Below are 144,179 nucleotides of genomic sequence, written 5' to 3'. Positions count from 1 at the left end.
AAATTTAAATCAAAATAAGACAGTAAGTGAAAATACCAAAATAAAATGGAATTAAGAAATTTAAAAAAAAATGGGAAAATTAAAATTTAAAATCTGTTTTAGGTTTCTTTCCTTTTGAAACAAAATTGACAAAAATATACATGATCATTAGTTTAATTTAAAAAGAATACAATGCAAGAACATGTATAATTCATGAGTAGTATATTAATATGCTAAAATATAACTATATTTTTCAAAATTTAAATACTTCCAAAATGCTAAAAGCAAAAAGTAAATAAATAAATGATAAAAAAAAGTTCTGTTAAAAAAATAATAATTTAAAAAAAAAATGATCAAATAAAATTTAAACAAAGCCGCCTTGGTAAGACTTCATCCAGGGTGAGTCTAAATGCCGACGGGACAACTTTTTGGCCTAGTTCGGTTGAAGAAGGAATCTCGATAGGTGGTGTTGAAATACATTGTTTTATCATCATTCAAGTTTCGGTGTTCAGAAGATTTGTGGCATAAACTCGGACGTTCAGTCTGCACACCTGAAAAATAAAAATAGATCATATCTATTTTGAATTTTTTCTTCTGATAATTTTTTTTTTTTTTTTTTTTTTTATTAAGTTCATAGACTTATTTTCATAAATCAGTAACAATAATACCGACTCTGAACGCTGCGTTGGGTGTTTTCTTAAAGGCCCAATATATTCTGCACATTTTTATAGCAATTCTCTGTAACCACTTCAACTTCTTTGCCACGCATGGTCACCAATTTTCATGAAACTTTGCCCATTATTAAAACTTGACACCAGAAACATATATCAAATAAAATTTCGTTGCTATGTGTCTTGGTTGCCATGGTAACAGCCAGAAAAGTTGAAAAAAATTGAGATTTTCAGCTACTTTGAATCTTTATTAAGCCTTAATAAAGACTAAGAAAAACAAAAACTATTCTCACAAAAACATGACACCTTGTCGCCACTTATGCTATAAATAAACTATTTAGAATTTATCTCTAAGTAAGTGGTAACCATGGGTACATTTGGAATACATTTTAGATGCTGAAAAATGCTGAAAACTGCTCAATATTCACTTAATGATAGATGTTACATGATCAAACTCAATCAACAATCTAAGAAAAACAATAAAAATATTTGACCTTAAGTAATTAGATATTGGCAATATTATTCTAAAAATAACTTTCATGGTTGCCATGGTAACGCAGTGTAACCATGCAAAATCTGTTGCTAAGATTGGGTTAATGCTACTATCTTGAGGAAAAACAATGGAATTCCTGACTGGCACATATACATCCTTAGGACCCTGCAACACCAACAACATAAGAAATATTGGGATTAATTGTTACTTTGCAGTGTAACCATGGAAACAACGTACCAGTTGTTTAAAGTGATATTTTTTTGCAGCTTTAGGAATTTACTTAGCTTTTAATCAAGAAACATATTATTTGACTCACCTTGAATTGTACTTATCTGGTAGAACTAAAGTTGAATATCATATATTGATAAAGTTTGTTGAAAAATACAACACTGTTGCTATTGTTACCAAGAAGGGAAAATGTTCGATTTTGTTAATTTTATATCAATATTAAATCCTATGTGCCAGCTTTTTGCATCCAGTTAGAGATTGGGTGGTAGTCAAAATTGAAAGTCGGGCTAGTTGTTCATATATATCAATCATAAAAGTTTTGGGAATCTACATACAAGGGTACGTATCCAAACAAACAAAATATTTTTCAGATTTTTATGCATATTTTTTCGGTTAATTTCCATAGCAACGCTCTATTTAAAGAATTGAATTTGAATTTTTTGAAATGTGAAAATTATGGTCACACCAGCACCTTTAAAAAAATATCATCAGTTATATCAGTTATATAGAAATATTCTTTTTAAAAAGATAGGATAAGATTAAAACACTATATAAGAAAGTAAATTTAAAATAACTTTGTGGTATTAAAACCATGGCAACCATTGCCAACCTATAAAAAATATATTTCGTCCTTGGTATATGTTACAAGGATCTCTTGTCTATTATTTGCTTGCATTTCAACCTATAATTGTTTTTATTCTTAAGTGTATGACTTTATAAAAAAAAAAATGATTTACCAAACATGTTTATCATGCATTTAAGACATAAGGCCTTCAACTTTCAGCAACAGTCATTGCCACATTGCTTTGCTGCAAACGTTAACTGTGGGACTCTGAACATGTTGAAAAATGCCATTTTTTCAAACTTTAGGACATGTTGCTATGGTAACCATGACACGTAGCAACCAATTTTTGCCTGATTTGAGTTTAGGGTATCAAAGACTTTTATCATAGAGAGTTTGTAGAAATTCTGAGACTATGCGTGCCACAGCTCCTATATAAAAGTTAAAGTCATTACAGAGAATGGCTCTTAAAATGTACCGATTCGGCGATTGAACAATTTTCAGAAAGCAACTTTTATTTCATACCTCTGAAGTGTAACCTCTGAATTGACTGGAAATCCATTTCGCCGGCGGTAGGTACATAGAGTTGTTTTATTTGATATGTTTTGGCCGGAAGTGCACCTTTCCACGCTACATAATGCCCCTGATATGTGGTACATGGATGCTGATCGCCATCCCCTCCTTCATGTTTTATGATGTCAGTTCCGGTTTTTGGTTTTATAGGCATTATTCTTTCCACAAGACTTTTGGGATTTTCAAAATCAGCCTGAATTAACATAATAAATTAAGAAACATTCGGGGTATAGAAGCACAATACTTTGATTTTATCTTTACTTTGAATCACATTCAAAGTGCTTCCCACTCGTGAAAATATAAAAAAAAAAATCGATATCCTGTTCCACTTTTGAAATAAATTCCATATCCAACTACAAAACACTGAATATCCTCTATTTATATAATGGATAAGTTCACAGACATGTCATAAGAGATGATTTATGAAATATGAAGGGGGGGGGGGGGATTAGTCATGATCATAGTAAAATTATGCAAATACGTACCATATATGTGCTAGAAAAAGGCATCCCTCCCAGAGGTCTGTGGTATTCTGGCTTGATGGCCCAGGTGGGTTTCTCAATGGGGATCACCGGCCACGCTTTGTATGTTGTGTTCTGGGTGGTTCTGCCATCGAAGGGACCTAAATCGTAGTGATTATTAGAGGTAGGAGGTTTACAGATTGGCTGACGGGGCCCGCACGAGTGTTTGACGTAATCCGCCGTATAAGTAGTCATTCCATTGAAGGGGGCGTACTGCATTCTCCTTCCGTGAACCGCGATCTTAGTTGAGACGGCTTCTGTTTTTGGTGGTTCTAAAAATAAAATAAATGTTATTCTAGAATGATTTGAGTTTTTTTTTTTAAAAAAGAAAGTTTGTCTTTGAAGGATCATGGATAAAAAACACACAATTTGTTAGATCTTTTCCAATAAAAAAAAATCCTCTACGTATTATCATTCCATTTTTGTAATGGATAATAAAGATTCGAGCATGTCATAACATAATGCTGTATACTAGTAAGTTTTTATCGCCGAGTAATATTCTGTCTTTAAAGAAATGTATTTTAACCATAACTGTAAGGAAGGGGGGGGGGGGTAGATCAGGAGCGCGGATCTTGCCACTGTGACTGCACGTGTATTTGTACAAAAGACCACTTACTACACTGTTGTAACCACTGATGATATATGTACCAAAGTGGTATCTGTATACATTAATGATATAACGGAATGCGCCGATCCAGGAAATTCTTCGGAAGGGAGGGGTGGAGGCGAAAAAACTATTTATTGGGTGGGGTGGGTGTACGACAAGTTGCTTCCTTTACAAATTTGATAACTTTGAAATTCCCAGAGAGGGTCCGGTCCCTCCCGAACACCCTTCCTCCCGGATCCGCGCATGTTTACAATGGCATCATCAATCAACTATAAACTGAAAACCAGCCGGATAGTACAAAATATACCATTGATACAAATTACTTCATTAATCAATGAGTCATGTAGTAATGATACCCACTAAATATACAGTGTAATACAAAATTCAGTCCACTAATGGGGTAAATGATGCAAATGTATCATAACGTGCAGCATGCAAATTCATTCATTAATACAAAATTATGTCGATAGTGGATTTTACAGTACATGTATACTGTCAGTGGGTAAACTATATGTCAGCCCCTTCAGTCATATACTGACCTACAACCGGATCTGTGACTTTATTCTCGGGCTTTGCGTCACTTTCTGTACGAATAGGTTCCTTCTCTTTCGGTGCTTCATCAACTTTCTTTGCATCTCCTTCACCTGAAGGTTTTTCCTACATTGGTCAATAGAAATAAACAAAAATTAATAAACGTAAAATTTATACCTCTGTAGCTATTTTGACGATAAAATTAAGGAAAATTGATTTGGGTAATGTTTAGTTTTGGAGAAAACCCGGTAATGAATATTAAATTTAGATTTCAGAATTCAGATATCAGAAAGTAGGCACGATATGCTATATTGAAGTTCATTTCTTTCTGACAAGTTATCCTAACAAAAAAATTCTTAGAAGTCGTAAGTCGGAAAAAGGGGGGGGGGGACAACATTCATACTTCAGGTGCCTATGAGACAAATATGATGCCACTTAAGGAGTGTTTTTAAGTTTTGTGTGAGTTATTGGTGTGTAAATCACACAGACTTGTCACGTAGGCATATTTCATGAAGCGCGCTAGCGCTTCATGAAAAATATGCCTACGTGCAAGTCTGTGTGATTTACACACCAATAATTCACACTAAACTTAAAAACATTCTTCATATTTACATTTTACAAGTTCAAAAGCAACAATATTATGCTCAATATTTGAATTTCTTGCTGCCTTATATCGTTACATTTTTATTTACGTCTCTGTAGCCTCATTGTGACGTCACTTTACCGCGAGTTTCACCGTGTATATTTCTACGCGTGAGTATACACAGAAATGAACTTCAAATCAATTGCACAGTTGGCTTAGTAGAAAAACATAGCAAATGTAAATATTTTAGTTTGAAATTGAACATTTTGTGAAGGAAATGAATTCGTTGATCTTACCAAAACATGAAAACACGAATATTAGTGATATTGGAGTATAATATTTGATACATGAAAATTTTGGATGATGAAAATCTCCAAATGTGAACTGCTTACTCACTGGAATGACGATTTCGTACTGCGTTCGCGGAGGTTCTTTTGGTTTAGCGCTTGCCGGACGGCAGCTTTTGGCGACATCTTTATCAAAGCACTGATAGGACAAGCTGTAATTGGTCTGGTCAGAGAATTTGGCACTTGATGGGCGGTACGCTTGTATCGGCTTGAAGCTTTCCATTTTGAAGGCATTTTTGTCCTACAGAATTATTAGGATCAAGTGTAATATTTTCAAATATTATACTTTCATGTAAATTAGTTGAATCTGATTCGTCGAGAAACATTTGTTAAAAAACACTATTACCCGCTGAATAATGAAGCCACGCCCACCAGCGTAGCAACAGTTAACATTGCTTGACGACGGGTGTTATTCCAAAAAAATATTGACTGCGCAGAATTCATGCGCGCAAGGTTCACTGTAATATGTATTTGAATAAAACATTCAGTATAATACAATAAATACTGCATGTAGTTGAGTGTAACATTGAAAATTTTCACCCCTCGAAAACCATTGTCAACCTCGGCTGCGCCTCGGTTGACAATGGTTTTCTTGGGGTGAAAATTTTCAATGTTACACTCAACTACATGCAGTATTTATATAATGCGATTCAAACAAGACTATAATTTTTGGAAAATATTAATACGTATAATTATTATATCATGAGTACGAAACCAGCTGCATATTTTCTTCATTAAATACACGTTGTCATCAATTGTGAGTTGACCATTTTCTTTTTGGAAAGGCCGTGGGGTGGATAAATGGAACACCTGTATTCAAATACTAGATGAACATTTTTGGATACAAACAATTTCAGAATAACATAAAACCATATCTTCAAATTTCTCAAAAGTGTCTATTAATTAGGTATTTCCATTCTCACAATTTTATGGGTTCAAAGTAAAAAAAAAAAACGGCATTTATTTTCACTGAATATAGTTTGAATTAATAAATAATCGCAAAAAATATACAGGTTGCCATATTTTTAAGATGTAAGGCATAAATAAACAGAAACATATGTCAGCATTAAAAAATCGTACTTTTTTAGTAAATAGTATTATAAAAATTCGGTAAAAACTTCAAAGACATAATTGCGATGCTGATAGTTCCAAAATAATTGCCACTTTATAAGTATGTTTGAATTGTGAATATTAGCGAAATCATTTTACATTAGATGTACAATAAGGAAAGATACGTTAGAAGGAGTTATAGCCCTTAGCAACATTTTATTGGTTAAATAAAGAAAATAATCTTTTCTTTTTTAATTCTTTTACCAAACAGTATTTGTTATTACACCTATTGAAAAGCATTCTTCCAAAATATGTATTTCTATGGGGTATGAATTTAAAATAATTTAATTCTGATCGTAACGCGCCATTTGATTGAATAAAAAAAATACTTTATATCGTATAAATTGGGTTGCCTACGTCACAATGACTTGCGTCAAAAACGTATCGATCCGCCTGACGTTAAATTCAAATTTTGTACAATTTGAAGTCGTTTTTTAAGGGAATCATCTTTTTTTTTCTTACACTAAATGAATGAAAAATAAATTATAAGGAATGAATTTAATAGCTACCCAATTTATACGGTATAAAGTGGGCTGGAACAGTTAACGCTTTTTTATAAAGCGTAAACTGCCTCAACTCACTTTATACCGTATAAATTGGGTAGCTATTAAATTCATTCCTTAATAAATGACAGTTTTTGCAAAACCTATGACATCACAGGAGGGTGGAAATACCTTAAACAGAAAAATATTTTAAAAAGATACACAGAAGAAACATTATTTCTGAGGCTCAGTATTAAGTGATACATGTACATTAAAAAGGTATCAATTCTTTTAAATATTAAGGCCCAGAAAAAAGTAGCTTTTTGGATATTTTTGAGCAATTCTGTTTATTTGTTTCTGTGATCGGCTTCGGGCAATCACAGCTGATTCCACATGATGCATTCGGTAAATGTAACCATTCGAGCACATGGTTTTGTTGTTTGGTACTTTGTTTGCTGAGCACTACCAGCTTCATGAAAATTTCTCGTAACATATTATGTACTTAGGAGCTTTTTAAATTTTTTTTCTTTGAGACGTAAGCAAATATACAGTTATAGTGCAGACAAAATTAAGTTTTCTCTATGTGCGCAAGAATTTCACTCGCTTCCTTTACACCCTTTCTGAGAAAAGTTGATTCGTTCATTAGTGTTTCGAGTAAAACTAACTCGCACTTTACTTTTAGTTGTTAGAAGAGTTTGTGAGAGAAAATTTGTTAGCTTTTGATGTTCTTTAATGTTCATTGTAGTCTGTGCTATTACTTACTCCACAAGTGTAACTTATGGTTAATATCTTCCCCCGATCATTTCCTTTAAAGGAATAATTCGGGATTTTGTGGTTGTTTCTTTTTTTTTCAAATTTTAATTTAAATTGTATTTTATTGCAAATTTATAGTAATGATAACAAACATATACAGTATAGGAAATATCTAAAAGGATCCGGAGACAAGTTATGAAACTTATAAATATCAATCCATCTCCTAGAATATTTGAGGATGATATAATAGATAGACCTTTATGAAGTGGTACAAAAATAAATACAGTTTAGACTGTTTGTAATATAACGGGAAAGTATAGAACAAGATTTTGTTTTTAATTTGATTATGTATTATATGATTTATGAATCTTATTTTTATTTGTATTCTATGATCAAGTGGAATTTTTTTTTTATCTAAATCGAATGCTATAAAAATTCTTTTGCTTATAAATGAGGGGAAAACATTTATCTGATACGGACCTCGTGAAATACATAATCCTTCTGATACGTTGTCAGCATCAACTTCGACAATTTTCCGTTATCCATTTTGTTAGATACCGGTCTGACGCAGTTGCGCGGTCGCTGGAATGGGTACTTTCTGTAAGCCTACCAATAAATAAAAAGATAAATAAAGAAAGACGTCTCAATAAAGAAATAAATAAATGAAAAGAAAGAAAATTTGGAGAAAAAGAAAAAAAACTTCATGGTGGTAATAAGAGTTGTCGATCGTTTGCTTAAAATGTTAAGAATATATGCTACAAACAAAAAATAGAATATTTTGGTTGTAAATGGTGCATATCACAAATCTCTTAGCTCTCTATGATGTTCAAATTTTTATCCTTTCTGCCGCCACCTTTATAAATATATACAATATTTTTGTCACTTTGAAGGACATTATTATGAAACTGAGTGAAAATGAAATTTTATGAGGCTATTTTTTCCCATTTTACTTAAATAAACATTCATTAAGTTCATTTTTTCACAATTTTGGAAGAAAAGTTTGTTTGAAACTTCTGGCCTAAATCTCACACAGGAGAAAGGGGAGGTGTGTGGGTCGAAGCTTAAATTGAGGGAGGACCGTGACATGGAAACATGGAATTTATGTATTTCATAACTTCAAATTATATGCCTATTTAAACTGTTTAATATATTGCCTGGCCTTGAGTGACCAAAAATAATTAAAAATTTAATTATGCATGTGAAGTTGAATAATCTTATATATATATTTTCCATACCTATTTATATATTTAAAAGCACTAAGTCCTAATACATGTATAAAATGAGAGGTGAGTGCCCCACCCTCTCCTACCCCCACTCACGGTATATTCCTTCATTGATGCAATGTTGAATTATTATAGGTTACTAACGGCTTGATGCTCAAACATTTCCCGAGTAGTGAGTATATTGACCCCCCCCCCTTTCTTCTGCCCCACTACCCTGGGATCTTCCTTTGATATCATATTCCTCATTATAATTAAATCTTTAATGGCTATGGGTTACTTACGGCTTGATATTCGGACATTCCCTCCGTCTTACTCATAAGATGTAACCGCCTCGCCAGTCTGTTGGTTGGATCATACTGGGGGGCTCCAGTCTTCACATCGCTATGGCATCCGTAAATATAATTAACAAATAAAACTCAATTTCAGAGGAAATTTGAAGGTGTGTTTTAGTAGCATGTATATTGCTATAAATAATGTTATAAGATTGTACGTTTGAGAAAAAAAAAAATTAAATCAAAGCACTTAATCGTTTGTTGATGGCAACTATTTACCCATCCATGAAGTGGGTTTAATTCATATAAATTTACAAATGCATATTCTACCTAAAAATATTGTCAAAAATAAATAGAAGATTAGAATTGCTTCTGTCAGTGATAAAATATGATAAAAATATGATAAAACCTTCAGCTAGACGCTTTTTCTCAAATATGACATAGACTTCAGTAAAACTTAAATAATAACAATGATAATCAAAAATATTCATTAATAATAATAATTAAAATAACTGTGACTTACCGTTTCTTTTCACTGTTAATAATTTTAGCGGGAGTAGCTGTCATCACGCGAAATAATAATTTTATTTTTATTTAAAAATTACATATGAAAATCTAACACGTTTAGCCTTCTAGTCAGCCATCTATGTTGTTACTACATAACCAAGACGACGTCAAATTAATTGTGACGTCATTCATATTACGTCATAATCGATAGTGTTTAATTTAACGCTAGATCTCTAAAAAATCAAGACAGCAGACAGACTATATACACTGTACATAGCTCTTTATGGGCGTTTTGAATATAATTTAGTACATCATTTCAAAATGGAAAACTAATGTATTTATAGTAATTCATATTTATAGTGCATGTATACAAATTAAAAAAAAAGCAGTCAAAAGATTTATCGGAACTGTGTTGAACATGTGCTTATTCAGTTCTGTCATTGATAGATATTCATGGAATCTTTAATTAGAACAAATACTCTCATGAAAGGAATGAGCATTCTAAATAACTGGAATAAGAACTCCTTTTTTAATTTTTTTTAAATCCATGAAGAAATATGAACATAATAATACCTAACGTAAAGTTTTGGACTATGTCACTCCGAAGTCCCCCCCCCCCCCCACCACCACCTCACTTTTCCTTAAGAGTGTGAAGTTGATCCTTTAAAAGAGTGCTAATTCTTACTCCTGATTGTTGAACTTTGAGGTATGTTTAAAATTGGGTCAAGGGTTTATATAGATAGAGGATGAAAGCAATACTTCTAGTAGCGGTAAGAAATATGAATTGTTTACTTCTTCTGTGTATTATTTCAGACAAAATGAGGCGTATTACACGGTTACATGGATCTAACATCTACACTGTACACGGTCTTATCTCTCTTTGGCGCGATTTTCGAAATAAACTGTTCAAATCCATGGCGTCCTGCAGACAACTAAACTGTTCAAATCCATGGCGTCCTGCAGACAACTAAACTGTTTCAAAAGTGTATCGGTAGTGAATGATTTATCAGTAATGATAAATAATAATTTAAATTTTAATTGAAGTTTAAGTATATGTTAAGCAACGTGTAAGGTATACGATCCATTAGATTTGTTTATATACGATGAAAAAGATAGGATGTGTTTTGATCATGTGTTTGTGTTGTTGTCCTCCGTTTTCGCGAAAGCGAGGGGACATCAAATCTCATTCGTCTGTCAGTCTGTCCGTCTTTCAGCCTGTCTGTCACAAAAACTTTAACCTTAGCCATTACTTTGGAATGGGAAAAGATAGGGTTTTCATATTTTGCTGGTACCTTTCCAAATATTTTGATCCCTGACCTTGACCTTGACGTTTGATGGACTTTTCAAAAAAAATTAACATTACTTTAACCTGAATTGATCATTACTTTTGAATGAGAAGACAGATGGCTTTCATATTTAACATGTGCAATACCTGTGACAAGATCTTTTCAAATATACGATGATTTTTTTACCCCGTGACCTTGACCTACGCTGAAGTGTGATCTATCTTCCAAAAAATTTAATAATGGTTATAACTTTTGAATTAGAGAAGATAGGACATGTGCATTACCTGTGACAAACGTTTCTGGATGTGCTACGATTTTTTTGTCCCTGTGACCTTGACCTTGAAGTTTGACCTTATTTTCAAAAAATTATCACTTCTGCGAACTTTTGAAGTAGAGAAGATAGGGCATTCATATTTGTCATGGGCATTACCTTTGACAAGACCTTTCCGAATGCACTCTGTTTTTTTTACCATGACCTTTTAACCTGCAGTCTTTTCCAATTTTTTTTAAAATTGGTAATAACTTCTGAATAATAGAAAAAAGGGCATTCAAATTTTATGTGTAAATTACCCAGGACAACACCTTTCAGACAAAACTATCATTTTTGAATTCATGACCTTAACCTATAAGTTTGACCTACTTGATATAAAAAAATTCTTTGGTCATAACTTTGCTCCTGAAGAGAAAGAACTTTCATATTTTTTCACATGTGCATTACTTGTGACAAGACCTTTATATTATATTGTATTATGATGTTGACCTCATGACCATGATCTTGGACTTTGATGCAGTTTTGAGAAGCTTAAATCTTTGCCGTAACTTTTTATTAATTCAACCTATATTTTTTTTGTACGATGGACAGACAAGACAGGACAAACAAACAAAGCAGTTACAATATGTCATAAATAATTGGATCCGAACCACTAAGACACCGAAAGCGGGGGACTACAATTCTTTGAATTTGCTTGTTATACATGTACATATACATGTATGTTATATGTAACTCGAGCTTGGTCCCGGTTTTTATTTTCTCTCTCTCTTCTTTTACATTAACTTTTGATAATTTTCATTTTTAAAGTTTTGTAGATGCTTACATTTTTATGTTTTCTTCCAATTTCAGTTTTGCTGTAAAGTGGCCCTCACAGGTAAGCTTCTATAAAAGTATAACAAAGTGATCTAATGCATGTAGATGTTAACTAAAGATAAATATTTAGTAAACTTGATCTCATTTAAGAGATAAGGGTTACGTTTATCTGGATAAGAACTTACCTAATTGTGCCCTAGATAATTCTGGTTTATGTCTCAGCCATGTGTCGTATTACTTGCAGAATTTGCCCACCCCCACAAGGGACTGGTTCAGATCAGGTCAAATCATAACTTTAAATTCAACTATCATAGACCGTTACGGTAGCTCAGTCGGTAGAGCGCTTGATCGGAAGGTCGTGGGTTCAAGCCCCGAGCCACTACAGACCTCAGTCTATGAAAATAGGTAGCAACTGTTCCTTTGCCAAGCGCTCGACGCTTTCAAGTGAAAGTTGCGGGTATTTCGAATGAGACCTTAAAAACTGTTGTCCAGTGTCAGGATATGCATTGGAATGAAAAAGATCCCTCACTGCTCAATGGCTCTGAGTAAAGGTCTAAATTTGAAGCCCTTCACATGTATATGGTGAAGGACTCTGTATGAGAGAAAAAGTCTCGAATGGGACGTTAATCAACAATCAACCAACAAACCTCTTCATATGTCTCCAAATCAAAAAATTCCAAAATTATTCATGGAAAATTGCACGTCGTAAAATATCTTCATAATATATAATATATATTGATGTATGTTTGACAGAAATGTTTAATTTGACTTGCCATTAATCATTCTTTGTTATAATATGTCTTTATTAGAATGTTCCACCCATTGTTACAATGTGAGTAGAATATTCAATTAAAATGCCAATATACAAGAACAACTGTTTATATGAAAAATAACCTCGCAATTTTTATACGGAAACTTTAGATAATATTTATCATATAATTAATCATTTTTTAACTTTCCTTGAAGCAGTCCAGGGATCCACTACACCAAATTACCAAGTGACTTTAACCCTTATTAATGGTATGTTCGGTTAAATAATTGTTCACAAATTTACACACCAGTATTGAGATTCATACTGAGTTTGAAAGAATATACACCTCCTTTTCACAATAAGCGGTTTCTTGCTTTCTGGGCTATACATTGTAGGTATTGATTATCCAAAACGACTCGATTTTCTTGACTCTCTCTCTCATTTATCATTTAGCTATCTTTCTGACTGAGGTGTAAGCATCCCCTTTGACCGGTCACGTTCGCCATAAGCTTTTTTATATCGATCAAGTAAAAGTCCATAGTCAGAATTAGTATGAAAAACAGAACTAAGAATTGCTATGCAATGAATTAGTCAAAATATGACCCAACGATAGATTGTATTTTCAAACAAGGTTATAATACCTACCATAGTTTTTTGCGAAATGCTTCCTTTAAACAAGATTGTAGAAAGCCTTGTAGCATTAACGTATTTGTCAATGTGCTGCGTCATATTCTTATGAAGCATAATTTATTTAAAAACTTACACAAACCTCCTGCTGTGGTCTTCAATTTGACATTTAACTATAGCGAATTTTTTTCTTATCAGTTAACAATATTTGATATATCGAAGCTTAACTTGAAAGTAAAGAAACTTCGGAGTTTGCCCCATCTGTTTTATATATGGATGTTTTACTGATTATAGACTTTACTGGCAACTAACAACTGAACTGTATGTTAAACAAGATGACCAGCCTTTCCATCTCGTCGACCTCTTCTTAAGTAGTAACATTCCCTTATCAACTGCATATAGTATTTAATACGTCTCGCAACTGATCCAGTACCCACAGCATGTTCAGAGTACGATCAATTTTTTTTAAAACTTAGGCAGGTTATTGGCAAATACGTTGAGGAAGTAGAGCTCGTTTACAACATTTTGCAAAAATAAGCTATTTATAATGACTTTGCATAAAAACCCTAAAGTTTGGTCGAATATTAAATGACATGATTCATATACCAATTGTAAGGACAATGTTTTCAAACTAATTATGACTATAGATACCTTCCTTTACCCAATTAATTCCGAAAGCTCACGGCGAGTATCACGGTGTGATTTTTGATAAAAACAATTTTAGTGACATGTTTTAGCTGACTTTGAAATATACTTTTAATTATCTGTTATTAATTTAAATATCACGAAAAACTTTAATTATGCTAATTACTATGTAACTCAAAAACGCGTCAATTTAATCAATTTACTCAACATGTCATGAGTTATTCTATCTAAGCCATCTGTCACTCATGCTCAAAATTGTGCTAATTGTCATTGTTAGGGTCTTCCGAGCTTCCTTCGGAAGACCCTACTGTTATTCTACTGTTTCTTATTATTATTTTATTTTTTTTTTCCCGCCGATTTTCAGCAGGCGATTTCTCGGAGACCTTTTGTCCGATTGCTATGAAACTTTCAGGGTAGATACAATGTATTATTGCCTAAAAACGGTTTTTTCAAATTTTTGATATATACCTCCGTTCATGAGTTATTGCCCTTTAATCGATATTTGGAGGGTCTCTTGTCCAGTAGAATTCTCAATAACGACACATGATATTTGCATGAAAACTGGAGAACTTGTAACTAATACATTGCAGATGCGCAGAACATTAAAATTGTAGGCTAATTTTTTGAAGTTTGGAAGCTATGTGACGGCAAGTTTTAGGAATTATTTTTCCATGAAATTTTGCTGCTTTTTGTTTAATAACTTTTAAACTGATAAAAATTTGGTAAGACATATAGAATGAAAGTTGTGTGTAATTACGAGAGCTTTCAGATAACATCAAGAAAAAGGGGCTGGCCCCTATATTCAGGGGACAGTAGGTCATAAAAGTATTTTTTGGATAGCTAAAAATATTAAAACATTATGAAAAAGTTTGAATGACATAATTTCTAACATATTAAATCTTGTCATGTGGTATAAAGAGAAATAAGCTCCGTGCTATATTTTATTCTATTTTATATAATAATTATTCGAGAATCGTACAGGAACAAGTTGTCTACAAACCAGCCACGCCTTTTAGGGCATCGTAACACATGCTTGTACGGTTTTAGATGTTGTGTTTTAAATAAATTGTTTTGATTCGATTTCTCTGTTTTCTGTTATCTAAATCGTTTATAAATGCAAGTTATTTACACAAGTAAAGGTAAATCAACATTTTACAAATGCATCCGTATAGAAAGAGTCCTAATCGGGGCCTCTTGTTTGTAACCTAGACGTAAACAATCACGAGCGGCATTGTGGGAAGAAGACACTAAAGACCCGATATACGGAAAACGTGATTTGATCTGATGCTTTGTTGGCAAATACTTAAAAAAAGTGTAGTTTAGTATAGCATAATGCTTCATAATCAATAATTTTTAAAAAATAAATCATGTATAACACTCAATCTGATTATTTTATTTTTTGAAAAATCATCAGGTCGAATATCAGGTTCTTTAGTATATCAAGTCTTTAGTACGTCCCCGGAAGTAGCCATGCAAGTCGGAATTACAGAAAATATGTGAAGTTGACAGTTGTACATTTTCTTAAGGTACGAGCCGTATGTAGAAATGCACGTTTAATCCACATCTACGAAGCACATAAAATCCTTGGTTGCGTACAGGGAGCATTAGTTTTAAAGGGATATATATATTCTTGCGCAAATTGTTTACGAGGAAATTCTGACGATCACATTAACAGCGATGAACAGTCTTGTGTCGGAGTTTTCTGTGATAAATGTAGCGAGTGATGAAAGAGTTCACGGTGACATTTTAATATATGATTGGCGTGGACCATGGAAATGAAGGTTAGTATTTTTCTTATCTAAAATTTAACAGCTGCTTACAGCACTGATGTTTACATGTATATGCCAGCAAATGTATAAATGTACGCACAAACACTGAAGTATGTTATCTATTTTATGGTTCAGTCTCTGTCTGTTAGCCCTGACATGACATTGTCAAATCCCCATTGCTTTTCCTTATATTTAAATGCATGAGAGCATGTAATTTCACCAATTTATTTTGAATACTGAATTTCATTTCATTTGAATAAAAACTTTATCATATTTTTCTTAAAACTAGACAACAACTTAATAAAATAAAATTTGTAAAGTAATAAACTGGGAAAAGGTATTTTTTCCTGAATTTAGGGGGTTGGATGGTCTTTAGCGATTTGAAAAAAATGTCGATAAAAAATCTCCAGCTTTGAGACCCAAACTCCAGCTGAAAAATTTCAAATCTCCAGTTGTGGTTTTTCAGTTCTGTCACATGTATGGAAGCCACTACAAAATACATGTATGTCAAACAAAAAAAGAAAGTAAAAGATATAACAAAACATTTATTGACCATGTTCTCGGGGTAAAATGCAATTTGCTGACCCCTTGAACCAAACTGTTTCCCTTCGGCCTAATGGCCTCAGGCAAACAGTTTGGTTCTTGGGTCCGACAAAACACATGTTGCCCTCGAACCCAGTTAGTAAATGTTTATTATTATTGGAAAATATCAAAAATGTCACTCAGTTAAATTGCAAAAGAAATTTGGAAATATATTTATACATAAAAGTTTGAATTATTTCTGTGATAAGACTTCAGGATTGATTTGTGTTTTGTTTATTGCCCCTTCAAATTTTTTTTAGTCATATTATTATGCCACCACTTGCTGGTGGAGGCCTGCAAATATAGACCTGTACTTGACACTTATGGCCTTTGGGAAGTGAGGGATCTTTTTCGTGCCAGCACCTTCTGTGACACAGTTCAACCTCGGTTCATACGGTTTCATCCGAGGAACCTATGTCCACATCCAGCTGTGGGATTCGAACCTGCGACGTAAGGATCAGCTTCTTACTGACACTTTGATTGATTGTGTGTTGTTTTACATCTTACTTGAGAATTTTTCTCTCGTATAGAGACATTACCACATACTGGTGAAGGGCTTCAAACATAAACCTTAATACTTGGCACTAAGGCCCATTGAGCAGTGAGGGTTCTTTATTGTCCCAACATCTACTGTGAGGTTTTTAAGGTCTCATCTGAAAAACCTTTGACTTTCATTCTATTATGCTGGGCGCTTGGTGAAGGAACCTTCATTACCTGTATGTTTATGTCTTAGGTTTGACACAGCAAATGAGAATCAAGCCCAGGCCTCCTGATTACAAAATGAATGCCCAACAACTAGGCTACCGTTACAGATAATGAACTAGATTAATTACCATGTAAAACATTGTTTAGTAAAAAATTAGTTCTTGAAATTAGAAAATAGAATTTTTTATGATTGGGGTATGTAAACTTAGAGTGGTATTTGGGTTATACAGTAAAACACGCTTACTGTGAACAGACTTAAATAAGGAATTGAAGCATATAGTGAAGTGATTTTCATTCCCTGTGGTTTTAAAACATACTGAAAACTAAACTGAAAAATGAATACATTTATAATGAATCAAAATTATTTGTCCCTGGCATTTATAAGCATGTTTTACTGTAATGACAAAATAATGGGGATTTGTTTTCACAGTGGCTGTATATTGTGAATAATTTAATAAGTCGATAGCAACTTTTCAGTTTTTAATTAATCTCGTTCAAGCAAATGCTTGTCTGTCTCCGTAAACTCCAATGAGCAGGAGTTTATGGAGACAGTTGAGCATCTGCTTGAATGAGACTAGTTTTACACATGCTATCTACATGATCTAAGTGGTAATTTTTTTAAAAAAAAATATGTATACTGGTATATTATTTTAAAAGTACATATTATACAAAAAATACCGACTAACCGGTTATGAAAATCATAACCCGTCATCCCATACTAAACCTGTTACTATATTTCTGACTGATTAGATGGTTACCCAGTTGACCATTGCCATCCCTAATAAATTTTTTACATGTATAAGTTATGTGCATTTCCTTTGTGAAATCATGAAAAAAAAAACTAACTAATCCCTATTTATATTATATTTTGTAATTACATCCTCAAAATTGACTGCATGGAAACATCTATTCAATAGAGTACTTTTTACAAATAATACACGGAAAATGTGACAGTATCTTTGAACTCTGTTTGATCGTTTCATTAGGGGTGTCAATGAATATTCGAGTCCTCGACTATCATTCAATCATATTGACTATCGACTAAAATTTGTTAAGTCGGTTGTTCGTTTAAAATTTGCTACTCTTAACTGCTTAAATTCAATGTAAAAAAAAATTGGATCTGCTCAGTTCATTTATTAACGTATCAGTGTTCAAACTCAGGGAAAGGCTTAACCAGTCTTTGTTAATTGTTCAAAGGAATTTTGTTGTTCGACAAACATGCATTGGCATACTTTAAAAGATGTCGGATCCAAATTGTAAAGTTTCAACCTGCAATTTCGTAAGATCTCAGATCTCATATAATGCAACTACCAATTAATGAAGAATAATAAAACTTTATAAATACATGTAAATTGGGGAATGGTTATGAGCATAATTCAAAGGTGTTTCTTTCTGATATTAATATCAATCATTTTTAAATTGTATTCATTTGATTGAATGCAAAAAATCTCATAATTAAAATTTTTGTTTTTATGAGTTACACTTTAATTGTTTAACAATCACGGGTCACTGACAAGACACATTCAAATGGCTTCAGGTAAGAAATCAATAACGGGTACATGTACTAGTAGCAGGAAAAGAAAGGATAAATACGAGCATTTGATGTTCTGTATATAGATAAAATGTGCAGTCAGTGATTTTTTTAGAGCCAACTTGGGGCCGAAATTCGGCCCCAGTCCCAATTGAAAATATGCCTGTATTTTCCCAAAATGTAATGGAAGTTTTCCCAAAGAAAAACTTACAAAATATGTGATCAAATTTAGTTTGTTTATTGCATGTTTTTCAAGCAGGTTTTGTCGTTCAGGTGGCAGGGGATAGTTTCGTACTAAAGACCCGGTCAAATTTCTTAAAGAATTGAGATATCCCCTGTTTGATGTGATATTTTATGTAGAAAAATGATTAGAATAATTATGGGACACATTTGCAGTGTAGTAAAGTGCTTGCTGAATTAAATGATGTGCAACATGTAGGTGTCACTATGACGCTTATATACAGAGTTGTAAATGCGAACCTAAGACACATGGTCAGTTGCAGAGGAAATTCAGCTGAAAAGCAGTAGGCCTTAGAAGAAGGTGTGTATCTCAGAGGGAAGATGAATGGCCCCATATCAATTGGTGAATTTTCATTAGGGCATGCATTGATTTACAGACTACTGGGTGTTTTATCCTGCTCGCTCGGGCCTGGGGACGGGTTGTATGGGTACGACTGAGGCCCAAATCTTGGAAAAACAAGCCAAAATTTGGGGAGACCCCAGGTGTATTTTTGGTACATGTGCACTCTACTAGGCAAATTACATGTAATTTGTTGACATAATTTGTGAGCCATGGGCATATGAAGTGTAATTAATTAGCCCCTGGAAAACTGTCCCCATGTACATGTTTTTATGGATCGCATGTATGTGTGTACCCCCTCGGCACATGTTTGGCATTTAAAAAAACTATCCTCTGCCACCTTCAAGAAAACACCAATTTTCAGAAATATGTAATCTAGTCTAATTCTTACGATGGCAGATATCAGCCTGTCTGAAATAAAATTACACGGCCTATAATTTTGTCTTTTGTACATGTACATTTCTTGAAATTTGTACATGTACAAAAATATAAAAAGTTACAATTTTGCTTAAAGACAAAATGTACATGTACAATTCTTTAAAATTGCACATGTACAGACAAAAAAATCTATAGCGGTATATAAAAGAACTTCTTGAGTTCAGATCACACCTTCAAACAGAGAATAGGAGGTAACTGAGACTGACCCAATTATTAATGAATCCTTGGCTTTAAACAGAGTCATAACGCTACATAAAACCAAGAAAACAAAGGAAATACCGAATGCTCCAATAACAAAGTATGACCCAAGAATCAAAGGTCTGAAATCCAAATTATCAAAATACTGGTCATTGGTTTTAAAAGATGAAACACGCAAATAAATCTTTCAAACAAAATTAATGATTACATATGCTATACATAAAAGTATTGGTAATTTGCTGACAAAAGCTATTTTGCCATATAGAAATTACGGTTTGATCCCTGATGAAGGCGGAACTGTGATATATATTTTTAATACACCATTACGATATCAAACCGCCGAAACAAATTGTTGTCACATAACAATTAATACAGTCAATATAAAAAAGGAAATAAAATAATCGCAGCACTGTGTCGGGTCCTCTAAATTTTGAATGGCGTGGCTGATGGATGTTGCCTAAATGCACCTGCTACAGATTTTTTTGTCTGTACATGTACAAATTTAAAGAAATGTATATGTACATTTTGTCTTTTCGCGAAATTGTAACTTTTTATATTTTTGTACATGTAAGAAATGTACATGTACAAAAGACAAAATTATAGGCCGTGTATTTTATTTTAGACAGTCTGATATCGGCCATCATAAATTCTTCTCTAAATAAGTTTATTGATGTATGCCATTTTCAAAACTCGCCATTTTCTTTTATTTGACTCTTATTCATTTAGGTAGAGAGACCTAAACACAAGGGGGGTAAACCTTTCCCAGTACACATTTTCAAAGAGTTTGAAGCATCAGCATAACAAATCTTAACAGAGTAAGGCAATTTTTGTCTGAGAAAAATTTATTTGTTTGAAAATAATAGTTTGGGCACTGTCACATATATTTTATCAAATTTTGATGCAATCACTTAGTATTAATTAAAATTAAAGGGGCTCAGTTATTGCCATATCACTGAAATTACAAATTATAAACTTACTCTTTTTTACATGTATTTTCACTAAATATCATCATTTTGAGAAAAGGATAAGTCAGTATGCAAAAAATATCAGTTCACAGAACCACATTTATTCAAAGAATTGCTGTGCTTTAATTTTTTTTCAAATTAGACCCATCTTACTATTGATAATTACATAAAAAATAATACCCCCCTCCCCTTCATTTTCCCCCTCATTTGTCTTCTATAATGTGATAGAACTTAAACTTTTCATTATTTTCATATAGATTATATATTTTTCTTTAAATTATAACAAAACAGATGGTCTTTTTGCATATTTAATGAACAAAATATCAGAAATATGTACATTTTCATGTAATTATTGGATTCTACTAAACACCTGAAATTTACTCACAAATGCCAAGTAAGGACAGGATGATCATTTTAATTATTCAGGGGAATCAAATGCATGTATTTGATCACTCAGGTACAGTGAAATTGAATGGAAATATACTCAGAAAAAGGACAGTCAGTAAAATCAGATTTCCACAGTATATTTTCTATAGAATCAGGTAATGGTTGGAGGGGCAGGGTAGATAACTGCAATTTTCAGGACACTTCTTCTTGAACCTTTGATGCAAGAGGGGTTTTTGTATATTACAATAAATATCCTGAAAAATAGATTAGGTTTTCTTTTTGGAAACAAGCTATAGATGTATAAATTCAAGCAATTAAGAGGTAAAATGGGATTTCTCAAAACATCAAAAATAGGAGAGTATGTGTTTCATGTGAGTACATTTCATGAAGGCATGCAATTCTTATTGAATTTTTTATATGTAGCTGCATTTGAAATTGATCAAAGTTACCATTAAACACTGTTTGGATAAGAAATAGATTCTTTTGGATTGTAGGAGTTGGTCATTTTTGAAGTAACACAAAGAATATGGGGTTAAGGTGGTTGACCGACAATTGGTGGGGTCACTTATTTGCCTCTAACATTTTTATTTTTCATTGAAATAAGACATATTTAGTATATTTTTACTCAGAATTGATTGCACTTTCTAAATATGGAAAGTTATTTTAATTAAAAAGCAAACTTTGAAAGTTAAAGGTGGCAGGGGATAGTTTCGTACTAAAGACCCGGTCAAATTTCTTAAAAAATTGAGATATCCCCTGTTTGATGTGATATTTTATGTAGAAAAATGATTAGAATAATTATGGGACACATTTGCAGTGTAGCAAAGTGCTTGCTGAAAAAAATGATGTGCAACTTGTATAGGTGTCACTATGAGGCTTATCATATACAGAGTTGTAAATGCGAACCTAAGACACGTGGTCAGTTGCAGAGGAAATTCAGCTGAAAAGCAGTAGGCCTTAGAAGAAGGTGTGTATCTCAGAGGGAAGATGAATGGCCCCATATCAATTGGTGAATTTTCATTAGGGCATGCATTGATTTACAGACTACTGGGTGTTTTATCCTGCTCGCTCGGGCCTGGGTTGTATGGGTGCGAATGAGGCCCAAATCTTGGAAAAACAAGCCAAAATTTGGGGAGACCCCAGGTGCATTTTTGGTACATGTGCACTCTACTAGCAAATTACATGTAATTTGTTGACATAATTTGTGAGCCATGGGCATATGAAGTGTAATTAATTAGCCCCTGGAAAACTGTCCCCATGTACATGTTTTTATGGATCGCATGTATATGTGTACCCTCTCGGCACATGTTTGGCATTAAAAAAAACTATCCTCTGCCACCTCAGCCAAGTTGGATTTCTTCATAATTAGATAATTCATACCACTATTGTTCTTGATGCAAGTAGGTAATTAGATAATCCATACCAAGAATAGTCTTGATTAGTTATAACAATTGTTTGTTAAAGAAATACAAAGACAAAAACAAAGCTTTTTGACAATGCTTTTTAAGTGATTGGGCTTTCTGGGAGATTCCCAATTTAGCCTAATTGATGCTGAAATTCCCAATTCTGAGGGCCCCAGCCCCCAATCCCAAAGTACTGTAAAAAAAACACTGGCAGTAAAAATTATATTTGAAATCAAATACATTTGATACATATATTTATTACTACAAAAATGTTAATGATTCAATAATTTGTTGTATAATGGTTATAACGTAGCTTAAATATTGTACAGGCTAGCAGTCTCTTAAAGACAAAAAGGAAAATGACATGAAAAATTAATTTAAATTTCAATGAGTACTCGACTTTCATTTGACTAAAGCCTCTGACTGTGCGACTTAGCTGTCCGAGTAAAATTAACATCACTATTTATCATTTATAAGTTGTACAGTTTTTTTTTTTTAATTTTAAATGAGAAATTTCAATTTCTTTTGGATAGGTGTGACTGCCATCTGATAACTGAAATTTGATACCAAGCATGACCATATTTGCCAGAAGAGCATCTGTTTGGAGATGACGAAGAATAAGCAGCATAGTGAAATTTAAACAGTCACCCAAGGATAAAAGTCCTTCCATCTAGGATTATGGACACATCAGGCCTTAATACATTAAGAACTTGTAATATATGTATTTTTACAAAAAAAGTTAAGAGAGAACTGCTATTTTGGCATATACAACAACAAATGTTGACATATGTGCATATTTCAAATGACTTCAGTGCTAAGGGCATGTACATGAACGAGGATTGTTAGAGAAGTTTGCGGACACATTGATTTAAGGAAAATTTACTGTGCACTTTGATAAATGACCTGTCTGAAGAAATAATTTTTTAATAGCTCGGTGTTCTCCAAGACTTTCAATGACATTGCAATTTTCAACTATGTGTTTTCACATTGATCATCTATAATTAGTGAAGAAACAGTCATAACCCCTCTAATTTAATTCAAAATTTTGCAACATGCCCTCTTCGAATATTGTAGCGACATGTAAAATATCATTAATTTTTTTGCACTACAACAGTGCAATTTTTTATTTCAAGAAATTGGTCTGATTTTAATATAGCTTTGATTACAAATAGATAACTCTAAGATACATAATTCTTTTTTATCTTTTTAGCTTTTGTGAGCCAAAGGCTCAAAGAGCTAATGCTATGGCCATTTGTGTGGTGTACGTAAACTTTTTAGCTCACCTGAGCTGAAAGCTTAAGTGAGCTTTTCTGATCACCAGTTGTCCGTCATCTGTCCATCTGTGTAGCTGTCTGTCCATCCATCTGTAATTTTTTCATATTTTCATCTTCTTCTCAAGAACCACTGAGCCAAATTTAAGCAAAGTTGGTACACAGCATCCTTGGGTGAAGGGGAGTTTGTTAACATGAAGGACCAACCCCCTTTACAAGGGGAGATAATCAAGAGAAGACAAAAATAGGATGGGGTCATTAAAAAATCTTCTCAAGAACCACAGGGCCAGAAAAGCTGAAAGTTATGTGGAAGCATCCTGGGGTAGTGTAGATTCTAAATTCTTCAAATCATGGCCCCCAGGGGTGGGGCGGGGCCACAATAGGAATCAAAGTTTTACATTGAAATATATAGGCAAAATCTTTAAAAATCTTCTTCTCAAGAACCACTGGGCCAGAAAAGCTGAAACTTAAGTGGAAGCATCCTGGTGTAGTGTAGATTCTAAATTCTTCAAATCATGGCCCCCGGGGGTAGGGCGGGGCCACAATAGGGAATCAAAGTTTAAAATATATAGGCAAAATCTCAAAAATCTTCTTCTCAAGAACCACTGGGCCAGAAAAACTGAAACATATGTGGAATCATCCTGGGATAGTGTAGATTCTAATTTTTCAAATCATGGCCCCCGGGGGTAGGGTGGGGCCGCAATAAGTATTACAAGGGAGGGAGGGTCTGGTGAAGAACAGCAGGGCCAAAGTAACTCAGGTGAGCGTTGATAGAATATGGGCCATAACTCAAGAACCCCTTGGCCAATTATTGTCAAATTTGTCACAGTGTATCCATGGCCCAAGGGCTCCCGTTTATAGTAAACTTAGGGTTGTGACCCTTATACAAGGGGAGATAATTAGGTAAATAAAACCAAAAGTACTGGTTGCTAAAAAATCGTCTTCTCAAGAACCACAGGGCAGATTATCACCAAACTTTCACAAAAGGATGAGGATATATTGTAGATTAAAATTTGCACAGGGAATCGCTCTGGGACAAAGGGCTTGGTCTCAAGGTCACTTCAAAGTTCATTTCTTGTAAGAGTATTTTTCTACTTACTGATTGTCAAAGAATGGATATCCTCAATCAGTAACACATTTGGATTACTTACTATGTAGTTATGCTGTGTAAATGTTTTGTCAAGCAATTATTATGACAGTGATGTAGCAAAACACTGATGATTCTGTAGTATGACACGTGTTACTAACATGATTGCATCAGAGATGTTAGATGAATAGAAAAGTCTAGAAATTAAAAATCAAAAGTCAAAGTTCAAGAAATGAGGGTCTGGGAGTATTAGTGTTTTGGATACAATTTCAGGAGTACTGTTGGAGAGAGTACAGTTGAATTGTATATCCTCATGCTCACTCCAGATTCAGAGTTCAGGAGATGAGGTCTCTTGATATTTTGGTCAAAGAAGAAAGAGAATGTTAGCAAAGTTGACAATCTAAACAGAAACATGTAACCTTTAGATGGAAATTAAACAAATATTTATCCTTTTATTACGACGTCAACTTAAAAGCTAAGAAGGAAGACCCACTCGTTGCTTTGCAACGAGCTTTGCTCTAGTTATATTTTATTATTTATATGTTACATGCATCATTGTTAATCAGTTAAGTCCTAGGCTTCGGATTATTCGGGTGCAATTTTTGGATTTCCAGAATTCGCCCTACCGACCTAAGTTATAATAAAGTGCTATTCCATCGTTAGCATTTTTATGTTTCATTGTTGCCGGAAAGTTTTTACACTAATTTTCCCCGGTGATAATTTGGTGGAGATATCCTAAGGGTATAACACCCGGGACTGCTGCATATATTTTGTAGCAGTTTGATCCTGAGTACCAGCAACTAAGCGAGTTTCCCCAAGACGACCAACAACAATAACCTCAACCACACCATGCAAACCCGGAGAAAAGGATTTTACCGCTCCTTCCCAACATCTTTCCAGCGTCATTGTCTTTCGCGTCTTTGGAATACACCAGGACCAGCACGAATTTTCTCGACACGGGATCCAGTCCACGGTGCTATAGGTGCGGGAAAACTTTCTTCCACGGTCACCTTTTCACGTGTCCAGCTACACATTCCGAGTGTTTCGTGTGCGGAAAACTTGGTCACCATGCGAAAGTATGTTTCTCTTCTGCAACCACACCTTACCGTTCCTCCCAAAGGAATGCATTTCCATTGGCGTCCATCGATCATTCAACGATCAAAAAGGATCAAGCCAAGGGGTCAGGACGGGCCTGCTTGAAGAGAAACCCGGGAAACCCGTCTGTAGGATCGTCTGACAACAAGTCGTCAAAATGCGATTCTACTGCAGGTATGTGTATTTCTCGGACTGCTTCCAAAAACAGTCCGAAGAGTTTGCTGTTGTGGAGACGCAAAGGAAGAGTGTACTTTATCTGCAGACTAAGTCCGTAAGCAAACGGCGCAGGGATTCAAGAAGAATAAAGGACTATTATGATAGATTGCAGTTAGTGAAATCTTTACCATTCCAAGACCTAAGTTCTGAAGATATTTGCAATTTATTTAAATCAACAGGCTATACCATCCAACTAACTGCACTACAGAATAAAAAACAAAGACCTTAACGAGGTTCGCTCCTGAGCTTTTGAGCAGATTTTTATCTTAACCTATATTTCAAAAATTCTGCATAATGTTTTAATTCTTACAATAAATTTGGATTCTACAATGCCAATTTAACTATATTCAGTTAAAACTACACGATTAAATTTCATACCAAAAGCATTAAGTGAGGAACTATATTTTGTGGCGGAAGGTTTTCTTAGAAGAAAATGATCATTTTTTCTCTTTCAAAGTACTCAAAGTATGTTAAGTTTGGATTCCTATTTTTACATGCAGTCTGCACACATAGTTATTTTGTGCAGTGGACTGTTTTATACTGGTCCTAAATTATCTATTAGATAAACTGTCATGAATTCTATCATCATATTTGATAAATATAGCAAATATTTTGTGAAAATGAAGAAAAAAAATAGTCCTAATTTAGCTTAAAATTAGCACTATTTTAGTTATATCTAAAAATTAACATCACAGACCCTCAATTTTAATTTTCTTTTCTGAATATATACGATACTTTTAACCATTAATCTTAAATTCAGAAAAATATCATTACTTTCAGATGATTTTTTTGCTTGTTAAATTTTTAATGCCAGAAAAATGAAAATGTTTTAGTGCAAAAAAGTCAAATAATTGAACATGCGGAGTAATTTGAAAATTTCTTCATTGTCACAAATTTTAATGTGTCTATTTCAGATGAAATAAGACTGTTTTTGTTCCCATAATTTATTTGAACAAAAAATATTGGAGGAAAAACTTTAAAAATTGATTTATGTGTAAGACGTATTTACAGTGCAAAAAGGTCAAACTAAATGCTCTGTAGCGCCAAAGGAAGTGCATTGACCCTCATTTTTTGTTTTGATTTTTAATAAAGCTATGTGTATAAATTCTAAAAATATACTTGATAAAAAATTCTCATTACTTTTGATGGCAGGATCCAACCTCCTTAAAGACAAATATTAGTGAATTAACGAGAAAATGTGAAAATCTTCAAACAGTGACATCCGCCCTTCATAATCGCATTTCAAAATTTCAAAGCAGCCAAAAATCAAACGAACAACGAACGAACACCAATCAAATCAACCAAACGTATTACCAAGCAACATCAATTCCAACCGCTTCCTACACCACCAATCGTTACTGGAACCCACACCCCAGTGCTCCGCATTTCAATTCCTGGTGATTCTTGAGACGAGGACGTCTCATTTTTCGAAGCGAGAGGGAATTACACGGTGTGATTTTTGGTAAAAACAATTTTAGTGACATGTTTTAGCTGACTTTGAAATATACTTTTAATTATCTGTTATTACTTTAAACATCACGAAAAACTTTAATTATGCTAATTACTATGTAACTCAAAACGCGTCAATTTAATCAATTTACTCAACATGTCATGAGTTATTCTATCTAAGCCATCTGTCACTCATGCTCAAAATTGTGCTAATTGTCATTGTTATATTTTATTATTTATATGTTACATGCATCATTGTTAATCAGTTAAGTCCTAGGCTTCGGATTATTCGGGTGCAATTTAATATAGTGCTATTCCATCGTTAGCATTTTTATGTTTCATTGTTGCCATAATTATGTTTCATTGTTGCCGGAAAGTTTTTACACTTATTTTCCCCGGTGATACGAGTGTGACCAGTCGACAGAGGATGCTTTCTCCCCACTGGCACCTGATCCCATCCCTGTGGTTTCAAGAAGTCAGCGATATTGCCCTATTCACATTTGTTTTGTTAATACGATTTGTGAGATTGATAATTTTTTTTTATCTTTTTTTTTTTATTTTCATCCTTTTCGAAATCCTTATCATTAAACACATAAGATTCATATTCTTCAGACACATTCCGGAAATCCAATGTTAACCTTCCGTTCAGTAATTATGGAAGGATCAGGATATATAATATGGAAGTGTGTTCTGATGGTTCGTCTGTCAACAGAATTATTGGTGAAGCTCTTTGTAGCTCAAAGGGTTTAAACCTAGGTGTTATTGGAAGGTAAGAAAAAAATAATCATGCAGAAAAAATATAATAATGAATAATAAATTAATATGGCGATTCATTCTCAAGTTCAAGTATATTTGCAAATGTATATACAATTTTTTTTGAAATTGAAGTTTTTACCATAAAAATTGTATGCCACATACAGTAACATGCCATCCATGATTAAATATTTGAACAAAATATTTTTCTTTAAAACAAATTTAAATTGATAAATCAATATTACGAACATAAATTGTCAACAGAACAACTTAATTAAAATAATATATTAGTATTCTGTGAAAATATTTATTTTTAATCTCGGGCATTATTTCTATTTTATATTTGCAACATATGTATTATATTTTTGAAATTTTCTTTCAGGGATAGATTAAACACAGATAATTACAACACACTAGACATTTCTTGTTCCTCGGCAAACATTACTCATTGTAGAGTTACTCAACACATCAACCATTGTTCATATGTTGTTTATTTGTATTGTGACGGTATGTAAATTTTTTTATTGCATGACGAAAAATAAAACAACAACAACAAAAAATCAAAGCAAAACCAAATCAAAACAAAACGAAAAAGAACTATTATAGGATGCAAAACAAAAGCAAAATATTTATATAAAATATACGTTCGATATTAAGTTCCACAGAATAGATGTTTTTTACCCTAATTAGATAACTAATAATAAATGCAGTATTCATCAAGCGGGACTATACATGTACCTTAACTATAATCCCTTCATTAAATTGAGATACTCTCAAAGATTTCAGTAGTTGACATGTATTCTACGTCAAAATATTTTTTCATAAGTTGCGATATCTCTTTAATACTAGTAATTAGGTTCTTATCCGCATTAACTGCAACTTGTGAGCAATGATATTGTCAGGCGGTTCTACTTTAAAATAAAACGAAGAAACATGTTGGAAGTCAATGGATAGTTAGAATGTAAATAAAAGTAATGTATTTTAGATTTAGAAGCTCATGGGGGTATGACATGATATTTTCCATCCTAGCATATCTTTCAAGAAGCTCTTACACGCTTGATGAACTATCTGGGTAAAAAGGTTTAGTTCATACCTTCATGAACTTGCCAAAAAAAAAAAAAAAACACTCTTAAATACGAACATATTTAGCAGTTCATGTTCATTAAACTCATCAATTTCCTAGATAAAGGAGCTGTTCACTCATCCCACGCACCACCGTCCGGTCCTGTAAGTCACGTGACGAAGACAACTACTATTGGTGAGTGAATCACATTCACATGTCTACATAATTTGGTACCGTGTAACTTTTTCTTTTTTAATAATCTGTATTAGTTTATGCATATCGTTTCCAGTCTATATGAATCTAAATGTGTTTTAAAACGTATTTTAAGTATAATTTCGACGTCTCAGAAAATAGATGTAGAATCCAAAATTTGTTCATGTCTTCTATTTGAGTTTTTCTTGCCTTTTTGAGTAATTATATTTTCATAAAGAAAATTTGATTGGTTTACAGGAACAACAAGAAAACTAGGTAGATGTCATTTTGATGAATCCTTATACCCCTTCATCATAAATTTCATATTTTTCGTCCCAAAGATTTGTGGCGTTCCATAGAAAAAAAAAATCATTTTATTTCCTGCAATGATATCGTGTTAATGTTGATACTAGTTTTAAACAGTTATGCATTCTTGATTGACCACTATAGAATTACAAATGTGTACAGAAGAATTCTGTAATATTCGTGATTATATTTAATTTTTCAGTGTTATATGACATAAAATTTGTGTTTACACAAGCCGGGAGAGTGGAAGTTCGGGGTAAACAGATATGTTTTGACACATTCACCTCAACTGCTGGCAAGGCGCTGTGTTCAGCTAAGGGCTTTATATATTCTTCCCATGAAAGGTTTATATATTTATATAAAATTTGTTTTTCTTCCTGTTACTGCTTATCAAAGTCATAAATAATAATACATCTTTTCAAGGTCACTTGCCAAAAAAGGTTAAATTATTGTAAGTAGGCCATACTTTCTTACAAGTCTAAGGGAATGTATTTGAACCATTGATTACTTATGTCCACAGTTTCATAACAAACATTATAATTTTCAAATAACATTCTGTCAGGTTCAAGGCCAATCACTTTTTATACATTTACGTCAAATAGATTACTGAGTTTTCTATTCACATGGTCCATATTCTTCGAATATTTTTATTTCATATAACTACTAACTTCAAGTTATACATGTAGAAATCTTCTTATATCTGTAACAGATAACAACATAAATAATTTTATTGGTTTATTGCAAATGAAATTATTTATTTTCTTTATTCAGTGCCCTTGTCTACCTAACGATTCCGTACGCAGATATATTTTGCTCTGCACCAGATCTGACTTCCTGTTCATTAAAGACCCCAAAAACCTATTGTCGTAATGTTGTCTACATCCACTGTTCTAGTAAGCAAATCTATTAAAAATTTATAAGATTTTCTTTAGAAAGCACATTTCTAATTTATAATTCCGAATTCGAAAATAAAAACCACTTGCAATTGCAAAAAATGTCTTTGAATATGATTGTAGACCTTTATACATGTATATATATTTTTTTTCTTTTTCTGTAAAATTTGTTCATTAACACACTTTTTTCATTTAAATCAAAAGCAAAATTATTTTGTTAAAAACATTCTGATTTTACACAAGTTCTCCGAAGTTGATATTTAAAAGATGCTTGAGTTTCTGATTGACAATATGTATGTAGTTTTTCGAGATCAAATCCTCCTGCAATCTGTTGGAATTCGCGAGGGTACTAATTGCGCCCTGCTGTTAGCAGACCCATTTTTTTCATATGAAACAGAATTTATTTAAAAACTACATGAAAAGAAGAAGTCTCTTGCTGTAGGCTTTAATTCGACAATTACATGTAGTTATATCAACAACGTTTTATCAATTAACAATTTTTACCAATTAAACAATTACGTTTTTTTTTATTCCTACGTTGATTTGATATATCCCTTTGAAATTGAAATAAAAGACGCCACAGAGTCTGACACATTGTTTCATTTTTAGATATTTCACTAGAGAAAAACATTAATGGCAAACTAACAACCTAACTTTATAAAAAAGTGATGACTTCAACTTTTCTTTGTCATCTTCTCTTATTTATGTAGCAATATACCATTACCACCTGAGTTTGTCTCCAAGTTGATTCAATACGCAACAGCATGTTCTATGAAAGAACACTTTGTAAAACGAGGCAAGCTTAGTTGATGATACAAGGATACGTTGATGATACAAGGATAACAACAGTCTCGTTTAAAGTCAACCTTTCGCAAATTCTATGGTTAATTCGATGACCTTGTTGGCAAATACAATCTATCGTTTAGTCGAATGTTGGTTTTTTTTTCATACAAATTGTTAGGCCATTATTTTCACACTGAACTGTCTTACGGATTTTTCCGTTTACGAAATAATGGCAAAGAGACATGGGGGTGTGACCGGTCGACAGGGATGCTTACTCCTCCATGGCACCTGATCCCACTTCTGATGATTTTGAAGATAATTGTTTAGTCTGCTCCCAATATGTACTGTTCTGATGGCCTTTTGTGCTTGATTACTGTTCGTTATCTTGATATTTCATCCCTTACAAAATGATAAATAATCGGTTTCTATTAGTAAATGAACAATAATTGGAATATAAATTATATCATTAATTATAATATTAACATGATTTTTAATATCATTAATCGACGATGATTACAAACAGCACAATTTACATAGCACGTTTTGGACAAATTTGCAATACTATTTTGTAATTTGGATACTATTGAGAAGGAAACTGGATATGTATTTTGTGTTCAAAAAAGCTTTCTCATCCTGTGAATTATTTCATTATACTATTCTGTTTTTGTACTTTACAGCACACACGACGCTAAAACCAAAATCAGAATCAAGTCTTTTTACTTCAGGAATCACAACGACGAGCTTTCCGGGTACTTACACATATCAACATATAGAAAAACTAATATACAATATAGAAATAATAATGTCCATTTTAATATATACACATGTATCTTTTTAAATATAATTTTTGTAGTTCATGGTGTCACTGTCGGTAAGTCAATTTTATAAGTACTTCAATAAACAGTGTAGAGAAATTTTCACGTTTTGTGCCTTTATAGAGATTTGTGGTACTCTTCAAAGCTACTGGTTTTCAAAATACATGATTTTTTTTTATTTGTAATGTAAAATGTAATAAGCAATAGTAGGTATTTTGTAACATATGTATTTTGGTAATTTATTGCGCTATTTAACATTTTTTGTACGACATTTTATTCTATCCTTTGGTCGGGTTAATTTGTTGCATTCAATTTTTGGAAATGATAATTGTTGAATTGTTATCTTCAGATGTTTGCCTTCATTCATGGTTTAAAATTTTCATAGTAATGACATTCTACTACATACGTCTCATGCATGTTAGCTTGTCATAATAAGCAAAAACGAATGACTTAGAATGTTCACTCTGTCTGTATATATATTTTTTGTATGACATATAAATGTGATTAAATATGAATGACTTTGTGAAATAAATTCATGGAATATTTTTTGAACACTCTTTTTAGGAGCGAGGGGCATCTTTTTTGCTTTTCCATACGGCGGAAGGGTAAAAATTAACTCATTGGAGATTTGTTATGACACCTTCACAGAAAATGCAGGAGAAGCACTGTGTCAAGCAAAAGGCCTGCACTACAGTTCATTTACCAAGTAATATCCAATCCTATATTACCAGATATGAACCGACCTTCATCCCTTATTTCTTTTGTCATAAAATATTTATTTTATATAGATGGTTAAATGTAATTTTAATGAAAATTGCAACGATCTAAATCAATTTTTGTATTCAAACGGCATGGTATTTGAACATGAAAAGTATCTGTAATTAAGCGATGATAATTGTATATACTTATATATTTTTATTGCAGGGGTTTTGCATACAATCGATATCAAACAGAACGTATAAACTGTAGGACAAACTTGCTGTCTTCCTGCTATACCGTCTCGCATATTTGTATCGAAGTGGTCAATATTCACTGCAAGGGTGAGTGCTAAGCAACGTATAGAGTCTATTAAAACAAACCCTAAAATAAACAAAAATATCATCAATAACTTTTGTTTATTTTGAAAAATTTATCAAAGCTTAATTTAAAAAAATCAGAGAAAAGCAATTGAATTATTTAAAAGTACAACCTAATTTCTTCAACCAGGACTTATTAAAAAAAAAACTGTTTCATTAGATCAGTTTGAAAATAAAAATTTCAAAAGAAAGAATTTGAGATATATTTTGACCGGCAGGGGATGTTCACTCCTTCATGGTACCTGATCCCACCTCTTAATTTTTGAGGTCCGTGTTTGCTCTGCTCCAAAATTGTACTGTTTTATTAGACTTTCGAGATTGAATACTGTTCGTTATCTTCATATTTCATTTTATGAAACTTTTCTTGCATTTCAACATTATTAGGACCGGTAATGACAACCACGAGTATTGGGTGTCATAACAATCCCTGTCAAAATGGTGGAAGCTGTCATCAAAACTCACCCTATGAGGCCTATCACTGTACGTGTTTGGATGGTTACATTGGGGAAACCTGTGAAAACTCTACTAGTGAGTTGAATTTTAAAAAAAAAAATGTGAAAGATTCCTTATTTGGTCAGACACCAGAACAGCTTATCCGTTGGTAACGAAGGTGTATTGCCGTCTTCATGCTTGTTTGTTTGATTTTTTCCCCAGATGCTACTTCTTGTTCAATTTTAATCCAATACTAATCGAATTTGGTGCGCAAATACACTAAACAGAGATTCACTATTCTTTATATCAATTTTTTTTATTTGTTCGATGTTGCTGTTTTAAAATAGAATAATATGCGAACGACTTTCAAAGTGATGCAATTTTATTTAGTTTTTTTTTTCAAATATACAAATGGAATACATCAAGATGCATAGTTCTGTTTGTTTTTTATTTTGATTACCAGTGTTACTATAATTACTAAAAATGAAAACCTTTGACACATGTTCGAAACGGCATACTTCCTACAATTATTTTCCTATTTCAGTGAAACTTGGTAAACAAATACAATGTAGACTATCAATGCACATTTTTACATGTCAGTCTTTTTTTAAATTACAATGAGCGATGTTTCCTTGATTATTTAACATTTAATATGGTGTACACGCTATTTCAAAATATATGTATAGTTTAATTTCAATAAAACCTGGTACAAAAGTTGACCATCAACTAAATGAAATCAAACCAATAGGGCTTCTTTCTCATCTTAGACGTCTGGGTTCCGTCTTAGAAAAGAACCAAAACCTTCTGATGATTGGAAATTCTTTCAAATTCAATTATTCTATCCAAAAATATTTGCTTGCATAACATTTCTTTCAAAATTATTTTTAAAAGATTACTACTATTTTTAAATTAGAGTAAAACACAAAGTTACTCCTAAATAACGTTTGGACTTTGTCGTAATTTCTTTCGTAAAACTTGGACAAAGTTCTTTTACTTGCGCAACATCGGGAGGTAAGTTTACGAGGGGTATTTGAAAAGTTCTGAGAAATGTTTAAATAAAATATTAACCGTTTAACAGAAATTAGTGAGTTTTATATTGAAAAGATCAGAAAAATATACACATACTGTGACGTTACTCCGAAAATGACGTCAGAATCCCTGTGTAGCACACTGATCATCATAAATTAACGAGACACTTTCAGCAAATTAAAATTTTAAACTCAACTTTTGTTCATTACTTGGATGCACGCTAACGAACACAATTGCCAGTTGAGAGAATGTTTACAGTCTACAGTCTGTAATACGGAGTTATATTCAGGAGCTCCTATATTTCGTAGGTGGTTTAAGAGTGTGTCAAACATAGCATGTTATTAAAAGCAATAATGAGTTTTGGATCGCTCAAGTTGGAAAAATATGAAAAAAAAAAATTACGCACAGAAACAAGTCTGAAAAAAGACTTTTGTACGTTTTATTCATAAACAGTAATGGTCCTGATACTCAAGATACATTTGTGGAAAACAGCATTGCTACACTTCAGTTTTATACAGAATATGTTTTGTTTAATACAGTGGAGAGCTATATGATAGACCTATAGCCCGGTTACATCATATGAATAAATATATTTTATGAATGTCTGTGATAACGTGACCGGTCATAAGCCGTACTTATAAACCAAACATAAAATGAAATGTGGAGTTGCGGATTTATACCATTCTTACAGTCATACTCTAGCTCCATGCAAAGTTTCTTTGAAAATTTTTTTCAAGGAGTCTGTTGACAATCCTATTCCGTTGTTCTCATGTGGACAAAAAAAGCGACATTTCATTATACTAAACACACGGGATTCTGACGTCATATTCGAAATTATTACGTCATAAAGATAACAAAGTGACGTCGAAATAAGTGCACATTTTCCAGCTCTTTTCAATTATATCAAACTCATTAACTTCCATTAAACAGTAAATATCTTATTTAACAGTTCTCTGAACTTTTCAAATGCCTCTCATATATGGAAATAACGTTGCTTCTAAAAACTTAATTAAAGTGATACTCTCCTTTTGCCAATATTTGAAAATCTCCTCTCTCAAGAACACACACATTTGCGTGAATGTGGAGAAACACGGATTACAATTGTATAGTGTTAGCAAATAATTACATGTAAAGGCCTCGAATATCTACATTTGATATTTTTGACAAATAGAAGAAATGACCTGTACTTTTCACACTTTTGTATCATGTGAAAACTTCTTTATGCTATTCTGTTCAAAGCCAGAAGAATTTTAACACTGTCCATACTTGCTATACTTCATTTTAATCAACTTTCTTCCCTTTTTGTAATGGGATCTAGGCATTTGAATTTTACAATAATCAGAATCAACTTCACTTTGGTAGAGAAGGAAATTAACACTTGAATGATGAGTATTTTTCTTTACCGATATAATTTGCATCGTAAAATTATGCAATGATTGGTTGAAAAATCCTCATAGGTTAATAAATAACAGATATTTTTGCAGTCTTTGAGCCAGAAAGCGTTGTGACGGTTGGATGTCTTGATGATGCATGGAATATTACTCTTTATCTTCCAAATATACGTAATGAATACCCAGATTTAAAGGTCAATGATATCTACATTGGACAAGATAACGAAAATTGTACCGGATTTGTAAATGGAGACTATATAATTTTTCAACAAGAGTTCACTGGATGCCAAACAAAGGAGATGGTATGTAATCAGATAAGATTAAATTATATAAATTGTTTACTTTAAATCTTAAAATGCATAATGATTTATCTTATTATTCAGTATATAGCAGAAGGGATCAATTACCAGAATGTATTAGTCTACGCCGTTCACGATAAGCACTATCATTTCATCGTTCGTGAACACCGATTTCGTTTGACAGTCAACTGTACAAAAGTATTTCCAAATGGTCCATTTACCAACAATGCTTCCATACATTTTGATCAGCCTTTACATGTTCAGTTCTTTTCTGATCCTTCCTACTTGCATGTAAAAACTCTGAACAGTTCGAAAGTTGGGGAGAAGGTTTATGTTCGAGCATACAGTGACGACAAGGACAGTCATTCTAAAACGAGGCTATCAAACTGCTATACAACACCAGCATTATCAACTGATCCAAACATGGTCTATTTCATCATTAAGAATGGGTAATTTTTTTCAAAATATTTATTATGACCTGTTTTTATAACAATCATGTAATCCTCTATATTTTGTTATCAGTGTTTTAAACTCAAATATTTTTCAGATGTGTAATAGATCCAAATGCTATTCTTCTGTCTCAGAGCGCCCATGAGACCCATTTTGCCTTCCAGTACTTCGAATATGCATCAAATGAGGGTTCCTTAGAACTGCATTGCACTGCCACTGTCTGTCAAACGAACGAACTTTCCCCTGCATGTGAAACTAGATGTCACAACAGCACGATGAAAAGGGTTGGAAAACCTTTCTAGGATGAAGTGTTTGATGAGCAAAGTAAACAATGGCAAGTATTTATGCATTATGTTTCTGCAGTTATTTCAGTTTTTTGTACGTACCTATATAAAAATGCCCCTCAATTGTACAAAGCAAATTGAAATCCTCTTTTAGTATTACTTAACGGACAATATCCTCATATTGCTTTTTCAAATTTTTTCAGATAAAAACCACCAAAACATGGATTGATACTATAATTTCCATAGCTTTGGGAGTTGCTTTTTCTCGGATTGATACTATAATTTCCATAGCTTTGGAGTTGCTATTTTATCAGATTGATACTATAATTTCCATAGCTTTGGGAGTTGCTGTTTTCTCGGATTGATACTATAACTTCCATGGCCTTGGGAGTTGTATTCTCCGTGGTTATTTCTCCCCTTGTATTTATAAAAATAGGGAGACAAAATTACAAAATATACATTTACAATTAAGTAACAAAATATATATGGTACGAAGACTCTTTTTTTCTTTTCAGTAGTTAGAGTATATTATAACTCTAAGTCTTCTCAAAAAATTGTTATTACATGTTTCGTTCTTGAATTCTGTTATTGTAACGAAATCTTAATATTCAGTTAGTTTACAAAACTGACTGTCAGTGTCATACTTAAAAACTCTCCGAATCCTTAATTATGTACATGTAACTATTTAAAAAAAATTATTCTATACATATGGAATTAACTTGATGTATGACTTCAACAATAGATGCAACCATTCTTAACGATAAATAAAAAAAACAGTCTTTCTGAACTGCTTTTTCAATAAAAATGGAACTTCGAAATGTACATATCTTACGAAATTGATGTTAAAATATTTTCATTCTATACAGAAGTACTCTGAAGGGATTATTAAGAGGATGCTTGAGTTCCTTATTATCTATGTAGATTTTGAAGACTTGGAAATCTGATGGGTAATAGTTGTACCCTTTAATGGCCGACTTTTTTCAGTATTCTATTTTAGCAGAATTTATTCAAAATTTCTACATGCTCTTGCTGTGGCATTGAATTCGACATTAAGATACCTGTACATTGACTTATCAATTAATGGTAGTTAATTTCAATCGTATTTCACCGTCACGGTAGCTCAATCGGTAGAGCACTCGCTCCTTGATCGGAAGGTCGTGTGTTTGAATAACTGAGCGACTGACCTAAGTCGATAAAAATAGGTAGCAACTGTTCCTTCGCCAAGCGCTCGGCACTTTGAAGTGAAAATTGCGGGTCCTTCGGATGAGATCTTAAAAACCGAGGTCCCTTGCCACGGTAAGTGTTGTCACGATAAGGAACTCTCACTACTCAATGACCCTGATTGCGGAGTAAAGGTCTATATTTTAAGCCCTTCATCAATATATGGTGACGTCTCCATATGAGTGAAAAAATTCTCGAATGGGACGTAAAACATTTTATATACAATCAATCAATCGTATATCGACTCGATATATCCCACTGAACTCAACACAAAGTCTTCCCCATCTGTTTCATATTTGAATGTTTTACTACCAATAGACGTTAATGGCCAACTAACATATGGATTAAATAACAACCGGGGCAACTTTTACTTTTCTATCGTCAGCTTCCCTCATAATGTAAAAAATATTACACTATAACCTGCATATGGTGTTTATGTCTCCCAGCGAATTCCGTACGCAGGAGCATGCTCCGAGTACAATCTTTTTTTTTTCAACCGAAGCAGGCTAATAAAAATTAGCTGATGCTTTCTTTAATAATCTCAATTTACATATTCTCTGTTTTTTTTCTTATGACCTTTGCAACCTATCAATCTATAGTCCATTACTTTCACATTGAATTATCTACGGATTTTTCCGTTTACCAGATCATGATAAGGGGCAGGTTTAACCGGTCGAGACCCACCTCCTTGCTGGCTCGGCTCACAATTTGTATTTTAGTAGAAAGACTTTGAACATGATCACTGTTCGATATCTTCACATTTCATCGATCATTATTTTCTCCTTTTTCAACACAGTACATGTAGTTTTTTTTTGTTTTTGTTTGTTTTAATTTTGATTTGTTTGCTTTTTTCTGTTGGTTTTGTTCGAGTTAAACCACCATGGCTTGTCAATATTCCGAGTATTTTTTTGAACAAAGGCAAGTAAGCGATAGAGTGTGGATTTTTTTAAATGAGTTGGCTTTTGTTTTCAGTAAAAGGTGAAGATAACAAACAGTGATCAATCTCAGAAATACAGTACTATAATCAAACCATGAACAGGGCAAAAACACGGATCCCTGGAAACACCAGAGATGGGATCAGGTACCTTGGAGGAGTAAGCGTCTCTTGTTGACCGGTTACACCCACAGTGAGCCATATGTATTGATCAGGTGAACGGAGAACTCTATTGTCAAATTTAGTATACAAGCAATGACCTAACAAATGGTATGAAACATTTCAGACAAGATAAGACCTAATGATAGGCTATATTTACAAACAAGGTTATTGTAACGACCGAAGGATTTGCAAAAAGCTGACATTAAACGGGGTTGTTGAAAGCCTTGCAACATCAACTTATTTGTTAGTTACTTGCCTCAGTTTATAAGTAGATCGTACTCAGAGCATGTTCTTGCTTATCGAATCAGTTGGGAGACATAAACGCCCCATGCATTTGTTTTTAAAAAAGAGTTTCAAAATTTTCTGATTGTCCTTCACTGTAAAATTCAGGTGTCTGGATCCAGGTATGAACTTATCAAGGAAAGTTTTATTTGTCAACACCAAGAACAAAAAAAGGCAGATGGATAGTATAGAAATGTAATCTGGACAACTTTACTATGCCTAGGATATATGAATGATATACATGTATACACATAAAAACTTTCAAAATTGCTTTCAATATCTGAATGCATGGAGATTTATACACGTAGAGTACTTGATTTCAATGCTTCTTGACATAACTTATTAAAGCGTGTTAAAAGGTTCAGAATGCACTGATGCCGTTAAAGCGACCAATACATTTAATTTTATTATCGATCTTGGTCTCTGTCTCTGAGAAATATCGAGTCATTTAAAAACAAAAGGATTCTCACTGTTAACAAATATGAGTTATTTAATCAGATCTCTCTCTCTCTCTCTCTCTCTCTCTCTCTCTCTCTCTCTGTGTGTGTGTGTGGGGGGGGGGGTGTTATAATATCAGGCTTTTACAATTGCAAAAGAAATACAACTTTTGATGACTGAAACTTTTAAATTAAGATTAAGGTCTTTTGAATTAAGAGGTCATCCACTAAGCGTCAAAACAATGCAGATACTGAGAATGACCTACTAAGTGTGACCCTCTGTCGACTGAAGTAGACCGTTTATCGGATGTCTGATACCTTTATCTTGATGTGGACACTGTTTGATAAGTTATTGACATCGATCAAGACACGTGTTACAAGCCTGTGTATAGGCAGCTGGGAGTTTTCTACAATAAACGCAATATACACTATATCTTATGATATTTGTTCAAATATTCTGTTTCAGGAGAAATTTTAAAGAACATTTTAACAAGCTGATATTAAAGAAATATGTTAAAAAACATCTGTGAAATTTTCTCGGAGGTACCAGAAGTGTGTATACCTACTATTATTCATTAATTTTTTGTAAAGAATATTTTATTTCTCTGAAAACATAGCAGCGAATAAATAGATATTAAAAAAGAAATACATAGTTAAAATCATAGAGAATAGATTATTACCAAATTTTATGATGATTTTGGGAAATAGAAAAGTAATTTTGTCCAAGCTATATATACAGGTGTATGCAAATGTTATTAAACCAGCGTGTGATAATAGGACATTGCACAATGTTAATCTCTTTGAGGTAACTCTGAAATTAGCATTCTCGAATTCCTCCATTAAATACCCTACTCACTCTACGATAAACATCTTAACATGTTAAATATTGATATTTACATAATTGAAATGAAAATTGATTAAGACCATAAGCAATGGAAAGGACATATTGAAGGAATTTTTAAAGTACTTTTATACATTAAACATATAACATTTGATAATACTTTAGGACCCTGTATTACGAAAATAATAGATCATTTGTTGAAAAGAATAAATAAATAAACCAATTTGGAAAACAACTGCGTCTTGCGAAAGAAATATGGATTAAATTCAATGCTCAATATTAATTGTTTATATGGTGTTTCCCTCGTTACAATTTAATTTTTGATGGTGCAAATTAATTTATCAATAATGCATTAAAAGAAAAGAAGATTTGAAATAATTAGTTGCTTATGATCAGCGTTTAAAATATGCTTTTACAGATATTTTATCAAAGGTTGCAAGTTACTTATGACGTTTAGAGTTATAAAATAGACATTTTTGTTATATATTTGATATATTATATTTTTGTTTCTTAATGTAAGGATGCTAGAATATTACAAAATATTTCAAAAAGTAAATGATGAATTCAAATATATTATGATCACATAAATGAGGAACACCTGAACAGTTCCTACAAGTTGTCCAATGTCTAAAAGATGCATGTTATCGTTTTATTTATTTATTTTTTAAAATAGGACATTCACTTTTTTGAATAAGATATTTTATTTCCTTGCGAAAAAATCCCTTTCACCAAATTTCATTATCTTTGGGCAAGTAAACCATAATCATTTATTATTTTAAAAAAGTAGAATATAACACAAAATAAATTGTCTGTGACTCATTTTTTACAAGACTAGGAACTTTTTCCAGTTAGAATAAAAATATGATCACAAACATAATGTTTGTAACAATTTATATTTTTAATCATATATCGATTAGATTGCTCTTTACATTTATGTTCCACGGTTAATCTAGCATCTTATCTATAGGTCTTGTTTTTACGTTCTGGATATTATTGATTGTTTAAAGTCAGATGGTATAAAAAAAAAAAAGGAAGTCTGGATTGGTATATATTTTTGGACTTATTTTGGTTGTAAATGTTGCAGATTTCAAATATATTCAAAAATTAAGAAATTGTAGATTTTCTATGATGTTCGAATTTCTACCTTTCTGCAACCATCCTTATAAATCTTTGCAATTTTTTTAATCACTTTTTAGGACATTATTGTAAAATTTTGAATGAAAAATTAAATTATATGTGGATACACTTTAATTTTACTTATATACACATGACTCAAGAGTCTGACACATCAGTTTCATATTTGGATATTTTACTAGAAAAAGACATTAATGATAACCTAACAACAAAACTTTCTATCGTCAACTTCTCTTACGTTAGTAGCAATATACCCTTATCACCTGCATATGGGGTTGATTCGATATGCAAGAGCATACTCTACGTACGAACGATCTCTAAAACGAGGCAAGCCATTGACAAACAAGTTGATGAAACAAGAATATCAACAGTATCGTTTAAAGTCTTCATTTCGCAAGTTCTATGGTCGATACAATGACCTTGTCAGCAAATACAATCCATCATTAAATCGAATGCTGACTAACGTTTTCCATACTAATTATTAGGCCATTATTTTCACATTAAATTGTCTATGGATTTTCCGAATGCCCCATCATGACAAGGAGCACACGGCGGGTGTGACCAGTCGGCAGGGGATGCTTACTCCTCCATGGCACCTGATCCCACCTCTGATGTTTTAGAGGTCCTTGTTTGCCCTGCTCTCGATTTGTATTGTTTCAATGGACGTTTGAGCTTGATTACTGTTCGGTATCTCCATTTCATATAGTTAAAATTCACTTTACGTCCAGATTGAAATATATAACTACGTTTGAATGGATTTATTGCAAGACTTTCTACGTCCAAGTGAGAAATTTATCACTTTACAAATGCAAAGCGTTTTAAAAGAACAATAATCACCATTTTTTTACGAAGAGTAAAAATCTGACTTGCTTCGGAGACAAGAAATCAACGTTAAAACGATTTTCTTCCATTTTTAAAATACTTATTTGTTTTAGTTGAGGCCTTTGTCTTCTTCAGAAAAAGGAATTTTGTTTTTCAATTGTATTATGGATTGTTATGAATAACCTTGATACGGTGATAATGTGCTCACAGATCTTTATTTCTTTTGATAAATTCGGGTCCAGCTAAAAGTGCTTTGATAAGGTGGGTTTTTTTTCCATACATAATTTTCATTTAAATGTTGTCGATATGTTATTGCATTTAAAATCATTAAAAGAACACGGAGAAAAGAACCTACCTGAATGATCTTATTTGATAAATTGTAAAAGAATTGTAAAATAAAACAGACCTTTGCCATCTACTTCCATGGAATATAGATGTATTCAAATACATTCTCAAGTCACGTGGTAAGGGATTCAATTACTTGAAGTTTGAGTACATTATGTAAATAAGGACACGTTATTAAGTGACATATCAACCCAGAGTTCGGTAAATCAATTCAGTGTGATCTTAGGATAAAATGATGAAACTATTTCTTATATTCATGGTAAGACAATTTTATAATTACATTATACTCGAAAACTTATAAATTTGAAGAAAAAAAAAATCATAAATAGAGGTAAGTCTAAGTTGCATAATAAACGGATTGTTTAAAATTTATTATTCGTTTAATATATATATATATATATATATATATATATAACTTAATTTATGGAATAAATTAAGTTTGATTATATTTATGTTTGCTGATCACATCCAATGATCTTTTTAACAAGTATTGGAGAGAAATTTTTCAACGAGTATTTTAAACAAATTATGCTTATTAAACCGCATCTGTCAAGTTTCCTAGTTTATACTTAGTACTTGTACATCCGTAAAAAACAAATTTATGAAGATATAAAATGTAATAGATATTAGATATAAAGGGTTTTTTTCTCAATTTAGGAAGAGTTATATAAATAATAACCATCAAAAAATTGAAGAAAATATCCAATTTGTAACATTTAATCTTTATAAACATGGTTTGATCGACAGGATCCATTAATTAATTTGTTTCTCTTTTCAGCACTCTTGTTTAATCCAGCACATAAGTATGAACTCTTTTTAAACTTAAATTTTACTCTACATTTTGTAATTAAAATAATGAGTGTGATAATGTTTTGAAAACAAAAGTTGAGTTTCTTGACGTATAGTGTTTTTATATTGATTGTTAATTTCTAGGTGCACAAGGGGTCTCAAAACTACCCATTTCAGGTAACCTCTTTTTTTTAATATAATTTATAAACTTTTATTTCTGAATCATGCCTATTATTTAAAAACATAACACTAACAAGCAAATTTTTCACTTAAATATGAACTGAGCAGAGTATCACGATAAGGAACAACGTTTTTACATGCATATTGCACTATTAAAGCACATGAATCTAAATCTTATCACATTTGAGTATAGACACGTGGTATCATCTGTCATCGTTAAATTCGACCTCCCCCACTTTCTTATCACACGGTTACGAAACAACCAAGATATCACAAAAATAGAGTGGTTTTGGCTTGATTTTATTTATCAAAAAAATCTAAGTTTAGTTAGAAACTTTAGATAACTTCTTTAATTAAAAAAAAACAAATCAATCATTTTACTGTGCGCAGAATTTCATCACTTAATTTTCTGCCAGAATTACTTATAGTGACAAATGCTAATAATTAAAATGATCGTTAAATCGTCTGTTTATAATTGAATTGGTAACATATTAATATAAATCTGATATTATGGAGCCATCACAAGTTAGTAACAGTAAGTTGGCATTCACAGGTTAATAACAGTCTTTAGACTGCTATTCTTAAATAAATTGATGAAGCCTAAATATTTTTTGTACAAAAGTTGCTGTGAATCACTCCATGTTCCATTTATGGTTCTTGTAAAATTTACTTTTCTATTTATAAGGAAATCTAAGTGGAGGAAATAGCCAGTGATAGAACTTATTTCTAATTCTTTTGATTTTTCATGTTCAAAATAAAGGTTCTGAGAATCAAGAACAGATGATAAAAAGAGAAAAATGATGTCTGGATTGATATATATTTTGGGCATATTTTGCTCGTAAATGATAAAAATATAAGGTTTCTTAAATATTAATAAATGTCAACTTTCTATGATATTAATAATTCTACCTTTTCGCCGTCATCCTTATCAGTCTATGTAAATTTCTATCACTTTATAGGATATTTTTGTGAAAATTTGAATGAAAAATTGATTTTTGAAGAAAGTTTGTTTGTATCATCTGTCGTTCAGAAAAATACTATGAATATCAGAATCTTAATGAAGGAGGGGTTCTTGTCTAGTTTCTGACTATATAAAATATTCAAAATAAAACAGCTTAAATGTCCTTAATATTAAGATGTTAAGGATTCAAAAGAACAATTTAATTTCCTTTTCATAATTATACAAATTTAAATAGAAATGGTAAACTGAATTTGAAATCTAGTAGGGACTATATTTTAGTGGAAAGGCGGCGTATGAAAATATTTCCTTTTCTGCCTCTCAAAATAACTACAAAAAAATTAATTTATAGTCAACTTGTTTAAAGGAATTTTCTGAGGTTACTGAAAATTCGACCTCTAAAGGTTCAAAATATTTCAAACATATACAATTTCCCAAACAAACTACAATTTTGTTAGCTTTTGAAAACTTCTTCAAACTCAGAACGGATTTGAGCAAAAATTCAATGAAAAGTGTTTCTCTTTTATTAAACAGTCAAACCTTTTGTGTCAATATCATTTTGCTATTCATTATCTGTAAAAATAAAGAAAAATCGAAATATACGAAGTATATTTTTAAAAAAATATATATTCCCTGAAAATTTAAGAAAAAAGAGAAAATTTGGGTTAGCCAATATCAATATTTCAGTTAAATTATTTATCTAAATTTGGTGGTATCATCTGATGGACTCTATGTAATATTAATTTTTTATGCAAAAATAAAACATTGAGTCTTTTTAAATTTATGAATGGCAAAAGTAATATTTTATTCTTTATGTCAAGGAAAAAAATAATGATTTTGACACGACCTTTCTCCTACAAACGGTCAAATTTAATCCAATACTGAATAATTCTAAAATGTTGATCTATGAAAATTTCCTCAATTTCCATATACATAAATATAAGCACCCTCCATCTTAGATTAAAATAATTTTGGGGGTTTTATGTTTAAGTCTCAAAGCCGTTTAGTTTTTAGTTTTTATTATTCATGTATACAGACAAATGAGTTTCAAATTTTAAAGCAGATCAAAAGTTCAACCAGTTCGAATTTTTGAAAGGTACTCTTCAGAAGACCGACGTGTATTTTCTATATGGAAACTATGGCCGTGTTCGACTGTTTAATATGGAGCTCTGTTCTGACGTCACTTCTAGAGACAGAACAGTTGGTGAAGCACTCTGTCGTTCAAAGGGTTACCATCTTGGTGTTGTTGGAAGGTATTGGAGCTCCACTCATTAGACTTGTAATCAGGTTTTACTAATTACCGTATAACGGGTTATTTTAGCGACCGGCAAATTAAGCGATTTTTTTTCCTAAAAGAACGTGAATAACTTTTTGCGATATGAGGGATATATTTAATATTCATTTCTTGAGAGAATATTTGTGATATGATAATAAGCGTCATTGTTTCTCGTAGCCTTGCCAAGATCATCGCTAATAATCCAAAATTAGATGGTCGCTTAACCGTTTTACGGTATATTAGCAAGGTGAAGTTTCTTAGATGGCAATTCCTCTGAAGCTAGATTTTTATTGTATAAAATATGAATAATCTTAGTTTAATTGATAAATTCTTATTTTCTACAGTGATAACGCAAACATTGATCATGGAAACACAGTAAATATCCAGTGTTCTGCGCCTGATATAATGAATTGCAGTGTTACTTTTAATACTGCAAACTGCTCTCATGTTGTCTATCTTTATTGTGACGGTACGTTCTATTCTTCATTCTCTTAAATTATACATTGTATTCTTTTTACTTATTTTCGAAAATGATTTGACACCTGACAGATTTCCTTTTAAATTGTCATTCCCTTTAAAAAGACACCATTTATACTTTACGTGTTTTTTTTTTTTTTTTTTTTTTTTTTTTTTTTTTTTTTTTTTTTTTTTTTTTTTTTTGTCTGTTCACAGCGTTAATCTTGCTCATTAATTTTGAAACAATCATAATGCATATGAAGATTAAATACTTGGAGAAAAAATTAGCTTATAACAAGGTCATGTGAACAAGGTCACGGGGATTGTAAACATGCATTCAGTCAATAAATTTTTAAAGACAAAAAGTTCCAAGGTTAGTTAAACAAAATCAATATCAACTTTGTCTAGATTACAACAGTGTAACGCTCAGAAGTATTCTTAAAAAAAAATCAAGTTCTTTTTTTTACTGAAATCACTTTCAGATCATTCGGCAGTGCTTCCCTCTCAAGGCCCTCTATCAAGTGGTAATGGTACCAAAACAACTACGCTTGGTAAGTGTAATGCAGATATTTTAGCTCACCTGAGCCGAAGGCTCAAGTGAGCTTTTTTGATCGAAATTTGTCCTTTGTCTGTCGTCGTTGTCGTCGTCGTCGGCGTTGTTGTCGTTGTAAACTTTTCACATTTTCATCTTCTCCAAAACTACTGAGCCAATTTCAACCAAACTTGGCACAGAGTATCCGTGGGTGAAGGGGATTCAAGTTTGTTCAAATGAAGGGCCACACCCTCTTTCAGGGGGGGGGGGGGATAATAAAGAATTACTGAAAAATTAATAGCATCTTTAAAAATCCTCGTCTCAAGAACCGCAGGGTCAGGAAATATGAAACTCATGTGGAAACATCCTCAGGTAGTGTAGATTCAAGTTTGTCCAAATCATGACCCCCGGGGGTAGGGCGGGGCCACAATGGAGGATCAAAGTTTTACATAGAAATATATAGGAAAAATCTTTAAAAATCTTCTTCTCAAGAACAGCAAAGCCATCATGAGTCATATTTATATGGAAGCATCTTCAGATAGTGTAAATTCAAGTTTTTTCAAATCATGACCCCTGGGGGTAGGGTGGGGCCACAATGAAGGATCCAAGTTTTACATAGAAAATATGTAGGAAAAACCTTTAAAAATCTTCTTCTCAAGAACAGCAAAGCCATGATAAGTCATATTTATATGGAAGCATCCTCAGGTAGTGTAGATTCAAGTTTGTTCAAATCATGACCCCGGGGGTAGGGCGGGGCCACAATGGAGGATCAAAGTTAAAGAATTATAGAAATATATAGGAAAAATTTCAAAAATCTTCTTCTCAAGAACAACAAAGCCCTGATTTATCATATTTATGTGGAAGCATCCTCAGGTAGTGTAGATTCTATTTTGTTCAAATCATGACCCCCGGGGGTAGGGTGGGGCCACAATGGAGGATCAAAGTCTTAAATAGAAATATATAGGAAAATATCTTTTTCTGAAGAACTGCAAAGCCATGATTAGTCATTTTGATAGGGAAGCATCCTCAGGTACTGTAGATTCAAGTTTGTTAAAATGATGACCCCTGGGATAAGGTCAGGCCACAATGCGGGATCAAAAATTTTACATAAGAACATATAGAAAAAATATTTCTTCTCAAGAACAGAAAAGCTATGTTTAGTCATATTGATATGGAAGCATCCTCAGGTAGTGTAGATTCAAGTTTGTTCAAATCATGACCCCTGGGATAGGGAGGAGCCACAATGGGGGATCAAATTTTTACAAAGGAATATATGGGAATTTTTTTTTTAAATCTTCTCAAGCACAACAAAGCCATTTGTTATATTGACAACCCCCCCCCCCCTCCCCGGTAATCTTTTCAATACTGATTTGTGCTTTTTGCCAAGCCAATGTGCTCAGGTGAGCGATGTGGCCCATGGGCCTCTTGGTTTCAACATAGATCGCGTTATGTACAGATAAATGTGAGAGTACATTTATTTCTTTATTTCTCCAACTTTGCAGGAATAACAAAGAAAATCAGTAAGTTTTCAATGACGAAGATTTTATTTCTTATAATTGACTGCATTTCTCTCATTACTACTCAGTTGCATGTATTAAGAATTTACAAACCTGGATTACTGCTATTATAGTTTATTCATTTATCAGTAATTAATTTTATTTAATCAGTATATTTTATTATTAAGAGATTCTTTACATAATTGGATTGCACATCATAATCTGCATTCTACTTTAAAGTCGGATTGGGTTCTTTCAAATATTCATTCGTTTAATAAATTCGTGTAAATCTGAAGATTTCTGTTGTGTTTTTTTTTCAGTATATTTTGACATTAGTTTCGGATTTTTACAATCTGGGCGGGTAAGAGTACATGGTGACCAGATATGCTACAATACCTTTACCTCGACCGCCGGTCAGGCACTATGCGGCTCTAAAGGCTTAATATATGTTTCCCATTCCAGGTATAAAAAATTGTAGTACTTACTTGTGAATAATATAATTTGATAAAGAAAAATTCTCATGAATCCCCCCTTCATTTTTTAACAAAGATATTATTTAGTGATTCGACTCTTGTACACAAAAAAAGCATTTTTTTGTATCAGATAACTTGGAAATATAGATTTTTCTTCATACCTTGATTTTTTTTCTCTCTCAGCACACCTGCTTACAGCAAGTATCCTACTGCCGAAATCACCTGTACAGATTCTTATGTATCTTCTTGTTACTTGTATATCTCTGCAAAATTCTGCCGTGACGTCGTGGATATCAAGTGTGCTGGTATGTGTAAATCGTTGTTAGCAATTCTCATCGAAGTAACAAGAACTTGAAGTTATTCTCTACATCTCACCCTAATTTAGTATCACAGGTTTATAAAAAAAAAATTGATCTTTAAATTTCATAAGGTTTTTCCTCCAATATCCATCTTTGCCAAATTGAAAAATCTGTAGACTATTGCCAACCTACCACAAACAGTGAAATATATAAAGCAGAACACTTCAAACATTTGTCTCCTTTTTGACTATTGTTCCCACGTTTGTCAATGGCTAAATTTTACGTCTTATAAATATTATTGATGACGTTTACAATTCAGAATAACATTCCTATTATAAGTTTTTTATTACTTTTCTCACATGAAGAACACACAACGATGAAAACAACACCATCATCGAAACTAACGACACAAGTGACGACCTCCAAGATGAATATTCCAGGTTTGTATATAGAGGATATGATACGTAACTTTGCATATATTCTTTTTATATATAATTTATTGAATAAGAATACACCACCAATATTCTTTTTTTTTCTTTTATGAAATGTCAAGGTGATTCTAATAACTGAAAAAAATAAACTTCGAGCGGCATCTGAATAGGAGAAACTGGGTTGATTAAAATACATGTTGAAGATGTCGGAAGCAATAGCGAATATAGAATCTATTAGAAATAAAGCGATTTCTTAAAATCCAGTAAAAATTGAATTTAAAACTGGTCACATGCAACACAAAAGCATGTCTTTCCGAAGATTTCGTCTTTTTGTCGGAAGGATGTCAGATGTGAACAATAGAGGACTTTCGATAATAAATATTCATGAAATCTTTGTTCACCACACACTCTTGAAACTATTAATATCTTGATTATACATCCATCTCGAGAGAGCCATTTTGCAACCTACCTTAACTATACTGTACAGCAGGTTAAAATCGCGGTCGGAAAAGATCGCGATTTGTTCAATTTGCAGCAAATCGCGGTCGTTTGAATTCGCGGAAAGGAAAAATTATACAAAAACTTTTTCAGCACTGCAAATATTTTTCTTGCGTATTGTGTCGATTATGACCCCGATTAAATAGAACGAAACACCGTGCTGATCCCGATTGGATTAGAAGATAACATATCATACGATGTACAATGTTACGCATTCAGATAAATTTTCTTCTTTCTTTCTTGTGTTTTCTTTCTTTTTATTAAATATTTTTGAAATACATATGATTCTATACTCGAGTGATTTATTCAAGTGATTTCAAGTAGTATTTAAAACATTCATGTAAAAAAAGAAGCCATTTGGCAGGTGTTCGTTCATAGGTACGTTTTGAGTAGAGTACAGAGTAGTATTTACTGCAGTATATTTAAATCCCTTTGAATCTAAATCAGTTGTCACTACCGATAGTCAAAATGTTGAACTGTTGATAAAATTTAATTAATGTGTAACAGTGTTGTCTTTACAACGTAAGTGCCTTGATTAAAGATAATACATGTAGGACTGAGTGATACGCACGGGTGAAATCTAACAATACATGTTTTATAGATAATTACATCGCACCTCTACTGGGTGGCAGAATTAAATGTTTTTTATAGATGTTTATTTATCAATTGTTAACGTCTTAGTAATTAATCCGTACACTCGCATAATTAGGAAGACAGTCTACATCTCCTCTATATATCAATTACTGCTTTTATGTTTGCAAGGAAACACAAATAGAGTTACCGAATTTAATCTCAGATATCGGTAATATTTCAATTTATCCTTATCAATTTTTGAAGAATTATTCACTGTATGTTGAATTCACGGAATTTTTATTTCCGCGAATATAGCGAATATTAACTCCGCGAGTTAATTTCCTGCTGTACAGTATGTGAAATATGAAGATGACAAACAGTTATCAAGCTCAAACGTCCATTGGAACAATACAGATTTGGAGCAGAGCTAGCATAGACTTTTAAAATCATCAGAGATGAAATCAGGTGCCATGGAAGAGTAAAGATCCCCGGTCACAGCCGCCGTGTGCTCCTTGTCATGACCGGTGTCGCATAATTTAGTGTGAAAATAATGGTCTAACACTTTGTATGAAAACGTCAGTCAACATTCGACTTAACGATAGATTGTATTTAACAAGGCGATTGTATCGACTATAGTATTTTTGAAATCTCGACTTCAAACGAGACTGTTGATATTTTTTTATCATCAATTCACTTGTCAATAGGTTGCCTTGTTTTAGAAATCGTTCGCATGTAGAGTATGCTCTTGCGTATCGAATCAACTGGGAGACATAAACTCCATATTATGCAGGTGATAATGGTGTATTGATACATAAACAAAGGAAGTTGACGATAGAAAAGATAAAGTCATAAAGTTTTCTTGTCAGATTGCCATGAATGTCTTTTTCTAGTAAAATATCCAAATATGAAACAGGTGTGTCAGACTCTGTGTTGTCTTTTATTTTGATTTCAAAGGGATATGTCGAATAAATTAGAGATATAGTTAATTGATATAGCGTCGTCGATGTATCTAAATGTCGAATTGAAGGCCACAGTAGAGACTTCTTTACATATAGAAGTTTTTTGAGTAAATTGTTCATATGAATACAAATACAGGCTTGGTAATAACGGGGGGCTTAATTAGTACCCATGAGAATATGAGAATTCCAGGAGATTGTCAACGTATGCTCAAAACTACTTTGAGATATGTTTTCAACATCAGGTTTGTAAACACAACTTAACATATGAAGAATTAAGATTTTAATTTGATTAAAATTTGATGTCGTGAAAAGTGTAGTTTTTTCTAATTAAATGAGAGCAACTTCGTTAGCACTTCTACTTCTTTTCTATGTTTTCGGGGTTAGTTTTTCTTTGAGGGGGGTGGTGAGGGAGGAGGGAATATCAATCTCCTTTTAAAAAAAAATAAATAGGTACATCAATCTTAGTTAGGTTCATTATTTATATATCATTTGCGAGTGTTATATTTTCTTTCTATACCTACAGTTTATGCACGTACTGTAGGTAAGTATTTTTTTTTTCAAAGTATTAGTGAAATACATACACACCTTTTATACTTATGCAATGTATTGCACATTCCTTTGTTTATTTTGCATATAACTTTCTTATCTAAAAAAGTTGACACTGATTTACTTAACAAGAAAGAAGTAATTTTGTTCATTAAGATGAGTAAAATCTTGTTAAGCCACATATATTTGGTTTTTTTTCTTTCTTACAGTCTATACTCATAACTCCCAACAGAAACTATCATTGCAATTTTTTAATTATATCTCATAAAGTTTATATTTAAAATTATGGATTGTATAGGATATAATTGATCTCATAATACTTAATGGTACAGGCGTATTTGCTGTCCACTTTCCTTACCGACATGGAGGGCATGTGAAGCTCAATGGCCAAGAGATATGTTATAGTTCCTTTACAAAGACTGCAGGAGAAGCCCTGTGTCATTCCAAGGGTCTGAAATACAGTTCATATTCGAGGTATGTAAATCATGTTTATTTTGAGTACAAGGGACCTCCTTTCCTATTGCAATATTTTGTGATGCATTTCATTTCTATGTTTAAAAGAAATGTATGCCTTTGAAAAAAAAATCGGCATGACATGTTTTTTTTTAAATAACAACTCTCAATTATTGAAGAAGTGATATATGAGCCAGTAGAGGGTAGGAAAATTAAGGGATTTTGTTTTTCAAAAATTGTAAATATTGAGAATATTTGAGTGTCTTTGTGTTATTATGATGAAAACAAGACATACATATTCAAATATCTTCAGCAGAATTTTTTATGATCGTATAAACTATAATACTTTTCTGCATTTGTTTATTCAATATTTGTAGGAATTAAAAACCCATATTATATTACTTTGTCAATTTTTTTTTCAAAATTCACTTACAACTCTTTCGAAAATCAATTGAAAGGTTTTGACCTGAAATTCGACGTGCAACTTGAGTTATACATCGACAAAATACAATGAAGTATGTAGAGATAACGCACAGTATTCGAGCTCAAAAGTCCATTAAACATTACAAAATAGGAGCAGAGCAAACACGGGCCTCTAAGACATCAGAGATGGTATCAGGTGCCATGAAGGAGTGAGCATCCCCTGCCGACCGGTCACTCCCGCTGTGTGCTCCTTGTCATGATCGGGAAATAACGGAAAAATCCATCGACAATTCAGTGTGTAAATAATGGTCTAACAATTAGTATGAAAAAAGTCACTCAGCATTTGACTTAATGATATATTGTATTTGCTGACAAGTTCATTGTATCGACCATAGAACTTACGAAATAATGACTTTAAACGAGACTACTGATATTCTTGTTTCATCAACTTGTTTGTTAATAACTTAGTTCGTTTTAGAAATTGTTCATACGTAGAGCATGCTCTGGGGTATCGAGTCAACTGAGAGATATAAACCCCGTATGCAGGTGATCAGGGTATATTGCTGCATAAGTAAGGGAAATTGACGATTGAAAAGTTAAAGTCATCATGTTTATCATAAAGCTTTGTTGTTAGTTTACCATTAACATCTTCTTCTAATAAAATATCCAAATATGAAACAGATGTGTCAGACTCTGTGGTATCTTTTATCTCAAGCTCACCGGGATATATCGTGTCGACATAAGAGTGGAAATAACCATTGTTAATTGACAATACGTCGTCGATATATCTAAATGTCGAGTTGAAGTCCACAGCAAGTGTTTTCTTCTTTTCATGTAAAAGATTTTGAACAAATTCTGCTTCATATGAATACAAAAATAGGTCTGCTAACTAAACTCAAAGGCTACAGTAATAGTGGAAAATACATTCCGGAGTGAGAAAAGGAGAACATATTCCTACCTCTTTTACTGTTGCCCTGCGGGTACACTGATCAACACATTAAACAATTTTTTGAATATGAGAAAAAAATGGTTTAATTAATAAGCATTTTTTACCACCAAGTTATTTCATATTTCAGAACCTTTGCTTACAATCGCTATCGGTCACAGCTGATGCATTGTTCTTCCCCCGTGCTGTCATCTTGTTATATCTTTCAACGATTTTGTGATGACGTTGTCAATCTTCATTGCACAGGTTTGTTTTTAGTATTGAATAATTAGATCTATGTAATCTCTGGAAACCAAGTTTTCCAACAGTCTATTGGAATTTCCATGTGCACTTACCAGGTTTTCCAACAATCTTTTGGAATTTTGATGGGCTCTAAGTGTGCAGAACTTATCCAAAAACTTCAATAAGAGAAGGTAGACAATTTTTTTGTGTCTTCCATTTCGAAAGTTAGAAATATCAATGGCATTTTACCAAGTTATTTTCATTCATATTTTGATTCGATTTATCCCAGTGAACTATAAATGACCCCACAGAGTTTTCAACATGTTTTGTATTTGAATACTTTACTGACTATAGGTTAATTAACAATTAATCTAACACTTATATTATATGACAAACGAGATGATTTCATCTTTTCCATGGTCACATTCCTCTTTTTGTATACAAATGTTTATTATCACCTGCATCTGGTGTCAAGGTCTCCCAAATGATTCCCTACCGAATAGGTTCAGTATTTTAACCGAGGTAGTCTACTTATGAATTAGTTGATGTTACAGGGCCTGGGCTTTTGCAAATCTCATTTAAAATATATTTTAAAATTCTCAAATTCTTTGGTCGTTATAATGACCTTGCTAGAAATACAGCCTGGGTCGTATTTTGTCCGGCATGAATCAAATCATATATTAGTTCATTTGACAACAAATAAGTGCAGGTCACCCGCGTGGCGCAGTGGTAGAGCATCTGCTCTAGAGTCGCGTAGTAAGGAGTTGATCCTTACGTCGCGGATTCGAATCCCACTGTGGGACGTGGAGACCGGTCCTTCGGATGAGACCGTATAAACGGAGGTCCCGTGTCGCAGTAGGTGCTGGCACGAAAAAGATCCCTCACTGCTCAATGGCCCTGAGTGCCGAGCATAGGTCAAAATTTGCAGCTCTCCACTGGAAAGTGGTGGCATCTACATATGAGTGAAAAATTCTCGAGAGGGACGTTAAACAACAAACAAACAAACAAATAAGTGCATATACCTGACCACTTCAGAGGGTTCAATACGGTTGTAACCGGTCGACAGGGTGTGTTTTCTCATACAGAGCACCTTATCTCGCCTGTGGGGATTTTGGCCCGTTCATAATTATATTATTTACAGGACTTCACTCTTCATTATTTTCATAATTTTTTCATACAGCTCAAAAGGCTCTTTTAGCCATACATGCTTTTGTGAAGAAATTAGATTCAAATTTTGGAAAGAAATGAATTGCTACTTAACAAGTAGTTGATATAAGTTATTTTGATTCATATTTAGTGGGAATGTTGCTCAATTCAAAAAGAAAAGCTCTGAGCAAACTTAAATCATAGTTTATTGAGTTGTATAAAGGATGTAATTCCTGTAAGAGGAAGAAGAACAAAATACTAAAATGTAAAAAAAAAAATTCAATAATGAATGTTTAAAAATACGATAAGATAACAAAATTTATCAAATCCTTTGTTTGCGTCTTTGATTTGTAGCAAAACATTTTCTTTCCAAATTGTGTATTTAATTTGTTCACAAAGGTATGTTAGGCGATAAAAGTTATTTGAGCTGTACATATATAACTAAAATCAAAACAGAATCAGAAACATTACCATTCTTCTTATGAATTGTAAATCGCATTTTATTTACGATGCGAAAATAAATTTATTGTAAATGATAACGCTAAGAAATTTTTAAAATGAATTCTAGTATGGTTCACACAAAAATATATCTTTTTTTTAAGGAATTAAGAGATGTAATCATAGTCATTAGAAATACTTATATTTGCTGACTAAAGGTAGATGAGGTTTTTATGATGCTTTGATTTTATAAATTACTTTTACCACATCAACAGCCACTGTTGTACTTAGCTATTTTTGATTTTCTATTTATAGATATTCTTTTAGAAAGAAATGGCTAAAGCGTAATACTGATTAGTCTTTAAAATAGTATAACTCCTGGAGGTTTTCTTGCGGATAGAAATAAAAATAATTGCAATTTTATTTGCATCTATCTAATTAAACCAAACGTATAGACGGTGCCTCTAAAATCTCTGTTAATCATAAGTAACTGATGAAAAAAGAAATCAGTTTTCTTCTTGAATCATCGATCAGGCATATATTTCCATCGTTTCTGTTTGATACTAATGACACTTAAACACTTCACCGAACTAAGACGAGAAGAAGTTAGTTGTCGATGGAAGTCCCATTAGTTTGATTTCTTTATAAGGAGTATTATATCTTTATGTTAATTAGTGGTACATTTCTTCCTCATCAAATGAACTTTGTAATGAAATTAACTTTATTTTGAAATAGGTTATTCTACAGAGCCAATTGGTAAGTGAATATGATTTTAAGCATATTTCCTTATTAGATATTTAACCTGCAATCCTTTATAAATTTACTTACAACGGATTAATGATTTCTTTTGATTATTCATTTTATATATTTAATTATCTTTCACAGTTACAACAACCAGTGCGCCAACACGTGAGTTTTATATCTAGTCTTCAAAATGAAACTATCGAAACGATTCGAATAAATATTTAGGTACACATATAGATAATTCATTATGTTGTATGAACAAAAACATGTCAACAAATAAAAATTTATGTATTTATTCTTGGTCGACATTACTATATATAGATAAATAAACCTCAGTCACATTTATAACCCCACATATATTTTTAACTACATACCGTATAAGTGGAATTTTTAGCGAGACACAAATTTAGCGATTGATTCCCAAAAATTGGTATATATTTTGGTATATATTTTAGCGAGATGTAATTTTAGCGATTTTATAATGTCAAGAATGATAGATATAACAACCGATACGATATAAATTGTAAGCGATGTTCAATTTTAGCTATCTCAAAACCCTCGCTAATAATGCCAAAATTAAATCCTCGCTAAAAATTCAGCCTTTACGGTAGTTTTTTGTTTTAAAGTTGTGCGACTCGTGAACGGAAGACTTGAAACTGAAGGCAGAATAGAACTGCTGCATGATGGGAAATGGGGAACGGTCTGTGATGACGACTTTGACAATCTCGACGGTGACGTCATATGCAAAATGCTGGGATATAGAGGGGCCAAGTAAAAGAATTTTTTCTAACTCTCTTCAAAGGTTTTTTTTTCTTTTTAAATAAATATTTCGGGTTTCCAAAGTTTCGGCATGAGCATCACTGAAGAGACATAATTTGTCGAAATTCGCATCTGGTGCATCAAATTGGCACCGTATATGATTTACATTATGACCCCTGGGTCGAGGCCTCTGCTGGTGGACTGTTAGTACCCGAGGATCTCTACAGTCCAGTACCTAAGTACTTCGGTACTAGCTTGAAAATACGGATATATATTTAATTGCTTTGGTAAAATTCAGAAATTTATTTCAAAATAAGTAAGTATTATCTCCCTCATGCATATCTCTGATCCTTCGATGTATTTGGCTCCATTCTTTGTAACCCCCTTTTTCAGCTCTTCAAAGTTTTTTTTTCCCTTTATATAAATATTTCGGGTTTCCAAGGTTTCGGCATGAGCATCACTGAAGAGACATAATTTGTCGAAATGCGCATCTGGTGCATCAAAATTGGTACCATAAATGATTTACATTATGACCTCTGGGTCGAGGCCTCTGCTGGTGGACTGTAAGTCCGCGAGGGTCTCTACAGCAAAGTACCTAAGTACTTCGGTACTAGCTTGAAAATACGGATTATATATTTAATTGCTTTGGTAAGATTCAGAAATTTATTTCAAAATTAAGAATTATCTCCCTCATGCTCTGATCCTTTTATGTATTTGGCTCCAGTCTTTGGCACCCCAATTTTTCAGCTATCAAAGATTTTTTTTTTCCTTTTTATATAAATATTTTGGATTTTCGAAGTTTCGGCATGAGCATCACTGAAGAGACATAATTTGTCGAAATGCACATCTGGTGCATCAAAATTGGTACCGTATTTGATTTACATTAAAAAAGTTATTTTTCTCAAATTTTCATGATATCTCTTTATGCTTAAATTATTCTACTGAAATATTGTTGCGCTTAGCAAGAATTTTATTCTCGATGCATTCTGTTTAAATTAGTATATAACAAGTTAGTAATTGAATTTTAAATGACTTAAAATCACATATTCCTTATTTGCTGTTTTTAAAATTTGTTCAAAATCATGTATAATGTTCCTTATGTTAAGCAATCAATCAATACTAAAAAAAAACACCTTTGAATGAACCGATGAACTTATCTCCTTTGGGAAAACATTTCAACAATAAACCTTTCTTAGTTTCATTTTATAAATTCGCGTTTGAAGAAGAGTTTGCGAGTAGTAAAAAAAAGTATTATACTCAAATTTATCACAAAAATGTAATTCACAGTGGTCTGTGCCCTGAAAAACATTCATTTAACATTAAGAATATCATTTAAATTGCTGCAAACACAATTTACTGTTATAGCTGTAACTAGTGTATAGATTTTTATTATGTTTTATACCGTGTAATTTCGTTAACAGTCGTGTATTTGGGACAGCTCATTTCTCCAATGGCTATGGCCCTATCTGGCAGGATAACTTACACTGTATTGGCAATGAGACAGATATAGGAGACTGTCTTTCCAATGGTTGGGGTAACACAGACTGTGGTCATGGAGAGGATGCTGGCGTTTCTTGTGGTGAGTAGTTTTGTCACTGAATCGGTGATGTTCTAAGAGACTGTGTCTCCAATGGCTGGGGTAACACAGCCTGTGGTCATGGAGAGGATGCTGGCGTTTCTCGTGGTGAGTAGTTTTGTCACTGTATAGGTCATGATTTAGAGACCTGTGTCTCCAATGGTTTGGGTAACACGAACAGTAGATGCTGGATTGTAATATGGTGAGTAGTTTTGTCACTGTATAGGTAATGATTTAGGGACCTGTGTCTCCAATGGTTTGGATAACACGGACGGTGGATGCTGGATTGTACGAGGGGTGATCAAAAAGTTCGCGAACTATTTCTATATTTAAAAAAAAACACAATTTAGATCAGAATGAAATTTGGCACACATATAGTCATACACATGTTCTATAAATAACAGATGTTAAATAATGTTTTGCTCCGTGTTTGTGACGTCACAATGTGAAAATGACGTTAATATGTAGGTCACTTGTGACAAAAAATGGTTGACTCAGTCGTACTCGAGCAACGAACGGCTGTAAAGTTTAACGTATATCTTGGAAATTCCTTTACAGTAGAATATGATAATTTGTACAAGGTTAATGAAGATAAAAGACTTACCAGAAGTTCAATCACCAATTGGATTGATTGTTTAAGTGAAGTCAGGGAGATGGTTAAAAATGATGTTTGTTCTGTTGCCCAGCGAAAGCAAGCCGGGGAAAAGTTGTGTCCTTAGTTGAGCAATTTGTTATGAAACATCGTCAAGTTACAATTAGAATAATGGTTGAATATCTTAACAATAATATAATTATTATATCCCTAAAATATCGTTTACTTTAGACTTTAAACATATGAGATATGATAAAAAGAAGGCGCCCATACTTTATCCACATTGGATAAACGACGTTCCCGAGACAGAGGACTCGGGTTGTGATGGGTCACCATACTAACTGTGGGAAGGGATATCCTTATCCACCCATCCTATTGCCGAGATTTGGCCATTTCTGACAGATGGAATGTTCTTGTTATAAAAAATATCTTGCATGGTAAGAAATACAAGACTCGGAAAAATCTTTTAGCTTCTCTGAACAGACTGCTACAGAGCATGTCACGTGACTGCCTGGATCACATGACTCGCGCATGGGCAGAACAATGGCAGATGTGCATTAAAATCGGAGAGGACTACTTTAAAAAATAATAAACACTGAAACCTCATTTTATTTCTTTTAAGGAAGTTATTCAATTAGTTCGCGAACTTTTTGATCACCCCTCGTAATATGGTGAGTAGTTTTGTCACTGTACAGGTAATGATTTAGAGACCTGTGTCTCCAATGGTTTGGGTAACACGAACAGTAGATGGTGGATTGTCATATGTTGAGTAGTTTTGTCAAACTAATGAGACAGACATAACTTTTATTGAGTGAGTAGTTTTTGTCACTGTCACTTTACGTTTAAAAAATAAACTTCATGAACAAGTTGATAATTTATGCAAATGTATCCGTACCCTTTCAAATTAAATTCAACATCATATTTATTGTATTTTTCCTTTGTCATTTTAAAATGGGTATATGCATATTTTGTTACCCTAACCTTTAATCTATGAAATAGAACACTAAATATTTCATAAAGAATCAATACTATCAGCAATAATATGTATATCACAATGTCATTTATCTTAGATCCCTACAGCTTTGGACATTTCTCTTCCTTCCAAAGAACAACAGTGGGTAATCCTTGTGTTTTAACATCTACTCCCTGCCTCAATGGCGGGACATGTATTGTCAACGCTAACTATGGATATACATGTCAGTGTGCGCAAGGATTTGGGGGACCGTACTGTCGAAATGGTAAATATATATTCTTGTACGAAGCTTTTCCTACATTAAAATTAATTTGTATCATTGCTGCGGTATTTTTCCTTTGATGTCCACTGTGTTTTTATTTTTGATACACCATGACTAACTGTGCTCTAACAACCATGCTCTATCAAAATAGAACACACCAGGGTAATGATGCAACAATTCTAATGACCTTTGACCTTACATTGATAAAGAAAAAGAATATAAACAAAGTAGCTGACTTTATGAGCAAAATACAAACACATATAAACATAGTGAAGGTATACCTTTCCTTAGGTCTGCATAAAAAATTCTAAATTTTGCACGTCAATTTTTTTAAAATCCAAAACGAAATTCACACAGTAAGCACATTTTTATAAATGAATGTTTTCGTCTCTCATAAACTTGAAGCGTAACAAACCACACACAATAGTACATCATGTCTAAAATGTCTCCTATATCGAAATCCATAATAGGTTCAATTTTTAGTTCTGGTAGATTAAACGTCACGCTTCCAAAGAATCTTCAACCTACATCTGGTTTCCTAACTGATCTAAGGAATTTTCCTTCATAATTTCGGTTTCCGTGTCTATAAGAATTGCGAAAGCATAAAATCACAACCGTCATCCAAGGCGTTCAGAATATGAATGGAGGTACTAGAAAGTTCAAGAAATACAGCGCGCTATACTTTTCGAATCACGTGCTCTTTTTTCATTGGTATGATGAAATTTTGATAGATCATTGCTAATTCAGTGCATGAGAATATGTAGTTGAATTAAGTGCTATTAACGTGAATTTGATAGATCACGGGTAGCTCAATACCTGAGAACAATGATACAAAACATATAGAGTACCTTGTAACTCGTGCATCTTCAGATATCAGAGGACAAGCCCCCTCGTCTGATATCTGAAGATACACTCGTTAAAAGGTACTCTATATATTACATATCCTATAGAGACAGAACCCTCTTCTTTTCATGGGAGATGTGTATACAATCGTCAGCAAATTTCACAGGTTATCTAAAACTTGTGCGGAATTTCCCTCGTTAGATAAGGTTAAGTTTGCATTGTGAACATGTTGTAGTGCGGTCAGGTGACAGGGAGAAGAGGAAGGTAGGTTTAGTGAAAGATGCAGACTTAACAAAAGATTCAAAGGGGATTTAAGATAAAGTATTCAGTATTGTCATTTTTGCTTCTTTTAAGTTACAGTTATTGGTTCTTGTTAATGTCTTTGACACGTCAAAGGAGAGAAACATATGTTCAGTAAATGAATTGTTTTCGAAAACTATTGCCAACATGTCGTGGACTGGTCCTTCAAGATTTGCTAGACATACAATCATTATATTTTTTCAAATATAACCTTTATTATCATACTGTTTTCACTTTAATATTTCCTTGTACTTTTTGCAATATGGATTTTAGAAAGGTACTTCATATGCATTTATCTGAGCTTCTTATTTTATTCTATTTTTAGGACTTGCACGAACAACACCAAAGGACGCTTGTCATAACAACCCTTGCCAAAATGGCGGCACTTGTTATCAAACTAGTCCCCAAGATGGTTATCATTGCCTGTGTTCGAATGGTTATACCGGGAACTCCTGTGAAACTATTGGTATGCAACGTAATTCCAAAATTAATGTTTTTAAGCCATTATATACCATCATTTTAAACTTTTTCTACAAACTCCGATTTATTTCTTCTGAAAGTTTTGTCTACTTCTATATATATGTGAGTTGTAAAATAAACTTTATTTTGAATTTAAATATTTGATGCTAATTTTGTAACCCGAATGAGGTAGGGAAATATTGTTATTGTTCCATCTATAATTGTGTTCACAGGTATTCTCACCGAAGGTTCGGATAATCTTAATGAAACTTTACAGTATTAATCGTCATCAATTCTAGTTGTGCATGCAACATTTATAAATTTTAAGAAATATGAAAATGTTAAAATTTAAGTGTCTCCCTAAGTTTCTGGGATTTATTGTGTCCTCTCTTACATTTTCAAGGTAGAATTTTACTTGATCTCATTATCATTTCAGATATCGACCCGAAGTCAATCGTCTCGGTTGGGTGTCTTGACAGCGCATGGAACATTACTGTACACATTCCATCTTTACAAGCAAAGTACCCGGATTTCAATCCTAGTGAATGTTACATAGGCGTAGATAATGTAAATTGTACAGGACAAGTAAATGGAAGTTACTTATACTTCAGGCATGATTACTCAGAATGCAACACCAAAGAAAAGGTAGATTTTAAGAATATATAGTTTAAATTTAGTGTTCAAAAATAAACTGTTATAATTGAATGCCATAACAAGTTAAAGGGGAAGCTGCAATTTAATAAAGTAATTAAGTAATAAAATACATGTCATCTCTTTCGATGTTATATTTCTGAGGACATACATATATATATATATATATATATATATATATATATATATATATATATATATATATATATATATATATAAGTATTAAATTAAGGCAAATTTAAACTTAAAACTTTAAACTGGTCAAAGTTTGTCAAATTATTAATATTCCAGATTGTAACAGTAATTCAGTTAGATTAATTAATACAAATCTGCTTCCAGTATGCCTCTTGTATCTTCAGAATTCAACAGAAGGTGTGGAATACAGAAGTGAACTGGTTTGTCCCCGTCATGATCGACTCTACCACTTCATAATTCGAGAAATTCGACTCCGCAAAAATCTTCTTTGCAAATTCTTCTCCATAAACAGTGCTTCCTCCACACTAAGGGATCGACTTGTCCACCTTCAGTTTTTCTCTGATCCCTCACTCTCACGTTCTAAGAATTTCCACAGTTCTAAAGTTGGAGAAAAACTGTATGTAAGAGCATTTAGTGACGTCACAGATAGCACTCTCAAAATGAGGCTGTCACACTGTTATACCACACCAGCAATCGTTACCGACTCGAAGATGCAATATTTCATCATCAGAAATGGGTAAATTATTTGATTTTTGATTCTAATTCTAAAGAATTTCATTGTCTATCAAAATAGAAGAAAAATAGATACAATTTTTATCTGGAACCTTACATTTCTAGCTCCAATTCAAAGTTTTAAGGGCACGTATTTAAAGATAAACTTATAAACGTGACCAAATAATGTAAAACTCCTTTCCAAACATACTTTCGAATATTTTTTGAACTAAAATGAAAGTTATGGAGATAACAAACAGTATTCAAGCTTAAAAGTCCATTCAAACAATACAAATCAGGAGCAGAGCAAACACGGACCTCTAAAACATCCGACTTTTACTTGATAAAAGCTGTTACTTTTCTTGCAGGTGTGTAATTGATCCAAATGCAGTGATTTTTTATCAGTCTGCTCATGAAACAAGGTTCTCTTTTGAGTATTTTGAGTTTACCACCAGTCATGACTCTATGAACCTATACTGCAACGCTACCTTCTGTCAATCTAATGATCATTCTCCTGCCTGTCAACCCACGTGTCATGCCCACGTGATCAGAAGACTGAAGGGAGATAAGGATGAAATCGATTTATCAGATGAGGATGGCACTTTCCAAGTAGATATGGGTATGTTTAACAAGAATATATAGCAAAACATTTATTTTTCTGATTGTTAGACATTTACTATTAATTATCCTTTTACAAAGGAAGATATGTAACAAAAATGATAAAACAAAGACTTAGACAAATGTCACCTAACATTACCGATGACCCAGAATTAAGCATTCCCTCATTCCATCATTCCATTTTGGAATGCAATGGAAAAACAGTTCTCCCTTACGATGTGTATAAACGAAATTTCTAATAGTTAGATGCATATAATATACTCAGTCTTTGTTACTTGTAGATAACAAACAAGTGGCAAAGGTCAAGTCAAAGAAGACCACAGATCTGACGCCAGCTACTGTTATTTCTGTTATAATTGGAGTCTGTGTTTTAACGTTGTTAGTCATTGCAGTGGCAGTAAAAACAAAACGGAGCAAGAATATTCTGAAGTTATGAAATTCCTACCTCATTCCTCCTCATTCCTACCTCATGTCTTGCAAGACCATTATTTTTCCAGTTTATGGACCATAGAGGCAAATAGTCTAATGTTTATCAATAGTGGGGCAGGAGCATGTTTGCACTTTAAATCCATAGAAATGCCCTTTATATTTGTAAAAGAAGGTGTAAAACTGGATGCCTCACTTCAAAATACATGTGTAGTGGTTGGTTTGTATTTATTGTCAACCGCAAAGGGACATGAAATCTCATTCGTTTGTTAGTCTGTCCGTCTGTCGCAAAAAACTTTAACCTTGGTCATAACTTTAGAATGAACAAAGACAGGGCTTTCATATTTCACCTGTACACTATCTGTGATAAGGCCTTTCCAAAAATACCATGGTTTTTGACTCCCTGACCTTGACCTTGAAGTTTGGTCTACTTTTAAAAAGTTTCACATTAGTAATAACATTTGAATGAGAGAAAATAGGATATTCTTATTTGATATGTGCACAACTTTCCATATATAATATGATTTTTGACCCCGTGACCTTGGAGTTTGAACTTCTTCTCAAAAAAATGTTAACATTGGTGATAACTTCTGAATGAGAGAGGACAATGCATTCATAGTTGATGTGCATTACCTGTTACAAGGCCTTTCTGAATGTACTATGGTTTTTGACCTCTTGTCCTTGAAGTTAAACCTATAGTATTTTTCAAAAATTTTAACATTGGTCATGAATTTTAATTGAGAGAAGATAATCCTTTTACGTTTCATATGTACATTACCTGTGACAACACTTTTCAGAAGAAAAAAATCTCTTCATTATCATGACGTAGAAGTTTGACCTACTTATTTACATATTTAAAGTTAATCTAACTTTGACCATAACTTTTGCTCTAATAGAGACAGGGCTTTCGTATTTTTTCACTTGAGCATTTCTTGTGACAAGAGATTTCGGATTGTATTTTGATATTTGACATCTTGAAGTTTGGTGCAGTTTAAACAACTTTAATCTTGGCCGTAATTTTTATTAACAATTTAAATCTTTTTTATCTAATGGACAGACAAGACAGGACACACAGACACGACAGTTACAACATGCCATAAATAACTGCATTCCAACCACTAAGACACCAAAAGCGCCTGATTACAATTCTTAAAATTTGCTTCTTTTTTTATTTTGTATTTATATATATGGTACTTGAGTTTTTCTTATATTGAAATTTATCTTTGTAAATAAAGATGTTTTATTTAGGAATGACTCTAATTCTTGGCCAAATTATTCGAGTATAACCTGGTTTGGGTCAGTTTACGCTTTTTACGCTTTATAATCCGCGAAGCGGATTATAAAACAGCGTAAACTGACCCAAACTAGGTTATACTCGAATAATTTGGCCAAGAATTAGAGTCATTCCTTATAATTTAATTTTAAAATCATTAAATAACTATGGGTGTAAAATTTCGTTGCTTTTTATTAGTTCAAATTTGCCGCTCAATAATACAACCGTAGTAACGGAAGTGATGGGAAGCAAGGGGAGGTAAAAACTGATACATAGGCCTAGAAGCCTTGTTGTTTGTTTACATGCGGTAAGATCGAATTATTGTTTGAAGTTAAAGGTACATTTATTAAATCTTAATTTTTCCATGAATCCCGAGGACTGGAAATGAGAGGATTGTATGGATACAGATGATTCAGCTGGTTGTCGGGGGAGGGGGGGGGTGTCCCCATACCAAACCAGGTTATACAGAAATAATTTGTGTTCCTTTTTGGATATTAACCAATCAGAGGCTAGAATACAAACAAAATTAAATTATTTCTATATCCATACCAAGCATAGTTCGGGGTATAAAGAAATATCTTTGTCCTTCTTTCTAAGTGCCTGAGCTTTAATATTTCGATAGAGAAAATTCCATACTTGGCAATAGGGTTACTTATGACTTGATGGTTTGTCATGAACCTAGGCCAATATTATTTGGACAAGGACACAATTCAGTCTGTGCTTGTTTTGGCTATATATATGGACCGTGGATATCGGCCGGGATAACTATGTCGTTAAAGCACCCGACTTGTAACGCAGGGATTCTAAATTTGATTTCCAGCCCAGCTATAAATTTTCTCCTTTCCTATTGCAAGGTTAAAACCCTCTTCTGTGCCACAAATTACAAGATAATACTGTATACGTGTACATAAATTGGCGTATTCAAAATTTTGCGCAATCACTGGATATTGAGTTGTTGGCGTATTCATGAATTAGCGCTACACACAAACGCGCTATATATTGTATTTATACACGATTTATTAACGGTATTCGTGAATTAGCACATCGTTGTCTGCGCCAAAGCTGCTAAAATATGAAGCCCGCTATTTTAAGTACACATACAGTATTAGACATAAAGGCTACTTATGATCCGAGAGTGTAATTTGATAGGCCAGATGGGCATGGATCAAAGTTGCAATTTATGAAACCCGAGTCAATGTAATGTAGACATTGTAGACGCTAACATTTGAGATTGCTTTAGGCATATAACCAGATGATTTGTCGTAACTTCAAATCAATTAGACATGGATAATGCCATGATCACATCATGTGGCCAAAAACAAACAAACTTTAAAAATGACATTTTCTTTGAGCCATATATACAGCATTCTAGTTAATTTAGCTAGCATTTCTTTGTAATTCAGATCGGAAACGGAGTTCCAACAGCCATCTTTGTCTTTAATCACTATAACGTGTGCTTTAATTTTGCAGTATTTTAATCCACTGCATATACAAGGGAATGTTGCCTTACATGTAACTAGTTACTAGTGTGTAACGGGGGGGGGGGGGGGGGGATTGCATCAATGTTGACACTTATTACATGTTTTGATATATATTTTTCAATAGAATGTACAGAGAGATCCAGGCGTTTACAGAGTCATATTGGTCCAACACTTTACGTCACAATATATTATCTCGGCTCTCCATTCTTAATAATGACATCAGATGCATGTGCATTTCAGTTGATATACAGGGATCCCCGACCTTTCAAACGGCGACAGAACTTCATTTCTATTATGAATTATGTCGAAGATTATGTCAGACGTTGGGCGAAATATGAAGAGGAAGACCTGAACACTTTGTCAGAATGGATTAAGTGTTATATATATATATATATATATATATATATATATATATATATATATATATATATATATATATATATATATATATTAAAGAATCGTGTTAGAAATTTAAAACCATCTATCCTTCCATTTTCACTAAGGAGGGGATAAAAGAATTTGAAAGACTACATGAACAGTATGTTATGGTTCCAGCAGACAAGGCTTGTAACAATATCGTCTTTGTTTGTAAGGCTCATTATTATAACTGTGTATTTTAGTACTTGAAATCTTACTCATACTCACTTTCTAAGGATGAAATTCTTCAAAATCACATTTCAGTCTTCAATACTTTCAATATTCTAGTAAACGAAGGATCGTTTGACCTATCCTATCTATACTGGATTCCTAAACTTCGCACAAAGATGCATTGCCGGGTCCAGCAAATGCTCTACCAACCCCCTATCTTAATTCCTCACAAAAATAATAACTGCTGCAAAGGAGAAATTTCAGAGGTACTGTGCTACAGCAAATTCTAGAAGTGGTGTAAAATTGGATTCTCAAAAACTCCAAAGATCTCTCAGAAAATGAAATCACATTTTTTTTTCTCATAGTAACATCAAAGCCTATGACTTTTCTACACTTTATACAACCATTCTTCACAATAATTTAAAAACTAGGGTTTATGATATCATAAACATCTGCTTCTTCCATAGAAATGATCTTGAGATTGGTCATCAACAAAATTACCTTGTTAAAAATCACTCTGATTCTACGCACAATTACTTTGAAGTTGGTATCAAAAAGATGCTGGAGTTCCTCATTGACAACAATTATGTAATCTTTGGAGACCAGGTCTTGCAACAAACTGCTAGAATTTCGATGAGCTCTAACTCTGCTCTTTTATCAGCCGATCTGTTTTTATATTCCTTTGAAGCAGAATATAATCAAAATCTTCTACATGAGAAGAAAACACTTGATGTAGTCTTTAACTCGACATTCAGATATATCGACGACGTTTTATCGATTAACAATAGCTACTACCATTATGCCTACTCGATTTATCCAAGTAAACTTGAAATAAAAGACAACACAGAGTCTGCCACATCTGTTGTATATTTGGATGTTTTACTGACTATAGAAGATAAGGGCAAACTATAACAACTAAACTGTATGACAAACGAGATGATTACAGCTTTCCCATCGTCAAGTTGCCTTATTTATCCAGAAATATTTCGTTTTCACCTGCATATAATGTTTATGTCTCCCAGCTTATTCGATATTGAAGAGCATTCTCCGAGTACGATCAATTTTTAAACCGAGGAAGGCTTCTGACAGATAAGTTGGTGTTACAGGTATTTCAACAACCTCATTGGGTCGTATTTTGCCTTTGCTTTTACTCTAAATTTGACTACGGAATATTTCATCTACCTGATCAATAAATAGGGCCCACAGCGGGTATGACCAGTTGACAAGGGATGCTTTTTTTCTCCTTGGCATACGATCCCACCTCTGGAATTTCTGGGGTCCGTGTTTTACCGGTATGTCCTGTTTAGTGATTTGTATTGTTTATAGGTTGTTGTTGTTTTTTTTTAGATCGATCACTGTTCGTTATCTTCACCTTTTTTATTGACCTGGCCGTTACCTGTAAATATTGAATATCTGTAGGCTGTAGTAAATATACAACTCGTGAAAACTACGCCTATGAAGATTGTTTCACTCAGCCATCTTTAATACATAGAAAGCTGCCTGAGTTAGGCTATATCAAAATGAAACAAGTTAAGTTGACGCAAAGCATCAAATCGGCCACAAAAATATATTTAGCATTTTAAAGTATTTCCACGAAAAAAAAGAGTCCAAAGAAAAAATTCAACGTAGAAAAAGTATATAATACATTTTTTTATAACTGTACGATTGCCTTACTTTCAGTGCAATTTTTAAACTTAATTTACAGTGATTAATTGTTAATCAAAATTAATAGATTCATGGATATGAAAATTGGACTGAGATAAAAAGATAGGAATGTATTATCATCAAATTATTTGATTCAAAGGCAAATGCAACAATATCTAAAAATAATTTTATATTTAACACAGGCCCATGTTGGGGGGGGGGGGGGGGCAGTCCATGTTACAACTTTTTACAAAATCATAAATTAAGAAATATCTGATGAGAAAAACAAATTGAAACGTAATAACAACCATTTAGACTTAGTATTAAGCAAATTTTCAAAACTATTATTCATAACTTTTATGCATGTTATCAATAAGGAATTTTTCCATCGAAGCAATGATAAAATAACATCTCATTTCTCCACCTGCACATTCTAACACAACCACAAATAGATCGGTTGCCGATAATGATGTTATAATAAAGGCCCATGGGCCACAACGCTCACCTGAGTTACTTTAATCCTGCTGTTCTTCAAAACATTGAGATTTTCATATTCCCATGAAAAATTGAGACCCCATATTATGGCACTACCCTAACTTTACGTGGTCTTTGAATCCACACACCCTGGGGTACTTCAATATCAATAATGACTAATATGGCCCTCCAAATTTGAGAACAAAAATTCTTTTCCTGCATTATGTAAAACTTGATCCTGATTTTAGCCAACTCTTAACCCGTCAGGCCCGTAGGAAGCAATTTCAGTTTGGGGGGCACAGCCATACATTTTTCAGTTGACGTTGAGGGGGCACTACCAAAAATTTCCTGACAAGCAAAAAAAAAAAAAAAAAAAGGTCATCAGACGTTTTTATTGAGGGGACACAAGCACACGTTATCTATGTTTACTATAGTAATCTATGTATCGGCAAAATTATTGGGGGAGCACCCCCCCCCCCCCCCCCCCCCCGGTTCCTACAGCCATGCCCGTGTCCATGATTTGATGAAAAAAATATATAAATCCACAGAACTTGGAAATGTTTGCAAATTAATGCTTTCTATGGTCTCTTTAGATTTTTTTTAATTAATAAAAATTATTATGTAATTCCATGCAAAACTTTGATCCACTATTGTGGCCTCACCCTACCCAAGGGTTCATGATTTGAAGAATTTAGATTCTACACCACCTGAGGATGCTTCCATATTAATATGACCAATCAGGGCTTTGCTGTTCTTGAGAAGAAGAATTTCAAAGATTTTTCCCATATATATATTCCTATATTAAACTTTGATCATCCATTGTGGCCCCACCCTACCCCTGGGGGTCATGATTTGAACAAACTTGAATCTACACTACCTGACAAAGAATCCACATGAGTTTCATCTTTCCTGACCCTTGGTTCTTGAGAAAAAAAATTTTCAATGATGCCAATAATTTTTCGCTATTTTGTAATTATCTCCCCTTGGAAGAGGGCCAAATTTGGTTGAAATTGGCCCAGTAGTTCTGAAGAAGAAGATGAAAATGTGAAAAGTTTACAACAACAATGACAAACAATGGACAAATTTTAATCAGAAAAGCTCGAGTCTTCGGCTCAGGTGAGCTAAAAACAAGTGTTAGAAAGCTCAGGTGAGCTAAAATTTTAAAACATATTTTTTGGTAATTTTATTTTGAATGAAAAAGTCTGGACTACATAACTCAAATTTACAAAAAATGAAAATTTATTTTGATCCTCATTAATCCAATTGAATTCATCCATTTGAATAATTTTTTTAATATCAGAATTTAGTACAACAGAGTACGTCTAGATTTTTCCTTAATCATGATGGACAAAAACATCCAAAGGTACTGGGTACAGGATGGATTTACAGCACTACAAAAAATTGTCACTCAGAACATTTAACAAATTATAATGACACAATGCTAGTTAAGAATCATGTCACCAAAAGATTTCAACAAATTACAATTACACAATAATAGTAACTGAACATGCTGTACAATATCATTTATTTGAAAAGAGAAATATATACATGTATTTAATGCCAAAAAAAATTAATCGATAGTTTCTCAGGCACCGCCGCATCGGGTCAAAAACGGCCGCATTGATCAATTTTATTGACATTCTGAAAAGGGAAATAACTTAATTTTCTATTTTTCCAAGTTGAAAGAGAAAATTGAGTTATTTCCCTTTTCATAACAAGAACAGATAGACGTCTATACAGTCCTTTGTGAATCAACTTTTAAAGAAGTGTTTAGAATAACTTAATTTAAAGTTGAGTACATTAAAAAAAAGTACATTGAGAGAACAGAAAAAGTAAGAATCAGTTAATATCATCATTTTGTTGAACGACTGACATGAAAAAAAAGATACCCGCTTTAAAAAAAAAAAAAAAAAAAAAAAAAAAAAAAAAACTGCCTGCCTGCCGCATTGAATTTTGAAATTTTTGGCCTGAGAAACTATTAATTAATTTTTTATAGCCTAAACTCTTCATATATATTACCTATAAAATTTCTAATCCATAGCCATGTACTGAAACAAAACCTACGACTTCATCAGGAATACAAACAATTTGTATGTGTACATTCTAAAATGACCTATGGCAACCATGAACAATGAAACACTTATTACGGAAAAAAATCTACATTATTTAAAAGATGTTCAGACACTGTATGTATACTTTCCACTTTTTTTAAAACAAATGTACCAGATTATTCTAAAAGCTGCAAGAATCAACACAATAATTAGTTCTAACACTATCCTTCCCCCATACAGTGTATTTCTCTCATGTTTACTTCTTCCTTCCTCCTCTCTCCTTCAGCTGCAGAGAGATAGTGCCTCCCTGGACCACATTGTAGTAAGCCAAAGAATTGGAATCTTTTACAAAAATACCCTGAAACAAAGAAGAACAAATGACAAACAATAGAAATACAATATACAGGAAAATTTTTGCCCTCATTTCAATTTATCCTCCTTCCATCCTCATCATCAGTGGATGAATTCAAAATGTGTTGATTTTAATGAGACCGAGTTATCTCTCTTTTGACAAAATTGTATCTGGACAAATTAAAAAAAAAACGAAATTGTCTGCAAGTGTTAAACAGCAAATACACCTGTAGGTGAAAATTATCCTGTTGGAGCAAAACATGACACAGGGCAGAAACAAGGTACATGTACATATGTACTGATAACCACTTTTCTGGCCCCTTTTTCTGGTGTGTCAGAGGATATTATGTCTGTAATTTGCCATTTCCGAAATACGTTTCTGTGGTAATTTCAATAAATAATTTAATTCTTGTTCTATTGTGCCATTTGATTGGATAAAAGAATCAGTATATCCTATATGTGTTGCCTACATCAAAATGAACTGCATAAGTATATCAATATACTTGAGGTTATATTTAAAATCTGTACAGTTTGAAGGGTTATTGTACTGTTTTTTCTTTTATATTTAATGACAGAAAAAAAATATATAAGAAATAAATTTAACTGCTACCCAAGTTATATAATCTGGGAAGGAACACCTTTTCATAAACAGCTTCACATTTTATAAGGAGTAAACTGCCCCAACCCAGGTTGTACAGTATAATTTGGGTAGCTACTAGATTCACACCTGAAATATATATATTTACAAACGAAAATATAAAAACATGAAGCTGAAACCTTACCTCATATTGCAGTTTTTGTTTACCAGCTGGAATTCCAAGGCTTTCATTCAGCTTGGCTTTCATTACAGATATCTGCAATAAAAGAATTTTTGTGAGCATTATAATTTCTACTGTCAAAGATTTTAAGAAGAAATCCTTAAATGAACACAGTATATGTACTTATTTTAAAGGAAATCACATTTAAACATATTGCGTCAGGGTTCGATACTAACTTTTTAAGGCTTTAGTCCAGCCGGACTAGTGCTTCATTACTTTTACTAGTCCGCACGCGATTTTATAAGTCCATCAAAAAAAAAAACAACATCAAATTGATGTTTTTTAACATTAATTTAACGTGACAATTAAAATACGTATTATTTTTTGAAATAAACAAAGTATATTTACGTGAAATATATTATTCCACAGATTCATTGAAATCTCGCAATCGGCAAGTGCGATCGTATTTCCGATCTCGTTGGTTTTATTTTTTTTTTTTATTTTTTATTTATTTTTTTTTTTTGTCTTTACATTACATCCAAAACGTCCAACATCTTTCTTAAAAGTGTCATACTAAATCATGATTGCTAAAACCTAATACTTCGATCAGTCGAAAAATTAAGCGCTGAACTGACCCGGCATTGCGTAACTACCCGCCAAAAGCTGGAAATCTAAAAATACACGCCGGGTTTTCCAGTAAAAGTTGTCGGATATCGGTAATTTATTCATATTGTTTTTCATAAATTTTTATTGGTCCGTTCGGACTAATTAGCCACATATTTTATTAGTCCGAATGAAAATGTATTAGTCTGAGACTAACGGACTAACGTTAGTGTCGAACCCTGTGCGTGCTCTCTAAAAATCTTATTCAAATTACTCTCATTAGTTCACAACCTACAAATACCCTAAATAAGTACATGTACAGTATCTTTCTGTTCAGCTTTAATTTTTAAATCAGAATATCCATCAAAAGAGACTTATGAAATGAGGAATTGAAAGTCACACCATAACCATGATAACCTTGAACTTACTGTGTCTGTAAGAGGCAGGGTGAAGGACACAGTCTGTCCTTTAAGATTCCATTCTGGTTTATCATCCACCTTAGGTACAGATACTTTGAATGTGACAGGAGCCTTAAAAAAGTAAATAACGAAAATTAGAACATCAATGCATTACAAAAAGTATTGACAAAATCGCTGGGCAATAAAATGTTAACATTCAATTTTTAGCTTGTAAATGTATATGTACATGTAAAGACTTGTATGTAACAGTTTATAACAGCTTTTCACATAAATGTAATCAATCCCAATTCAATAAGATCCCTGTTTTTTTTATGAATAATCTTTCACTCTTATATAGCAAGGGCCAACAGTTACTATTAGAAGGTAACTGCAACAAGAATTATCTTGACACAGCTTAAAATACAGAATACATGCAGGCATTTTATAGAAGCTGGAAAAATAATCTGTAGTTAATTACTGACCTTGTTTCTGGACAAAAAGATCTCCTCTGGGATCAGCTGATCCTCTGTCTTCTGTTTCTTTGTTGGGGGTTCATCGTCCTGTGGGGGTGGGGGGATACCAGGGGGAGGGGCTGCCCCTGCAGGCATCATATGACGAGGGAAGCCTGGGGGTTGTGGGGGACCTGGCATGAACTGATGTGATGCTACTGGCATTGGAGGCTGCATACCTGTATACCATAGGGAAAATATATTTAATCATAAATTAAATGAGTATAAAGCAGCAGCAATATTTTGGGAATGCATTTGTAAGATTTCAATGGACATTTTACCTGACCAAAACAAGAAAGAATCATTAATATTTTACTTACGAACTATTGGCATTGGGGGTCTTGGAGGCAATACCATTAGTCCCGGTCTTTGGGGTACAGCCTGTGACATCAGGGGTGCTGGGTTGAGTTGGGCTGTAGCTGACTGGGGAGGGGGAGGGGGTGGCTTAGCCTGCTTAGATATCGGGGGTGGTGGTGGTGCAACTTTTGGGGGAGGTGGAGGATTCTTAGGAATATTAGGTCCAATCTTTTCTTTCTCTGCATCTTGCCTGTGTAAAGAAGCCAAGAATTACATGTAGCTGAGTGAAAATCGATAACAATCTATGAAATCCACTTTTTTATTTTCTGAGTTGACAGTTTTTTTGCTTTGAATGTCAGAAGTTACCATTATTATAACGGTAATTTTTGCCATTCAAAGCTAATATTTGTCATCTCAGAAAATTGCAGTTTATGTGTCAAATAAAATCAAAATCCAATCCTAACCACTCCCAGCAAGGCAATACTTACATGAAACCTTTGACTTTATGGATAGTCTTGATCTGTTCCTCAATGGAGATGTTTTCTCGAGCTTTTTGAGTGACCTTTTCCATGGATGCAGTGTGTCCATCCCAAACCACTTTCTTGGGTTCTTTAGTTTCCTCCTCTCCAATCTAGGAAAAGACACACCATAAAATTCTGCTATCCATTCAAAAACACAGTGTTCAAATAAAAATAATAATGGTGTAAAAACTAAATCTTTATGAACACTGCAGCTTGCAGTTCACAGATCTTAGGAGATGGTCCTTGACTGATACATAGGTTATACAGCTAACCATCAACTCAATTTGCCCTTTACTTATGGTGAACGATTTGAAATTATTACACATACGGATTAGTTTTGCAATATACAAATTAAAATCCTATAACTTGATACGACTCTGTCATAGAACAAATATGAATAAATTCAGACCAATATTATACAAATCAGGCATTTTTTCTCCTATAAAGCCAAGGGTTTCTAAGAAGAAGAAAAACAGAGATAAACTGATTAGTTCAAACTCTGATAAGCAAAGCTCTCTTATTTCATTTACTAGCAATCTAAAATTTGATCACTTCAAATCGTTTTTTTTTAAACCTTACACAAAGAGCAGGCCTTTACCTTTTTACCAATCTGAGTTTCCTCAATGCCGACACCAAAGATATCGGTACGTCTCTCAGCGAGTCCCTTCAGACTCATCTCGATGGAGGTTCCCGGGGCGTACACCTCCTCCTGCTCCTGTTTCTCTTTGACCACTTTCTGTCTCTCTTTTATCCAGGCAGGATCCAACAAACCTACAGCAGAGATGCTTCACTGATTAGTCTAATAATTAGGCACAAGAGTTTAAATTGGTACCTTCATTTCACACTAACTTTTGCAGCTGTGAAATCATGTCTTTTTCCTTTTCATTTAATTTATTTATGGGTTGGTTTATAAAAATACAAGTATAAAAGTGCTGATTTCTAAATCCAACATTTCATTAAACTTTGATGAAACAAAAATATTCTGTTGTATCTCTTTCCTACTCTTCATTAGTGTGCATATACACTGTATCAGCAATTAACATTAGAATTTTTTTATATGAATCCTATTTTGTATATACATGTAATAATAATATTAATGTCTCACATTTTTGACAGATTTCTTTCTTTGAGCTTCGAAGCTCTAATTCCACTATTCCACAACTCTTGTAAGCCTTTCATCTTTAACCAATATTAAACATTTTTAAAATATCAGGTGAACTAAAACAATACTAACCAATCCTCATGTGCTCCTGGACCTTACTGGCTGGTATTTTCTCTCCTGTGATTGGTGACACCATGAACTGCTCCGCACCAGTTTCTGGCTGTACAGCACGGGCTTAAAAAGTCAAATCAAAAGGCTCTTATGACAATACTTTGTGAAGGCTTAAAATTACAAGACAATGTACAGGGTGGTCATAAAGTCACATATAGGCTTAATGTCATTTATAAAAAAATAAATCTTGTTTTAAAAGGCACTTATTGATTTGAAAATTTCAAGAAGAGAAACTGAGTGGGTTATGTTATGGAAGTATTTCTCCCACTTATTTTTCTGATCCTGAGTGTGCCTCACCTTTGGGGTCATAGTTTTTCCGGATGATGACCTGGTCAGGGGTGGGAGGGAGGGGTGGGAGATTATCCGTGGGAGGGGGAGGACCTGGTGGTGGAGGGGGTTGTTGTGGGGGGTGAGGTGCCTTTCTGTGTATGGGCATCTCCTCCTCCTCATCGGAAGCTTCCTCCATATCCTAAAAAAAATACATGTAAATTAAAATGAAAGTCACATGTATTACATGATGTTCAAAGATATCATGAAATCAAACAATTGATGTCAAAAAATATAAATTAAGAATTTTTCATTCTGCCCAGCTTGTTTTTTTTGGGGGGGGGTGGGGGGGGGGTGTATTTGTTCTTTAAAAAATGCCTGAAAACTCAACTCATGTTTAAGAAGAAGTTTCATTTTCCTCAGTATGTTCCATGGTCTTCACTTTTACCTGTATCTGTGTGTTGGCTTGTCACTTTTACCTGTATCTGTGTGTTGGCTTGTCACTTTTACCTGTATCTGTGTGTTGGCTTGTCACTTTTACCTGTATCTGTGTGTTGGCTTGTCACTTTTACCTGTATCTGTGTGTTGACTTGTCACTTTTACCTGTATCTGTGTGTTGGCTTGTCACTTTTACCTGTATCTGTGTGTTGACTTGTCACTTTTACCTATATCTGTATGTTGGCTTGTCACTTTCACCTATATCTGTGTGTTGACTTGTCACTTTTACCTGTATCTGTGTGTTGGCTTGTCACTTTTACCTGTATCTGTGTGTTGACTTGTCACTTTTACCTGTATCTGTGTGTTGATAGGGATGTGCGATTTTATCGGTATACCAGTATATCGCGATTTTTTATTGCATGATACGTATCGTGATACGGAGACTAAAGTACCGGTATTTGGTACATAATTATAAATTCCGGAAATTATTCATTTATTTGTTCAAACTATTGAATGACAATTACAGGGAATGTAAAAAATGTTGAAAACAGTTAAACAACGGAATCCAAACATGTTTACATTAAATAAATAAAAAAAATTAAAAGGTTAAGTTATGTTTTTAGAGCATATTTTAAAGAAATATTATGGAAATTCTTTTGAAATTGTAAAAATTGTGTGTTTAAAAATATCACGATTTATCGTGATATTTTTGGGGGAAAATCGTGATATATCACGATACGAAATTTTTGCCGATACCCATCCCTGTGTGTTGACTTGTCACTTTTACCTGTATCTGTGTTTTGACTTGTCACTTTTACCTGTATCTGTGTGTTGACTTGTCACTTTTACCTATATCTGTATGTTGGCTTGTCACTTTCACCTATATCTGTGTGTTGACTTGTCACTTTTACCTGTATCTGTGTGTTGGCTTGTCACTTTTACCTGTATCTGTGTGTTGGCTTGTCACTTTTACCTGTATCTGTGTGTTGGCGTGTCACTTTTACCTGTATCTGTGTGTTGGAATGTCGCTTTTTACCTGTATCTGTGTGTTGGCTTGTTACTTTTTACCTGTATCTGTGTGTTGGCATGTCACTTTTACCTGTATCTGTGTGTTGACTTGTCACTTTTATCTGTATCTGTGTGTTGGCTTGTTACTTTTTACCTGTATCTGTGTGTTGGCATGTCACTTTTACCTGTATCTGTGTGTTGACTTGTCACTTTTATCTGTATCTGTGTGTTGGCTTGTCACATTTACCTGTATCTGTGTGTTGGCTTGTCACTTTTACCTGTATCTGTGTGTTGGCATGTCACTTTTTACCTGTATCTGTGTGTTGGCATGTCACTTTTACCTGTATCTGTGTGTTGCCTTGTCACTTTTACCTGTATCTGTGTGTTGGCATGTCACTTTTACCTGTATCTGTGTGTTGGCTTGTCACTTTTACCTGTATCTGTGTGTTGGCTTGCTCCATGGCTTTAACTGTCACTCTCTCCTCCTCATCAGACTCATCTTCTTCATCAGATTCCACTTCCATTTCATCAGCATCCAACTTAAAAATTAAAGAAAATGTTTTCAAACTTCAGTCACATCACACTGTCAGAGCCAAAAATAACATACATACTGTATGTATACACCAATTTTTTGTGTTGTATTAGCATACCAACTTAATAATCTTTTCTCTTGGTTAGACCAAAGTTAAAATCTGGTATAGATATGTACTTAGTAGTGTATCAGTTCTGATATTTTTAAATTTGCAAAAACAGTTTCATGCCCCTAAGGCTATATCACTCTCTAATTCCAAACCATTATTTCTCCTCAATTTATGAAATAAAAGCTAAATTTTTAACAGTACACATGTACATTGTACAAGAAATTTTACTTAGTAGAAAGAATATAACTTTTCTAAAGGACTAATTAAATGACTCTTTTTTTATGCTTACCTCTCCTCTGTGAATTCTTTCTTGTACCAACATCCGTGCCCCAACTTCACCTGGTGTTGTGGGAGGGGGAAGATTTCCTACAAAGTCATAATTAAATATCAATTTCATGTATTATATTTTTTGCACTACTACATATTCGAAAAGCATTTCTTCAATTTTTTTTTTTGGGGGGGGGGGGGGGGAGGGGGGGGAGGGGGGGGTTGTAGGTGTTCATGTTCAAAGCACTGGAAACAATCACAGTTTTACAGGTCCATGTACATGTAACAAAAAAACTTCACAGCTGTAGTACAATCATGTAAAACTATTTTACTTCATCTTTAACAAACCAGTTTAAAAATGTATTAAAATATTACAACTCTACAAGAAATGATCATCAATCACTTATTCAAATAACTGAAATATCAGGTTTCAAGTTGTTGCAATGACAACAGAGTTGTTAGAAAAATATCAGTTACTCACCACTCTCATTTGGCTGGAAGTCTACAGTCTCCACAACGACAAAGTCATGCCAATCAATCTGAGCGTAGGCAACTGTGTTCAAATAAAGTCTAAAATAAGTTTTCCATACACAAACACACAAAACATTTTCAACTTATCATTTTACCAAAAATATATAAAGTCTTCAATCTTCATAAAGCAAACTGATTTCACTTACCAAATATACATGTACTTTGTTTATATGTTTATATACTACTCTTCACTGAATTACAGAAATCTATTGGCTCTGCTTTATGACATTACTATTATCGACATGACAAACCTCTTTCCCTCTCAATAGCTTCTTCTTCCTTTCTCTTCTCCCTGTCTTGATGCCTCTGCCATTCCACTCGGTATTTCACTTGATTCAACACCTGTAAACAACATACACATAAGCATTATATTTATTGTAAACAACATTCTTACTCTGACAGCACATCATCCATTGCAACAACAAAAAAACTATTATAATTTTAAAATTCTCTGTGCACAAGAATTTTTTAATAATCAAAACTTTTTCAGGATTAAAGCTTTTTTCACTTAATTTTAAAAAAACTGAATTATTGACAATTTCCACTGATAAACATTTTGATGAACGTGTTTAGCTGCTCATTTCAGTTATTCTTTTTTTTTTCTCAGCTGATTTTCAATATTATAAAAAATTCGTTTTGCTCTTAATTTCAACATAACTATGCAAATGTTTACAACTGCATCATACATGTAAATGGTTACCTCACAAAGTACATAAAGAATGAACTGGAAACTTACATCTTTGTAATCAAATGACTCCTTCTGTAATTTATCCAGCAAGTCCTTGGGTGGAATAAGAATCTGAAAATGGATTCATACAAAGACTAAATAATTATCAGTCAAATTCAAATTAACCCTTGAAAAATTTCAAAAGAAAAACGTGGATACAATTAAATAAATTTAAAGTATATGTAAATAACTTGGACACTTAATAATCACTCTGACACCGATAGAAATGCAAAACTATATCTGAGTATTTAACAGAATGTAGAACATTTCAACTTGCCTTGGTATATTGTTCCACCAGTTTAGTGAAATAGTTGAACAAGCTGTGCTGAGGTCGTAAGAAATCAAACTGATAATTACGCTGCTCTCGATTCATTAAGTTAGTCAGAAACTGCCGTCCATTCCTGGCCACAAACTGAGCCGTCAATTTCACCACATCTCTACAATGTGTCCAGAATATCCAATTTTATAAAAGAGAGACATAAAATGATTCCATTTCTTCAGTTAAAATCTTGAAACGCATTTCGCTTTATCCTCAAGCTTAACATTTTGATTCAAGGGAAACTAGAAATATGTCCATAGAACATGAATGCTAAAAAGGTAACAAAATTTAGGCATGATTTAATATGCTCCAGAAATTTGTGTTCAACAAATATGATGGGGTTTAAAAAACACTGAATACCATATGATACCATTATGCATGCTGTGCATTAAACAAGAGAACTTACAAATCAAATGCAGATATGGATGGTGGGTCAGCAATAAACTCAAATTCAGGAGGGGGCTCCTTAGGGACAATTATTTCCTGCATTATCTTTGCCTGCTCTGCTGGCTTCTGTGAAAATGGGGCCCCCTGAGCTGGCTACAACAATTAATTTTATAGCTGTTAACTCAAAATCCACTTTTTAAGGCTTGTGTAATGTACATGTATATTTGGATTCCTTCATTTAAGAAAGAATAGTCATCAAAACACAATGCGAAAGATAAAAAAAAAGTTTAATTAATGTTAACAAATCTATATTTTTACTTGTTGACATCAAACATTAGCTGACATGTGTCACTATGTTAAATATCGTTTGCAATGTAATAATACATGTACGAGCTGGGAATCGAAGTAGTACAACTACTGTGTGTAAAACAAATTTAAATAATTTTTTTTAAAAAACTGTTTTAATATCATACCTTAGGTGCCACTGGTTCCTGTCCTGTAATTGAAAATATTTTTTTTTAATTTTGCACAATATATGTTTTTTGAAAATAATTTTAAAAAATTCACTTAGCAGAGTACATGAACAGTTGAAACATTCTTATAAATTTTCCAAATTGTGATCCATTTATTGCAGGTGAATATATTTACTTACCCCTTCCTTCCTTGAACTCTCGCACTTTGTGTTGATAGTATGCATGATATGGGTCAGAGGGGTTCAAAAAGTTAAACTTGGCATTGTTCATCTCATTTTTACGAATACGGCTCTCAAACTCGGGTCCATTCCTGGCAACAAAACTAGCAGTCTTGTCTACAATGTCTATTTGTATGCTAAAGAAAAATCATGAGGCTATGAAAAAACTATAATAATAAAGTGTTCTAAATGACATAGGCAGATTTTAGGCAGGTACTGTTTTCTGAACTCAACTTTGCACAAGAGAAGGATTGCCAAACTAGTTACAGGCATCTCAGGAAAATTCTATCCCAAGAGAGGAGGGGTACAGAATGTAATTGTAAACCTGCTTTACAATAAATACTTCCCAAGGAGTATTAATACAAACTTCCCAGGGAAAGACATCAACTTTCAGATCCATTTGCCCGAAATCAAACTTTGACTTGTCTGAATGCAAAAATTGGTTGCCCAAAATTAAGAAAGAAGAAAAATAACTTTTTATTTTTTACTGTAAATGTTATAAGAAAAACTGTGAACAGATACAGTACTGTCTAACTGACAAGTTGAGGTGCCAGAAAAAAAAATGCCTATGCTATGTTTGTACATAAATGTATATCACTGTCCATGTCAATTTATCCTGTAACTCACACTGCAATGCAGCAATAACCCCCTGTTTCCTTTAGAATAAAATTCATATTTTTTTAAATATTATTTTCAGTAGGATACTTTAATTAGCGAATTTCGATTTTTCAGAGATGGCTGTGAAGCATTAACGCTTAAGGAAGATGTTTGCTACAAAGCATACATGTAGATATCTTGAACAGGATACGTTGAGTAATTAAATAAATAAATAAAATTTCCTTATAATTAAGAAACAAAGTTGTTAGATGTATATTACCCTATAATATTTACCAGGATAGAGAACAGAATAACCAGGGACCTATATACTAATGGGGATAGGCAACTCTCGCGATATCTTGTAGGTTGCGGGATTTCGTAAGTCAATTTTAATTAAATATATCTCTTTTGCAATCAAATATTTCAGAATAAAATCTTAATTTATCTATCAAAAAATTATTTAAGATTTGTTATTAGTACTGTTTTTACTCATCTTAGAAGTAATTACGTTTAATTAAAAATCAGTGCGTGTCCCTGATCGGCCGTATTTCCGAGAAATCACCGATTTTTGGTGGTTGTTTACTTAATATCGAAATTATTTTATAATATGTGCTTTCAAATTTATTATATATCCATTCCAATACACAAAAAGAACAGAATACATTAATCAGCAGGGCTCGACATTAACGCTTGTCCGGTACCAGTGAAAAAAAATTACGGACACGTGAATATTGCTGGGCACTTGTCCGATTGGACAAGTGCATTTTAATGTAAAGGAGTCTCTAAATAATTTAAAAAAACGACTGTTGAAAGTTAATCGGTAGTTTCAAGACGGAAGCTGTACATAAAAACCGGACTTCGATCCCGATAGGGATCGCTATTAATTGAGTTCACATTCGATCGTGATCGAAGTTCACTAATTGCATACTACTGAAAAGGCATGGAACTTATAAACTTAACCAAGTTTGGTTCACTTGTGGACATTTATGTTGTTGTCAGACCAGAAAGACTACATAAAATTTCGTTTTATGTGTTTGTTGTATTTATCAATAACATCACGAATCAATCAAGCACATGTCATGTGTAATGGATTTTTTTTTATTTTTTTATTTTAGTTTTCCAGTTGACAGTATTAGATATTTATTGAAAATTTTTCGGACAAGTGAAGTTGAAGTTCGGACAAGTAAATGTCTTGTTCACTTGTCCGAATGGACAAGTAGGAAAAAAAGTTAATGTCGAGCCCTGATCAGAAAACAAGCTTTTTCCTGGGAAAAAATGTAGTTTGAAAAACTTGCAGTGTTGTGTGTGCCGTTTTGGGTAAATAAACATGGCGCTGAAGGAGTTGCCTATCCCGTTAGTATTTAGGTCCCTGGAATAACAAACCCAATTTTTGAATGAACAGTACAATATCTGACAGACATGTCCCCAGCGGAAATCAAGTGTTCAATTTATTGTTTTATTTATAAACGGGTAATGTAAGCTAGATAACAATATATGTTTCTATCAGAAATATTCACTCGATCGGACAAGTACATTGACAGTTTCGCATGGGGCAATCTCATACATGCCAACTTTTGAAAATTCCCATGGGGGATTTTGCGCATGACGACAATTTATAAAGCTTTAAGTTCGCAATCTGACAACCGTTAATATCAATCCCTGCTGCCTGAAAAAAAAATTTAGGAACACGAGGACTAACGTCATAATATTTTCAAACTATGCATACTGTTTAAATAGGGTGGGATCTATTTGGGCAATTTTCCAAATTTGTTCAGTGTTCACAAATTACACGTGTTCATTAAGGCTTAAATATTTATTTTGAAGCCACCAGCCCAACAGACAAGTATCTAAAAAAGATTTTATTAAAAGACTACAATATGTTATTTAGGGTTGAACCGGTTCTTTAAAAATTTTGAGACTGTCGACAACGTTGGGACTGCGCAAAGAAACTGACTACAGCTAGAGGATACTCCTGACTTCCGGAGGAGGGTAGATGATCCCAATCACAGGTTTAGCCACAGCAAGCTCCTCTTCCGTCTTGCCATGATTCTCTGCAGGTAAATTCATCGTTACCGGAGGCATTTTTAATGGATTCGTTCGGCTTTCGCCGCTTTGAAGCACTTAAAAATGGCTGCCAAGGGCACACAACTCTGGACAAATATATGCTAACTCGTACACTAGCTGATTCGTAGTCTTGACATATGAAATCACTCTCTACCATCGGCTCATACTACATTCACAGTGTTAAGCACGAGAAATAGTGCGTTTCTTTGAATTGTTCCCCGCTTTCACTGAAAGTGGGTGATATTAATTTGGGTCTGTATGTCCGTCTGTATTTCTGTCTGTCTTTAACACTTTCGTTTCCGCGCGATACCTCGAGAACCCTTTGAGCTTTCGCAATGAAATTTTGCATAGCAACTCCCTATGGCTTGAAGAAGAACCCTATTGATTTGAGGTCAAAGGTCAAGATCATAAATTCATAAATTCTGTCTGTTTTAACACTTTCGTTCCCGCGCGATATCACGAGAATCCTTTGAGCTTTTGCAATGAAATTTTACATAAGGCCATTCCAAGTTTTTGTCTATGTTTAGCGTCCGCGTGCGCCTTGGTTTTTGACACTCCATATCAGAAAAAACAAACAGAATCAGAGTCCTGAAATCGGTTATTCTGGTCAAAATCTTTGAATTCTGTCAATTTCTATAAATATTTGTCTACAATATGTCATATTAGGAATATTTTAAACATTTTTAAAATACCTCGGTTTTGCTGAAGAATTGATCTTTCAACGAGGAAAATAGATTTATCAAATTAAATCTTTTGAATGACTTCATTTTTACGACTATAAAGTCTTTGTTTTATTTTTTTATTTTTTTTTTGAGGGGGGGGGGGTGTTTTTTGCGAATAGGTATAGGTAGGTTTTTGAAAGATGGGTGGACGCTAAACGGAGAAAAAAAAACTTGGAATGGCCTAACAACTCCTTATGGCCTAAGGAAGACCCCTATTGATTTTGAGGTCAAAAGGTCAAAGTTCAAGGTGGTAAATTCACACATTCCGACTGTGTGTAACACTTTCGTTTCCGGGCGATATCTCAAGAAGTTTTTGTTGGCGGACTTTATATTCTAATTGCATCTATTAGAACTGTTTAGTTAAGGCTTAATTAGACACCATGTATTGTGTTAAATTTTGACAATATCGAACGTGAATATAAACATTATATAGTGACCTTATGTTTGCATTTAATTTGATGTACAATCAAGTGCCTCCGTGGTCTAGGGGTATGACTCTCGCTTAGCATGTGAGAGATGCCGAGTTCACATCCCGCACGTTTTTTTTTTTCTTTTTTTTTTTTTTTTTTTTGGAATTATTTTTTGGGGGATGAATCGAAATTAACAATCAGTAATTAAGTCGAAGGACTTTCGCAAAGTTACGTGTTACTGTTTTTTTTTTAATCGAATGATTAGTTTGAGTAAAATGAACAAAAGAAATGAACACTCCTTTTTGACTGATGAGTGGATTTTTTTGTTTGCAAGAGAATTTATACTGTTTACCATAATAAGAATTTAACTGCATTTCATTGCACTGCACTACAATGCAATGTCATTCAATAAAATGAAGTCCACCTTTGTTTTACATCATGGTATTGAAAATAAGGTGTAAATTAACATATTTTCTAATAAATTTTTATTTTTAATAAAAGTTTTGAAAAAAAAGACTGGATGGAATATTTTCATTCACATTTTCTGATACTGATTGTTCTCTTTCATACGAATCTAAATTAAAAATGCAGTAATAATGTCCAAGGATTTTTCGAATAATTTTTCCATTGCTGTTTATTATTTTATGCAACGCCTAGTTTGGGTATATGAAAGATTGAAAAAAGAGAGAAATCTCGTGTTTGACTGATGAGTGTAAATTTTGAGAGTGATGCAGATAAGCACCAGGGAGGATAAACAGAATATATTCTGATAACAGTACTTAGAGCTAAGTTCTCATCAAAGAACAGTTACTTCTGCTGATTTTTTTTCTTTATTGAAAGACTGATATGGATATATGCGAAACATCCCGAGGAAAATTGGAGTGTCGAGTGAAGTTCTATAATTGCAAGCTAATTAATTTTGCTTTTAAATAGAAATATAACTGTCCTACAATACATTGCATTGTAATGCTTGATGTACTGTCTAATTAAAACATACTTGGTCAATTTTTATTATTAGGCAAAACAGTGAAAAAATATAAACTTTTCTTTTTGACTGATGAGTGAATATTTTGAGACTCAAACAAAGCGCCGATGGCTTTGTAGAACAATCAAAGACGCTTTTCAATATTGCTTTGCAGTACTTGTTTAGTGAGTTAAGCTCACACTAAGTCCTTTACACGCCACATTACCCGTAACCGTTATTTACTCTGAATTTAACACATGGTCATTTGTGAATATCTCTCTAACGTCTTATATATAGTATACAAGCCTGTTACTCGTTAGCATTGCTTAAACATTTACATAATATAAAGCAGAAATCAATGATCGTTTTGTCTACGTTGTTCAAAGGGACATAATTTGAGTTCTCGAACTTTGAAACAAAACTTACATTATGCAAATTTCCAAATAAACATTCAATCACAAGGACAAATTGTATATCAAAGCTGTCTTTGGAGGGTGGATGGTGGGGGATATTTCTAATACATTGATAAGTAAAACAATTGTACTTGTATAAATACAAGTAGAATTGCACCATACTGCACTCTGCTTTGATTGTAGTATGTGAAGTAACTTTTTCTTTTAAAAGCACTGGTTTTATCTAGTATCTAGAAATGTCACGAAGAAGGGGTGCACAACCAAAAATATCAAACGGGAGGTGTGCACTATCAAGGAAATTTTTTATCAATCAAAAAAGTTAATATAAATATGTTATTGTTTACATGACCTTTGGGACACAAGCATAAATTAAGTTAGCATATAATTATATATCGGCAAAATATGGGGGGGGGGGGGGGAGGGGGGGCTCTTCTTCATGGTTCCTACGGCCATGAAAAAAAGAAGAAATTACAAGTCTGTATGTAGAATAAATTCATATCCGAATTTTATTTCATGTTGATACAACTGGATTGAACTTTTGGTACCGATCTTTTCTTGATTATTAGCAGAATAATTTATTTCTGGACTCAGAATTATGTTTATCACACTGAATTCAACTTTTCTTAGTTCTTCCTATAATAATAAATTTTGCTCACGTCAGACAAGCTTTTTAAGAAAGCTAATACTTGTAACAGTACTTAGAGCTAAGTTCTCATCAAAGAACAGTTACTTCTGCTGATTTCTTTTATTATTGAAAGACTGATTATATATATACGAAACATCCCGAGGAAAATTGGAGTGTCGAGTGAAGTTCTTCAATTGCAAGCTAATTAATTTTGCTTTTAAATAGAAATATAACTGTCCTACAATACATTGCATTGTAATGCTTGATGTACTGTCTAATTAAAACATACTTGGTCAATTTTTATTATTAGGCAAAACAGTGAAAAAATATAAACTTTTCTTTTTGACTGATGAGTGAATATTTTGAGACTCAAACAAAGCGCCGATGGCTTTGTAGAACAATCAAAGACGCTTTTCAATATTGCTTTGCAGTACTTGTTTAGTGAGTTAAGCTCACACTAAGTCCTTTACACGCCACATTACCCGTAACCGTTATTTACTCTGAATTTAACACATGGTCATTTGTGAATATCTCTCTAACGTCTTATATATAGTATACAAGCCTGTTACTCGTTAGCATTGCTTAAACATTTACATAATATAAAGCAGAAATCAATGATCGTTTTGTCTACGTTGTTCAAAGGGACATAATTTGAGTTCTCGAACTTTGAAACAAAACTTACATTATGCAAATTTCCAAATAAACATTCAATCACAAGGACAAATTGTATATCAAAGCTGTCTTTGGAGGGTGGATGGTGGGGGATATTTCTAATACATTGATAAGTAAAACAATTGTACTTGTATAAATACAAGTAGAATTGCACCATACTGCACTCTGCTTTGATTGTAGTATGTGAAGTAACTTTTTCTTTTAAAAGCACTGGTTTTATCTAGTATCTAGAAATGTCACGAAGAAGGGGTGCACAACCAAAAATATCAAACGGGAGGTGTGCACTATCAAGGAAATTTTTTATCAATCAAAAAAGTTAATATAAATATGTCATTGTTTACATGACCTTTGGGACACAAGCATAAATTAAGTTAGCATATAATTATATATCGGCAAAATATGGGGGGGGGGGGGAGGGGGGGCTCTTCTTCATGGTTCCTACGGCCATGAAAAAAAGAAGAAATTACAAGTCTGTATGTAGAATAAATTCATATCCGAATTTTATTTCATGTTGATACAACTGGATTGAACTTTTGGTACCGATCTTTTCTTGATTATTAGCAGAATAATTTATTTCTGGACTCAGAATTATGTTTATCACACTGAATTCAACTTTTCTTAGTTCTTCCTATAATAATAAATTTTGCTCACGTCAGACAAGCTTTTTAAGAAAGCTAATACTTGTAACAGTACTTAGAGCTAAGTTCTCATCAAAGAACAGTTACTTCTGCTGATTTCTTTTATTATTGAAAGACTGATTATATATATACGAAACATCCCGAGGAAAATTGGAGTGTCGAGTGAAGTTCTTCAATTGCAAGCTAATTAATTTTGCTTTTAAATAGAAATATAACTGTCCTACAATACATTGCATTGTAATGCTTGATGTACTGTCTAATTAAAACATACTTGGTCAATTTTTATTATTAGGCAAAACAGTGAAAAAATATAAACTTTTCTTTTTGACTGATGAGTGAATATTTTGAGACTCAAACAAAGCGCCGATGGCTTTGTAGAACAATCAAAGACGCTTTTCAATATTGCTTTGCAGTACTTGTTTAGTGAGTTAAGCTCACACTAAGTCCTTTACACGCCACATTACCCGTAACCGTTATTTACTCTGAATTTAACACATGGTCATTTGTGAATATCTCTCTAACGTCTTATATATAGTATACAAGCCTGTTACTCGTTAGCATTGCTTAAACATTTACATAATATAAAGCAGAAATCAATGATCGTTTTGTCTACGTTGTTCAAAGGGACATAATTTGAGTTCTCGAACTTTGAAACAAAACTTACATTATGCAAATTTCCAAATAAACATTCAATCACAAGGACAAATTGTATATCAAAGCTGTCTTTGGAGGGTGGATGGTGGGGGATATTTCTAATACATTGATAAGTAAAACAATTGTACTTGTATAAATACAAGTAGAATTGCACCATACTGCACTCTGCTTTGATTGTAGTATGTGAAGTAACTTTTTCTTTTAAAAGCACTGGTTTTATCTAGTATCTAGAAATGTCACGAAGAAGGGGTGCACAACCAAAAATATCAAACGGGAGGTGTGCACTATCAAGGAAATTTTTTATCAATCAAAAAAGTTAATATAAATATGTTATTGTTTACATGACCTTTGGGACACAAGCATAAATTAAGTTAGCATATAATTATATATCGGCAAAATATGGGGGGGGGGGGGGAGGGGGGCTCTTCTTCATGGTTCCTACGGCCATGAAAAAAAGAAGAAATTACAAGTCTGTATGTAGAATAAATTCATATCCGAATTTTATTTCATGTTGATACAACTGGATTGAACTTTTGGTACCGATCTTTTCTTGATTATTAGCAGAATAATTTATTTCTGGACTCAGAATTATGTTTATCACACTGAATTCAACTTTTCTTAGTTCTTCCTATAATAATAAATTTTGCTCACGTCAGACAAGCTTTTTAAGAAAGCTAATACTTGTAACAGTACTTAGAGCTAAGTTCTCATCAAAGAACAGTTACTTCTGCTGATTTCTTTTATTATTGAAAGACTGATTATATATATACGAAACATCCCGAGGAAAATTGGAGTGTCGAGTGAAGTTCTTCAATTGCAAGCTAATTAATTTTGCTTTTAAATAGAAATATAACTGTCCTACAATACATTGCATTGTAATGCTTGATGTACTGTCTAATTAAAACATACTTGGTCAATTTTTATTATTAGGCAAAACAGTGAAAAAATATAAACTTTTCTTTTTGACTGATGAGTGAATATTTTGAGACTCAAACAAAGCGCCGATGGCTTTGTAGAACAATCAAAGACGCTTTTCAATATTGCTTTGCAGTACTTGTTTAGTGAGTTAAGCTCACACTAAGTCCTTTACACGCCACATTACCCGTAACCGTTATTTACTCTGAATTTAACACATGGTCATTTGTGAATATCTCTCTAACGTCTTATATATAGTATACAAGCCTGTTACTCGTTAGCATTGCTTAAACATTTACATAATATAAAGCAGAAATCAATGATCGTTTTGTCTACGTTGTTCAAAGGGACATAATTTGAGTTCTCGAACTTTGAAACAAAACTTACATTATGCAAATTTCCAAATAAACATTCAATCACAAGGACAAATTGTATATCAAAGCTGTCTTTGGAGGGTGGATGGTGGGGAATATTTCTAATACATTGACAAGTAAAATAATTGTACTTGTTTAAATACAAGTAGAATTGCACCATACTGCACTCTGCTGCAATACAATGCGATACATTGTGATGCCTGCCAAATTGTCCAATCAAAATTAACTGAGTCATTTTTTTTCTTAATTGAATTTAAAAACCGATTGAATACACACACTTTTTTTTTCATTTTATGCTTTAAAAAAAAGGTTTCAAAAACAGACTAGAGAGCATTTCTTTTATTCTCATATTCTTAAATATTTGGGTTTTTTTTTAATATGAATCATAATTAACAATCAGTTATTAAGTCGAAGGACTTTCGCAAAGTTACGTGTTAACGGGTTTTATTTTTATCGAATGACTAGTTTGAGTATGCGCAAGAGATCCAAAAGGAATGAACACTCTTTTTTGACTGATGAGTGGATTTTTTTGTTTTTCATGAGAATTTATACTGTTTACCATAATACTAATTTAACTGCATTTTATTGCACTGCACTACAATGCAATGTCAATTAATAAAATGAAGTCCATTTTTGTTTTACATTATGGTATTGAAAATAAGGTGTAAATTAACATATTTTCTGATATATCTTTATTTTTAAAAAGTTTTGAAAAACAGACTGGATGGAATATTTTCATTCACATTTTCTTATATGATTGTTCTCTTTCATATGAATCTAAATTAACAATTCATGCAGTAATAATGTCGAAGGATTTTTCGACAATTTTTTTCATTGCTGTTTACTATTTTATGCAACGCCTAGTTTGGGTATATGAAAGATTGAAAAAGAGAGAAATCTCGTGTTTGACTGATGAGTGTAAATTTTGAGAGTGATGCAGATAAGCACCAGGAAGGATAAACAGAATATATTCAGCTGATAACAGTACTTAGAGCTAAGTTCTCATCAAAGAACAGTTATTTTTGCTGATTTTTTTTCTTTATTGAAAGACTGATATGGATATATGCGAAACATCCCGAGGAAAATTGGAGTGTCGAGTGAAGTTCTTCAATTGCAAGCTAATTAATTTTGCTTTCAAATAGAAATATAACTGTCCTACAATACATTGCATTGTAATGCTTGATGTACTGTCTAATTAAAACATACTTGGTTAATTTTTTATTATTAGGCAAAACAGTGAAAAAATATAAAACTTCTCTGTTTGACTGATGAGTGAATATTTTGAGACTCAAACAAAGCGCCGATGACTTTGTAGAACAATCAAAGACGCTTTTCAATACTGCTTAGCAGTACTTGTTTAGTGAGATAAGTTCACACTAAGTCCTTTACACGCGACATTACCCGTAAAGTTCCAATTTTTGTCGTAAATTATCACAAAAGCAAAGATTAATTAAGTAGATTGTGATTTTTTAAATCCGACTCATTTCTGTTTAAAATCTTAAAAATCTTTCAGAAAATTCTGGAAACACATTTTTATAGGACATGTTTTTAAAAGAAACAGATTATAGCAATTTCCTGTTTACTGCCAATTTTATTTATAAAACCGGTTCTACCCTATATCAATAGAATGGGTCAACCTACACCACGTGTCTTGAATCACAATAACATTAGTAGGGGTGCAGCATGTCAAATGAAAAAGTTATGATGTCTGGCATGTGCAAACTCATAAAATCATTATTACAGTGTGACAAATATTCTGTACAAAAAGAATCTTCTATATACATATTAAAGAATAAGCAATCAAATCTTTATATCCATATTGGCATTTTTTATTTCCTTCAATAATATGCATGTTTACATTTAATAATTCTACAAATCGGGGGGGGGGGGGGGAGAGAGAAGTCCCCCCCCCGAACTGCGCATGCTCTTCTTTTTCCCCTAAGCGGGGGACACAAATTCTCTGAATTAGCTTGTTCATTATGATTAAATGCCTGAGCTGACGATAGTCCTTAAAGATAGATATTTACTAAATAGATCTAATACTATTAGTTTAATTTGAAATAATCCTTGAAATGTTATGATTTTTACGTTATGTCAAAAATCTTGACGCGAGCCCATTGCAGAGGTGTCTGAGAGAGGAACGAATGACAACTCTGCATATAGGAGATTGATATGATATGTTCGGTTAGATAATAAACACAAATTTGTTAAAATCTTTTTTGTGACTTTCTTCCCAGTCCTAACTGACTCCTGCATGCGTGTGAATTGATAAAAAAAGATGATTCTTTCAGACTTCTACTGATTTGATTAAGATACACTTGACAAATCTTATTTACTTATTAATATGCATTTGAAGGAGGAATGCTACACCAAAATTTTATTCCATGGATTTTTAAGACATCTCATTTAGACGATGGAATTGACTTTGAAAGACTTATATTAGCTCTTATTTCAAAATGCAATCGTGCAGAAATACATAATCAATGGAAAAAAATTATATCAATTTAAGAGTCTACCTCCTGGCAGACTGTAATCGTGATTTTAGATTCAGTAAAAATTGTAAATCAGTGTAATACAGCAAAACTAAGTTATAAAAAAAAAAAAAAAAGCAAATCTTTTTTCAATTGTAGACTTCACACTGTGTTTTTTATACTGATGGAAAGAATCTCATTTAAAAAGAACCAGAATTTAAAGTCCCAGTGACTTCCTTATCAGAAAATTTTACTGTAGTTTTATTCCTAATCAAGTACTTGATCTAAATAAGACACTCACATTAATAAATTTCTGCTGACACATAAGCCGACCAGTTATATTACATGTACTAATTATTGAGCAAAAACGTGATTTTTTGAAAACTTAAATTCAAGTTTTCTCTTTATTAAAGAAAAAAAAATATGCACAAAACAAAAAGGTTTCTGATTAAGTTTTTTTTTTTTAAATATGCAGAGTAAATCAATGTATATGTAGCTGTCAAATTAAAGGTAAATACATGTATTAAACAACATGATCAAAAGAAAAAAAAATCTTTAAAATTATCATGCAAGTCTGATCCATCTATTTGCATTGGATCCTCAAGAAAAAATATTGCTTTGTCCACCTGCATGTATATATACACCATTTCTAGTTATTTGCAACATCAGGAAATGTTCAGTGTTAATCTCATCACAATTTTTTTCTCCACTACGATTTTGTAACATTCTTGAGTCTGCTTTTAACACCAGAATACTTTTCAATCTAACACAATAACCTTGCTGGAAGTCAAATCTTCCTGATCATCTAAATCACACAGATCAATCACAATGTCCGTTCCCAGAAATGTAGCCTCTTTCTTAACCTTCACAGTCTCATTTGAAGTCCCACTTCTCTGTGATGTCACTTCCACGTCTTCTTTAACGCTATCCAAACTTCCCGGATCATTATTCCCATCCAGAGTCACAATGTTCGAATCAACGATTATTTTTTCTCCCGTCTCTTCCCTGTTACCTCCCTTTGTGTCATATTCTGTTCCGGCAAGTCCTTGAGATAAATCTACACTTTGTCCTCTAAGTTCCCTCCCTTGATTGTGGGGGAGATGTGCTGGGTATGGAATAGGGATCACAGCCACACCCATATCTCTCAGGTCCTGAGCAGTGACATATTTAATGGAGAGTTTACTTCGGAGGGAATTAAGGTCCCAGTAATCTGTCGAACGATAAGCATTCTTGAGCTGTAAGACACGACCTGCCTTAGTAGTGGTCATCATGTACTTGCCTAAAAGTAGAACAAGGAATTGGACTACACTACTTTAAAAAAAAAATTCATTCTTTAAGTGAAATCTACAACACACACTCATTTGCAAAATTGAATCCTAGCCCCCCCCCCCCCCTTTCCATAAGAAGCCCTCAATAAATTTTTAAAAATCCAATCTGGTAGTTTTCTTTTTTATATATATGATTACCTTAATTAGAAGATCTAATTTACAGGTACAACTATATGTTTCATCACATGTGATACACTAGAAATCACTCATTGTATTTGATTATCTGAATCAGTGGTTCATAATTTGATATAAAAGTTTTTATATCAGATGTAATCTACATCTAGACACAACTGATATCCTCTGAATAATGTAATACAGTACAACATGATTATTATTATACCAGTTTGATATTAAACATCTTTTATTATCAAAAGATTTTTGAAACACAAAACCATTTCCTAATACAATGAACATATAAAAAACATACATCTAACACAGAAAAAAATTAAAGTATGAGCATACACCAGCCTCTTAGCATGGGATCCATCTGTCTGAGAGCATTCAATAAAAGAAAGCTTTCTCTAACCTTGTGTGATTCTCAAGCTGTCCTTTTTGGAGCCTGATGTAAAATCCAGACGGCGATTTCTAACTGATCTTTTTGTTGCCTTCAAGGTGGCATTCCAACACTCCACATCGATCCACCCCACACGATCTGATGATGGAGCCTCAGACTAAGGTAAAGGTAAGAAACTAATGTAAACAACAGGATTAACGAGAAAATTGTAAATTTACACATATATCACCATATAAACTAACACTTAAATAAATTATACAAAAATTCTTTAAAAATTTATTAGGAGCTATCATTGTCATCATTTTAGATATGCCAATAATGCAGATGCACAATTAAATATCCTCAATAAAAAAATTATGTCTTCAAATTCCAAGTTTAGCTCAATATTTCATTCATATTTATGTTCTTTAAAATTTAAGTTTGGCTCAGGAAAACTTTCAATGGCATGTAATTAAAACTCATATTAATACACTGTATTTCTCACATGGATAAAGAATCTACCGTAATCAACTACATATTTAACAAACCTGTGATTGCTTCAGACTGGGCATCGAAAACAAAAACTCTTTCACCATAATTCCATCTCGAAAGCCTTTGATGATTCTGAAATGAAATGTTAACCTTTATTAACTGAAAAACTGAATGATTACTTTGAAGAATTTGTAAAAAGAACCCTAAGTATATGTATTCATAAAACCTAGACACTTCCCTCCATACATACACATTTTCTTGAAATTGGACCGACATTGTAGGAGGAGTAGTGTTTAATTGAAATTGGAAATTGGACCAGAACTATAAAAGCCTACAGGGGAACGGTTTTGAGAAAAAAAAACACAGAAAAAATATGCATCTATTTTTATTAACCATGGCAATACTGTAAATTGAAATTAAAAACCTATGTATAGCATGTGCAGATCTAGAAACTTTTTCCAGAGGTCCACACCAACTCAACCAAACATTGCACTCGGAAATTTTTTGACTTGTCCACACTTGAAAAACTGATTTCACGTGTGTGTGTGTGTGGGGGGGGGGGGGGGGGGGGGGGGAAGGGGTTGGAGACATGTCACTTTTCTTAGTCAATTTTCTTCAGATACATAGCTCTCCTTACCACATAATGTCCATGTTTCGGAGGAGGGGGGTGTTCCAAGGTCATTTTTTGGTAAGTTACTTTACATAGAAATTTTTTCACTCTGAAAATCTGAGGGGTGGGATCTAGACACCCCCAACCCCCTAGATCTGCACATGTACAGTCTACACAAGTAAACTACATCAAGATGTGCAGAAAAACATACATTATACTAAAATACAAAACAGAGTTATATATCTTAGTGTAGTCTACTTGTGGACAAGGCTTATGGACCAAAACTATTAAAGGATTGGCATTCTAAAAAAATTGTTACAGAAGGACAGATAGACATGTAAAAGGACAATGAATAGTTTGAATACCTTACAGTCCTTACCATTGCATAAGCTTTTCTGACCCTTAACCAGTAAAGCTTACAACGAGGCTCAGAAGCCACAATGCTCACCTGAGTAATATTAGCCCTTCTGGTGTCATAACAGTATTTCAGTTGAGGTTCACGTCAAATCATGGCTGACGCAAAATAATTCCTGAATCTTCCCTCCTGATTCGGGCATTTTGGCACGAGACTGGAGCTGAATTTTTTTATTTTATGAGATGGAAAACTATATGTAAACTTCCTGTATTGAGATTCATTATAATTTAGGGCGTGCTGATTTTTCTATATACTGTATTTGAGTGGGGAGTGATTAGATCCTGGACTTGATTTTCAAACACCTGCTCAACTTCGTCCAAAACAAACTTGCGTGCCTTGCTGGATGGCTATGTATTTTTTGGTACATGTACTAAAATCTTTATAAAGAATTGTTTTACAAGAACTGAAAAGGAAACCCTTCAAAAGTTTGTTTTGAATTAATACCACCTACTCAAAGTTGTGCACTTTTGCTAAGAATATATAGCAAAATCTAATACTGTTGTGACACCTTTCTGTTCTTCATCAGCAGATTCTTTTTCCTACATATTCGTATGTAAAACTTTGATCACTTTTTATGGCCTCACCCTACCCAATTGCCGAAGTGGTTACGATTTGAACAAACTTGAATCTACATTACATGAGGATGCTTACATATAAATATGACTAATCATGGTTTTTCTGTTCCTGGGGAAAAGATATTTAAAGACTTCTCCTATATTCCTATGTTAATCTTTGATCCCCCTTTCTGCACCACCCTACTCCCAGGGGTCACGATTTGAACAAACTTCAACCTACACTACCTGAGGATGCTTCTATATTAATATGACTAATAATGGCTTTGCTGTTCTTGAGGAGATTTTCAAAGATTTTCCCTATATATTCCTATGTAAAATTTTGACCCTGTTGTGGCCTTCCCTAATCTGGGTGTCATGATATGAAAAAAAATTGAATTTACAGTATGTAATGAAGCTTTCACACAAGTTTTATCTTTTCTGGTCCAGTGGTTCCTGAGCAAAAGATTTTTTAAAGATGCCACCAAATTTTCATGAATTCTTTATTATCTCCCCTTGAAAGAGGGCATGGCACTTCCTGTGAAAAAACTATAATTCTCTTTACTCAAGGATGCTTTGTGGCACGTTTGGTTGAAATTGGCCCAGTGGTTCTTGAGAAAAAGTCAAAAATGTGAAAAGTTGACATACGACACACAACAGAAAGATGCAGGACATTCTTTGATCAGAAAACTCAATTGAGCCTTCGGCTCAGGTGAGCTAAAATTGACAAGCATCTTGTCCAGAAAAATAGCAACAAAGTCTTAAAATGAATATTTTTTTTTTTCAGTCAGGAAAAGGTTAAAATATCTTGATTTGAGCCCAGAAAAGAATTCTTTTATTTTGCTCCTTAACACTGACACTTACTTATTTTCCCCTTGTTGAATACTCCGTGATGTGACTTTCTGGCCATCAATGAACACCCTGTAGTAGTAATGTTGGTAGGCACTGAGACCTGGTTTTGCTGATATACAAATGGAAAATGGTGTCACTGGCTGCTCCTAAAAATTTGAAAAATTCCCTCTCTGACTTAAATGTAACACAGGCATACATTTTTCATATTTTTTAATCACAAAAAGACCCCTTTCCCAAAAATTCTGGTAGGAGAAAAATTCATATGTAACACCAAGTGAGCCTATAAATTTTATCATCAACATTTATAGATTTACGACATGTTTGCCATTTGGCTCACCTGAGTTTCTATTTCATCTCCAACTTTTTCCTCTGTTTTCTGTTTAAAGCTGAAGGGAGAGAAGAAATCACATTCTACATAACACATCCCGGCACGGAGGTATTCTGGCAGGATTGTGTCGCCCACTAAAATACTCACAGAGAAATCCTCATTGGAAGGCATGCTGATGTCACATTTTTAGGAAATTATCTGGAAAAAATGAGACAGGAAAATTCATGAGAAACAGCATGATTTCCACAGATATCCAACGTAGAAGGAGAAAATGCAATGGACCAGACCACAACAGGATTCAAACACCTGTACCCCTACTAACCAAGCTTCTGGCCACCAGCTATCAAACCTGCCTGTCTGGCATCCGCCACAAGGTCATTAATAGATCAGTAATAAACACAGCCACATCTAACCTTAAACATGTTAAATAAATCATGTCTAAGTGTAACAAAGATTTTAAAACTGACAGACCGTACAAAGAGAAGTCAGGATTCGAAATTCACTATATACAACTCGCAAAACGCGAGTTAGAATTCCCAAATTGAGAGTTAAAAATTAGGTAACTCGCAAAAACTTGCGAGTTGATTTTTTTGCATTGAAACTGTAACAAAATTACATAATATGACAGAACACAATGCTTTTGATTTAAATCAGTAATTTAACTAAAGGTCACAGTGTAGTTGTATTTTGTGTATTGTACAGAAGTTATACTTTTTCCTTAAGTTACATGTACAGCAAGTATTTAATTTATATAAATTTAACTTTATATGAAAATTGCGAGTAGTCTTAAAAAATTGCGAGTTCACTTTCTTGGTACTCGCAATTATTTGCGAATTGTAATTTTAGGGAGTTTCTAACCCTGAAAGTCAATGTCATGTACAAAGTATGTTTATCACATTTATGAGTGGCAGTCAAGCAGGTCTGTTTGCCCGTAGCTTAGATGGTAGAATTCAGGTAGCCAGGGTTAGAGTCCTGCCTCCCAGCCCATAAAAGTTAGTAGAGCTCACTCTTATCTCATTCTACTTTTCCACTATATATTCCTTTGGACAAAAGTGAGGCTGAGATCCAAAAAGACCTCATCTAATTTTTATAGCCCCGTAGCCTGGCTTCACTTCGTAGAGCACCTGACTAGTGATGCAAAGGTCCCGGGTTCGATTCCTGGTCCAGCCATACATTTTCTACTTTCCTGTTACATAATTTGGTGATGTGACCACCCCTGGACTTGCATGCGAAAGTCCTACTAGTGGCAAAAGAACTTGGGTTGGTGCCTTTGAGGGCAAAGATAATTGAAGTAGGGAGGGATGTAATGGTTTGAGTAGTGGATATCGGCCTGGGTAGGTTAAAGGGAGCTTATCTATCCCAATTTCAGCATAGGGTATCTGGCGTTTACTTTCAAAGACAACAAAGTATTGATGAAAAGAAATCACTGTTGTTTACTTGTGCAGGGGAAATATATGCTACTAAAGTGTTCAATTATAGGTCCTAATTTATCTTGGCCTATTAAAATGTTAAGAATGTTTGGTTTACAAATCAATTTACAAATTGAGTAATACACTAATTTGATTTTAGATCTAGAGGCAGACTACTCTAACTGCATAAAAATATCCCAAAATCAGAACTCTTTAGTGTGCAATGTAGACGGGTAGAGAGGGTTCTTAAAATGTTATTTTTTTTTAAAGTCTGTGTTTTCTTTCAAATCATTTTTTAAGGAATTTAAACGGGTAATGATTGAATATTCAAGAAAAAAAACCGCAGTAACTATGTAAAACAGTGGGCCTTACGACAGACCTATAACGTTGATATCTACCAGTATATATTTGTAAAACCATACTCACACACTATAATGTCCGAATTCCCTCCATTTTTTCATTTGGCTATGGTTAACTCGGTCGTCAAAGTATTCGAGGCACTTGTGATATGTACTCCAGCATGCTTTTGACTTGGCGCCACGTAACATACATATAAGGAGCCACAGGTGCTTGAGGACAGGACCCCCCCCCCTCCCCGTGTTCCGTACCCCAAGGGTTCTTTGACTTTTTTATATAAAATATTTTTTTCACATTCACAAAGTATTACATCCAGGAAAAATCCAAAATATAACCTAAAACTAGCCTTTTATAAAAATTCACACTCTCTGATACTAAAAGTTCTCTTTTAGTATCAGAGAGTATGAAATTTTATAAAAGGCTATTTTATAATAGTTTATAGTTTTAAGGCTATACATGTACATGTATTACACTGCAGGTATGGTGTAATACATATTTCTTGAGAAAAGAACTACCCAAGGCGCTTGTTTCTCTCAATTCCCGCAGACATTTAACACCATCGGGTTTTAATATATTCAGCAGACCCTTAAAACGCGGGGGCCGGGGGGGGGGGGTTGTACTTTTGTTTGAGTATTGTCTTTTGTAGTAGTTTTAATATGGTAATTTTAATTAAGTAGATGCTGGTCCCCCCCCCCTTGTTGCTATAAGGTCAAACACTGGCAAATTTCAGTATTTGAAAAAAATGCACCAAAAGGTTAGAAAGTTCCAAACCCCCCTCCCCCACGCACACACCCACCCACAGAGTAGGATTTTCTTGTCAATTCTTTTTTAGGAGGTTGCCCCACCCCTTTCAAATTATTACCCCGAGCTTACTACCATGTATACCCATGGATATGGATAAAACAACCTCATATCTTCTCGTATGTTTAACTTTTGTAAAATTAAACATATAAAATTGATAAACGATAATTTTGTACGTAGTTGTAATCTCATTTGAAATTTGTAATAAAATGAACATTTTTGCTGTATTTTTGTCTGTAAACATATCCCCCAACCCTCATGAAAAGCTTTGAAAAGTATGAATTTGTTAATTATCAATTCATGATTTCTGAAAAATGAATTTTTGTTTCACGGAAGGGTGGGGTGGGGGAGGGGGGGGGGGGGGGATATGTTCCGTTTTCCATTGATTTCTATAGTGAAAAACACGTTTTACCAAAATTTTAGAGTTATCTCTCTTTGTTTTCTCAAATACTTAGAAAGTTGTATATGCTAGTATTGTGGAAAATTTTTATAAATATGAAAAATCATTCAAATATGTGAACTTTCAAAAATTGAATTGGATGTCGGCAGCAAAACAACACCATCGTTCGCAGTTCTTTTCAGTGTTGTCAATTTATAACATGAAGTGCGTTATATTTTACTTACTTTACATGTGAATTCAGAGACATATTTTTGTAATAGAGCATTTTCAATTAACTGCCGATTTTCAGAACCTGAGGATCGGACTACGTACCTTTTGATTTAAATCAAGTATTGCATAAATTGCCCGGCAATGCTCGTCGATATCGATTTAACCGAAGAAGAAAAACTGGACTTCCCCTTCCCCCAATCCCCCCGGCAGTATCAAATAAAAAAGCTTCAGACATCTGAGACAACATGATCTGAACCATAATTCCTTGATAGCTTCTAAAAACCAATGTTCACCCTACGCCCTCAGCATCATTATCAAGAAGGAGTCTCTGGGTTTTTTTCTCGTTAGAAAACAGACAATTAACCCCAAAACTGGGAGGGGGTGGGGTTATGTACACAAGGCCCTTTAAAAATTTACATATGTTACAAAAGTCCCATCAAAAATCAATTTCATGACTGAAATTGTTGTCATGGTTAAAATGGATATCACGATATGGTTAGTAATTTTTGGGTATATTTGTATTTCGACAGAACAAATATTATTTGTTTTATCCAGATCAATTTTATGGTTACCTTGATACTAAGAAAGTTTAAAAGATCTTGGGGGGGGGGGGGGGCAAAAAGAAACCGAGTTAATTAAAATCCAATTTGCTAACATCAACAATTTTAGGTACATTATAAAATCAACACAAGACTTAGGGTGAACACAGTTTGCAGAAATAAATACTGGTATATTTAGAATTTAAAACAGGTTTCAAAAGTGTGGTTCATGCGCTGATCTAGAGTTCTTAATTTTCTATGTAAAGTAACGAAAAAATGACCTTGGATCCCTCCCCCTAGGAAACACGGATCCTCGTAATATTGTAATATTGTAAGAATAGTCATGTACATGTATCTGAAGATTGACTTTCGAAAATGGCTTGTCTTTCCTCCTCCTTTCAAGACAATTAATGGCTTTACTTAGTATTCTGTGAAAGACGATGTCTTTACTTTATAAAAAAATCGATGGACGATGACTTAACTAAAACTGTTTGATGAAATATGACTTAGTTAATACTGTTTGATGGTCGATGACTTTTCTAAAACTTCTTTGGTGAACTGTCATGTTTGTAAATTTTAAATTTACCGCATGGTAATAAATACAAAAGGAGATGGGTGAACATGACGAGCGATAAGCCTATAGTGTGACAAACATGAAGATGAAAAATTGAATTGCAATTATATCAAAATTTTCCTTGATATTTTGTCTAACATTAAAATATACTTTATGTAAAATCTCTACAATTTGCAAAAATCCCTCAAAGTTTGAAATTATTTGCCTGTGAAATATTAGACACACACTAAAGCGGGCAAAAAGAGTCATTTTCGCATACTATAACACTATTTTTCGATATGAGTGGGTCTTCGCTCCACCTTTTTGAAAGTTAATCCTCAAAGTTTGCATAAAAATATACATTTTTTGGTTACCAAAAATATGGAGCAATGACCCACTATACCTTAAAAATATACTTTTATGACATAACATTCGCATCTTTTCGAGAAATACTTGAAGTCCATTAAGTCAAGGGTCATATAACAAACATGATTTAAATACCACTGTTCGTCAGGACTTGTGTAGTCTAGTGGTTAGCGTGCTAGTCTCGAAAGAAAATGATTCTCAGGATTTTTATTGCTAGGGTTCGAACCCCACGAATACCACATTACTTTTTTAAATAAAAGAATAAATTTTGCCGAGAAAATTTTCCTCAGAAAAGTTTTGTTTATCAAAATTACATAAATTTCAATAATGAGAACTTTACTCTAAATATTAAATTCACAAACTGAACATGATTTTTATATTTCTGAAGCTATAGGCTTTCTGCACGCTATGTTCGCCCATCTCCTTTACAACACGACGTCATTAATTCAAAACATGACTTTACTGAAAAAATGTTTGACGGTCGATGACTTTACTTAAAATTGTTTGACGTACGATGACTTTTCTTTAGATGGCTGATTGCTTTTAAATTACTTAAAATTGTTTGACGGACGACAATGTACATAATTATGTATTTAAGACTGTAAGATGGACGATGACTTGACTTAGGATTGTGTGACATACGGTGACTTTACTTAAGATTGTTTGCTGGTCAATGACTTGACTTAGGATTGTGTGACATACGATGACTTTTATTCAGATTTCATGATGGTCGATGACTTGACTTAGGATTGTGTGACATACGATGACTTCACTTAAAATTGCTTGATGGACGATGACTTGCCTAAGGACTGTGTGACATGCGATGACTTTACTTAAAATTGTTTGCTGGTCGATGATTGACTTAGGATTGTGTGACATGCGATGACTTTACTTAAAATTGTTTGCTGGTCGATGATTGACTTAGGATTGTGTGACATACGATGACTTTACTTAAAATTGCTTGATGGACGATGACTTGACTTTGGATTGTGTGACATACGATGACTTTTCCTAAAATTGTTTGGTGGACTCAAAAGGATTACAGGAATCCCAACAACACCAAAAAGATAAATGGAAATTTAAACAGAGCCCCCCTTTTCCTATATATTTCTCTGTATCTCATCCAGATGTTTTCCATTAAAAACATCAATAGTTTAATTAAGATATATATTTTTATTAACAAATTCAAATGTGATACACAAGTAATAATACATGATTCAATATTATAAAAATATGATGGCAATCGATGGCATGATTTCAGCAGAACCTCCACCCAAAACAAGTGGTGGATCTCATTATTTCAGCAGAACCTCCACCCAATATAAGTGGTGGATCTTATAATTGCAGCCAACCAGCATGGCTGATCTTAGCATTTCAGCAGAACCACCAAAGATATTGACAGATCTCAACATATACGTGCATAAATTATTTGTAATGAAACAGAATGTTGGTGGAACACAATCTTTCAATTTTAGAGAAAGATTTTTTTTTTCTTGATTTAATATTTGATCATTGATGTACATTAATTTAAAAATATGTAATTTGGTACTTAGAGAGTAGGCATGATCGTTACTGAATCCATTCAGATTTTCTTAATTAATATTGTTTAAAGTAATATAATATTAAAATATACTGAGGAAAGACGCATTTATCAGTATTATAATTGCTTATTGCTTTTATTCGAAGGTTATAGTATTTAATGAAATATAATGAACTGAATTATATACAATGAGCTACAGTGGATAAGAATTATGTCGGTATAGAATGACCAGTAACGAGAGAAGATAAAATGATATCCATTATATGTGTGTGAAAATTTGTTATTCCATTTATCATATTAAATTACTAGTTCCTTTTAGTATTTGCAAATGATCTGCCCATTCTATACACTGGGTTTTAATATGGGCGTCATAGCTTTTAAAAATATTTACCAATTGCTTGATAGAATACATAAAATACGATAAAAATAAAAACTGCCTCAGATATCAATGAATCATAGATATATAGACCCTTGATATTTTAAAAATGATATAGAAACTTGGCATCAACGATCATAAATGCCAGAAATGCTAGTTAATGCATTAAAAGCATTGATAGTCTGAACAAAATATCATAACAAGTATCAATGAATGCCATTTTCTTATAACTGTCAGTGAACAATAATTTTATTGGTCCCAAACATTCTAAAGAATTCGATAAAATAAAACATTTTCAAAAAGGTAATTTCAAAGAATACAACTTATACATGTATAACAGAATATATATCTTCATAAATACTAAGATAAATTAAATTGCCAAAAGAAGTCCAAGTCCACTCAAAAAAAAAAAAAAAAGAGAGCCCCCCCTTTTTTATGGCAAGAATTCACCTAAGAGAAATGGTGGAGGAAAAATCATGATTAAAATCATTCATGTTTTTCAATAACATCTTATTCAACTGGTCAACAGAAATGGAATGTATAAAATTACAATGAAAGGAATGTTAATATAAACAAATGAAGCTCGGTAAATGGCTATCAATACAAGCCTCAACTTAAAGAGAGTCATGTGATCGAATACAAGTACATCCTCAACTTAAAGAGAGTCAAGTAAATACTACAGTACATCCTCAACTTAAAGAGAGTTCAGTCAATACATCCTCAACTTAAACAGAGATAAGTCAATACATCCTCAACTTAAACAGAGTCAACCTGAGAAATATAAGAACATTATAAAGAATTTTCCATACGAAAAGCCAGGGTGTACAGAGATACTAAAATATAATATTTTGGCTTCACTACACCGTTTGGAAACAAAAACATAAACAATGCATGCGTCGTGGAAATTAAATATGACGGTTCCAGGGAATACAATTTGGTTTCCTGCGATAGCAACTTTAAATATTATAAAACCTTCAGTGTGATTTTCTGAGAAAATTCGGTTTGTATATAAATTCTACAATTGAAAATAAGATATTCTTACAAACATAAAATTCCTACTTCGCGGATCAAAAGATACAAGATGTGACATACGGCCATACGAGAAGACAACGATGGCGAAGTGATCCCTACGTGTTGCTCTCCTTAACAAGCGACTAAAAAAATCTTTGAACATCTACAAGTTGTTCCAACATAAGAAAAAAATAAACATGTTAATGATCAAACTCCCTGAACGTTAAAATATAAGTATGATGAGCTACATAAAACTCTGAAGTCTACAATGCTTGATATATAATCGAACACATTTTCTGAACTGTCACAAGGAATACAAGAAGCCTCACTTAAGAAAGCCATTATGTGGGATATTTCTTGTTTCTTTGGATGCCGTCTCCATCATGTGAAATAATAGAAATTGACAATTGTCTTCCGAACCCGAAGCACCTTCTTTAAAGTGTTACTTTAAGGAAGATCGTCGAATTCAAGAATTTGGCATGACAGTGTAATTTTCGCATTAAATGATGGATTCTCTGTTGACTGGTTCGAATCGCTCCTCATGACTCGACGTACTCGCCTGACTCGAACTCTGACACATGTGGAGTTCCAGTTCAGAAAGTCTGTGTTCCACGTCCCATTGCTGTCTGTGCAGTTTGGCGGTCATGGAAGCGTTTTCTGTTTCCAATGAAACCAAACGTTCTCGGAGCGTGTTGATTTCTTTGAGTAAAATGTCATTGGGTGTATCGTATGAAAAACTCTGTGGACTCACAGAGCCATAGTTCGATATGTTATACCCAGGGGATACGGGAACTAGAGTAGGCTGAGGGTGATTTTGTGGGGACAAGTTTATGTGAGAGGATGAAAGGTTATCTGACCTACTTGTGGCAAGACTAGGCGAAGACAGAGGATTCATTGTATTTGACACACAATATGGAGACAAAAAATTCATTTGTTGAGGATGGTTTTGAAACGGATATGTATGAGTGTACGTAAAACTCAGGGGCGATAACTGAGCGGGACTTCCGCCGGCGTTACTAAGAATAGGCGTTGCCGCACTGATGGTCGGTATGTTTGGAGTTTGGCACAGACTTCTGGGTGAGATCGGAGGACTATAACCTTGGTGTCCAATGGGCTGGGTAGGTGTTGTGCCTCCCGTATAGGACGTCATCGTCCCCACGTTGGTGACGTCACAATTTTCAATCTGTATTGAGTTCTGTTCAGCAGTAATTTCAGCGTGAGCATTTTCACCCGTTTCTGAGGAATTTTCATCTTGAGTCCCTTCATCACCGCTTGAGGATGACTGTTTTGGAAGACCAGCCGGAAGAGTGTGGTGACGAGTTATCATCATTGCTTCTAATGGAATTTTCCCGGATGATTCTACAAGTCCCGGGGTGCTCTTGCTTCTTGCCAACGCTGCAAAGTATTGAATACCAAATTAGTAAAAAAATAAAACCAATTGAGAGTCAATAGTCTGTTTATGCTTGTTTTATGTTTGACTACAGAAGAATGTGTGAAAATAAATTATTTTCCCCTATAATATTAATATTCTAGGGATCTTAACTTGATTTAGCATTATAGCATAGTTGGCTTATTCAGTAACTTTGACTTTAAGGTTCAACGATACTCTGAAAAGAGAGATAACTCTTAATGACATTTATGACTATTATTCCTTTATGAATTAGTCCAGTATGAAGTGTCTTTTTTGTCCATATTTGCCCAGCAAGCTATGCCATAATTGTTTGTATTTTACTTATGAAATACATTTCTTTTGGAAAATCAGAACAGTTAAAGCAAAATTTTATGAGTGAGCAGAGGGTTTATGAACCTTAAAACATGTACATGTAAGTAAACTTTAAATCCAAAGTTAAATGGTACACATCAGTGTTTATGAGTTGTATCATCAGTACTTATGAGTTGTATATCAGTACTTATGAGTTGTATATCAGTGCTTATGAGTTGTATATCAGTACTTATGAGTTGTATATCAGTACTTATGAGTTGTATATCAGTACTTATGAGTTGTATATCAGTACTTATGAGTTGTATATCAGTACTTATGATTTAAATCGTGATGTACCTTTTTCAATCGGGATCTTTTTAGTTTTCTCTAGCCTTTTAACAGCTATTGCTTCAAGTTTCACCCTAGCTGCTGGATATTCTTTTAAAACATCCCAGAGATCTTGTTTTGAGAGTCGGAATAAATCCGAATATCCAACAGAACGAACCGAAGCCGTCCGTCTGTTACCAGAAGTGCCCATGTTAAGAATGCTGATTTCCCCGAAATAACTTCCGGGTTTTAGAGTAGCAAGCACCGTTTTCCCGTTGTCGGCGACCACGTGCAGCCTCCCTCTGTTGACTATGTACATTTCCTTGCCGACCTCACCTGTAAATAGTCATTTCCAGAATTAGTAACAAATGAGAGATACTTAAGAAAGTGTTTTATGCATGAAGTCCTGCAGTCTAGATACAAAGAAATACAGTGAGTTGGAACTTTTTTTACTAGTTATTTTGGCTAGGAAGCGCAGACTTGATGTCACTGTTGAGCATGATGTACTAATGTTTACTTTGGCAGCTGCAATTTCTCGATCCTTCGAACGAGCTTTTCGAAACTTGCCAGAAAGATTCGAATAGTGTGACTGTGGTTTCGGACGGCCACTAGAGCGAAAAAACAGTCGGCAAACGGCGTGGAACCGAACTTCTTATAGAAACTATCATTGTTCGTGGGGGATCAATGTTCGTGGATTCGTGGGTCATCCTTATCCACGAATTTACATTCACACAAACTAAGCCTTTATCAACTTCTTTAGTATTTATGAATTATCCACGAATTTTTTGTCCCCACAAACCAGAAAACCCGAATTTTGATTGCCCACGAACATTAATATTGGCCTTCATAGATTAAAATGATTCCACAGTGTGTCCAACAGAGACTCGTAAACAGCTCTCTGAATTCATGAATTTCCAAAATACGATGGAAATGTTTGATAAAAGAAAATTATTTACTTTGATCCAGAAATATATATTATGATTTCAGCTAGGGTCTTAACTTAAGAATTATTCAAGAAAGAATAAGCCAATTAGATTATATTGGTCTCAATCAAATATAACAAAACCTGTATATTTCTTTATTTTTATGAAATACAGACGGGTTTATGAAATCAATTAAAAGCAAGCATTGACCAAGCTTTGTATCATTAAATATTAATTTTCAGGCTGCTAATAATATTTGATGCTTCATTTATCTGGAGAATTAATCCATGTATATTGTCGCTATTACAACGTAGATAAGAATGTACGCTCTTAAAATTAATTAAGTTCCACCAAAGATCTCGGCGATTTATTAATTATTGATGTTCTTATTTGAAAATGGCCAATGTAGAATGTAAGTATTGAGGGAGTGCTTTATCAATAATAGAACAATCGTCTTCATATGTATACATATCCCCTCCAACTAGCATCAATTGATGAAAAGGTTTACCGGTAAATAAGAAATTCTATTCATAGATATACAAATTTATTAAGGCAAATATCCTCTTTGATAAAAGCTCCAATGTTTAAAAGAGCAATTGCTATTCGATATATTTTTCCTAACAAAGGTCTTCCTGTGAAGTCTTGCAAATACAAAGAACGGCGGCCACGATGCTCACTTGAGAATTATTGTTATCATATTCTCAAATGATCTTTATTTTTTTGACAAATAAGTCAAAGGATAATATAGACTGATGATTCCATACTCTTATTTGCATGCGCTATTAAATTTCATGAATTATAGTCTTATATACTTTTACAGTATACATCATGCAGACAGTTTTTATCTTCCAATCGAAAAATGCTGTACATATCCATATTCTAATCCTGCTAGGGGAAATGAAATAAATGTTAATATTTTAGTTTGTTTTTTTTTTAAAGAATTTATTTATATGCACTGTATATTTCTATGCAAAATTAGAGGTATTTTATTGTCCAACCCCATTTTTAAAGCCATAGTTTTAACGATAACGAGAATGACTCAATATTGATTTGACTGGTCGCAGCCTTGAAAATATCAATTTCATTTTATCTTGTTCCTTCAAAATTCTTCATCCAAAATCTTTCACCCTCCCAGAAAAAAGACGTGTGAGAATCGCTGACCCTGGCACGAAGAAAACATCATCGATCTCTTCATCCTAATTTAATTCCGCTAACACCAATCTGAAAACGAGATTCCTCCGCGGGGCAAGTGCGTTCGCCGCTCGACCTTTTCCTAGATATATTTTCAAATATAGCGAATAGATTATCCCCTCAGAAAACTGACATTTTTCTTTTGTCCATCGAAGAAACCAATAACGCGTCATATTGTCATGCAAATACAGAAAGGAAATATTTGCCACTGCAAGTCACGCCAGTGCTTTAAACATCGACAAATTGAAACAGCGACCATAAAGCGAGACATTTGTGACTTTGTCTTTTGTTCTTTTTTACTGTTTCATTAAATACAAAGTAATCAATAAGATTCTCTGAATTGACCAGAGGCGGTGGTTCGAAGTAGAAGGCCGCGTTTTTGTCTCACACCATCACTCTCATAAATATGTATGGCAATTAACCCTTTCGACTTTGAAATCTTTCATTGCCGCCTTTTCCGATTCAGTGATTCATTTTGAAAATGGTTATCATGGGTCCAAAGGACCCCTCTGAATGAAAATAATGAGTCCCATGCCAAAATCAATGCGTCCAAAACCAAGGCCCTAGGGTACTGCATATTAAATACTACAGAGGAAATTCTGGTGAAAATATAAATGGATATTGCACGAAAGTGCTAATGTTTTATTGTAACTGTGAATGGTCTATACTTTGACTATTGAATTGGAAGTAAGAATAAATGATTTTGTGGCATAAAAATAATATATTGTCAACTGTGGACCTTGTTTCTATGTTTAGATCATAACTACGATCTTTGTCATAAAAAGCACAGAAGCAGATCAGTTGTTCTATTAAAAAAAGTAAAGAAAGTTTTTTAAAAAATGAAAAATAGTTAGAAAGAAAAATGATCATATTTTATACATGTACGTCTTGGCTTCTAAGGAAAAAATTAAAATATATAGGTTAAATTATATCTTAATTACAAAGGTATAGCCTAATACACGCAGGGACCTATATAGTCAGTATATAGGTCCCTGGTACACGTATACGCTTCAAAAATGTTCCACAGTAGACATAATCTAACTATGCTATCTTACTTCTAAATATTTTCTGATAATTGCTTGTATATGCAATTTAAGAGTGAATTGTCAAATCTGACCTGTTGTTGGCAAACTTATACCTGTTCACTCATGCATATCGCTTAGCGCGTGGAAATGATGCAATCGGTCAAGCTTTGAATCAGATTATATGGAAACAATTTAAAATAATAAATGTCCTTCTATAAATTCATTGCGTCCATTGGGATGCACATTTATTGAAATAATGCGTCCTGGGCAAAATCTGTGCGTAATTTACGCAGGACGCACACCAAAATGAATCACTGCCGATTTAGAGGTTTCTGTGGCCAAGAAATCCTTTATTATTATTTTTTCTTTGTTATTTCATTTCTTTCTTTTTTTAAACAAATCAATCAAATCATTTATTTATAAAATGTTATTTTCTATTTCAATGTTGCATTGCCTTACAGTCATTTTAAAAATGTTTATCATTAAAAAAGGAACTTTCTTTCAGTTTATTTTCTTATCTGTTTTTATGATGGTTTAAAAGTCTAATCACTTTTTCTATAAATGGCGCCTTTAAAGGAAAGTCTTTAGGGAATGTCTACTAATTATCGTTCCTAGTTCTTCTGTTGGCGGTCGAACCGTGAGACTGCAATCTACATTTAACGGAAAATACAACACAAGGCATAACTTAACATATGAAACAATCCAGGATGTGAAAATAGTCACTAACAGTTGATGCTCACCAAAGTCAACCATTCTAATAATAATTTTAAAAGATTTAGGCAATTTGCATGTACATGTATATAAGTTAATCAATTTAAAAGCTATGTTTTTTCCTATACAACTTACAGAATCTCCAAGTCTCCATTTCCTCAAATTGATTATAAATACAAAATACATCAAAAAGACATTTGAAACGTATGATGATGATGAAAACTTTTAAAACCGAACACATACAAATTGATTACACAGTATTGTTGCAACCCACATTTTTCGCTTTCACCATTCCCCTATTTTTTTTCTTATTTCTTTATCCCCATATTTCATATAATTCTAAAGCTGTTCTCTTTTGAAAATTTTCAAATGATATTTCAAGGAACTATGGGAATACACAAAGTGAACCTGTTGGTGCATTATAAACTAATCTGATTTATTGTTATGTCAAATACAAGCATGTCTGCAATATACACGCATTTCCTTTTACTAGCATTTTGTCTCTGTTGCCGTGCACTCCCTGACATAACAAGGAATTTAATTGCATGTCAATACATGTGAAACGGCAATAAGCGTAGTTAAAACGAGGTTAATCTAGCCTGCAGAAAGGGACTTCTCTTAATTAGCAATTCAAATCTCCAGTCGTAAATTCAATAACATGCAGTACCTTACAAAGCGCTGTAGTTGCAGAGTTAAGAAACATCTTTTAGTGCATAAGTTTACGTTCTTATCAATTTTATTGACCATTTTCTGTAAATAGCAAGAGCTTGCAGACCTTGATGGTCACCATATCATTATGATTATTTTTACAGGCTTTTTGATAAGTAACCGTTTAATCATGTACACATGTATTACTGTACATCACTAAATTTTCGTGGCACCTTATTTTTGCGAGATAGTCAATGTCGAGACAGAATATTCACAAATTGTGGTTATTGCTCCATATAATCATAAGGATTACTATTAGGCCTATACGCGAGAATGGAATTTTCCCAAAAACACTGTCTCGCGTATTTACGCGAAAATAAAATTCTCGCGAATAAAAAGTGATTTACGGTAAATGTTGTTCCTGCTACTCTGTTATAGAATAACTACGAGGACAAAATTTTTGCATTTTCCTTCCAAATACATTAACACTTTAGTCACATTCACGACAAGAACTTTCCGCATAATTATGTATTTTTTTTAACAGTGAGATTCTACATTTTGTCTCATTTAAAGATCTTTTTTTCAGTTTTTTGAACGTTATTGGTGTGTCTGATAACGTAGGCATATTTTATAAAGCGGGCTACTAGCATAAATGTATTACCAATGGAGCCTATAGCTAGCCGTGTATACGGTTTAAACCTTTAGACAAGGACTACGATCGAATTCCACATTTTGATTGGTGAATTGCTTAATGACATTAAGATGATTTGGTTAAAAATAAAGAGTAAAAGTTTGCCTTTACTAGAGCTGCGTGACTTTAGTTTTTCCATCATCAATTTCCGTATTTATACAGTAATATTCCACAATAATTAACATGCATTAGAAGTTTTTGTTATACCTTTAAAAATTGGTTCCTATATAAATCTATACTAAAAAGTCTAACATTTCCCATGTCAGTTGAGCGGTCATAAAAAATCGATGTTTGACCGCAGAGAGAGATACTGGACCTGCCGATGAGATATTGGACCGCTTGCGTCACACTGTGGACGGTACATGTATCAGCTAAATCTTAGTTGCATTCGTTGGTGTTCGCAGTGAGAGAACTGACCGAGTTTTAGTGCAGATAAAGGAAATTTACATCATGAAAGCCAGCACAAGATACAAGATGTCCAAAAAAAGTAGGGATGTCAAAATATTTATTTTCCTTAGTCGATTATTCGGCTGCATTATTCGAACGATAGTCGAATATTCGGAACATTTTCTGAAAATAGAATTTTATTTCAAACTTCGCTGGTACATGACGTATTTATAACTCAAAACCCCTTTAAGGTATGTCACTCGTGAAATTTGTTATATCAAGGATTTTTTGAGAAGTATATTTTGGATAAGTACTCATATAGTATGACTCAAAATCGCAGAGAAAATGGGGGGTCAGTGTACATCTAACTGAGCTACGGTACAATTAAGTTGACCTTTTTGCACTTAAATTGTAACTCTTTGGTTAATCACTTTAACCGTTATCATATTTTATCAGATGTAACCATGGCAATAAACATAATCTTATTTTACGTAAAATAGTTTGAATAATATTTATCATTGAACAAATCATGCAAATTAATGCGCGTAAATTATTGTGTGACCTTTTTGCACTAAAAAAGTCTCATATTTGGGGTATTAAAAATCTAAATAGGCAATAGAATATTTTCTTGTATCAAACTTTTTACGACTTAAGTGCTGATCGGTCAAAAGTATCGAGTAGTTTAAAATTATGAAAGAAAAAGTTTGGGTCAGTGATGTAAATTTTGAAATATTGGTGGTCAATATATGCGATTTTCTGGCAAAAAACTGTGTAAATTTTATCTCGACTTCCTTAATATATCTTCATTTCTTGGCAAAGTTTGTTGAGCGAAGGTGTAAATTTTGTTATAAAAATATAAATTGAGACCTATATTTAATATTCCAGGCGTATCATAACGGAAAATATTCTCTGAGTAAAAGTATGTGAGGCTAAAGTTCCAAGATACTAAATTTAATAAATGTGTAGATTTGCAGAATTTTCTGCTAAATATCCTTCCACCACAAGAAATAGTCCCTTATAAATCTTGCTTCTTTATGAATTTTTGAGCAGTTTTTTAATTGAATGTTGAACATTTTACATGTACATTGTTTAATTTAAATATGTTATAAAGATTGAATTCTAATAAATAGTTTTTAAGTTAGAGGTTCTGACTGAAATTTTCTAAAAGGCTGACGAGTGACATACCTTAATTAAATTAAATCAATCTAAAAGGTAACAGCAAAATTAATGCAACGTGTTTATAGTATGATTATATGAAATAAATTAAGACAGCTTATTCTCCAAAATTTATGATTTTCCCGTCATTAAATTCGTAAATCGGTCTGTTAAGTAAATTTTTATTTCAGTAAGCATTAAAAAAATTGCCGGCCAATATTTTTAAAGCTGAAATGAATCGGGGGGGGGGGGGGGGGGTTATCTCACACTATCCAATCCAAACATCAGGTGCCTGTGATATTGTTAAACAGTTAGATACTGATTATTGAGTTATTGGTTGCTCCGGCTATCAAAATGTCATTAAAATGTAAAAATAAAATTGTTTTAATAATTATTGAAATGTCAAATCATGTCACGACTATGGTGTGTTCCTTGCATTTGAACAATCTTAAAATAACAAAATATAATTGGTACATGGTATAAGATCAAATCCAATTAATAATTTTACAAACAAACAAACCCCAGTATATTGATTGATAATTTATTACAAAAACAACACAAACAGTCAGTGACAGAATAATAATTCTCGCGGTAGTGAAACGCATATAATTATATAATTACTGTACTTTCTATATGTACATGGAAAGTCAACCGTTTTTGTTGAGAAAAATTGTCTTGTCGAATGTCGCTGAGGAAAGACGTTTTATTAATTCTGAGATGAGAATTCCATTTCGTTATCACTCTTTTACTGTATTTATTTATTAATAATACTAGACTTTGACCCGTGCGTGCACGGGTTGACATTGTTATGAATGCATCCATGTGCATATCGGACATTTACAAAATAGATACATCGACACATTCATATTGTAAGGTATTTTTGAAATAAACAATGAATGTGAATATAATTCTGTTTTTTTTTGTTTTGTTTTGTTTTGTTTTTTTTTAAATTGTTGCGTAACGGCGTAGCGCAGAATGGGTTTGACCACCAGTTAGCTATAAATCAAGTCTTGAGTTCGAATCACGCCGGAGCTTACATAAATTTCACCTTTCCAAACAAATTTAATAAAAGAAATTATCATAATGGATGTTCATTGAAAATATGACAACAGCAAAGAGTTGAGCACACTGCTGATACATATCAAGCAAAGTAATGAAAATGAAGAAATGTGCTAAGCTGGTATTTTTACACAATCAGTTATTAAACTAAAGGTACCAATTTTAACACTGCAGGTCTCAACTTGTTCAAAATATGACCTCAAAAATAAAAGAGTTAAGCACTGCTAATACATATACTTTATATATACACAGGTAATAAACAGGTATATAATCTGTAAAAGACTGTCTGTTTTGATAAAAATTATTTAAATTAATGTAATATCCTTGAATTAGTACATAGAAAAAGTAATAAAAATAGAAGCTTAATTGAGAAAAAATAAAAACAAATTGGTAATCTTCAAGTACCAATGATGTTTAAAATATATAAAACAAAAGACAGTATTCTTCCGATTTATCGGTATTAAAGGCCAAAAATTCGAGTCTATAATTTTTATATAGTAGTTATTGTAATTTTTGGCGGAAAAAGAATGCCTACTTCCCTAAGATGTGATTCTAACTGGAGTTGTAACACCCCCCCCCCTTCAATTCCCTTCAAAGAAGCATAAAAGAAAGGAGGGATAAAATAAATCGGGTAGTAACATTGATATTGCTCCTACGATCATGAGCTTTTTGCCTCCGTTGAGATGGCCAGCGATATAAATAACATATAATAAATGTGTCTCCGAGATTGATTACCCACGTGGCCACAATATCACATTTGTATGGATATAAACTCAGAAACGATTACGATAATACAAACATATAGGCGTCAGAAGCAAATTGAAAGTGGGGTGGCTATTTGAAATGGGGGGGGGGGGCTAAACCAACGAAAAAAGGTAAGCCCCAATTTTCAATGCCTATGTTATGTCCCCCCCCCACCCCGGTTCCGACGCCTATGACAAATACGTGTAAATTTTCATTGGAAATTTGCTATATATTCTGTTCATACATATTAATGATTTCTTATTAGAGAAATTATACAATAACAAATATATATCTACTTAGTATTTACTTTTGTCTTCTCTGATTTGAACACACTCTCGACCAACGGCTCATACATTCATGTATGAGCGAGAAACGAACGACAACTCTGCAAGGGAGATTGGTTTGAATACCGTGATTTAGCATGAATGTAATGCGCACGCGCAAGATTGTGAAATCCAAAAATTCCAGATGATTTCCGGAATTTTTTTGAGGAATTTTCGTTGATTATCAATTAGCGAAGCTTAATTGAGAAAAAATAAAAACAAATTGGTAATCTTCAAGTACCAATGATGTTTAAAATATATCAAACAAAAGACAGCACTCTTCCGATTTATCGGTATTAAAGGCCAAAAATTCGAGTCTATTATTTTAATATAGTAGTATAGATTCGAATGTCGTTTCATTATTCGATCGTCGGTCCATTCGACTGATGGTCGAATAGTCGACTATTCGTTGACATCCCTAAAAAAAAAGATATAACAAAGCATATATTGACTGTGTTCTCTCAGTGTTCAAAATGCATTTTGTTGATCCCTCAAACCAAACTGTTTTCCTTCGGCCTAACGGCCTCTGGCAAAAATTTGGTTCTTGGGTCCTACAAAACGCATGCTGCCCTCTAATCCAGTCAATAAATGTACGATGTATCCCAACTGATTGATACTTAAAAGCATGTTCTGAGCATTGCAATTTTTTAAACAGAGGCAGGCTACTGACAAATAGGTTGATGTTACAGGGTTTTCAACTTTCTCGTTAAAATCAGCATTTCGAAAAGTTTGCGGTCGTTATAATGACCTTATTTGCAAAAACAATCTATTGCTGATTCGTATTTTGACTATTTCCTATAAAGTGTTAGGCCATTGTTTATACCATCTTAACTACGGATTACTTCAATTACCTGATCAATACAAGGGGCTAAAGGTGGGTGTGAATGGTTGACAATAGATGTTTACTCCTATGCACCTGATCCAACCTCTGGCGTTTCCAGGGGTCTGTGTTTTTTACCTGTTCGTGTTTCGTATTCCTTACTGGATTTATGAAATTGATCACTTATCGTTATCTTCACCTTTTACATTTGACAGGTAAATGAATCTTTGAGCTCTCCATATTTTTTTAAAATATCTTTTAACATACATTTATTTATATCATAAACAAAAGAATTTTTTTCCCTTCAAAATATGAACTTATAAAACAAAATATCTAATACATCCCTTAAAACAATATGACGTCATTACCTTTCCTGCATATATAATCCCCAGGAGAGAAGAGCACGGGTTTAAGGCGCAGCACCAGTTCACACAAAAAGCCGGCATCCGTGTTCTGGAAGATCTCCACTCGTTTTAGAGTGTCTAGATGCACGTGTATGGCGATTTCCGCTTTGAGTTTGTCCGGCAGAAGGGCCAAAGTTTTCTCTTCGTCCGTCGATTTGTTGCAGTACCATAGGTAATCAAACCATTTTATGACCCGGTCCTGGAGGCGGATGGGTACCCGTCTTAGTGACATATACGTCTTAACCCCATCCAATTTTCCTGGAAAAAAAATAAATACAGAATATCGTAAACAAACTGACCATTAGTGAAAAATGCTTATTGCCAATAAAAGTTAGTTAACAGTTATTGATAGCCCGGTGAAATAATTGATTGATCGATTAAATAAAAATTTTCTTATGTAACTATGATTATGTGCAAGAATAACGGATCAGTTTGATTTTTATGTCAAGACACCAGCTGGGTCTATAGGTATCAAAGTAAACTCTTATTTCTAGAGTTCATAGAAAATTATAATCATTTATATATTTTATATTCCATAAATGATTTCAAGAAAAATTGATGCGAAGCATGCACAGATAAATAAAAAAAAATATCGTTGTGTAATTTGCAGCTGTAGCATATTCAAAATAAATTTCACTAGATTTATCAACTTTTCAATTTTTATTCATCACTTTTGCTACAATTGTAATATTAGTATCCGGAAAGAAGTTGATATATTATACACTCCCATGTTGGGGAGTAGCTACCGGTATTGTACTCTTTTTGTAAATTCAAAAAATCATAATTATCTAATGAGAATAAAATTGAAAAATATAACAGCAATTAAAATTTCGTTTAAAGCAATTATTTAAGTTGATTTACTCCTAATTTTTATCCATGTTTTCATTAACGAATTATTTTACCGAACTAATAAAAAATAACGTCTCAATTCCCCCAAGTGCACTTTCGAACGCAAACAGATCGGCCGCTCCTGCGGTCGATCATAAACCACGACAATAACCATGTATGTAATATATGATTAATACGGACATTTAAATTTCAAGAAATCATATGATCTCTCCTCATGAAGAAAGAAAATGCCTGTTACGGAGTTCATGACCTTGGTGATATTGTGGTGATCAACATCTGTGTTCGTAAAGATGATAATATAGATTGATGGTGTTGATTATGCTAAGAAAGGAAACGATGATAATTTCTTTTCGACACAGATCACAAAATCAGAGACTTTGACATAATTTCGTATTTGACATTTCTGTACTAAAACAGAGTATTGTGACGTAATTTCATGTCTGACATTTCTGTACTAAAACAGAGTGAACCTTATGAATAACTACAAATACATTATATATTGTATCATCATAATCGAAGAATCAGCATTAAATTCTCTTGACCTCCCCCCCCCCCAAACCCTCCCCCATAAAATTCATGAAAAGTTTAAAATAAAATGGAAGATAGTGAACATGTTAATTGCATTTAAACACTGAGACTTCCTGTCGCCTTTTTCGTCACATATAGATTCTACTCTCTACTTTTGACAACTACTTCATTAAATTATATTCATTCAACTAAAAGCATAAAAAAACATGGTGGATATAGCTGTCAGGAGTGCTATAAAGAAGAGGCAAAGTATTTTGCAAGTTGATTTCTCTTAATAATGTGGACAAAAACATCCATATCTGTCTAAATCTTTACATTGTCTAAAATATTTCATTTTGCCTCATTGATCATTATTTGCTTAACGCTCCGCAGTTAAAGCCATCTTCCTTCGAATCTACTCCGCCGCAGATTCGCCATTGGATTAGTCTCCCTGCATCGCCACCTTAATTAAGCCCCATAAGGAAGCAAATCAAACATGGCTTCTCCTGAATTATAGCGACAGAGGGTGAAAAAAAGGTCCTTAATCACTACTCGCTCTTATTTTGAGCAACTGTGATTCTTCATTACTACAATAAAGTAGGAAAATACGTCCTTTGGTACTAATATAGATGACTGATTACAAAAGGTCGAGATTACGAAACTATTTGAGGGATTCCGAATGTAAAACTCTTGTTGCGACATAGATGCTGGAAACATTCATTGGATTTTTATGGAGATGCACATCGGTTTTGCATGTGACTTTCATGCCAGTAACGGTTTCATTTATTTGTCTGTGAAGGTCAAAATTGAAATACAGCAGCTACAGCTTTTATTGGGAACAATAAAACAAACTGGGTTTTTCCTTCACGGGAGAAAAATGTTTTTCAAGCATTTTATTCACATTTTGAATTTTTTGCATATGTGCAAGCGGTTCGCGTAACGGTTTTTTAGTCTCACTTAAAAAATAAAGGAAATAGATCTACAAATCAAAGAAAACTGTTTATAATTTAGGGATTTCAGTCTCCCGTTTACGAACAAACGGCGGAAGAACTAACAAGTTTGTGACCTTGACCTTTGACCCTTTCAACTCAAAATTAATAGGGGTAATGTTTTAATTATAAACAGTTATTGATGTGAATCTGAAAAACACTTCAAGTTCAAGTTCAAGTTCTTTATTTCTTTGCGTCATACGACACATCAGATTACATATATTAATAACGAAACATATATACAATATTATAAAATATAACAATAAGAGAGTGAGCATAATCAATAAATAGCAAGTAAACTATGTAGGACGTGTTTTCTAACAGGCAACTGTAATTATAAAATACTTAAAAATTTACAAATGTTTCATTCTTCTAGTGGAAGCTTGATATAAATATTTTCCAAGGTTACAAAGTTCCTTTATATTTTGTACACTTAGAAGTTGAATTAATTTCCAAACACTGGATTTCTTATAATAATACTTTTTCAAATACTTACCATACCATACCATATATGATTTCTTTACTTTGACCCCAAGAAATATCATCCGAAAACTCTTTCATAACAGATATGAATATATGACCTTGACTTTAAATCTATGGTTTGAAAATCAATAGGGATTTATCTTAAATTAAGAGTCATAATATTAATTATTATATTAATTTTCGTTGGAAAAGCTCAAGAAGTTATCATCTGGAAATTTTCTATGAAATGTATGAATTTCTGACCTTAACTTTGATCTTTTGACCTCAAAATCAATAAAAAGTCTTTTTAAGCCATTGGAAATTCAAAATTAAAAGCTACAGCATTTCATTTCAACAGCCAAAGGACTTGTGAGAAACTAAAGCGTATACACAGACAGAATGACGGACAGACAAACAGTCACAGGTAGACTCAAATTGCGAAAACGGGGGCAACTAAGCAGTCACAAATGCTTAATATGAAAAAAATACTGTCTTATTTTATATTTCGCATTTTTGTTATTTTATCTACAAAACAGATTTTTTTCTTTTATATCAAACTTCTTTTAAATACAGTTTTATAATTATATCTACACCACATTGGTATACGTATAGACTTTCATTACTGTTGATATTCTAGACCAATAGATCATATGTCGTTTTTGTTTACAGTCAGGCTTTCGTCAAGTCCTTGCTATGTTTAGCTAAGATATATGTGCCTGTCAACATATTCTTTTCTTTCTTTCTTTTTTTACTACAACAGACAGTATTAACACTCGAGATTTGATTTCAGATGCCCTAAATCAATTTAAAGCCCATTGTGGTAGCATATAATTAATCAATGCTTTCTTAAATAACATATCGCACGGATTACTTTCAATTAAGTATGAAAGGAGCACGTGCTTCAGTACTCAGAAAACGTAAAGAATTTTCCAATCCCTTACAATTGTGTCCATATATACATTCTGTAAATTTCTATTAATGTACATTAAGTAAATCATTAATGACGTTTGAAATGTAAACAAAGTCTGAATATTACTTGTTACAGTGTCTTGGGATAAAAACCTCATAATTACGTCATGTAACGGTAATATCAAACATTTGCTTAAGAACAACTTTATTGCCACATGATTTGTTTAATTCATTTATTTTTGTATTTATATGCTTCATAAAATATTGAATGCAAATTTTTGTCGAATGTTCCATTCTAACGTAAAAATCAATGCTAAAACAAATGTTACGTCAAGGCTATACACGGCTGGGGAATTAAAATCTTAGGGCATGTGTACTCAATATTAATGCATATGTTCAATTTACTTCTATCTTCTTTAGTACTTGAGAGAGAGAGAGGAGGGGGGAGAGAAAGAGAGAGAGAGAGATTGCATCAGCTGTATATGTGTAGGTTTTGACAATCTCTTATTTTTTAATTACACACCTACATGCCACTAATTTAATGCACTGAATGGACGAATCGATTGTCCAAGGACAAATGAAGAAGTCAGACAGAAGCCTGTAGTTGATTCAATCCAATATTCACCGTTCAACTCAAGGTTAATTATATTGTGAAAAAAGAAGTGAAATGGATACCGTGTGGGCATTGTCAAAGCCTGACACCTTTTAACTGCTAGTATATGTACAAATAGACAAAGGCGTCAATTCTTTTATCTATGCAGTATGCACAGACTACAAGGGCGTCAACATTTGTATCTATACTCAGACTATAAGTAAAGGCGTCAACATTGATATCTCTATACATATTATAAAAGATCAATGCACAAACAAATAGGGCGTCAAAAATATACAGACTCAGGACTAATATGTCTATTCTCAATAGGATGTCAAAATATTGAAAAGCACAACAGATTTATAAAGCTGCAGAATACCACTGATTATATATAGATGATAACATAAAAAGTATTTAAAATTTAACTGTATAAAATGTTGTATGGATACTATTTATAAAGGTAACATTCAGAAACTCCTTTTAAAAGAAAAGGAGATTACACAAAAACTTTCGAACACAGAGAAAAAAAAATAGAAATACTATAGTACGATAATCAAAGAAAGTTTAATTTTTTTCGTTATATTCAGTTTTGGTTACTATAGGAAACACTAAAACTGCCATCAAAGGCAAACAGTTTTTATAACTTTTATATCAATAACACTGACCTTTTCTTCTTGAATTTTGACCTATTGATTACCCCAATGTTCAACCACGTGGTGAAAAATGAACTCGTTTGGTTAAAACTATCCGACACATTCTGTCACATGCAATAGCCCTGACACTTTGGCCTTGATGTTTGATCAAGTAGTTAGATTTAATATATCAGATTACATCAATACTTGTACAATGCTTGTATCAGTAATTATAAAAAACTGACCCCGACTTCTGGCAACCTGATCCTTGCTCCAAGCATCTTCCTACGTTAATAATACGATATACAGTAATTTCTCGATTAATGTATCAGAGAAACATACAGTGGGTATATCAAGATCAAGTGTTCCCAATATCTAAAATGGACCCAAAAAGCTATAGAAGTCACCCTCTAACAGTAATGCACTTGTGTGGAAAGTATGAAGTTTTTAGGTTAAAAATGTTTGATTTATTGTATTGCATAAATGTGCAATGGTGAAGGCAAGGACTTAAAACTTTGACCTTGACCCTTAATCAAGAGAATCCAAACACCTCGGTTGTTTACTTCCTTTGACTATTGCCCAGGTTGAGTAAATACGAAATTTGTCAAAGTTTGCCGAAAAGATTTCTGTTACTTTAAAGTTGCTTGACAGACAGACAGACAGCTAGACAGACAGATAGACATACAAATGGACGCGATGATTACAGTAGTATATCTTCAGTTTGATGTGGATCTTAATAAATCGTTCGTTTAAATTAGTTCTGGATAAAGAAGCATGATTTTGTAATAAACACGTACGTGTCTTTATATGTATTCCTAAAGACGAGCTTCACAATAATAAACTGTTAATAATATTGCTATGGCTTCAGATCCTGGACAGTTAGCATTTCATTAACCAATACTAACCCAACGCTGGAAAAAAAGGTCATTCGAATTGCATCTATATGTTATGGTTGAGTTGTTTATGTGTAGTATTTCGAAAACTCATAAAGAATCAACAAATTAAATCTTTAAAAGAAAGACTACTTACAATGTTTAAAAAATAGGCACAAATACTAACTAGATTGTTAGTAGGTTGTATATATACAAATGTACGTGCTTCTACGAAGGGATCAAATTCTAACAAGAGGCCCTATAGCCTTAACGGCCAAATGAGTAGAATATAACCCTAGCTGTAAAATATCCATGGAATGGTAAATTATTTTAGGAATGACTCTAATTCTTGGCCAAATTATTCGAGTATAACCTGGTTTGGGTCAGTTTACGCTTTATAATCCGCAAAGAATTAGAGTCATTCCTTATAATTTAATTTTAAAATCATTAAATAACTATGGGTGAAAAATTCGTTGCTTTTTATTAGTTCAAATTTGCCGCTCAATAATACAACCGTAGTAACGGAAGTAACGGAAGTGATGGGAAGCGAGGGGAGGTAAAAACTGATACATAGGCCTAGCAGCTTGTTTACATGTGGTAAGATCAAATTATTGTTTGAAGTTAAAGGCATATTTATTAAATCTGGAATTTTCCATGAATCCCGAGGACTGGAAATGAGAGGATTGTATGGATACAGATGATTCAGCTGGTTGTCAGGGGGGGGGGGGGGATATTAACCAATCAGAGGCTAGAATACAAACAAAATTAAATTATTATATACATGTAATAACACAAAATAAAGTGAAACTCAAAAACAAGAAATAGGATGATCAGGGATCAACAAAATATAGTTAGTCGGTAATCATCAACGACTCAGAAACTTCCCTACATATAGTGCTATAGAACGTTCTCTCATTATCTTCAAACACAAGACAATAGTTTATTACAATGTAGCATAAAACATCGTTCACAGCGGGTACTCAGGCCATTGGCTCCTAGTGGTCTAATGTACATATGTAAAGTATTTCTGTCTCATTTTAGTCATCTTTTACTTACAAGTCTATATGATTATTTTTACTATAAAGCTACTTTTCGTACATTAAAAATTCTTGTATGATTCTTGTATTTCATTTTTATTTATCAATTACATTATTAAAAGTGATAAATTATCATAAATGAATAACAAAGGGGAATAACATCTTTTAAATGGAGGAAAAAAAATCCCTTACGTAATCATATTAGTGCCCCGCCCTAGTTCTCACACTTGGTATGAATTTTACAATTTTAAAAGCGTTATTCTTGCTCATCATAATCATGCACCTTTTTTGTTTGTTATGTACCCAGGAGAAGAAAAAAAGATTTTTATTTTTTGAATATGAATTTTCATAATATGATCATAATAGAAGCCCTGCCCTAACCCCAGATTCTCTGACACAGGGGAAGTGAATGTCACAATTTTGGAAGAGGCACACTTGCTCATCATAACCATGCACTTAGTTTGTCTGTCTTATACACATGAGAAGAGAAGATTTTCAAAGAATTAATGCAGATTCACAATATGTTCAAGAGAGCCCAGCCCTAACACCCCTGACTAAGGGTCCATGAATTTCATATAGGCACCCTTGCTCATCATAACAATGCATTTAGTTTGTCTACTTTGTACCCAGGAGAAGTGAGGATTTTTCTTTAAAAAATGCATTAATTTTGATGGTTTTTATCCCTTCCCCTCAGCCCATAAGGTGGCAGGAACCATGGAATTCATATGTTTTTTGTTTCCCTTTACCCATAGAAGCTATATGCCCAAAAACCATCAAAATTAATGCAGTCTTCAGAAACATTTTTAAACCCTGGACATCAAGCAGTCAAACTGTTGGCATGATTTTAATTGAGCTTTTTACCGAGATATGAAATTCATGGCACAAGGGTCAGGAGTTTCTCCTCCTGTATATTTAGCAGACAAACTTAGTGCATAGATATGATGAGCAAGGGCGCCTCTTCCAAAACTCTGAAATTTATAATTTCATGTAAGTTTTATTTTTTCTGGTCGAATTGTTCTTGAGAAAAGATTTTTAAATGACCCCACCCAATTTTCATTATTTCTTAATTCTCTCCCCTTGGAAGAGGGTGTGGCCATTCATTTCAATAAACTTGAATTCACTTTACCTAAAGAATTAAGATATTCTGTTCCAAATTTGGTTGAAATTGATCCAGTTGATCTGGAGAAGAAGATGAAAATGTGAAAGTATACCACGATACACAACGGACAAATTTTGACCAGAAAGCTCGATTCAGGTGAGCTAAAAAGTATAAAATTTAAAATTCATTCTGCACATTGTGTAACATCTCGAACTCTTAATGGAAGATATCAAGCTTTTTCGTTTTGTCATTAATTTACAATTTTCATATCAAAAGACCATTTTTCATTCGCCGACCACCATCCATTAGGAAATACTTTGACACTTTCACGTGAGACCGAGAGACCCGAGGAGCCGATTCGTCTGGGGTCGGTTTCCGCTCGGTATTGCTGTTACATTGAATCTCTTAACAGGGGAAGTAATTAAGACTTTTTACCCCTTAAGCAATTAATCCCTCGGATATGATATCTATATGGCCCTATAGTTCTCCTGTCATGAAAATGGTTAATGAGGCGTATTGTTTTAATATTTAACAGTCCGGAATGAAATGGATTTAAGCTGTGCTGCCCTATCATGTAACATCAGTTATTTCCCTTATTTCTAATGCTTGCAATAAAATACTTCATAAATAGCAATGTAATAAGATTTGTTGAAATTCATTGATTTATTTCACATTCGGTTTTTGTTTTTCAACGAACGGAGAATCAGAATTAATACACTGCAGTTGCTTAGTACAATCTGAAAAAAATATGGTATGAAATACAGGGGGAATTTCGGTTAACCGCTAGTTAACCGCTGTAGTTCGTCCTCCCAAGACCTAAGTTGAACATTGCGTGCTTATTTTTCTTCATTCCTAAATATTTATGAACTGAAACTGTACCTATCATGATCACGAAGGCAGATGGGAATCGCGCAAGACTTGTAATGGGACAAATTTAACATTTTCTAAATGACCTTTCATGGTACAGAGACTGAAATGAACATTTTCTCATCATAACCTTAACTTGTACCATGCACTGCATAACGCATGACCTTGCAACATTTCTCTTTTACGCAGATTCGGAATTGATAACAATTCACGTGTGACCTTGACTTTGTAGAATTAACCATAATTCAAGGTCAGAACTCCCCCTCTGCTCATAAGCTACTTGTAGTTTTTCCCCAAGTTTGTAATTATAATGCTCGTTGTTTACTGCAGAAGAAATGAGTAAAGTTAAAAGATGTGCTCAGAAAGAGAAAGACGACGACCCTCCACCCAACCACCCGATTTTCGATCTAGATAGTACATATATAAGAAAAACGTTGTAAGTTCCCAGAGAAAAATTGCACTAAGCTTTTTAAATACTTTTGTTGCGGAAGACACAAGCCCTCCAAACAAGATAAATAACTATGTCCGCTAAAGATCAAGATTAAAAAAAAATACAAGAAATAGCATTTTAGCGTGCATTGCAAAAAAGAATCAAAATCATTAAATTATTATTGAATATGACAAAAGGCTTTGGAACCAAGGGCATTAGCCCTTCACAAACAATGCTGGAACCGATCAAGTATCATGATATGGTCGTTTACAACTGAAGAGGACATTGTTATAAAGAGAAAGAGACTCAGATGACGGGTAATCGGTTTACAAGACGTTCAACAAGTACAACCCTATAGCAGAGACGATTGTTTTGGAGCCACGGGATTCTGAACACTACAGAGTTTAGATATATTACGGACCAGAAAGAAATACCAGTGTAGACTAAATCTGAATGTTTTGCAAAAAAATCGATCTGCAATGGTGAAGCGAAACTTGAAAAATAACGTAATCAAGAGATCAAAAATAAGGTGACAGCAAAAAGTCTGTATAGACATTAAAAGGTTGCACAAATATAGGGATCACCTTCAGTGATGTAAACTGACTTAAGTTTTCGATATTCTTATAGAAACGGATTATTATTTTTTTTAATATGATTTTTTAACTTTTTTCGAAATAGCATGTCGTAAATTTACAATTGTGTTCTCAGCACCTCTAGTGAGGGATTTTCGTCAGGTTTAGAAAGATTTAGGTTTGAAAATGAACAATTTCAAACCAAACAACAATAAAATCAAATTAATATCATTTATAAATATCTTTTTAATTAACACAATTTTAGGAGTATTTTACGACTTATTAAACAACAAGTATTCATTGGGGTTCAACGTATAAACAAAGATGCAAGGGGCATGTCATCACTTCCGCCGCTTTGTTGCTTTCTCAGAATAAGCACAGGTCAACAAGATCCTTCCTAGCGAACTGTTTCTGGCGATAAGATATTATCGAACAATGACACTCAATGACGCGTATTAATTCCTGGTATTAGTTTTGATGTCTGTAAGGTTTTACCAAGGGATTAATAAACTGAGTGCTTTGCCCGCGTATGTATGTACACATCATTTACCGCTTCGGTAATACCGACATTTTCCTTAGCCCAAATGGAGAAAAAAATGTCTATGTAACCGCGGCCTTGTGATCAAATAAAGGATAAATAACCGTTTTTTATTAAAGATGAATAGTTCTAGTTGTTAAATCTGCAAAATCGTTCAAAATACCATCGCCATATGGACAATATCCTTTTTCAAACAAAAATCCTTAAAATATTGTGAATCCTATGGTGGCATATTTAATTCTAACCAATTGTCAGATGTTTATGTCGACTTGTCAGACGTTTATGTCGACTTGTCAGACGTTTACTGAAAAGTCGACATAAGGATCGGACAATTCAACATAAATATCTGAAAAGTCGACATAAACATCTGACAAGTCGACTTGTCAGAAAATTAAATCGACTTGTCAGATAGTTATGTTAACTTTCAGATCCTTATGTCGACTTTTCAGGGAAAAAAAACATTTAGTCAACTCGATTGCATGAACTGGGCATGGACACTTTTTCATTTTGAATTTTTAATCACGTTCAAGTGATAAGTCAACAATAGATCCGACAAGTCGACATAATTATCTGACAAGTCAACAAAAAGATCTGATAAGTCGACATAATTATCTGACAAGTATGGGCAGAACTATGCTATCATAGAATTTCATTCGTTATTTTAATAATAAAATTGATTTTTGAAAAAATCCAGGAGAAAGTTACACTTCTTTATATCAAAGCAGTTGCTTAATAACTCAGTCCAAGTATAGAAGTAATTTCTTTTTAACTATTATGGAAACAAGAAAAAAAGCTTTTCAGACAAAAGACGAAAGGTGTACAACAATGAAATTCTTGAAATATACGTTCGTATTCAGCAATTGAGAATTAATCTTAAATCCTCTCTATATTCACTGATGTCATGTCAATGAATGGCTATATTTACAACTCAGCTTGTAAGTACTGGAAAGATCTTTCGCTGAAGTTGGTTCCTTTTCACTGAACTGAATACTCAGTAACTATATTTATAACTAATCTCCCAAAAATCATGAAAATACACAAGTCTCGCTGAAGTCTCGTATTTGAGTTATACTTTCGTTCGACAGAAAATGGATGGCTATATTTAGAAATCATCTGGTACAATTCTTATTGGTCACGTGATTCCATCAGAACTTCACTTCGATCATAAGCTTCACGACCCACGACCGCATCTATTGGTTTACCGAGAAAAATCCTCATAAATATAGTTTCCCTTTTTCAAAATTTTCAGCATGCAGAATATGGTTAAAGTAAATTTTGGCTAGCAGAGTTAATATGCGGTCTACAGATAACTCCTTATGATGAAAACGACCAAATCGATTTCAACTTGTTACCTGTATATATATGGCAAACGAATTCATTAAATTTTTCTATTTTATCTTTAGATTAAGTTTCTTCATAGTAAAAAAAAAAAAATAAAACACTGTATAAAAGATATCTAGATCCAATTTGGACTTGGTAGAATTGCATGATTTCTAGTATACGATTTTCAAATTTACTAACAGAAGGAATTCCTTCAATCTGATTAAAATCAGATCTTTTGATCCGCTCAGATAGATCGCTTTACAAGGATCTGAAGAAACCCCATTCAGGGTCATCTCCTGGTGATCTTTCAATTATCCAATCAAACGTCTGCTTCCAAGAATTTGGAAGTATCTCGGAATTCAGTTACAGAAGTGAAAACCCCGATCGTACACGACCGGAAAATCGTGATCTGGTTTCCGTAGCCTGTCAAAAGAACGACCACAGTCTTTTCTGTACAGAAATGATATAAGCTTAAAAGGATTTTAAAGATATCGTCAGTGAATGAAAGTGTTAAATAAAGACAGAATGTATGAATTTCTGATCTTGACCTTTGAACTTTTGACCTCCAAATCATTATTTCATCGCAAGGATTTAAAGGCTTTTTGAGATATCGTCCGGAACGAAAGTGTTACACACAGACAGAATAACAAACAGCTAGACAAACGGACGGACCGACAGACCCAAATTAATATCCCCCACTTTCAGTGAAAGCGGGGAACAAATAATATGCACGTTGCAATATTTCTAGCATATGTTCTGTACAATTTTATTGTTTGGTAGAAAAATTGCAACCTTGCACAAGTTTTTTTTCTCCAAAATTTGTCCACAAACACGGCATTTGAAAGCTAGAATCAATGACTGAAATTCCAAGCATGTGTTGCTCCTAGTTGCGGATTTAAAATTTGCACTTGAGGGAGGAGCGCAAGATGAACAATTATTATTATGCCGGTCAAATAAAAGTATACGTCTTTACTTTTTTTTATTTTTAATGATAATACTATGCAACGTTTTAAAATTTGTTCATAATAAATTTCATCTTTTTATATATGGACTACCTAACTTTTTATTAAAACTATTTTAGAGGAATTAGAGCGGATGCATTTTGGAAGTAGAAATTGTACAGCCTTTAGATTGAATGCTTACAAAGTTTACGATTGTTTATTTTACTGTGCCAAATTCAACATAGGGTCTAAGAACGGAGTTATGGATTAGGCAATCTGAGCAAATACTAAATATGGGTTTTAAAATTTATGTAATTTCTACTTTCTAATCACCGATAATTAATAAACTTTTATATTAATTGTGTATTAACAAACATTAACTTCAATAATTTGATAAAAACTTAGTTGACTTTTACTTGAAGTCCCTTAATTGACTTTAAATCAATTTGATTATTTTGCACTTAATTTTTCTCAAAGAATCTTCTTTATGCAGGTGTGATTCTTCTCACTTTAAATTGATGCGTCTTCATAAATATATTATTTTGCTTCAAACTCTCAGACCTGAACTAAAAAAAAACCCAGTTAATGGCCCATTTGAACTCTGGTCGCCATTGTGCTACAATGCCCTTTTATAGGCTGTAAGTGACTTGGCTGTATTTAAATCTTTGGAAGTGAGTTCCTGATTAGATTGAGGCTGATCTAATTTCATTGAACTGAATAGCAAACATGCAATATATTTTATATCCAGGAGATAAGCGATAGCGATTAACCTTCCGCTTGGAATTAAAACGCATATTCCTCCGCGGGCGACCGCGCTGCGAAAAATAGAAATCGACCAGCAATTCGATCGATCGGATAAAAAACGGATTACGAAGTCGAAAATTCCACAAGGACCCAAGCATTGCAAATGGTTGTCCAAATAAATTGCTGTCAGAAGCGTCACCAAGATGATATATACGTGATTGTAAACAAGACCGTTATTTCAGGAAACAGCTATTACGGCACGTGAGGCATGTTAGAGATTTCCACGTTTACTATGTCGCTATGTTAATATATTTCAAAATGGCGAAGGGGTTAAAAAGTATTTGTACAAGAAATATATCAGTTCTTCAAAATCTAAAAGTAGTCTAGTTTCAAATAGTAATAATTGATTTTTGTTTAAGAGCTCTTGCTTACTTGTTCTATAATACGGAACTTAAAATTACATGTGGTAAACCTTGCCCTAAAAAACGGTTATATTACTTGGGTAACTGATATGCTTTAAAGTTTAAATCTTTCACCTCTTCCTTGTCGATGCGCTATATTTACCTGTTTCAGGTATATATTACTTTTTTAACCTGATTCTAATCATACATTTACATATACATGTATAACTATTATGTTTTTCAAATTATTTCTAGAAAGGCACACGCTCTTTGTACTTAGGCCTAAGTCCCATATCCTAGCGAATTGTGACTCAACCACAGATTTAACTTACACAGGAAAAACTTTTTGGAGGTTTAAATTATCTTCAAACTCTCTAGGCCTTCGTGCACAGAAACCGCGCAGTGATTTTATGGGTTTGTATAGTTTCCATATGTGTGAGCCAATTTACTCAGAAGTCTATCCAGACAATCTTATACACGTTTATACATCCGCAAAAATTAAACACCACATAACCTTACGTTTTCATTCGACATTTCTCAGAAAATATGTAAAACAGAATATTTATTATTATATAAATTCAAAGGAAAACTTAAAGGCTTTTTTTCAATTTTAGTGTTAATAAAAATTATGAAACCATAATAATGTGCAGCGGATGAACGACTTCATTGCTGAACATGCCCAATCTCCAGAATATATTTAAGTCTGTCTGAGCCCTAAATAGCTATTTACACCGATTTATGAAGTAAATACATGTAATGCATGGATAAATTATTTATTTAGCTTTGTTTACAAAAAACCCTCCCGGAACTTTATTTTGAGGTGAACTCACTCCGAGGTACATCTCAGGAAAGAGCGTCTGGACCTATCAGAGAGCATCAAAATTCCTGATCATTTAATAAAAAAAAAACTAATGCGAACTGTAAAAAAAATATAAAAAGAAAAACAGAGGAATAACATCGATAATTGATTGATTTTTTTAAAATATTCAGCTCCCAAGAGCACATCCTGAATACTTTGATTCTTTTAAGAGAATAGTTTATGTGATGTATACGTCAGGAAGTTACTTGTCGACATTCCTAGGGCAATGTTGGACCAAAAAACACAGACCTCTACAGATTTAGCAAAACTTACAAAGATGAATAACGAACACCTATTTCCTGGTAATTTCAATTTATCAACAGAGGGTAGCATCTCAGTATTGATTAAAACATTAATTAAATCTTAAAGTACATCTGGCTTTTAAGATCTTTTAAAATAATAATTTTCAGTTTTTTCCTTTCTTGATCTTAAAGTATAAGCTATTCTTGTCAATATTTATCTTACTACCTCTAACTTTTAAAGTACCAATTCGGCGGCTTCATCTCTTGAGCCACTGGCTCGATTTTAACCAAACTTGCTAAACCTCAAGGGAAATTCAAAACTATTCCAACAAGAGATTTTGTCGCTTCCTAAGTGGGGAAAAAAATAATAAAAATATGACAGGTCATATAATAATCTTTCAAATAAAAAAAACCGTTGTATCCGAAAATACAAAACTTTAAATTATTAAAGCTTCATTATGTATTTTAGATTCAAATTTCTTAAAGTCTTGGCATCAGGGCTGGAATGGGGCTAAGGTATAGGAAAGGCAATTTGAACAAAGGGGTATAAGCATATAAGAGAACTTAAAATACATCATTTTGAACTGAATGGTTACCTTAGGTTGTACTGTTATGGTACAATCACGTTTATTTACTTTTCCCCTTGATTTTTTCCCAAATCATGGCATATCAAAGGTAGGGTCAGTCCAAAGTTGGGAGCAAAGTTTTGCAAAATATGCGACTTATATTTTGATTTCATATTTTGCTTAACAACTGGATCAAACTTTGGCATTCTAATGTTGTACACACACATATGTCCAAATCCTGACCTTCAGGGCTAGAGTTGGGATTTGTGTAAGGATCAATGTTAAAAAATCTCAATGATCAATGACATGGAAACCGTGGCAGTCAATGTCGGGTGAAGTGCAATATCAACAGGTGAGCACTGTGGCCCAAAGGCTACTTGTTTTCTATTTCATGGGTATCCGACGACGAGATTACATTGATAGCTTGATTGAACCACTAAGTAAATTACAAAAAGGTGTCATGTTGTAAATTTTGAATTTACTGCATGTTGTACATTTTGTATTACATTTACAACATGACAAAGGATTAAAAATTACAGTGTTTGTCAACTTTGTGCATATTTTTATAAATATCATGATAGGTTGGAAAAAAAAAACGTTAAACGGAAGTTTTCTGAAAACGTTTGAAGACGAATATAGATAGCAGATAAATCAAATCTTAGCTACATGTTCCCATAAATATCATTGCTAATAATAAGATTTTCTAATAAAACATTAATTTTAAAGTAAATGAACAGATGTATGACCCTGGAGCACTAGTTATATAACCACACTGGATTAAAATAGTATTTAGAACCAAGGAACAAAGAACAATGTTAACTGTATTTACATTGGAGCTTTTTTTTCACAGCCCAAAACAAACTTGGCACGGTAAATGTACTGAGCAGTTATAGATTTGGTGTTTTAATTAGCTTCATTATTCAGTAACAACTACGCTACATTCTCTAACTCCTTCTCTCAGATATCGACGACCAAGAAATCATCAACGCAGCATTAATTTTGATCCACTTTGTCTCAAATCATGGTGCGCGTGTTTCTTGGTGACGAGTGTGGTTGGAAATCGTGACCATATATTGCCCTAATCCGCTGGGCTCTCCGAGAAGCCGAACCGAACGCGCTAAAGGAGTTAGCAAAAGGTTCTTTATTAGAATATTCTATGCACTTAGGCAAGTCAGTTCCCATGGGGTACGAATTCTTGTGTGCTGCACGAGAGGAATGGGGGATACGCGCCCAGACCATTTACGATTTAATAACCAGTAGGAAATAATATGAATAAATTTGAGGCTTGTAATTCTGTCTAATGGACTGCTAATTAAATATACTCAAAGTTTAAGGTTTTGTAGGATAATAATGATATCAATAAAATAATATACATCACGATTAGATGTTAAATGATGAAATATTGTTGCAGTATGAGTTAAGAGGAGAGGTTTTACTAGTAGTTCATACAGTGCGTGAAAAATGTGCGATTTTTGTCGTAAACTGAAATGCAAAAAAAATGAATTTTGTGTTTGTGGGTTTTCCTTAACTACACATGAGAGAGAGAGAGAGAGAGAGAGAGAGAGAGAGAGAGAGAGAGTTGCTAATTATGTAACATTTGAATCAAAAGAAAAAATCATTCTCAGCTCCAACCATATGACCAGTTGTTACTTGTGGAAATTATTCTTATTTGGAGAAAATGAATAACAAGGTTTCAAAAATTGTAATTTAGATCGATAGAACATTATTATGAAAAGTCACTTTCTTCCCATACACTGTTCAATATTTTTATGCATGACTGTAGTTTTATGTTTAAATGTAATATGATGAAATCTATAACTGATTTTAGGGAGGTAATTTCACAGATCTTATGATTCTTTTACAATTTTAGTGAAAAGATAAAAAAAATCAATAGGATAAAATGAAAATTAAAAGTAAAAGTTCGATGTATAGATTACCATAAAATTTCAATCGGTCATTTGCAACGTCACACTTACGCCCGGTGTCATCTTTCTTTGATCCTCCCCCTGATGTTATATTAAGAGATGAGAATCAGAAAATGTTATGATCATTAAACTGATACGCTCCTACATGTATTATGATATCTGATATGTACTTGCTTAAGTTCTGGATTTTTTTTTCTCTTGAGAAATACAAGCAAAGAGCTCTCAGTAAGAAGAGTTATGATGTACATTTGAATTTACTGCTCCTCGGGAAAAAAAATTAAAAAAAAATTTACACAACATGACAGAATTTAGCAATATCTTCTATATTTATGAAGTCATGTGTATTTACTAAATATAGTAAAGTGCAGAACATCGCATTTATATGTATGTACATGTATATACATGGAGAGAGAGAGAGAGAGAGAGAGAGTTAAACTAAAACAGAATAATGAGTATAAATGTATTTATTTAATTCTTAACTATATACCTTACTTAACTATAAATTGCATTGTACATTTCCTCAAATGGAACAATGATTTAAAAGAGCATTGATCAATAAAAAAAAATGTGGTTTCCACGGGGTGAGCCCTTTTATAATCGAGATTATTTACATACACTTTTTTCATTCATTACTCCCTTTACAACTATTGCAGATCCACGTGATTAACAAGTCATGCAATGAGGTTAGAACTTAATTCAGAGCTTGTACTAAAAAAATGAAAACAATTACTACTTTAGTGTACGTTTGCTTGCTTTTATTATTCAATTAAACAAGCACTTAAAAAGATTGTTGGCAATATCCCATCTGTAGATACGTCGATTTTTTTTCCTAGGCACACCTTAAACTGTTACAAATTAAGAGCAACGTAAAAAACAATGAATTCAATAGATAAGCAACACCCGTTACATTCAAACACATAAGTAACCGATGACACCGGGAAATACTAGGCTATGAAAACACTACAGTTTTGTCTGAATATCGGAAAACTGACACCGGTGATACATTTTACTTGGACTGGGGCGAAATGACTATGGAACAGATGTTCGATGTATAGATTACCCACAAAATGTCAATCGGTCATTTGCAACGTCACACTTACGCCCGATGTCATCTTTCTTTGATCCTCCCCCTGATGTTAAGAGATGAGAATCGGAAAATGTTATGATCTTAAACAATATCATAATGACAGTTCGGGGGAAAAACTTTCTTGACATAAATTTAGCGATACGTTCACTAGTGTCTTACTTTCTGAATTCAGTTGGAATCTGACATCTAAAGACTATACAATGTATAAATAGAAATCTATTTTAGCGCCGACAAAGGTTTTGAACAATCCTAAGTTCAAGTAAATACTGAGTATGCCAAGAACATAAGTAAAAGCCTGGGCCATGTACGTAACTTCAGACTGCAAATTCAGAAAATCCATAACAAAATAAAGTTAGAAAGTACTTCAGAATCGAGTACAAAGTTGATGGAAGTTGTAACAGAGATGGGAATAGAGAAAGGGGAAAAGAGAAAGAAGATATAAGCGAGATAAAGAAAAAAAAGTCTTAAGATAATTTGAATGAAGGGAGTCTTGCTAGAATGTTTCCACTGCTGACCCCAATGTATCATATTTAAAGTACACATTGTATATATATGAGAAGGTATTACTTTTCTTCACTTGCATTTATCTCTTTCATGTGCATCTTGCATATTGTCTTGTTTTTGTAAGTATTGTACATAGAACCTCATTATTCTCTTTAGAGAAGTGGACAGGCTTTCGCCTACATCCACTTCTCTTTGCAAGCCTTCATGTTTTGATTCTGGAAAACGTGTAAATCTCGAACCGGTGACGGTCTACACTTCAACTGACATTTCGTCTAAAATACGTCTGAATGTACGTAATAGACGTGTTATATTAACAATTTTAACATAAATACACACAATTGTCACAAGAAAAAAACTGACCTTTAAGTGTTGTTAATCCATTTTCACAAGTTCTCCATCCCGGATTTAAACTAATCTTTATCTACCACAGCTTATTAGAAAAAAATTAAAATTTTAAGTCGGATAATTTGGAAAAATTGGCGAAGACCTAATTTAATGTTCAAAAAAGTTTTAACAATTCACTTTTGATTTAGCATATTATTCAAAATTAATATTATTACCTATACTTATTTTTACTATTTTAATACAATTTAAATGTAAATTTAAGCTTAAAAAATACTTCATTACTTCCTCACTGACATTACTAAAAAATATTTTCTTTTATTTTTAAACGATATTAACTCTACCTTTCCCGAGAAATGAAAAAAAAAGATTTAAAACAAAGATCAAAAGAATTTGAACGAAACTTGAGGAAATACTGTCTCGTTAGTTTAAACAGAGTACACGATTTCTCTCGTTTCAATATTATTTTGTAAAAATAGTTTCCATTTTTATCCGAATTAGAGATTTATGAATACTTCAAGAGTTACTTGCAAATAATTTAAATCCGGGATGGAGAACTTGTGAAAATGGATTTACAATACTTAAAGGTCAGTTTTCTTGTGACAATTGTGTGTATTTATGTTAAAATTGTTAATATAACACGTCTATTACGTACATTCAGACGTATTTTAGACGAAATGTCAGTTGAAGTGTAGACCGTCACCGGTTCGAGATTTACACGTTTTCCAGAATCAAAACATGAAGGCTTGCAAAGAGAAGTGGATGTAGGCGAAAGCCTGTCCACTTCTCTAAAGAGAATAAGAACCTCATGTACTTTTAATTGATTTGAGAGAACAATTTGAACTCGGAATGATAGAAAGTTTAGGACCTAAAGATCGATCTCCCTGGCCCCACAACTCACGAACAACCGAAGTCATGACTTTCACACTAAATGACGTATTCTCATAATCATTTTCATTTTCCTCCTTTTTTTTTTTTTTTTTTTTACTCAGTGTACTTATTACTTTTCACTACTCCCAGTATTAAAACAAAACAATCCTTTTATTAAATGAATAATGATAAAAAATGCATCAAGCTTCCAGACGGACGTCCTCGTGAGAAATAGACGGGAATGTCAAATCCGCGCAATTCTAATCACTGCTTTACAAAAACATTAAATATTAAAACGATAATCATCACAAAAATACTGATAAAGAATTTTTATTGCATTCTTTCTCTCTCCGATATTATTTATTCTCTTCGCCCTCGTTTCTATCTAAATCTGAAGAATCGGGATCGATATTTTGAACTATCCCGAGTACAATTCGAATTAAGACTTCATTATCTTTTAGCATACAATAGTCCAACGAATCGACAGCACCAGAAGTTAGGAGGGAGAAGAATTAAATGTAGTGCATTATCGCTCATAGCAGAAGATGCCCTTCTATTCCAGCGTATTTGCATTCTTATTACACAAACACCTAAGATAAATTCCGGAAATACATTTGCTGTTCTGTCGCTAAAATGGAACGGAATTACTTCTATATTTAGACTTTTATTGGAAATGGCTGCTCGTTAGACGCTTGTTTATCTTTAACAGCAAGTCAAGATCGCCTGTGATGTAAAATTCATGATAAAAAGCAGAATGCAATCGTCCAGGATCCTAACAATGAGATAGCGGAACCATTCGAATACATCCTTTACAAACGCTTACACGATTTAGATTTTAAAATATACTTTTTGTAACTTTTATATCTTTTTTCATTGAAGAATTATAACATCCTCCTCGTAGAAGTTAAAATAATGGGAAAAAACACTTAATTGATTTTTTTGTTTGTTTGTATGTTGTTTAACGTCCCTCTCGAGAATTTTTCACTCACTTAATTGAAACAGTCATAAAAAGTAGGAAGAGAATGTTGGCCATATTTTCCCTTCATATAGTTTTCCCTTCAATAGTGGAGGGTCTGTTATAATCATGGATAAAACATGTCTAACTGCCAATATCATTTTTAACCGGATACCCGAGTATCTTATTTGAAATTGTTTAATAAAAAAAATTAACTATGGGTTCTATCATTCGTTTCAGTAAATTTAGTTTTTTTATGTTTTTTTTTTTTTTTTTTTTTTTTTTTTGAAAATATATAACTGATCGAATTCTAATCAGACTAATTCTGTTATTAAGCATCCGAGTCGCAGATGCAATTTAAGTAATGTGTGTGATTAATTGATCGATACAGTGTATCCAATTGCAGCATTCATTGCATCATTAGATCTTGTGAAACGTCAGCGAGCACATTTGGGGTTATATTTAACAGTAATTCATATAGTAAACAAAATTTGTTTAAAGTATCATAAACTTGTATAGCACTGAAAAAAGAAATTATTCTCAAATCTGCATTATTTCATTTCTTTTTTTTTCCCTCCGTATTTTTTTTTTTTTTTTTTTGGAGGGGGGGGGGTGCGGAGGCTTTTGTACGAAGATATTGCGGCATCTTTAAAGGTCTTAGGTCTATCCTTAAACCCCTTTCATTACTTTTTATATTTTCTCGAGGTTCAAGCAGCTTGAAGACCTTCCGGCTGATCACTGATTTTATTTGTAATATCTAAATGACAACGGCTTGGAAATCAATGAATTCAGAATTACTGTATTTGTATTAAAAAATGAACTTAATCATTTGAGAGTCGTAAAATCCTAATACGAATGGTACTGTGTGGTGTTTGTACAGATAGGAAATGCTTATTTTAATGTCTGTATTGATGATACTAAGTCTTCAGTTTATGTTTTTTTGGTTCTTATCGACGTGATATTGACACAGTGAATATGCCAATTAAAACTAATTTCTAGTTTTAATCAATATTTTATCGAAAGAAAAGTCTTTCCTTATTTTTCATGATATTTGTTGTTTATGATATTGGGGTTTTGTGAAAATTGATGACGCAATGATGATGATAACAAAATTAAAGAACGTACCTTGGAAGTCTTTTCTGGCAGCACTGATGTTGGTAACAATATTGGCAATATGTCCCAAAACGGTGGCAAAAAGAAGAAGCCCAAATATCATTTCAAATATTATGAAAACGTACTGCTGATTGGTTGCCGGATTTGGCAAATTACCAATCGTAGTCAGTGTTAAGGTGCTCCAGTATAGCCCTTGCAAATAAGTCCTAAATACGTCATCTGAATCTTTCGGAATCTCCCATGTTTTGGAATCTGGGTCAAGTTTCGTTGCAACAATAGAATACAAACAAGCGTTCCAATGAAACAGAGCCAACAAGTAATGCATTAACGTTGCCGTCCTCATGAGGTTTGGATAATTAGTATGACGTTCAGTTCTGTCTAAAAATGTCCAGAATCTATAAACCTTAACAAGTCGAAAACAACGTAAAATTGAGCAAATTCCAATGGAGAGATAAAGAAAATCTAACGGTAACAGACATAAACAATCAATGTAAAAGATAGTACTATTTGTGTAATGTAAACGGAGTTTAGTCGTGTCTGTCTGTAACACACCGTCTTCCAGATACCCTGTCCGGAAGTGGAAGGCTACATCCAAAATATAAAGAAGATCAGCTGTGTAATCAAGCGTGAACCACATCGCCAAACTGTCACTGTCTACTTCACGAAAAGCAAATCGGTAAATTATCACCCAAAAATTGTAAAGAAACGCAATACTGACGATGGAGGACCACCAATAGGCAAGACGACCGGAAGGGTCAAACACAAACGTCCAGTTACATCCGTCACGATCGGATGAATTAGTAAGAGTCTCGAATTTATCCGTTCGATGGCTCTTTTTGCCGAATTTTTCTTCTATATCTTTCTTCCGCTGTTTCCGTAGTTCCCGCGGTGTAATTATTTCCCCTGAGCGAACTTTTTTCAGCAGTTGTAGATCACCGCGAGCAGCGAAACTTTTTGAACGAGTCTTCCTGTCTAATCGCGTGCCGAAAAGATCAAGTAGACTGTTTTTGGACGTAGACCGTGATTTCTGCTCTACAGTTCTATTAGAATAGGCTGGCGAAGACAAACTGATTCTTCCGGTCAGGCTAGAGGAGCTCATTCGATCCCCCACGATCCGCCACCGAGAATGAGGGGCGGAGGAATTAAAGACAGCAGAGTTTGATGGAAGATGGCGTGGTCCATTTGCAGTCTGGTTTGCCATCTTTTCGTTTTTGTGTTCATCGTTCGGTAACGGTTTTTTCTCTTTGTTATCAACAGCTAATTCCTCTTCCACGTTTTCTTCGTCTGTATGGTCATCTGCTTTTGCACAAGGTGTATATTTCACTGTAACACCAGAATCACTAGCGCGCTTGCGTGCTGTCACCGTGATAGACATCTGCAATTAGAGCAAATATTCGTTTCTTTTTCCTGATTATTTGTTATGCATTCCGCTGCTATTTGTTTAGCATAGTTATCATATTTGATGCGTCCAGGGCGTATTGGGTAATACTCTGATTAAAATGGGAACGACAATCTTTTATCCACAAGTAATCGTAAAACAAACGTGTTCGCTGAGCCACGGTGCTAGTTCATCAGACGGCGGAGGTTGTCAGCTTGGAGAAGGAAATAACAAAATGTGACACTAATAACAATCAGGTCATCAGCAAGTGCCCGATTCGCAGGACAAGTTTTAAAGGAATTCCATAAAAAAAAAAATTATGAATCTCAGCCAGGATTGGAATTTGAAGTGAAGGCGCTAAATTTTCCAGACGATTCGAGATTTTGGAAGTATTTGAAACGCACACAATAGTCGGGAGACATAATATTCTTTTTATCAGATCATAGTGAATAATCCTTACTAAAGAGGTTGTTGCACGCAATTCTGTCACAATCGCGAGTTTCTTGTTTTCAAGACGACTATCTTTTGGCGGGAAGCTGCACACTTAGTATAGTAACGTAAAATTATTCCCAGCCTCCACGGTAACATATGGTGTTTTCTGAGCTAAGTCGCTCGGCTCTTTTATCGACTTCAGAGTCTCTTGCTGGATATGCTAAAAATTCCACATTTAACCACTGTCACAAATTCATCTACTCATTGCTTAGTTGGCCAGTGTAGTGTATAGCTGATATCTGTATCAAAAAATAAATGATGATGAATTAATGAGCTAGCAGGATAAATACGTATGTACACAGCCTCTGATGGTACACTAGGTGAACACACTGTCAATTAATTGTCAATAAAATAACGATATATCACGCTCGTTTTCTGGGATGAAGTATTGACAAAAGTTTGATATATGATGAAGACGGAAACGTCGAATCGGTGGATTTGTCCGTTTTCTCTTAAAACTTAACCATCAGCACATTTAGAATCTTTAGAAAAATAGGAGATTTAATTTTAGGAAATGTTGGGATTTTCTCTAGAAATAATAAGGGTTATCCAAATGTAACTTTTTTTCTGGTTGTTACATGCCATTTGATTGGATAGAAAAATTAACCTGCTTTGCCTACGTTACAATATGACTTACGTCAAAAACGTATCAAACCGCTTGGCGTCACATTTAAATTTTGCATAATTTAAAGATTTTTTGAAGCGAAATTGCTTTATTATTTTATTTAATTATAGAAGTTAAATTAAATTGAAGTTAAATTATAAGGGATCAATTTAATAGCTACCCAAGTTATACGTACTTGTTTAACCTTGGTTGAACAGTTTACGAATTTTTTAGAAACCGCTTCGTGGTTTATATTTAGCGTAAACTGCCCCAACCCTTAAC

At 33.3% G+C, this 144,179-nt stretch overlaps 6 protein-coding genes and 1 long non-coding RNA gene across 7 annotated transcripts; 3 read left to right on the top strand and 4 right to left on the bottom strand.

Annotated features, from left to right (window-relative positions):
- Positions 1–137: 137 nt before the first annotated feature.
- Positions 138–9,619, bottom strand: LOC133186619 (uncharacterized). The gene is made up of 8 exons (XM_061321853.1): positions 9,459–9,619; positions 8,945–9,044; positions 7,921–8,046; positions 5,145–5,336; positions 4,174–4,291; positions 2,992–3,299; positions 2,459–2,699; positions 138–530 (listed from the first exon to the last, which is right to left on the bottom strand). Exons 1-8 carry the CDS (start codon positions 9,500–9,502, stop codon positions 385–387), a joined length of 1,275 nt encoding a protein of 424 aa, XP_061177837.1. The 5' UTR covers positions 9,503–9,619; the 3' UTR covers positions 138–384.
- Positions 9,620–30,031: 20,412 nt separating this feature from the next.
- Positions 30,032–32,250, top strand: LOC133187101 (uncharacterized). The gene is made up of 3 exons (XR_009721124.1): positions 30,032–30,169; positions 30,597–30,718; positions 32,179–32,250. It is a non-coding gene; the product is annotated as an uncharacterized LOC133187101 (long non-coding RNA).
- A 107-nt stretch (positions 32,251–32,357) lies between these two features.
- Positions 32,358–37,327, top strand: LOC133186969 (oncoprotein-induced transcript 3 protein-like). Its single transcript, XM_061322347.1, has 8 exons — positions 32,358–32,372; positions 32,666–32,684; positions 32,881–33,022; positions 33,241–33,356; positions 33,777–33,920; positions 36,338–36,546; positions 36,628–36,992; positions 37,091–37,327. The coding sequence occupies exons 1-8, from the start codon at positions 32,358–32,360 to the stop codon at positions 37,293–37,295; spliced, it is 1,215 nt and encodes a 404-aa protein (XP_061178331.1). The 3' UTR covers positions 37,296–37,327.
- Positions 37,328–50,290: 12,963 nt separating this feature from the next.
- On the top strand, positions 50,291–65,449 carry LOC133186967 (deleted in malignant brain tumors 1 protein-like). The gene is made up of 9 exons (XM_061322346.1): positions 50,291–50,354; positions 57,920–58,064; positions 59,474–59,631; positions 61,291–61,458; positions 62,924–63,064; positions 63,494–63,702; positions 64,068–64,420; positions 64,764–65,014; positions 65,295–65,449. Exons 1-9 carry the CDS (start codon positions 50,291–50,293, stop codon positions 65,447–65,449), a joined length of 1,644 nt encoding a protein of 547 aa, XP_061178330.1.
- A 6,617-nt stretch (positions 65,450–72,066) lies between these two features.
- On the bottom strand, positions 72,067–85,673 carry LOC133186614 (splicing factor 3A subunit 1-like). Its single transcript, XM_061321844.1, has 19 exons — positions 85,504–85,673; positions 82,898–83,062; positions 82,719–82,741; positions 82,265–82,398; positions 81,817–81,976; positions 81,549–81,611; positions 81,064–81,154; positions 80,763–80,834; positions 80,304–80,380; positions 79,808–79,912; positions 77,958–78,129; positions 77,622–77,723; positions 76,986–77,158; positions 76,355–76,497; positions 75,890–76,116; positions 75,543–75,748; positions 75,091–75,192; positions 74,084–74,155; positions 72,067–73,308 (listed from the first exon to the last, which is right to left on the bottom strand). The coding sequence occupies exons 1-19, from the start codon at positions 85,613–85,615 to the stop codon at positions 73,207–73,209; spliced, it is 2,301 nt and encodes a 766-aa protein (XP_061177828.1). The 5' UTR covers positions 85,616–85,673; the 3' UTR covers positions 72,067–73,206.
- A 9,213-nt stretch (positions 85,674–94,886) lies between these two features.
- On the bottom strand, positions 94,887–99,717 carry LOC133187100 (uncharacterized). The gene is made up of 5 exons (XM_061322462.1): positions 99,534–99,717; positions 99,209–99,342; positions 96,825–96,900; positions 96,310–96,454; positions 94,887–95,734 (listed from the first exon to the last, which is right to left on the bottom strand). The coding sequence occupies exons 1-5, from the start codon at positions 99,693–99,695 to the stop codon at positions 95,214–95,216; spliced, it is 1,038 nt and encodes a 345-aa protein (XP_061178446.1). The 5' UTR covers positions 99,696–99,717; the 3' UTR covers positions 94,887–95,213.
- A 6,579-nt stretch (positions 99,718–106,296) lies between these two features.
- Positions 106,297–143,514, bottom strand: LOC133186613 (cyclic nucleotide-gated channel rod photoreceptor subunit alpha-like). The gene is made up of 4 exons (XM_061321843.1): positions 141,436–143,514; positions 119,161–119,454; positions 109,146–109,451; positions 106,297–108,481 (listed from the first exon to the last, which is right to left on the bottom strand). The coding sequence occupies exons 1-4, from the start codon at positions 142,796–142,798 to the stop codon at positions 107,586–107,588; spliced, it is 2,859 nt and encodes a 952-aa protein (XP_061177827.1). The 5' UTR covers positions 142,799–143,514; the 3' UTR covers positions 106,297–107,585.
- Between the last annotated feature and the right edge of the window lie 665 nt (positions 143,515–144,179).

This window comes from Saccostrea echinata, unplaced genomic scaffold (genome assembly GCF_033153115.1).
Source record: "Saccostrea echinata isolate AGI-Se365-2 ecotype Australia unplaced genomic scaffold, CSIRO_AGI_Sech_v1 ptg000014l, whole genome shotgun sequence".
Classification (NCBI taxonomy): Eukaryota; Metazoa; Mollusca; class Bivalvia; order Ostreida; family Ostreidae; genus Saccostrea; species Saccostrea echinata.
This window is presented reverse-complemented; position numbering and strand designations above follow the sequence as displayed.

Bases quoted from the DNA above. Each gene is read 5' to 3' on its own strand.
- LOC133186619 (XM_061321853.1), bottom strand. From the start codon at position 9,502: ATGACAGCTACTCCCGCTAAAATTATTAACAGTGAAAAGAAACG. The intron at 8,047-8,944 runs GTAAGTAACCCA...ATTTATTGGTAG, and splicing joins GAATGTCCGAATATCAAGCC to GCTTACAGAAAGTACCCATT. The intron at 3,300-4,173 runs GTCAGTATATGA...TTTTATTTTTAG, and splicing joins AGTCACAGATCCGGTTGTAG to AACCACCAAAAACAGAAGCC.
- LOC133186969 (XM_061322347.1), top strand. The intron at 33,023-33,240 runs GTAATATCCAAT...TTTTTATTGCAG, and splicing joins CACTACAGTTCATTTACCAA to GGGTTTTGCATACAATCGAT. The intron at 36,993-37,090 runs GTAATTTTTTTC...AATATTTTTCAG, and splicing joins TATTTCATCATTAAGAATGG to ATGTGTAATAGATCCAAATG.
- LOC133186967 (XM_061322346.1), top strand. From the start codon at position 50,291: ATGAAAACAACACCATCATCGAAACTAACGACACAAGTGACGACCTCC. The intron at 63,065-63,493 runs GTATGCAACGTA...TTATCATTTCAG, and splicing joins GAACTCCTGTGAAACTATTG to ATATCGACCCGAAGTCAATC. The intron at 65,015-65,294 runs GTATGTTTAACA...TGTTACTTGTAG, and splicing joins CACTTTCCAAGTAGATATGG to ATAACAAACAAGTGGCAAAG.
- LOC133186614 (XM_061321844.1), bottom strand. From the start codon at position 85,615: ATGCCTCCGGTAACGATGAATTTACCTGCAGAGAATCATGGCAAGACG. The intron at 77,724-77,957 runs GTGAGGCACACT...TGACTTTTTAAG, and splicing joins GAAAAACTATGACCCCAAAG to CCCGTGCTGTACAGCCAGAA. The intron at 75,193-75,542 runs GTCAGTAATTAA...TACTTTTTTAAG, and splicing joins TCTTTTTGTCCAGAAACAAG to GCTCCTGTCACATTCAAAGT.
- LOC133187100 (XM_061322462.1), bottom strand. From the start codon at position 99,695: ATGCCTTCCAATGAGGATTTCTCTGTGAGTATTTTAGTGGGCGACACA. The intron at 99,343-99,533 runs GTGAGCCAAATG...TCAAATTTTTAG, and splicing joins GAGATGAAATAGAAACTCAG to GAGCAGCCAGTGACACCATT. The intron at 95,735-96,309 runs GTTAGAGAAAGC...TTCTACTTTTAG, and splicing joins CAGCTTGAGAATCACACAAG to GCAAGTACATGATGACCACT.
- LOC133186613 (XM_061321843.1), bottom strand. From the start codon at position 142,798: ATGTCTATCACGGTGACAGCACGCAAGCGCGCTAGTGATTCTGGTGTT. The intron at 119,455-141,435 runs GTACGTTCTTTA...TTTTTTTTCCAG, and splicing joins TGCCAGAAAAGACTTCCAAG to GAAAATTGGATGGGGTTAAG. The intron at 109,452-119,160 runs GTAATGACGTCA...GACTATTTACAG, and splicing joins GGATTATATATGCAGGAAAG to GTGAGGTCGGCAAGGAAATG.